The sequence below is a fragment of the Halichoeres trimaculatus genome, unplaced genomic scaffold (genome assembly GCF_033239565.1).
Source record: "Halichoeres trimaculatus isolate MK-OKI-2021-1 unplaced genomic scaffold, fHalTri1.1 fHalTri1_scaffold_23, whole genome shotgun sequence".
NCBI classification, from domain to species: domain Eukaryota; kingdom Metazoa; phylum Chordata; class Actinopteri; order Labriformes; family Labridae; genus Halichoeres; species Halichoeres trimaculatus.
This window is the reverse complement of record NW_027437201.1, coordinates 1,918,883-2,045,015: the sequence shown is the minus strand read 5'-3', so window position 1 is coordinate 2,045,015 and position 126,133 is coordinate 1,918,883. Positions and strand designations below refer to the sequence as shown.

Sequence of the window (126,133 nt, the reverse complement as noted above, 5' to 3'; positions counted from 1 at the left end):
TACCTGGAAATATGATGGAGTCTATTTAATACAGTCTATGGATGGAGTTCAAACAAGGATTGTCAGAGATTCAGCCCGAGTTTCAACCCAACGAAAACATGAGCTGAGCACCGTGGCTACATCTGGGTTTTCTGACTCTAGATCAGTGGATAGACCTCTGATAGACCTCTCTGTCCTTCTCTCTATGGACTTTATCATGACGGCTCAAAGCGTGTTGTTTTATGATCAGCTCTTACACATACTAGGCCTACTTATTTTTGAAGTCAGTGTATCTGAATTTAAACTTTAAATATGTTGATGTGAACACAGCATTAGGCTACATATCACTAGCTAACAGCGCTCACTCACCAGGACACCTGCTCCGTTCTCCTCTGGTTCTCCTCACACCACAACTCCACTGCTCTCCTATGGACATTATTCCTCCTTATCCTGCCCTGTTTCTGATCTCCATTTTTCCTAACAGGCTCATAATTATAACCCTGAGGACCAATATATGGATAGGGATACAGATTTTCTTCCTTTTCATTGACAGGAGTATCTGATCCATGTTCTTGGAGCTAGAAGTTGGTGTTGGCTTCAAATGGTGAGGTTCTCTCTTTCCTGCCTGACTTCTGTCAGACATCAACCCTCTGAGGCATGAAATATGAACACCTGTGTCCAGATTTTCTCCTCAGGTGTTTTTTTTTCTTAGGGGCATGAACCATGAAACTGTGCTATAACAATAAATTATAAAAAGTGCTTCTTGGTAATTCCATGATGAAATAGTTTTTCTTTTTATGCTTTGCAAAACATTTGATCGTGTTTTGCACACATTAAAACTTTATATAGGCCTCCTTTGTCTGTTGTTGTAGTTTGCTCACCTGTGTCTCCAAACACACCTGTGTTCATTGTCCCCTGTGCCTTTACAGTCTCTGTGTTTTCTGAGTTTTTGCTCAGTTCATTGTGTGTCACTGTCTGTGTTTGCTGCTGCTGTCCTCCTCATTTTTCTTCTCCAGTCTTTCCTTTGTAGGTTTTTCTTGGGTTTTCGATTTTGAGCGTTTTTTTTTTTTTTTTTTTTTTTGATTTCTTTTGAATTTAGGGATTTTGAGTTTAGGTACAATGAAACCTCTCCAGTTAAATCTGCAACTGGGTTCACCTCCTAGTTTTTCATGTGAATTTATAAGAAGGGAGGAAAAGATTGAAGGAAGAAAAGAGGAAAAAATAAAGAAAAAGGAAAGAAGAAAGAGTCAGAAAGAGGACAGAACTAAGGAAGGAGGAAGGAAGGAAGGGAGGAAGGAAATAGAAGGTAGGATAGGAGCTTCCTGCTGCAGGTATGTATTTTTTTTTTTAGTTTTTATAGAGGAAGCATGTTTTCATCATCAGCCTGTGGAGGGCTGTGGTCAGAATTAAAGATTTAAATGTCACAGATGAAAACAGGTAAAATGAGCTTGATACAAACTCATCCTGGGCAGAGGAATGGCTTCAGATAGAAGACATGAAAAGTTTGTTGCTGATTATTCATCACTGGGCGATGGAAGAGTTGACTGGTCTAGGTTGCGCGTCACATGAGCCAAGCCCTGGAGTGGGTGGCCCGGGTTTGAGTCCTGTCCATGGCACCTTTCCTGCATGTGACTCCTCACTGTCGCCCTGTTTCCAGCTCTTTCCACAGTCCCATCCTCTCTGAGTACAGGCCCTGATGATTCACCATGGTGGACTTCACTGGTTCTCTACTGGAGGAGGAATGAACAATCCAAAGAGTGCTTCAACACTTTTCAAAGAATTTACACACAGTATCACAGTAAGTACACTAAAGCCCTGTTTCCACCAAGTGGTCTGGTTTGGATCTGTACAGTTTGGTACGGTCAACCTATCCTTGGTAGGCGGTGCGTGAGCTAGAGGCCGATAGCTGCATCAGTTTAATAATAGTGTGACGCCATAGCAGCACGACACATTGCACCCCGCTAATAAATCCAACAAAGAAGAAAAAACGTGACACAGTAAACAAAGAGCAACGATGGAAGACATCCAGCAATTCCTCTTCTTTGTGATTGTCATGTGGCTCTTTGATACAAAGAACAATCAAGCTTTGTTTAAGAGAAGACTTTGTGTCACCAGGAGAAATACAGCAGCCGCTGTCACACAGGAAGTGACCATTCTTTCAACCAATCAGCAGACTGCAGTGTTTCTAGCTCCACCTTCTGGGGTCAGATCAGTTCAGGCCATGTCCACACATAGCCAGGTATTTTCAAAACTGAGTATTCCCCCTCACAGTTTTTTCAAAATACTTTTGTCCACATGCAGTGGGCAAGTCTGCTGATAAGTGTGGCTTGATACATGCCAAACCCATATTTGTCTGTGTTTTCCAGACGTAAAACCGGTGCCAGCCAATCAGAATGAGCCTTCGTCATTCAGCTGTTTCTGAGAACCGAAAGCTCTGTTTACCGACGTCCACACAAAACCATGAAACCAGAGTTTTCCAAAATCTTTACTTTGGTTTTCAGAAAGCATTGTTTTTATTGGCGTAAAGCAGCAGTTGGGGATAGGGATGGGTACCTTTCACATTTGAAACGATACGGTACCTATACCCGTTACCTGTCTATCGGTACCGGTATTCAACGGTACCAATTTTCGGTACTTCCTGTGTTATAGTGGTAAAAAAATATCAATTTATTGAAGAATAAAATACTTTTTTTTTCAATTCAACATATTTATTCTTCAATATATAATCTTGTAATGCTGTGTTCATGTCCAGCATGGAAAATCACCTACTCTTCCTCTCCCTCACAGTCACAAGGATGCATTTAGGTACCTAAATATGGTACCTTTTGATTTTATGTGAATCGGTACCTGGTACTTTTGACAGAATTCGGTTGGTACCTGTAAAAGTACCTAACTCAGTACCAATCCCTAGTTGGGGATCTGTCAAGGGATTAGTCAGTGGAAACACCACAAAATGCGTGCTGTGCCTAGAGGGAGCCCAACTGAACCGCTTGGTGGAAAAGGGGCTCATGGTTATGTCTTCAGTATTATTTTGCTTGTAACCGAACCATTTCAAAATTATAGATGTTAGGTGTCCTTTGGTGACAGGGGTGAAATCTCCTCCCCCTTGTCTCTGCACAACAAGCATTGCTTCGAAAGTGTTGCAGAGCAATGAAATATTGCGAGAAAAAGTTGACATAGTACAGAAAGCATTCATAAAATATCGGTTTAATCAAGCCTCATGATATACGGCCCAGCACCAGTTTAGAGTAGCTGCTAATTTGCGTCTGCTCTTCCTGACAACAAAGGTTTTGTTCTTCCTCAAAGGGTAAAATATGTTGGCTACATACATTTCCTGATCTCTTTTAATCCCAAACTGGTAAACTGTCTCTCCTTTGTACACACACACACACACACACACACACACACACACACACACACACACACACACACACACACACACACACACACACACACACACACACACAGTTCCTCCATATAATTAAGCTAATGGTTCTTGTTTCAGTGATAGACAGGGAGAACATGCTATTTCCCTCTTGTGTCTGCTGAACAGACGCTCTTGGTGTTCTCTCTGAGCCTCTGGCCTCTTTTATCTGACTTGTGTCACAGCAGCCAGGGAGCTGTCGCACAAGACAGGATGATGGATTGACTTACTGCTGTGTTTTTGTAGTATTTAAAAAAAAATCGGAACATCTTCAGCAGGGTACTTCATGCTGCTCTCTAATACTCCTCCTTTATTCTGTTTCCTCTGCTTCTTCTCCTGTTTCTGTTTCACACACATACACACACATATGCACACACACACATACACATCTTTGTTCTGGCTCTGGTGAATTGATGTCATGGTTTGGAGACGCACAAACACATTAACACAGCAATAAAATGGACACAACCCTCAGGGAAAGATGGCTTCCCCCTCATGCAAACTACACACATTTAAAGGTGCTGCACACACACTCAGTAAAACCGAGCAACCACACACTCTTCTAACATAATAACCTTTATCCTCATTTTTTTTTCAAATCTTATTCTAATTTCTCATCATGTCCCTCTCCTTTGTCAGGTTTACAGGGCTGCAGATCTCTTCATTATAGATGCAGAGTCATTACGTGCGCTCTCCACACCAATTATGTCAGAGACGGATGTTCAGTGAAAACAGCTGACTGCAACACACTCCACAACAGCTCTGTCAAGAACAAATGACATCAGCCTGTGGGTCTGCTTACAAACAGACAAAAAACAACCCCATTTTTTCTTGAACCATCTGAAAATAAAAGCTGCTTTAAAACTGGAGACCATGTGCAAAAAATATCACAACATCTTCTCAGCATCAAGTCAATAAAGACATCCAAACGGATCAATAGCAGCTTTATGTGAGGTGGAGGATGAGACAGGCAGGTAGTGTCTCCTTATCTTGCTTATGCTACTTTTTATTTCTAAATACTAAGATGTTTATGTTGTTCTTTATATTTCTATAAAAATAATAATAGCTAGATTTAAATAAGAACACCTGTCGAGCACCAGATTAAACCCCTTTGCCTTCAGATCTACTTCAGTGCTTTGTGGCACAGATTTAACGAGGTGCTGAAAACATTCCACAAAGATTTTGGTGCATCACACAGATGAACATTCATCAGTGACCAGTGGGTGTCCACCAATTTGCAAAAGCCACAAGAAGAATGTAAGAGCAAAAACAGAAATGCAAAAGCTACAACATGTTCAAAAGCCACAAAACGAATGCAAAAGCAAAAACACAAACGCAAAAGCCACAAAACCAAAGCAAAATCCGTGGCACAAGTGCAAAAGGTACGACACAAATGCAAGACAAAAATAACACGAATGCAAGAGCTAAAACACAAATGCAAAAAATGACAACACAAATGCAAAAGCAAAAACATAAATGCTAAAACTGACATCACAAAAGCAAAAACACAAATGCAAAAAGAAATATCAAACATGCAAAAGCAAAAACACAAATTCAAATAGTGATATCAAAAAGTCAAAAGCAAAAACACAAATGAAAAAAGTGACATCACAAATGCAAAAGCAAAAACACAAGTTCAAAAAGTGATATAAAAAATGCAAAAGCAAAAACACAAATGAAAAAGGTGACATCACAAAAGCAAAAGCAAAAACACAAATTCAAAGAGTGATATCAAAAAGGCAAAAGCAAAAACACAAATTAAAAAAGTGAGATCACAAATGCAAGAACCACAACACAAATGCAAAAGCAAAAACACAAATGAAAAAAGTGACATCACAAATGCAAAATCAAAAACACAAATGCAAAGAGTGATATCAAAAAGGCAAAAGCAAAACCACAAATTAAAAAAGTGAGATCACAAATGCAAATGCAAAAAACACAAATGAAAAAAGTGACAACACAAATGCAAGAACCACAACACAAATGCAAAAGCAAAAACACAAATGAAAAAAGTGACATCAAATATGCAAAAGCAAAAACACAAATGCAAAAAGTGACATCAAATATGCAAATGCAAAAACCACAAATGAAAAAAGTGACATCACAAATGCAAGAACCACAACACAAATGCAAAAGCAAAAACACAAATTCAAAAAGTGACATCACAAATGCAAGAACCACAACACAAATGCAAAAGCAAAAACACAAATTCAAAAAGTGATATCAAAATGCAAAAGCAAAAACACAAATGAAAAAAGTGACATCACAAATGCAAGAACCACAACACAAATGCAAAAGCAAAAACACAAATTCAAAAAGTGATATCAAAAATGCAAAAGCAAAAACACAAATGAAAAAAGTGACATCACAAATGCAAGAACCACAACACAAATGCAAAAGCAAAAACACAAATTCAAAAAGTGATATCAAAATGCAAAAGCAAAAACACAAATGAAAAAAGTGACATCACAAATGCAAGAACCACAACACAAATGCAAAAGCAAAAACACAAATTCAAAAAGTGATATCAAACTGCAAAAGCAAAAACACAAATGAAAAAAGTGACATCACAAATGCAAAATCAAAAACACAAATTCAAAGAGTGATATCAAAAAGGCAGAAGCAAAACCACAAATTAAAAAAGTGAGATCACAAATGCAAATGCAAAAAACACAAATGAAAAAAGTGACATCACAAATGCAAGAACCACAACACAAATGCAAAAGCAAAAACACAAATGCAAAAAGTGACATCAAATATGCAAAAGCAAAAACACAAACTAAAAAAGTTACATCAAATATGCAAATGCAAAAAACACAAATGAAAATGTGAGATCACAAATGCAAGAACCACAACACAAATGCAAAAGCAAAAACACAAATTCAAAAAGTGACATCACAAATGCAAGAACCACAACACAAATGCAAAAGCAAAAACACAAATTCAAAAAGTGATATCAAAATGCAAAAGCAAAAACACAAATTCAAAAAGTGACATCACAAATGCAAGAACCACAACACAAATGCAAAAGCAAAAACACAAATTCAAAAAGTGATATCAAAATGCAAAAGCAAAAACACAAATGAAAAAAGTGACATCACAAATGCAAGAACCACAACACAAATGCAAAAGCAAAAACACAAATTCAAAAAGTGATATCAAAAATGCAAAAGCAAAAACACAAATGCAAAAAGTGACATCACAAATGAAAGAACCACAACACAAATGAAAAAAGTGACATCACAAATGCAAGAACCACAACACAAATGCAAAAGCAAAAACACAAATTCAAAAAGTGATATCAAAAATGCAAAAGCAAAAACACAAATGCAAAAAGTGACATCACAAATGCAAGAACCACAACACAAATGCAAAAGCAAAAACACAAATTCAAAAAGTGATATCAAAAATGCAAAAGCAAAAACACAAATGAAAAAAGTGACATCACAAATGCAAAAGCAAAAACACAAATGCAAAAAGTGATATCAAAAATGCAAAAGCAAAAACACAAATTAAAAATGTGACATCACAAATGCAAGAACCACAACACAAATGTTAAAGCAAAAGCACAACACAAATACAGCCACAACTGAAGTTAAAAGCATTTGGTTAGCCCAGTGGACACTGGAAATTTGCAAAAGTAGTTAACAACGGTCCAACTTAAACAATTGCTGTAACCACTGTGAGACACTAGATGGCCTACTTCTGTTAACAACATAAAACAAAATAGTACGTCAACGTCACGTGACATGCAGTGTTTACTTATTTCTGTACATGTACACCCAGTGATATCCAGATCCTGTGACTGATTTTTTCATTCACTTATAAACTCAATTAAATGTTTTTGACCCAAAAACCCTTAAAGCTACTTTTTGAGCAGAGAAAATTCACATGAGGTATTGATAAGGGAATCAATAAAGAATCAGTGTGATAAACAGAATCAATAAGGGCATTATCAGTACCCATCCCTAGTGGACGAGCAGTTCAACAGGTGTAGCTCATTAAGTGAAGTATGTTTACATTACCCTGTAGCTGTAGTAGTTGTTGTATCAAAACTCTTTAAATTAGTTTGTGATCTCATCTTCTGGGACCTTAAAAATGGTTGCTTGTTCCCAAAAGTATTTGGTCTTCTGCCTCAAGAATTACAGTCAGTTGTTTCTTTTTTACATCATAAGTGCTGATGCACAAATTCTGGTTTATTACAGAACAGTTTTCGTGTTTACCAAGCAGAAGAAACTAGTACAACATCTGTCATATTTGTTCATATTAATTTCAGACTGAGTCCCCAGTGGCTGCACTCTGCATTAAGCTCCTTCCAACACTCTGTATATGTTCCCTACACACTTCTATAGGGAACTAAATGTTGTGAGGTAGAGTTAGAGAAACACAATGATTAAAAAAAATGACTTCACCAAGGTCCTCTTTTATTTGCCTCTAAGTCTTTTGACTCCAAGGTTGCTGTGTACTCCAGGATGAGATAAAGACCCTTTCTGTTATTACAACACTGCTTCCATAGTATTATCTCTCAGTGAAAGGGAAATGCTATCACTGCCTATCACTGCAAATGCACCGTGTTGTGGTAGTGGTGGAAAAGGAAGAGTCTGATAGCAACATGGACTGAAGAAACACAGCAGTTATTGTGATGCTAGGAGTGACAGCTAGAGGAGGAAGCTGCTTTCAAATAGCAAGGAGGCTTTAAAAAAAGCCATTCACAGAGCATGTTGATTAAAATCTTGTCTCCAGTATCCATGCTGTATTATTTTTTTTGATATTTTTTCAAGCTTCAAAAAGTGGCACTGCTGATATTGTCCTTATTTTTTACCTAGCCTAACCTGTGTTTGATAGATGAAGGCAAAGAGTTCTCTCAGAAAGCTCATCGGTCAAAGGAACTGATTTAAACAGGTTATTTTCGTCCGTCTAACGACTGGGAAAATCATAGATAACCACTGCAGAGAGCAGAAAATATACAGCCTGTGATTTTATTGCCTCATAACTCCAGTCCAGAGAGAGAAAGAGAAAGAAGTAAAAACTTAAAAACAGCACAAAGCCCATGACCTCAAGCATCACTCGAATACACATCAACATTTAATCACATTATTGTGTGAGCTTCCACTCGCTGCAAATACTCCTGGCTGCTTTAACACGTCCGTTTCTCTGCTGAGCTAGAAACTAGTGTCTCTGACTTTGGGAGACCTTGTCAAATGTCCACCCGTGCAGGTGAAAATTGGTTCCACAGGAACAACAAAACATAACGAAACATCTGAAAGCTGTTGCTTTGAGACTGTTTTGGGCTGTTTGCACATACAAACATCCAGCCTCATATGACTGCAGCCAAAGACTGTAAAGAGTAAACTCCATTCAAAGTGGATTGATATTTGATGATATATGTTGCTAGGCGCCGCCCTGTTGGCTATGGCTGCCTGTTGCAGCAGCTCTCTCTTCTTTGTCAGTTTCTTGAAATTTTTTCGTCTCTTTTTTGTTATCTTTGTATTTGGAGTGGATCATTACTTTGTATGGCTCATTTGTTGGTCATGGACACCAAAATGTTTGTGTCTTCAGTGATATTTTTACTATTTTCTCTCTTGTGTTTGTCTGGAGATCCTACATGTAACCATGGCTGCATTGTTTACATGTGAACTCAGCTGTTAGCAGCCTGTAGCATGTCAATGCTAACTGGTGTAAGGCCTGATGTCTCCCTTCAAGGTGAGGAGAAGGAGGTGAGGATGATGTGCTGGTTCTCAGGTGTGAGCTAAGAAGTGATGACATGGACCTGTCCTTCCATCCATCGTTATTGGGAACGTAAGATCTATCTCGAATAAGATGGACGAGCTAGCCGTGCTAACCCAACAACAGAGGGAATACCAGAGGGCAGAGTAGCATCCTGCTATTCACAGACATGGCTAACGGAGCCAACATCAGACACCAACGCCACATTGGAGGAACTTAACCTGCTGTGAGCAGACAGAGATGGAGCATGACTGAAGAAGCTCAGTCCTGGACCCTATGGAGGTGGAGACTGGCTGAACTGGACAATGATGGACAAGCTGTCATTATGGATTGTCTAATGGACCCTTTTGCACTTTCTATACACTTTCTTACTTTTGTTTTCTTTATTGCTACTGTGACTTTAATTTTGTTGTATTTATTACACTGACAACAAAGTTCTATTCTCAATCCTTTATATTCTATTCTATTCTGTTCTATTCTATTCTATTCTATATTCTTAAAACTACTGAAACAACAACTACTTGGAAAATACCAATCCACTTTACAATCAAAAATGATTGAAATTCACTGACATAGTATCTCATCAAACTGCAGTCATCACGTATAAGTCAGGAAGCAGACAATTACCAGGAAAAAAACAAACAAAAACAAAACAAAAAAAACAAAAAACAGAATTGATTTAGAAATCAAAGGGAGGCTATCAATTAAGAGGGGAACATAACTTCAAAATCAAAAATAAGAGAACAACCATAAAAAGTTCCTGTATGTCTACTTCTGGTGTCAAGCTATGGAACAATAGGTGAGGAACTCAAGCAAAGCCCAAAAATCAAGCAGTTCAAGACAAGGTTCGAAAATAGGTTTTTTGAAGGGTACAATGGATATTCATCATTCATGGTTATTATTAAATATTAAATGACAATGCATGCGAATTAGAGGCAGATAAGCCAGTTTGAATGTGGGTATGTATGTATATGTGTGTACTATGGAGGACCAAAAATGTTAAAATTAAGAATAAATAAAAGTGAATATATATCTATCTATCCTCATATATATTCATATATATATATATATATATATATATATATATATATATATATATATATATATATATATATATATATATATATATATATATATATTATATATATATATTAGTGCTGGGCAAGTTAACGTGTTATTTTCGCGTTAATCTGTCAATCTATTAACGCCGTTAAATATTTTATCCCATATTAGTGCATGTTGCTCACATGCTTTTATTTTGTAAATGTCTGTCGCTGACTGGAAGTGAAATTGGTGGAAAAACACGATGAGTAACCAAAACAAGCATGGAGAAGAGGGGCATTTCGGCTATAATTTTTCATCCATCGCCAGTGTTATCATAAAGTCAGCTCATCTACTGTCTTTAGACTACGACTTCGAGTTTGACGGTTGTCCTTACCTGTTTGAGCCTGAGTACACAGACGAGGAGCTCCATGAAAGAAGGATGCAGAGGGAGAGAGACGAAGAGCTGGCTGGAGAACAACAAACAGGAGCACGTCCACGACTCAATGCAAACTGGTGGTGCGCTTGTGGACAGTGTTCGCCTATGGCAACAGAAGAGGAGTGTGTTTGTGATAATGATGGATAGCAATGGATGAAAAAATATAGCTGAAATGAGCGATTTTGCAGAGATTATGTCCCGCGCTGAAGCTCCCTTGCCGTGGCCCCCCGCTAAGTGTGGCTAAAATCAGCTGGATCTAAATAACTTCTGAAGGACTCTGAGCTGCACCATGTTTGTCTGAGTGAGTATATGAGCATGCACACACCTATAAATAAGGTCTAGGTGTCAAAAAAACGGAGTTGCCCTTTAAAGGCGCTCGCTGCTTCGTGTATCAGTCCGCGCGCACGGCGTGCCAGATATAAACAAACGCAGGTAGTCTGCCAGGACGAAGAGACACGATGAGAACTAGAGCCTTATTTAGCGGTGTTTTTGTGTGAAAGTAACGCGCTGAAAATTCTCTGAATAAAGCGTGGATGCAGACTGATATCAGAGTTTTTTGGTGGGAGTCCGTTTATTTGTGTTTTTGGTCAAGTAAAATATGGCCCCGTCTGAGTGCAGAGGAAACCAGCAGAGGAGCAGGGAGGGGGTGTTTGGTGTGTGCGCCCTGGGCTTCTGCTGCACAAAAACACTGCTGTAGGGGTCATTTCTGCCCTAAACCTTGTGATAGGACCCAACTTGTTCCATCCCGGAGTAGGGCTGCACGATTATCGCAATCACAATTGCAATTGCAATGTCAGCACATGCAATTCAGATTTTTCTCCATGATAGCCAAGCAAGTCTGGAGACTCATCATGACACAACTTTTTTTGTTAAATCGCAAGCACAATCGCAATCGCAATATTGTCCACCTAATCGCAAATCCCACCTTTTCCCCAAATCATGCAGCACTATCCCGGAGTATGACTTTAATGCCCTGACAGTGGCAATAAGCTTTAATTTTGTATTTACATTTTGTAAATTTGATTTGCACTAAATATGTGATTTAACTATTACTGTATAACAAGTACTGATTCAGTGTTTGCATGACAGATGTTATGGCACTTTCACAATGCGATTAATCATGATTAATCAGGGAAATCATGCGATAAATTACGATTAAAAGTTTTAATCGTTGCCCAGCCCATAATTGCCCGTAATTTTATATATATATATATATATATATATATATATATATATATATATATATATATATATATATATATATATATATATATATATATATATATAGATATATATATATATATATATATATTACTGTCAGGTTTTAAAAGATTTTTTTTTTTTGCATGTAATGGGATAAAAAAGCTGAAATGCAATACAACCCAAAATATAATAATACTGAGGTCAAAACGCAATAGCTTTTTAGAGCTTTATTTATTCTTTTTTTTTTTTTTTTACTTTATTTCGGGACATTGTTACATTCTAGGCTCTTACAAGTCATAAATCTTTGTTTAATTTTTACTTTGACCCAGAAGAAGTCAAAATTCTTTTTTGTTTGTAATGTAAGCAACCTACATTGAAAATAAATATTCATTTCGAATGTGACTCAGGATTTTACCAGAGTCCAGTGTACAGCTCTGGTCAGAGGATGACGTCTGATGGGGTGAATTGTATATGGCAGTCTTGGACACAGTCTAATTGTAGACTAAGAGGGGTGATAGACAGGCTGCAGAGGAACAGGCATGAAACAAGGCTATAATTATGTATAGCAGTAATTAATGAACACATGTTATGACATGAGATGTCATGTTTTATGTCTCCATATAAGAAGACAAAGGCCAGAGGCTGAGATCAGCAAGTTTACTGAAGTGTAATAAAGTGAAGAGATAATGACTTTGAGCTTGGTACAGAGGGGAATGCAACATATACAGGAATCAGGAAAAAGGTGTGAAGGAGGCGGAATAATCATAGATTTATTCATAATTAGAGAGAATTTATTAGATTGCACACTGAACCCTCATCTGTTATTGCTTTTTGTAAAACATTTAACAACACATTAAGTGTCTGACTTCAAGAGGAGAAACAAAAACAAATGAGAGAGTATGAAAATAAAAGCACTGCCTAGTCTAGACGAGCTTTCCAATCTGAATCTGAAGTCTGCCAAGTGTGTGGCTCTTCAACAACAATCTAATCAGAGCGGTCAAATGACAACCAAGTCAAGTGATGCCAGGATTATTAACATCAAGAGTGCTTAATCCAAGTGTGCTTGTGCTTTTGAAGGAAAGCTTTAAGGACAAAACTGTGCACAGACTGCAGAGGAGCTGGGGAATGAGACTGATGTCAGAAAAAGATCAGAGTCAGACACTCGGAGCGCAAAAGCTTTTTACTCTGTAGGAATGACAAAACGCCACCTATTGAAGAAAAAAACATGGAATAAAGAAGCATCTCATTAAATAAGATAAGTTGGTTCATTTCAGTTTTTTAATTCAGAAAACTCATATCAAGTCATTATAGAGTTCAGTGTTTCCAGTATTTATTCCTTTAAAGTGTGATGACTATGGCTTAAAGTCAATAAAACTCAACATTCAGTAAAATAAGAATTCAGAAATGTTCCTCTGACCTATACTTATGCTTTTTTGAGACTTTTTGTCATGAATCAGTGCATCAGTGTGGGGGACAGGAGAAGGGTGTCTGGCCTGTACCTGTGCTGAGGTGTCACAGAAACCAGTGTTATAATGCCAGTGGCCCAGTGCAGTGCTTTATTATGAAGGTAATATGAGGTAAAAAAAGAGGACCCTTCGGTTAAGGCCATCCTGTTGTTCTGTGCTTTGGGTTTTTCTACTTTAGTCGGTGGAGAGACGGCCTCAAGCTTTCCTGCAAAGTTTCTCCTTAAACTCAGAATTTATTTTTTTTTTCAACAAAGATGTATACATTAGTTATGTTAGTGTGTTTATTAACAGATCTTTAGCAAAGCCGAGTGTATTACAAAAGACCTTCTCAACAATAAAATGGTTCATATATCTCTCCATTGTGGACTTTAGAGCCTTTTGGGTGCTGAAAGATGATCTGTGATCTTTCTGTCTCCAAAAATTATCAACAGCATCCTTTGAAATGTCTGGCAGGCAGCAGCAGCTGATCATCATCATGTGTCAGTCAGCTCTAACAGCTGTTTGTGTGTCTGCATATCTGCGCTGTAATAACTCTGATCAAATAGAAACAGTAACAGAGCTTTGTCTGTTCCCTTAACCAGTTAAACACACATGTAACCATGAAGAAAACATGCTCTTTGTTTATTTTGTGTGCATTACTTTACTGGTAAAATGTGTGATTGATAGATTATTTATGAATTATTTAGCCTTAGATCGTAAACTCTGAAACTTATTCATATAACCTCATTCATTGTCTATCAGGAAGATATTATTTATTAGATTTCAGTTTTCTGTATTAATCCTCTGTTATGTTGATTTGATGATGGTTGTGTTCAGTATTTTCTGCTTTAAACTCACAGCAAACACTTTATTACCAGATTTATGATCAGTTTCTGAACGATCCTCTGTGCCTGTCCTCAGCTCGTCTTTTCTCTCATGAAACTCTGTTGTGTTTGTGAAGTTTCATGTAGAGAAGTCTGAGCTGCTGCAGCGTCCAATCAGAGAGTGATATTCCATATGGGGGCGTGTCTGTCAGTGAAAAGACTTCTGCAAAGACAGCTCTCATGTTTCCTCGGTCATAGCTCCTCCGATCAGTCTCCTCCCTCCTCCATCCTCTCTCCTCTCTTCTCTGAGCTCAATTATCGCTTTGGGACAGTCTTCAAAATGGCGACTAAGAAAGTACTCCCGTTGCCACGGAGGAGATAGGAAAGAGGAGGCATGAAATTAACACATTGAGATGCACCCTGAATGTTCATTGTTTTTCTGAGTGAGTGGAGGAGGCGGGGCTTAGCCATAGGTCAACTGGAATGAGAGGAACTAGCTGTTGTGTCGTTTCTCGTTTGCATGTGTTCATCTCATAGACTGAATAAAATATAGCGTAGTCTCCACAATGTCACCGGTGTGTTCCTGAAACAGTGAAATGAACCTGATTTCTGAACGCGGCCATATTGGATATGATGCATATGCTACAAAGTGCCCGTCAGTCACGTGACCTGAGCTGTGTCTCTGATTGGACAATCAAATGATCTTAATATCATCTAAACTGCAGAGTGTGCCCAAGATGAAGTCAGCATTTCAGACCCAAGCTGTTTTTGAACCAGGCTGTAAATGTCTTTTTAATGCCAGAAAAGTCTGTTTTTTTGTGTTGTTGTTTTTGCTTTTGGCTGGGTGTGTATGTGACTTCCAGTCTTTCTTCAGCAAGACTCAAGAGGATCCTCTTGAATTGATGGACAGCAACTTTTAACACCTCCAGATAGGCTTTATTTTTGTAAACTGGATGTTCAAACGCTCCTTCTATCTAAAATGATGTTGGAAGTTGGATCACTCTATCAGTTTAGATCTGCTATTAGGTATAAAAAAACATTTTTTGGTCATTTACTTTTGTGTTGACAGTACAAAGAGAAAGAGAAGCAGACAGAAGACTTTATTTATTATCACTTTTATCAACATCTTTACATATCTAGCCACAGACTCCTCAGAAAGTGTTGTTGTTTTTTCCCCCCACAAAGTTGGGACTGTAGTTGTGTTAAACTACAAAATAGAGAAATTTATCGTGCCTGGCCAGGCAGCTCTGTGGGTGCTCTGATCCTAGAATCACTCCTGGCTAACTGAACTTCCTACACTCTTCATCTGTCAAGATTTAGCTGTCACAGCCTGACGGGTGGAGAAATGTGTTTCGTTTAGGGTCAGTAGTTGAAAAAGCTAAGACATTAGGTTTGGGAGGAATAAAAAAAACAGCCTAGCCATTTGTCCCTTTCTTTCTCTGTCTGTGAAACTACAAGCACCTCGGTTGTAGCTTCACATTTACATCACAGAAACAACAGCATCCCCGAAATAAAACTCCCCAAACAAACAAACATCTTCAAGATATCCACATCTCAGCTGTCAGTCTAAATGTGGCTGAAGATTAACATGGCAGACATCGTGTTATCCTTTTTGTGTACATTTCCAAGAAGCTACAGAGTAAACAGAGAGGTGACATATCCATACACACCCCCGTCACTCACACACACAAACACACACACTCAGACATTACTCAGACGTTATTTCCGTCTGCCCCCATACAGAATCATAAGCATGGATACACACACACACACACACACACACACACACACACACACACACACACACACACACACACACACACACACACACACACACACACACACACACACAAACATAACCAGGCTGACACCCGCATAAACAGTGTTGAATCTCCAGCATGTTCAGCCCCAATTGTAATCTCCGTGCCAGTTGCTAGGCGACACTGGAACTTGTAATAGCGCTCGGGTATCATGGTGCATGCAGGTGGGGGTTGGGGGTTGGGGGGTTGGGGGTTTGGAGGGGGGCGCTGAGCACAGGGGTTAGAAGGGCTCTTTCTCAGAGAGGGAGCCTCTGGGGGCTGGACCATGGCGGATGCCTCAACTGGTTCACTCAGATGGAGTCTTGTTAACTCCTCATCTGCCCACCCAACCATCTCCTAAACCGTCATGGGACACACATATAGTATAACTGCCCACTATCAGTGAGTGTGTATGTGAGTGTGTGTGGGGGGCTGTTATAGTGGAAAAAGGAAAAAAACTCTCATGAGGTTTCCCTGCCTCTGCTCTTATCTGTTTTCACTATGGGTTCAGGAAGGGCTGGAATGGATAAAATGAAACCACAATATTTTGTTGATAAGTTCTGTGGCAAGAAACCACTGAATTTATATTCAGAGTACAGGAGTACGATACAAGATCATTTGTGGGAGTACATTTCTACATCTATGGATGTTTACATTGTGCTCAGACTGAAAGAGTAATATTTGCTTCTGAACAAGTTTTATTATCATTCCTTGTTTTACCCCTCAGCCCTTGGTTTTGCATGGGCACGTCTAGGGAAAGGGTGTCCCAGTTCTCCACAGGGTGAAGGGAGGGGGCTAAAGTGAAGAGCTACACAGCCCTTGAAACGAAGACAAATCAGGACCTCACTTGAAACCAAAGGGTAATGAGAAATTCCCCATGACATGGATATTTTTATCAGATATCTAATTCTACAATTATACATTGTCATTAAGCAGACTCTTTTGTCCAAAGCAATGTACAACACAAGCAAGAATTTGGACAGAAGGGAAAACTTTAGTTAGTGCAACAAAGTGCTCCAAGTTATTTGGCTGCAGGCACTGCCGTTGAGTGCGAGAAGATGTTTTTTTTTCTATGTATAATAATGTAGCCAAAAATCGCTGCAACAATATCATTCAACCTTCAACAACATTTAATGATCAGTGCTAAATATTCACTAAGAGCTTGGTCTGAGACCTTCTGACTCATTCTACCCCTGAGGACAAAGAGGAGAAGGGTCAATCCTTTGCTACTCCACATTGGTATTAACCATGGTTTGAATTGTTTGTTGTATTTGATTTGCTTGTTATAGTGACCCAGCTAATGCTTCTATAGCTACAGCTGCAGCTAACAATAGCTACACCAATGTCAGTGCAAACAGCTTTCACTACAATAAACTGTATTTCATGAATGATTAGACAGATAAGCTGCATTCAGGAGCTGCATTAGCTACAGAATTATAACAATAATATCCTTTATTTAACCAGGTAAAAACTCATTGAGATTTAAAACCTCTTTTTCAAGAGTGACCTGGCCAGGACGGCAGCACAAAACAGAAAATAATAATAATACATAAGCTATGATATGCTAACTTTACAGTATTCAGAAGCTACATTTATGGCTTCTGGATCCTGAAACGTTAGCTTAACGTTAGCTTTGCGTAGCTTAGCTGTCTCATCACTTATGTGATGCAGTACATGGTAGTGAAGTTTGCTGTGAGTGTGTCGTCCTAATCTGACATCAGTTTATCATCACTTTGTAAAAATGTGTTCGCTTTGGAAGAGAAGAAACAGTCACACTGCCTATGATAGCCAGAGAGAGACTAAGGGTGATGACGTAAAAGAGATTCAGTGGCGTCCCGTTTCTAAGAGATGTTGTTTTACCCCTTCCCTTGGCCCTTAAAACAGAGGACCAAGGAGAAGGGGTGGAAACATCAATAATAAATGTTCACATTAATAATAAACTGGTCAGACCATTCAATCAGCCTTCACAAGAAGGAACAAATCAGACTGGTTCTATCCAAGAGGCTGAGGTCTTATGGTGTGGAGGGGGCCCTTCTGAAGTCCTTCTTTGACTCTGTGGTGGAATCAGCCATCTTTTTTGAAATAGTCTGCTGGGGCAGCAGCACTTCTCCTGCTGACATGAAGAGACTGAACAGACTGAAGAAAGCCAGTTCAGTCCTGCGTTTGGACCCTGTGGAGGTGGTGACTGACAAGAGAATGACCCGTACCTTTCTGATGGGGTGCAGGACATACTGATACGACCCCAAAAGGTGGAGCTGGAGACACTGCTGTCCGTTAATAGGTGAAAAAAATGGTCACTTCCTGTGTGACAGCGGCAGCTGTATTTCTCCTGGTGGCACACAGTCTTCTCTGAAACAAAGTTTGATTTATCTTTGTATCAAAGAGTCACATGTTTATCACAAAGAAGACAAATTGCTGGATGTCTTCATCTTTGCTCTTTGTTTACTACGTCGCATTTTTCTTCTTCCTTGGCGGGGTACACTGCGTCGCGCTACCATAGGGTCAGTAGCGTCATGCTACTATAGCGTCACACTACTATAGCGTCACGCTACTATGTAGCTGATGTGGCTATCAGCATCTGGCTTACACACCGCCTACCAAGAGAGGCTGGGTTGGTTGTGGCAACACAAACAGGATCAGACCTATGAATGTGCATTAACCATATTTTTACTGTAACTTGTAATATTTATATACTGTATAGTGTTAGGGATGATAGAAGACAATAGTTATGCTATTGTCTCTCCTTTTTCATATTTTTCGATTTCTTTTCTATGGAATGTTTTTCGGACTGGTTTCATAACAGAAATAAGGTGGTTGGATAAGTAATGAAGAGTCACTGTGTTGCTCTGAGTCTTTGAATGCATCATTCCTGGAGCAGGGGCTCAGTTCCCTTTAAGATGTTGAGGTAAGTGGAAGTGGCTCCAGCCGTGAAAAGAGGCCGGAATTGATCCACTGGACAAAAACTGCAACGCCAAGACAGCAGACTCGGAGGACACCCTAATTTTGTTTGGATTACTGGTGTGAAACCCCTTTTGCTTTTGCGTTAAATCAACCTTTTTAATAAACTCTGAACTGTGACAAAAACGCTGGGGCTGGCTGTTTCTCTCATTGCCGCCAGCTGGTCTGCAACCGGACTTCGGAGGCCAGGTGAGCTTATCCACACTGTGTATTTCTTGTTCATGAAACCAGTCTTTAATAGTGGTCCGTCTTTCGTTCCACACTTTATGTGTTAGGGTTAGCTTCCCGGGTTTATGAATCTTCCTAAAACTTTATCTAACCCGTAACAATAGCTACTGTAATTCTGTAAGTTTCCCATTGTGGAATGAATTAATTGTATAACTTGACCTCTTAACTTGACTAAGGTTTCCTGATTAGAGATTCAAACTTCCATGGGGGGTTTATTACCTCTTCCTGTTAAATTATTGTTGCTTACAACATATCATTCTTATAGTTGTAATAACAGTCTGAGGTGTACTAAAGTCAGGCACTTTTTGAATCACTCATCTGGTCGCTGAAGACATGTTTATAAATTCTTTGGATGAAAGAGAGATGAACATAAAGACATTTACTTTTATTTATTCAGTGAAAGCTTTTTTTTTTTTTAACATGATGTGTATTTAATGATGCAGGGAAAAAAGAATGGAGGGAAATACTCTGCATTTGATGCTCTTGACCCCTGAAGCCAGGGGTCCCCAAACTTTTTCCCATCAGGGCCAAACAACTTTTCCCTTCTCTGATGGGGGGCCAGGGTCAGTTTGTAAAAAAAAGTGTGGCGATCACAGAGGTGTCCAAACGTAAATATTTATTGTTTCCCAGAAAGCCACACATAACCAAATATTAATAACTCTTTCTGTGATCTTGACAGGAAAAAAAATCAGAAAATAAATGACAACACTATTCATGAAATATATAACACTATTCTATGAAATACATAATAACTAAATAACCCTTTTCAGGTTTATCACAGAAAAAAAGATCATGAAATATTAACTGTCTTGTAGACACCACTGTTTGCAGCTCTCATTAACTTCACTGTGGAAACCAGAAAGCAAGCAGGCTAAGAAACCAAACTAAGTGATACAACACCTACAAGCACAATACATTTCACTACCACTATGGTTATATGACAGGATTTTTTTTTTTTTTTTTAAGGGAGGGATTTCATATAGGGCACAAACTGCAGAAGGGTGGAATAGAAAGTTATGTTCTATGCATGTGTAAGTCTCGATCACGTGGCCAGACTGAATTAAAAAAAAAAAAAAAATCATATTGCACCTCTGGTATTATTCAGGGGGCCGGGCCATAGTTTGGGGACCACTGCCTTAAGCCATGGCCTCTGTTTTTGGGTCTCTGCTAGAAAAATGATGTAGCCAAACTGAAAACAGATAAATCTGACAGAGAGACTGGCAGAGAAGACCCAGATGCACAACTTTACAAACAGAAAGCTCTTTAACGCAGGATTTGGCGGGAAAACAGAATCTCAACAAATCAAAAATCACAGCACAGCTGGGGATAACTGAATAAACCAAACAGCAAAAAATCACAGTGATGCTGGCAAAAACTGGATAATTAAACAACACGAAATCACAGTGAGGCTGGAGAAAAAAGGCAGAAAGAACACTCTTGACCATGGTTTATAACTAGGAAACCTTGACAGGGCAGGCATGTACGGGTCATCAAGACAAGATGATCTGGCACAGAACAGACACAGACTTCAATACATGAGTTAAAGGGACATAGATGGAAACAATGAGGAGCGGTGCTGACAGTGGCTACGTTTACATGCAGTCAATTTTTGGGTTTAGGTCATTTTTCTGGTTCCTGAAATATTCAGAATAACTCGTTTACATGCGTGAGCAAACGCAGGGTTTTTCCTGTTAACATGATATCCTGAACAAAATAGTGACAGACAGACAACATCATGAACAGAGAACGTCATGAAGCAAAGCGCATCATTTTCGCTTCTTCTTCCAACAGCAGCAGCAGCACAGCTGCTTTTCTGCACTCAAAAGAAAACCGGTAGGCACATACATGACCAAATGTTCAGGTTTGAGAAGGAGTAACCCAGGAGGGATTTTCAGGTTTTTAAAAACAGAATATGAGCATATTTGGGTTTTTAGGAAGGGTTACCGGTGTTTACATGGCCGTGTGTAACCAGGTTATTGCTAGTATTCAGAACATGAAAGGGTTACTGACTGCATGTAAACATAGCCAATCACAACCCATGACCTGAAACGAGAGGAAAGATGTGACCACAGAATAAAACCCCAAATGACAAACATGAAAGCAAATGAAAAAGAGTGAGACTTACACTGTGAAAAAAAATCCTGATTTTATGGTCAATGTCCTTACATTTTTATTGTATTTTTTCTGTTGTTTAAAAATATTTTATATAACTGTAAAATTACAGAAGTTATCTGTAAATTAAAAACCTGGATGGTTTTATTTAGTATCAGGTAGATAGAGCTTTATTGTTTATAACAGGAAACGGAGGAAAAATACATACCAACAGTTAACTCCATATCTATACACCATTAAAAAAAACCCACATACAACACACAACAGTCACTTTTGGACAAAGCTCCAGCTGAGACGTGCCAATTTCCAGCTATGGACCTGTATCTGCATCCGGATGGGAGCAGTGTGAAGAATGAGTAGAGGGGAAGGCTAGTGTTATGTGGCTAGGGTCGAGTGTTATGGCGCGTGCTCTGCGTGTGATGGCTTTATTGTTGAGTTCAGACAGCGTTGGTGAAGGGAGGCCGATTATTTTAGAATATCTGTGTGTGATGTTTGATAGTTTGTTTCTGTTGCAGGTGGTGAGCATGTTGTAGATGCAGGGTAACAGTACAGGATGATGGGTTGGATGATGCTTTGATACAGTAACAACAGAAGGTGAGGTCAGCTGAGAGTGCTCTAAGTTTCCAGATGACAGTCTTTGTTGGCAGCGTTTATGGATGTCCTGTGTTTGACAGTCAAAATTAAGTTTATAGTCCAGCTTGATTTGGAGCATCATATTATTAGTATTATGCCAATAATGACCTATTGTGTTTATGTCTAATTTTTTGATGGAAAAAATCCTGTATTATCTTTTGTGCTCTCTTAAATTACTGTCAAACTTATGTAAAATGACAATAATCATCTGTAACTGAATGTGTAGCTCATTATGTAAGGGTTTATAGCCATATTAACAATGTAATATTTTCAGCTGGAATTTGCAGGTAAATCGTATTAACTTTATGAACCATAAGCAGCTGCACCCTGTTCCCTCCTCACTCATGGCTGCCATAATGTTAACATTTTTCAATAAACTGTTCTTCTCTATGTTAGAGTTTTTAAAACCATAAAACTTCCAAACAGAACACACTGCTCCTGTCCTGGAAACACTTCCCTCTCATGAGTCACTGGTCACTTTGTTCTCCGTCAGTTTGTGCCATAAATTTCCTATTGTCCTGTTGTTATACAGTAAAGTAATTTTTGTTGTGACAATGTATAGTAATCGTGAGTGAGGAGGGAACGCTGTGGATATGACATTGCAATGCCAAGGGCGGACTGGCCATCGGGAGCACCGGGAGGTTTCCCGGTGGACCGCAGGTACAGCCATCTGGGCCGGTGCTGCCGGGCGGCTGACGGCCGGTTCGACCAGTAACAGCACACAACCCCCCCACCCCACCCCACCCACCCCCGACAGCGGCAGGCCATCGTGGGGCAGAACCGTACGTTGACAGACCTGCAGCACAGGCCGTTATCAGGCTGAACCAGTTGTTCACAGACCCACAGCGCGTGCACCCCCCCCTGACAGCAAGCAACGATTGTGCCTGACGACGGCCAGGGGGGAGACGCGTCCCGTTGTTATGAGCTGGGTCGAGTTGAAGTCCAGGGCTGTTTTTCAGTCCCAGTCCGCCACTGGACAATGCTGTGCATTGAGATGGTGTTCCATGGCGCAGACTGGCTGACTGTACTCCGTGGCGCGGACCACGTAACCAGTGATTTTCACAGTGTGTTTGGTTTTGATAAACAAGATGGGATGATGGGCTATGCCATGTTGGTCAATTTTAAAATACAGGGTAATAAAGATTACACAGCCTGTCCATGTAGTGGATCACTGACTGCCTGTTTCTCCCAATGTTCAGCAGGGTCTTATATCCACTGTGCTTCCTCCTCACTCACAGTTACAAATTGTTACCATTACAGAAAATGTCTTTGCCATAAAATAACAGTATTTTTTTACAGAATGCTTTGCATTTTCACCACATTTAATGCATTCAATCACAATAATTCAGGAAGAACCTTTTAAATATGATGGCAATTTTTTGCAGAACTCTATAACAATTTCTGTAAATGTAATTAACTGTTTTTTTTTGTTTTGTTTTTTTGCTGTAGCTGCCAGTCATTTACCGTTTTTATTTTCTATTTAATTTATTTTTTCAGTGTAATGTAACTGACAAGACATATCTCTGCAACTACAAAGTGTGTTTGAATCATTCTTGGTCATAATAGAAGGAACACTAGTGCAGTTTGTTCAGAGGTGTCTGTATTGGTTTCTATGTCACAGGCTCAGAGTGATAACCTTAAGTCCTCCAGTCGTGGGACCTTAGGGTTTAAAGGGTTAGACATACTAAGATGACATACTTGGCAGAATGTAGTGGTCATATTAAAATGCTTCCTCACGCTCACCCTCCCGTTGCTGGTGTTCCAGAGGTGATTGTGACCTTTGAGAACAAGAAGCTCCTGTCATGCATGATAAGTGTGATCCTCCATTTGTCAATTTTTACCCCTCAAAAATGATTTTTTAGCAGAATTTTTTTGTGCATGACTCACTTCTTTTCCGTCTCTTCACTGATGGATTATGCCCGCCCACCCACTGTATTCAAAAATGGCATGTGGCCTACTTTGTCCATTTGTTGCTACTCTGGGAACGTTGTGGTGCATGATACTGTCATCTATAGGAGGAGACACGCTCCTATGTATTCATGGCTCTTTCACAGGTCACAGATAATTAATTGATGATGAATAATGAAGCACTGAAACTTCTCATAAAACCTATATGAGCAATCTGCCATCTTTTGGAGAGGGCTGAATGTTACTCAAAATATTGAAGAATTTCAAATTTATGTTGCAATAATCCCTTAAATGTTTAATGTTTTTAAAGCAACATGAAAATAAACAAAAGACAAAATGTCCTTTCCAGCAGCAGGGAAAGGGTGCTGGGGTTGGCAGTAGAGCTGCATCACCCATCTGTCCTGAGGGGGCAGTTTGCTGCCATCACATCACCCCTGCACCCATTAGAGATTCTCTCTACTCCATCCCTCATCCCTGAGAGGCAACCTGGGAGCACGTTTGTCAGGCTTCGTCAAGCTTACTGTACCTTATGCCTGCCAAGCAGGACTACAAAAGAAAAAAACAACAACCCACTGGGAAGCAGCAGTGGAGCCCAACAATAGTCAAGGTGGCAATTTAAAACAAAAACAAAAACAAACAAAAAAAACCCACTATAATCTCATGACCAGAAATGTCTCTGGCTTTAAAAAAAATGAATGGCTGCGAGTGCTGCGTATAGTTAAATCTGTTTGTTTTGGCTGCAGTGCAACAGCAAAATGGATTTTGTCATTATCCTCTTTGTAGCCCTCAGGAGAACTTCCAGGAGAGGAGAAATGCTCATATGCATAAGGGATCCAGAGCATGAATAGCAGTACTAGCTTTATTAGTTCATACAGAAAGCATTCACTGAGTTCAACAGAGAACCATATAAAGAAAATGGAAACGATCACTGTCTTCAGTGATAAAAGGACATGATAAAAACAGGAGTGATAGCATTTTTATGCTAGCTGACATGAATGTTGCCAGCACACATCAGCTAATTGGGCACAAACTGGTGACCAGTCCATGGACTGCCTTTGTGACCGAGTTAAAAATTCACGTCTTTCACTTGAATATGTGCTACAGCTAGTAGTTAGAAAGCCCAGGTTTGAAAGCTAAAGATTTCACCTGCCCTAAGTGGACAAGATCCAGGAGACAGAGACTGAACAGACTGCTGAAGAAGTCCAGCTCAGTCCTGGACCCTGTGGAGGTGGAGGCTGATGGAGAATGATGGACAAGCTGTCATCTCTGATGGACTTTATATTGCTTGTTGACACATTATATTACTCTATTTATATATTTTTGTATGTTTTGCACTATATACTGTCTTGTTTTGCTGTGTGACTCTGAATTAATAAAGTGCATTCTATTCTATTCTATTCTATTCTATTCTATTCTATTCTATTCTATTCTATTCTATTCTATTCTATGAGCTCCCCTGTCTTGTAGGTTCCCGTGGATCGTTGTAGTGGACCTGCAGTCTCCACTGCTACATGACGGATGTTTATTACAGAATAGCCCAACTCCAACTGCTAGAAGTGACACACTTGTTTCACTTGTCATTAACACTGTATCATTGTAAAGATCAGTCCATTAGCATCTATTTGAAGTTCAAACAGTTCACATACCTATGGTGGCCTGGAGGTTTCAGATGATTTGCAAAAGTAAAGCACAATGTAGATACACTGGAAGTTAAAAGAGGATAGGCATCCCAACAGATGACACCTGACAACTCGTCTGACACCCACTGGCCACCGTACATACTCTAAACATCATTATCTGCATTGTATTCATGTTGTTAGTATTTGTCTCTGAACATCAGACAAACTGAGTATATTAACCAAATGAAAAAAAAAACAAAAAAACAGCGATAACCTCATACATTGTTTAAATGGTGACAGGACAGAAGAATTCAAGAAAGCGCAACTTTACCGCAAAACCGCCCTTTGTGTGGAATAAGCTGAACAAATTGTGTTATTGTCCAGACAATAGACAGACAGGTGACAACAAGCACAGGCAAACCTAAATATATACAGCTCATGTATAACTTAGAGAGATCTCTTTGAAAGCTGGACAGAAACCTCCAGTCAGCTTTTGTGTAAGATCTTTTGGAGGTTACTGACTCTATCATACATTTTCTCATCCTTTCTTGAGCACGCTCTCTCAAACAGACACGGTCACAATACAGTAAGGCGCCCCGAGCGACAACAGCAGTCATAGAGAGGCACTGTTACAGCCCACCCAAGCATATCTGCACACGGACCATTTGTTTGACTGCTTTCACCACCCTGAATCTATCTCTGGCTCTGCTCGCCATCTGCCTTTATGGCCTGTGACAATTCATGTGACAAATAGACTTCAGGCTGTTCCCCTCCTGATACATTAGTTCCCTTCACAATCTTGGTTTCTCCGCTCCTAAAAATCATCTGCTAGTGAAGGCTGACCATGTGCATCAGCCAAGAATCAGTGCCTGGAATCAGGATCCACCACCTGCCAGTGTCTGTCTTCACGTGGGTCTGCGTGTCATGGTGAAATCACGCCACCCTGTGGAGGGAAAAACTTCAGCGCGTGTCAGTGGAACATTTCAACACAGGTTTGGCTCGAGCAGTCAACATGTAGTCATGAATCTAGGATGTTAAAGTTGATCTTAATAAGATTTAATGCCTTACTGAGCCCAGGGGGGGAGTTCTTGCTTCACTGTACTCTCTTCACCTTTGGCTCCTTTAGCTCGGAGCACTGGGTCACATACAAAAACAGCTGAGTCTTCCTCAAGGACACAAGAAGAACAGGAAGAATGTTTGTTGACACTTGAGCTTTGAGCTAAGACTGCTGGTATACATACATACATACATACATATATATATATATATATATATATATATATATATATATATATATATATATATATATATATATATATATATATATATATATATATACAGTTAGAGAGTTTGGGTAATTTTTGAGAAATGTGCATTTTTTATACTGAAAATACCTTTTAAAAAATAAAAAGATGAGTGACAGTTTAGATGTTGGTCTACTGCCACTTCTTAAAAATGATTTTCCAGGAGAAAAAAAGAAAAAAGAAAAAGAAAAAAAGAGTGTTGATATTTCATGAGTGCAGCCATTAAAAAAATAAAAATAAAAAAAAAGGCCAAAACACAACTTCAGCTGCCTGTAGAGCAGGGCTGGGCAACTAATTTTTTTAATAGCCTTTACATGAGAAGCCTGTATTGTGTCAAAGCACCAACAGTAATGTGAACTTGATTCTACTCAGGTTTAGCTTTTTCCCCATCATAAAATGCTCTTACTGATATATTTGATTGGGTGCCACTGGTAACCAGACCTATAAGGCTATTCTATATATATATATATAAATATATATATATATATATATATATATATATATATATATATATATATATATATATATATATATATATATATATATATATATATATATATATATATATGTGTGTGTGTGTGTGTGTGTGTGTGTGTGTGTGTGTAAATAAATGAAACTGTGGTGTAGGTCAAACAGGGGAATACTCCTATAGAAGGAAACTGTAAAAACAAAACCAATCATAGCATCAATGTTTAATTTTGTCTTTTGCTTGTTAGTCTCCACAAATACTGAAAAACTATTCGACACTTCAACACAACTCATACAAAACAACAACAACAACAACAACAACAACTTGTATGTTTTTCACTTTATTTTCCCTCTGCAGTGAGAAAAATCCAGTCAGTCTTGGGTTTAAACAAGCTCATTGAAATCTGGATGAATTTCTGAGTAGGCTGTGTGAAGGACAGCTGTGATCATCAGTGATGAAGGATCTGTGTTCATGTGCAGTACCCAGCCCGAAAGTGCATATGAAAACATCCTGTGCTTTTCAAAATAAAAGCTTTTTTTTTTGTTTTGCGATTGACCTAACACGAGCCAGACATGGACGCCTAATGGGCCAGATGTGGCCTGTTCATTGCCCATGCTTTCTGTAGAGTAATGATAATCCTCAAGGGGGTAGAATACGTATTCTTTACAGGTTTTTAAAAAAGTGTTTATCATGTTGATGAGACAGTGGTCCTAAAATTCATCAAATATGATACATTTGGCATGAAAGGGTTAATGAATCCTGTTTGTTTGTTTTGTTTTTTCATCTTTGTAGTTGTTGTTTGTGAAAAGCATTTCATGTAGAGGCTCCAAGTTTTCTAAGTTTAGCTTTCATGATCAATATTGCCTCTACCATGAGTATGATCATGTTAAGCTTTGACCATGATGATATTACAATGACTGACACTGTTAACACCATCTTGACATTTTGCTGTTTTCCAGAACATTCCCCTTTGACCGTCTCCTGGATGGATCAGGCTGCAGTACTTCTCTGGACAAGCACGTTAGTGTTTGATAAGACCCCTGAATACTACATTGATGTGTTGGTACTGTCTCTGTCACTGCTACTGTCAGTGAACTAGTCCCTCCATCTGGAATGTTGGTTGTTCCCGCTGTCCTTCCTCCAGTCTTGACCTTTTCGACATAGGGGTTTTCTTCTTCTTCTTCTTCATCTAAATCCTCACTGACTCCCACCAAAACCCCAGCAGTAACCAGCACCAACATCATCACTGATAGCACTGCTGTCTTTCATGTTGTTGTAGTAGCTGTCACTGTCATTTTGATTAACGTTGCTGAGATCACCATTGATTCCACTATTTTCAGCATTTCTATTGTGATCCCTGTCAGTGCCATTGTTTCCATCTTCAAGCACAGTGTTCTTCTTTGTTGCCATTGCCTTCATCCTTTGATTGATGCCATGGTTTTCACTGTTTGAATGGTTGGGTTTCCTACACAATAAAAACTTGAGGGATGTGGATCCTGGTGTGGGCAACTAACAAAAACTGCACTTAGTATGCAGTTCAAAGAAAAATGGGACGTGTGTTCTGAATGGTGCTTTTGGATGTTAGAATTCCAACAGACACCTCCCAGTTCTATCAAAGGACAGACAGAAAAACTCAAAAAGGAAAAACTACGGACCTACAAAAAAAAGATAAACTATCACTAAATATGGGCGACGCCTTGAGGGGGAACCAAGAACAGATTATATCCACCATTGTGTTACCCATTACTTGTTCTGTCCATTTCGAAATCAAACGTTAAGATTTTAATGTCTCCTCAAATATCAGTTGAACCAAAATCAGGTATTTATACACAGGCATTTAGTCTCTCACTGTAGGAATAGTTACTAACACACAGAGTAAGCGATTTCTTCTGTGAAGTTAAGCACTCATAGTTCTGTTACTACTTGGAATTTAACACATTCACATAATGCTACACTAAGGGCCACCCCAATTGTCACTTTCCCCCCCTTCCCTTCCTTCCTCCCCCTTTATCTACCCTTTTCTCAAGGGAAAGCCTAAGGGCCAATCCCAATGCTACTCCTAAGCCTTTGGTCTTTCACATGAACATCTAGTGAGGTGGTGTTACAATTCCCCATAAGATCAAGGGGAAGGGGTAGACAGCCCTGGAAACAAAGACAAACTGGATTAGATATCTGAAATCATGGGAAATTTGTCATATGCCTTGGTTTTGAGTGAGGTCTGGGTTTGTCTTTCTTTCAAGGGCTGTGCAGCTCTTTCCCTTGATCTTATGGAGGACTGGGACGCCACTTCAATAGACGTGCACTCACAAAACCAAGGGCTAAGGGGTAGAAATGGGATTGGCCCTGAATACGATTGCCTACCGACACAGACACATACACACAGACAAAGAAATGAAAACAAAACAAAACAAAAACTGTTGACCTTGAGATTGGGGGTGGGGGGTGGGGGGACCAGCTTTTATATGCCTAAAGATTCAAGTACCCAATGAAATGAGATTGTTTATTGTCATGCCATGCCATGTCATGTCATTCACATTCTGTCACCAAAGGGGGAGAACAATTTGTTCAAAGGCCCTAGAAATGTAAAACAAGAAACAAGAGACCAATAAAAAAGATATAATCAAGCCAGTAAAAGCATGAGGCTAGGTTTAGTCACTCTTTCTGTCATTAACTTTTTATTGCTTTGATTCTTTCCTGACTGAATCAAACAACAAAAATAGTGCAAAAGAAATTAAGTTATAGGACATTTAAGAACATAAATGATAGCACTAATGACAGCTGGAGCAGTATTTTTGAGGCAGGAAAGTAATTTTATTTTGCTCAAATTATTTCTGTGTTTGTCCAGCCCACTTTGTAGTTAAACTTATCATTATACATCATGTTGATTATGTGTGTGTTTAGCTTTTTTTCTTGATATTGTTTGTGGTAATATTTTAGCTGTTAGCTGTAAGCCAAGCTAGCTCATTGCTAAAGGACTTAAGTACAGTTGTAACAAACTTGCTTGGGGTACGTTGTAATATATAGAAAATGGATTAAGTGCATGACATCTGTGGTCACATGAAGCTCGCACTGCAGGAGTTCCATACACCTGCCACCACTGTCTGACTCTGACACAAACTATAAGAAGAAGATACACAGCTTTGTCACATGCATATTAGAAAAACAAGATGTTTATGGATACTTAACCCTTAAATGGGCAAGCACTTATAGAATTTATGAAAATTATTTAATTGCTATTTTCTTATGTATCTAGGCTATAATAACACACTTCCATGATATAGTATATTTTGGCCACTCCTTGTTGCTTTTTGCCTGCTACATGCACGCTAGGCCGTAGGCTACAGTGTTTATTCAGCAACTACGTGCGAGTCTGGAGTCCTAAATATTTGGCACTAATTGGTCTCAAAACGCATCAATCTCAGCTCCCACTGGCCTGTGTCAATCTACAGTTAAGGACTCGTCAGAGAACTCATCAGGAGTTTGCTGGAAGAAATAAATAACGAAGAAAAAAACAAAAGATAATTCTCACAAAAAAAAAACAGTTTCAACCTAAACTCATCCAACAGAACAAGAATTAAACCTCATAACCAAATCACAATAAAGCTAAAAAATAAAAATCCGATCCTCTGGACATCCAGAGGGCACTTTGTCCTTCTTTTGTCTAATTTATTTATTTTTTAACTTACTTAACAAGAAAGGCTCCAATGTGCATGTCATCCCAGAGGGGTTTTATGGGGCACATTTTGCATTTAACTAGCCATGAGGGGATCCAGAGGGCACTTTTATACATATATATACATATAGTACCAACTGAGCATGGTTTAAAGTCCACAGCCTACCTGAGTGTTGTTGTTGACTAAGTCCATCCCTTTATGAGCACAGTGTACCCATCTTCTGATGGCTACTTCCAGCAGGATAACGCTCCATGTTATAAAGCTGGAATCATCTCAGACTGCTTTCTTCAACATGACGATGAGTTCCCTGTACTCAAATGTCCTCCACAGTCCCCAGATCTCAATCCAATAGAGCACCTTTGGGATGTGGTGGAACGGGAGATTGGCATCATGGATGTTCAGCCAACAAATCTGCAGCAACTGTGTGATGCTATCATGTCAATATGGAGCAAACTCTCTGAGGAATGTTTCCAGTACCTTGTTGAATCTATGCCACCAAGGATTAAGACAGTTCTGAAGGCAAAAGGGGGTCCAAACTGGTACTAGCAAGGTGTACCTAATGAAGTGGCCAGTGAGTGTGTTTGTATATATATATATATATATATATATATATATATATATATATATATATATATATATATATATATATATGTATATATATATATATATATATATATATATATATATATATATATATATATATATATATATATATATATATATATATATATATATATATATAAAAACACACACACACATATATATCAGCTTTTCTTTGTTCTAAATTCAGTTCACTAAAAGACAGTCTTGATTGCACTTCTTTTGCATTCATTCCATTTGAGAAAGACCGAGAGAAAACCTCTTTACACTATCATCGATTAAACCTCCCTTTTAACCTCTAATAACTAATGGAAAAACACTTTTCAGAAACAAGAGGATTTAAACACAAGGGAGCCAGACAATATCTGGATGTGAGAAACATTTCTACCATGTGTATTTATTCTTTAAATTTTGACCACAATCCATCTGGAATGACTGGGGAGACAGAGTTTTTGACCTATTTGGCAATCAGCCACCAGGGGAAGCAGTTTTTGTGGCAACCTCAGTCCAACAGTCTATGGTGCCATTCTGACTGAAAGATAATATTTCTGGCCTCTGTGTATCCACTGATGTGTGTACAATTAAAAAAACTTGGGAATAATTAATTGAAAATACAAAGAAAATGCCCCAAAATGTTACAGACCCCCTGGAGTACCTCCACAGAACCCATATGGGCTGCGGAACCCCTATTGAAGAACCTCTGCTCAACAATCAAGCACAATATATGATATGAATGGCTGCATGTACACTCAGAGCTTCCATACAATCCCATCATGTTTTATTTTTTATTGTTTGTTGAAATCCAAATACCAAATTAATAATGTATTCTTGGAATTAAAGGGTTTATGAAAGGTTAATAAATTTAGGTGATTAATCTTCAGTGACAGATAAAGGATTTGCATAGTTTAAAGATTTTGTCTGTTTGGAAAAGCTACAAAATCCAAACATCCCTAATTACTCACTGAAACATGGCTGAACATAAGAACAATAAGTGGTTTTGCTGTAAATTAATAAAATGTGTTCGTTATGCAGTGACAGGCTGGGGGACGACCCTAAATTGACCGCACAGATTTGCTATTAGTTCTTTTCTTTAGTCTCCATCTTGAATCCGGTTTCTAAAATTGGTCCACTGCTCTGTCTTTTTTTAGCCTCCACGTTTCTTGCTCTCCAACATGCTCTCTTGAGTTCGGACAGCACAAAGTTGCGTTTTACAGTTGAACGGCTGCTATTTCTAATCTGAGGCTAGCTTCTAGCTGTGCTTGCAGAGCAGCAGTCCATTCCACATCCCCGGTCCCCCCGTATGTCAGTGACCGCCTCGTGAAGCTCCACTGCAGGGAACGACTCGTCGCAATGAACCGGTGAGAATGTAACGGCACGGAGGGGTTTCCAGCATCGACTGCAACACTATTCCTTTATTTTCAGTGCAACCTAGGCAGTAACAGACATGTTTCAACTGCTTTGGTGATAGCATAACAAGTCTAATGACATCTGTCTAGAAACTAATGATCACCAAAACTCATCGAGACACCTGCAGTTCAGTTATTTCCTCTCCCTCGACTCAAGACGACGGTCCGTTCCCTGCTCGAACAAAACACAACTTTCAGAACACTAAACGTGCAGTGACTTAATGCAACTGTGTTTTTGAACGTCAGTCCTCATTTAGGAGTTGTTTGCAGTTTTAGTGATTTAATGCGCTTCAATAATCTGTGATTCCTTTCCAAAGCTAGACTACTGCATAGCCTGGTATTATTTAAAGGGCACATTTCAAGTCAAGGGATATTCTTATTAACTTTACTTAATATTTATTTCAGAAGATGACCAGTTTTAGACCAGATAAAGTTGTTTTAACAATTTTTAAGTAAATAAAATATTCACTTTGTGTGTCAACCATGGTACTCATTGAAAAAAAAAAGATAAATATATATATATATATATATATATATATATATATATATATATATATATATATATATATATATATATATATATATATATATATATATATATACACACACATATATATAAATCAGAAATGGTTTGCTCCAAAGTCACATGACCCACATCAGTTTTGGTAGAATTTTGAAGAAAGTGACGTTTTTTCAACTTCTGTCATCAATTTAATTATCAGATTAACTTCATAGTCTGTGTTAACATTTTCTGCTGTTCTTACTATAGATGTTATAAAGACCAAACCGTGAAGAAAATGTGCAGAAATATGAGCTGATGGAGGTCAGGTGGTGACATGTATAGTGTTGTTGAAGAACTCTAAATTCAGTACAATATGGATTTATGTTAAAAAAAATAGTCACACCTTTTGTCCATAACTAGGGATGGGTACCTTTCACATTTGAAGCGATACGGTACCAATGCCTGGCGCTTGGCAATCAGTATCAGTACTCAACGCTAACACTTTTTGGTCCTTTTGTGTGTGTGTTTATGTGGTAATAAATATAAATTTAAATGGTAAAATCTCATTAAAAAAATAATAACATATCCATTCTTCGATATATAACCCTGCAATGTTGTGTTCATGTCCAGCATGGAAGATCGACTACTCTTTCACTCACTTACTCACAGTCACAAAGATGCATTTAGGAACTGAAACATGCTACCTTTTGATTTTAAGTGAATTGATACTCAGTACTACAGGTGGAATTTGGTTGGTACTTATAAAAGTACCTAATTCTCCTAATCCTATCCCTATCCATAACCCAGTTGACAAAATAACGAACCAATTTAAAAACAGAGCTTAAGCTTGCCAATTATTGAATTTAGTGTTCCAGGTATACACTTAGCAAACAAATAGAATATGAAGCAAAAAAAAGAACGAAACAAAACATTTTTTTAAGCTTTCTGGTTTACATGAAACGTTCCCCTGATTACAGAGTCACTAAGTTACTTCAGGTCAATCCCCAAACCAAAGTGGCAGCACCAAACAAAGCGTATAGGGAAAGATTGGGATAATGTTGGGGTTCTCTGTGTGAGAACTGTTAATGTCACACTGAACCGCTTCAGCTGCCAGACTCCCTGAGTCTGTAATGCAAACAGCGTTTTCATCAGTATGTTTATGGTCTCAGGGACAGCCTTGAGTTGCTAATTTACCGACGACAACGTTTCAAAGTGATGTGCATATGTTTCCTTGTGATGTTTCTGTGCCCACCTGTAGTGGATCTGCTACACTGGAGCACTACAAGGCAGCCATGCTGCTGAGCGGTGTGGGTGATGCTCTCGGATACAGAAACCAGCTGTGGGAGTACAATGAGTCAGGACCGGTCATCCACCAGGTCAGTGCAGCGAGCACAGAATTCCTCCTGAAGTTTGTGATAAAACTCAGCTCCAGGTGTGAAGTTTGTGTTTTTTTCTTTCTGCTTGTGCAGGAGCTGCAGGAACTTGGTGGTCTGAAGAGTATTAAGGTGGAGCTCCCTGATTGGCCTGTGAGTGATGACACAGTTCTGCATCTAGCAACAGCTGAAGGGCTTGCAACTGGTGAGCTCGAACAAAGACAGCAAACTTTTGCTCTCTCTTCATCTTCTTTTGGTTCTTTTCTCTCTAACCTGAATAGATCTGATTGTCCACACAATGCTAATGACACCTTATCCGGACAAACCGCACCCTCCACCTAAAGGTTACGTCTAATTTCCAAACCTGTCTTGATTTGCCGCTCCATTGCAGCTCTGCAGGAGTGGAAATTGTAGTAATTCTGTTTGACCTTTGCTTTGATAAGGCCTTGTTAAATGATCATCTGTTAAAATGTTAATATGAACGTCGAACAAATCGTCTTCTCTATAGGGAAGATGGGGGAAGAGCTACTTCATGATGTGGCGGCTCGATACGTGGAGGGGATGAAAGACATGGAGGGGAGGAAACCAGGACCCTCGAGCATCCTGGGTGAGACAAATGACGTGTTGTTGATCAAATGAGATACATTTTCAGTGGTGTTGATGTGACTCACACTCTCCTTTAGGAGTCTCTCAGCTGAAGCCTGGAGAGGAGGGGGGCTACAGAGTGCCCTATAACCCTGAGGGAACAGGCTGTGGGGCAGCTATGAGGTCGATGTGTATTGGTCTCAGGTAAGACTCCAACCCTGGAGGGGCGCCCAGGGTCAAAAGTGTATGACAACAACAAACTCAAAAAACAATCATGGCGGTTGTGGAGGAGGTATTGCTAATGTAGCTCTAAGCTCAGAAAAGACAAAAACAGAGGCAGGGTTGTAGGAGGCGGTAGGAGGAGGTCGGTGAGGCTGTTAACTACATTGTAAAAGTTCCAACATTGTTAACTCTTCTTCATGTCTCACCAAAGCTTTGTATAGTGTAGCAATAGCAACACTGCCCCCACAGTTTCTGGTGGTACTGCTCCATTTGGTCCGTATCAAATACGGACAAAATGAACACAGAGCCCATAGAGAAGGCTCTGTCCATATCCCAATCTGTATTTAACATTAAGCAGAAATGGACCTTAAGGATAATGGATCATTTTTCCTATTAACCATGTACAATGCTTTGTGCTAATGGTCAAAGTAATGAGACATTTCCCATTTAGTGACCATTTGAGGCATGTTCCTTCATCTCTCTGAGCAAAATATTACAGAAAATAAATACAGTCCAATACATTCTTTCACCACTGAGAAGAAAAAGACAAAGGCATGAGTAACACAGACTGACAACCGGAAAGAGGGTCTGTAGAATCAGTTAAAGCATAAAAACAAGTTTAATTATGCAGAAAAAAAACTGAGGTGTTGTTTTGGATGTTTAAATCGGTTTCTTCATGTGTGAAGGACATTGGTTCTGTGGACTGAAATTGGCAATAAATGCTGATAAAATACTCTGTCCTTACCAGGTACCCAAAGCCTGACCAGCTGCTGTCACTGGTGGCAGTTGCCGTGGAAACAGGTAGGATGACCCACCCTCATCCCACTGGTTTCCTCGGTGCAGTAGCATCAGCTCTTTTCACCTCATACGCCGTCCAACGCAGACCAATTACAACTTGGGGGCTGGGCCTGATCAACGAGGCCTGCCCCATAGCAAAGAACTTCGTCCAGGGTAGAGAGTATGCCGTGGAGGAGACCGAGAGAGACTGGGGATACTTTTGTGACAAGTGGCAGTGGTACGAGCAGCTAAAGTTGGTCTTCCTTATACACAAGAAGTGAAGTGTGCGTGGGGTGAAGACACCACTTGCATAAATAAAGGACAAAATCAGCTGTTTTTGTTCATGGGGGACATTTCATCACATCACTGGTGTTCTCCATGGACTAACACTCAGCTGTCTTACAGAAACAGTAAAGTTACATTACAGTGATGAGTTCAACATCTCTGACATTCACCCACAGGTATCTGGATGTGCGGGGCATCTCAAACGGGGTTGGGCCTGTAATCTGGCCCCCTTCCTATGGCCCAGCTGAAAGAGATGAAGCCTATAAGAGCTTCAGTCTGTCTGGCTGGGCAGGGCGCAGCGGCCATGATGCCCCCATGATTGCACTGGATGCATTGCTGAGTGCTGGTCCGGACTGGGAGGAGCTGATGAGCAGAGCAGGCTTCCATGGAGGTCAGAGAAAACAAAGTTCGGCCCTTTTTTTATTCTGATGTGGTCAGATCACTACATGATCATAGTCCATGTGAATGTAGTATGTAGTAGGCACTACATACTGCTTTTGCTTGTGGTTTGTAGTATGACTGATCTGTTGGGTCTGTTTTGTAGTTTACTACTCTGGTGTCCGGTTTCAGAAGCGGAGCTACAGATGATGTTTTTTTGGCTTCATTATAAACGTACAAAACAATCTATGGGTAGATCTCGGCCTTTAGTTATGTTGTCAATCATTTCACACAGAATCATCATACTTGATTTCTACTCTTACACCAAAAGTTATATCGCTTACTGAAAATAAATCTGAAAGGGATTTTTATTTTTACAGCTGATGGAAAAACACTTCTATATAATCTACGTATGGTTTGAAAAGTGAATCACTGGTTTATGTGGGCTAATGAATTTGTCAAAGTAAACACCTCTTTTACAACTGGAAGTCATAAGATTTACCAGTGTTTCTTTGAATTATTTCACCTCTAGCTCACAGGCCGTGTAACGTTAATGTTGTATTGTAGTCATAGTGCTGACTCATTCCAATAGATGGCGGTAATTCACCAAAACCTGTCACCCGCATAGACAAGCAGTGTAAGCGCTGTGCATTGTGGGAAACAGTTTGCCAAGTAGACTGGTCCGTTGTATACTGAGAAATTTTCTTGGATCAGTAAGACATCCAGGGATTTTTAGTATACTGCAGATTTTGCAAGTTTCCACATAAAACCTACCACGCACTGAATTTCAGCCAAAAAAGTAGGCACTGATTGTGTAGTAAGCGATTTGGAAACCAGCCATCCTCCGCTGGCTTCAAAAATCTGTTGTCCATGGTCCTGACATCAGCATGAAACCATACCAAACTCCAGTATGGACTCAACTGTATCTGGATTATCTACAAAGACACGCCCCCACTCTAGTTCCCACTGGCTGAGGATAACAGTTTGGTTGAGAGTAAAATCTGCATTCCCCATCATGCCGTTTGGAGACAAACTTGAGTGGCACTGTAGTCCTTCTTTTCTTTTTAAAAGCCAAATGCTGCAAGTTGGAAATCCGGCACAATGCCAGAATACTTTAACCATGAGCAATCCAGCGTGCACCCAGAGAAGTTAAAACACAATTCACTCGATGCTCATGACTGCGTTATCCATTAATCCTTACAAAACTGTGACATATAAAGACATGACCAGCATGTTTTGCTGTCAATAAACCAAAAACCTTACCAAAGCAAAGACTTGCACTCAGACCGCTGGACCTAGGTCATAATAGAGGAGCCAGAAACCAACATCAAGGTGGAGAACTGCATCAAATATAACAGAAGTTTCATGGTTTTGTATTTTAGAAATTTCTAATACAGGGTATATGCTAAAATCCTGAGGTTGTTTCAATACTTTTTTAAGACTTTTTAAAAACCTTTCAAAAAGTTTAAAGACTTTATCGCGACTTTTGAGTTGTTGTCGGCAACCCATCTTTACGGTTGTAGTTTGCATTTTTACAGACATTATGTAGGCTGAGAAGGAATAAAGCTTGAAAGAATTTAATTTATAGCTGGTGTATATACCCCTCAAAATCTTTATTGTTGTATCTTATTGTAACTAGATGACTTATGTATATATTTTCATTTTTTTATCTTTTCATTTTTGTAATTTTCTACCGACTCCGTCGTTTTCTGCTGTTAACGCAACAATTTCCCGGTTTGGGATCAATAAAGTAATTCTATTCTATTCTATTCTACTCTATTTTAAAACTTTATTGGCCAAATGTTTAACATCCCAATCAGGGGACAGTTGCAAGAAGAAAATAAATATTCATGGATATTTTTGGAGTCAGAGCTTGAATATCTACAAAATTAAAAACATCATAAAACCACAATTAAGACTTTTTAATACTTTTTAAGGGCCTTAATTTCCCAAAACTGATTTATCAACTTTTAATACTTTTTAAGACCCCCCGGACACCCTGTAATAAAACTGATTAATATACTTTATTTTTACTGTGAGCATAAAAGCTGGCAGTTAAAATTATTTCTTTGCGGTCAGACCTGGTTACCTGGATGTCACTGGTGTTTCAGTGTAAAGTGTGACCCTGTTAATTGGTGGCTGTCAGTGGACAAAGAGAATCTCCAGTTAGCACGGCCACTCTCTGCAGAAGAGCTAACCGCTGCTTCCATTGCCAAAATACAGGCTCATATTTTTGATGTTATCGACTATAAATTGGTGGGTGAATGAATAAAAATATGTGGTCTAATGCTTCTCTATAGCCCAAACAGATCCGTTGAAGAGTACAAACGGTAAGACCCTTTTCTCACAGGATTGTTTTCAAACCATTCGTCTCCTTTTTCTGCCCTCAGGTGACAGTGACAGCACCGCAGTCATTGCCTGCTGCTGCTGGGGTCTCCTCTACGGCACCCAGGGGGTCCCTGAATGCAACTACCTCAACCTGGAATACAAGGACAGACTGGAGCGCAGTGCTGAGCAGCTCTATGCCCTGTCACACTGAGGTGTCTGCTACAGCCCGCTGCACTGACAGGAAGTCAGAGCGTGGCTCATTGAGGAGGAACTAGGCCAGGCACTCTGACACATTGACGTGGAGCTAGTTGATGCACTCTGTAGTACACTGATATAGAGGGCTGTCATGCTTGCCTGAAGGGGAAGCTGTGTCCCACTAACCCATACTCATCTCTCCTACAACAAGAACTGTGTGCTCTCTGACACCACGGCTGGTTTGTGGAGAGGGGTCCCCCTAGTGACTGTTTATAATGAACTTGCAGGGCTGTACTGCTGAGTGGAACCAATCCCAGCTAATGAGAAAGTGGGGAGAATACAGAGAGTCCCCCAGGAGGTAATTACTTCATTTTGTCAATCTGACATAATAGCTAGCTCTGTGCCAGCTTCGAATTAAGCGTGCACTTGTTATCAACTTGTGAGGAATACATTTTCTGTGGCTCATTATGGCTGCTAACTACGTCTTCATGCAGTGCAGAGCAAAGTGTCTACTAATTCTTACAACCCTCTGGAGAAACACAAGCAGGAAAAAAAATAAACTAAATGCACAAAGCTTTGTAGTTGAGTTGAAAACTTTATTTTTTGGTCATTGTTGTTTTAATATTTTTTTTGTCTTGTCCATTTTTTTATTAATTATGTTTTCCTACAGGAGAGAAGAAGGGCAAAAAGGGGGGGTTAACTACAGGATCAAGTAAAAAAAAAACATTTGCTAAAAACCCTCCTCCTCAGTCCCTGCTTTTTCATGCTGTGTTCATGAAAATCCCACAGTCTGCGTTTCCCTCGTGTGTTGTGGTACTCACAAAACCTCACATGGCAAAGACCACTTCAGGTTCAAGTGTCTTCTGTTGTTTTTTGTTTTTTTGTTTTACTCTGCAACAGGTCCGCCAAGCAAGGTGCTGAAAGAGGGATGAGCTGGAGAGAGGAGCAGGATGGCAGCAGCAGCAGGGGGTTGGACGCTGCTGTTGTCCTTTGTCATCTTCAGCTTTAGGATTAAAAGGAGAATAAGGTGCTCGGAGACTTTTGTCCTCTTCTCTCCTCGTACGATAAAGTCACTTTCGTTTTCCAGAGTGATGTTCTGTCTGGGCCTCACCTCCAGCAGGTGGAGGGGACGTAGGGGCTCATTCCTGGGAAGAGTTTTGGGAGGGTAGGGAGGGAGGGGGAGGGGGCGTTAAGAGGGGAGGGTGTAGATGGGGGTTAGTTTCCCGGCGCATGGAAGGGAGCAGGGTGTGTAGGTACCTGCATCGCTGTGGAGGGAAAGCAAACTTTAAATGAAGAACGGAAAACTTCAAACAGCATTTACACATGAGCAGACAGAGGAGTGTTTGACTCCCTGATATGTCTCCTACCTTGTGGATGTCCTATGTAAAAGTGTTGGTGTGCTCCTTGCTGAGGTCCGTGCTGTGGATGTTGGGGTACTGAGCCGGGACCCTGCTGAGGGGGCGGTTGTAACATAACTAACTGGGGCCCACCGTGGCTCCCCGAGTGGTGGGGACCTGACATGGCTCCTTGTACGTGGGCCTGGAGGTTGAGAAAACAAGTTTCCTTCAAGGATCAAATTTTAACACTTGAAAGATTCTCAGCTGTGGAGGAATAATCTGTATTCATACTACCCCAAACCACAATAAAGGCTGCTCAAAATGCTTTTCCAAAAAGATTTGTAGGTCTGGACTTGCTGCTGTTACAAAGTTTGGTCAACTACATCAAATTTGGCAGCTGAATACAAAGAGCTTTTACTTTATCTTTGAAAGAACAAAGTAACTTCTGGCAACACTTAGGGCCAATCCCAATGGTCACTCTTTCCCCTCACCCTTGGCCCTCTGTTTTGAGGGCCAAGAAGAAGGGGTGACAACATGCTCCTAAGAAAAGTACAAAGTGATGATAAACTGATGTCAGATTAGGACGACACTTTCACAGCAAACACACCTCACTACCATTTCCTGCATCACATGAGTGGGGGGACAGCTAAGCTATAAAAAGCTAACTTTACAGTATTCAGAAGCTATATTATGTAGTTTTTGAATACCGTAACATAAGCTTATCGTAGCTTATGTAGCTAATGCAGCTCCTGACGCTAGTTATCCGTTTTATCATTCATGAAATGCAGTTTATCGTAGTGAAATCTGTTTGAATAGAATAGAATATTCTTTATTGATTCCCCTTGGGAGACATTTTTTGTCACAGCAGCTCACATGGTGCCGTAATGCAATGACAAATAAAAATAGAATAATTACATTAGAATAAAAAATTAGAAGTTTGAAGAAATATAGAAAAGAAGAAAAATTTTACTATTTACACATTCAATGTGTCACCCTGCTCTGACAGCAGTGCAGCTAATATTGGCTGTAGCTATAGCAGTGTTAGCTAGATTGTTATAATAACAAGCGATTTTACAATAAAACCAATAATTAAAAAAACTCAGAATTTTTTAAGCAACTCTGACATTACTACAAGATAACACTGAGTCAGTCAGAGCTCTCTTTCAGTGATGATTATAACCTTTTAGCTATGGTGTTTCCAAAAAAGAACTTGTTTGATTTAACAAACAGAAGTCAGTAAGACACAATGAGAATGGTTATACAGCACAAACAGCAGCGCCACCATGGAGTTATACCTGCGCTATCTGTCCCAGGGGATATGTAGGTGGGATGCCCTGGTGGCTGTGGATGCTGTAGCCCTGGATAGGATAAGACCCCTGTGGAGATGTGTGGCCAGGAGGCATGTTGGGTGGTGTGGGGGCTGACAGTGGACCTGAGTGATACAAGGACTGGGGCTGTGGACCTGACTGGGCATTCTGCAAGAAAAATGTCAAAAAGATCAACACAAGTCCCTACCAGTTCACAGTACAGTTGCCTGGTTTCACACGTTTCAGTTTGCAGTCCAGGTGGTGGAGATTTCTCATACTTGACTAGACCTGAGTTTTTTTCACACATTAGTTTATCCAGTAATTATTTATTAACAGGTTCCATCTCTTAATTCAAAACAAAGGATTTCTCTGTATCATTACCTGTCCTGGGCTAGGTGCAGCGTGCTGAGGAGGGGGCTGGTTTCCTGTGGGGGTACTGGAGGGCTGTGGCTGATGAACTGCCCCCGAGTGGTGGGAGAAGGACTGTGGAGCTAAACAGAAAGATGATGTTCCATGTGATTGTTTTGGACTCTGAATGAAGGTGTCACCAGCAGTGATGCTAACATATTTCATTTGTAAATTTGACCAGCTTATGTGCAGCACAAGGTCATACTGGCCATTTGTACTGTACCCAAGCACACGCCAACCTTCAAGTCCAGTTCGTTTGGCAAGAGTGACCACGAGTGACACTCAGAAGTGTACTGTGCTCAGACATGATACACTTCGTAAGAGTGCTTAAGTGCGGTACACTTCATGCATGAGCACAAGCACGCATACACAACAAGGACATGAGGTATAATAAGTGCTCCTCTCAACAATCATTTTAACAGTGGTTGGAGTGTTAGAGAGCTGTTGGACCTAAATGACTTAGCATGGAGCCAAAAGTCACCAAAGTCTTAGCTATGTTCTCCATTGTGCTGACTGATGACACTGTGCTTCTTGTAAACAAATGCCTCATAATGACGTATGCAGGCCATACATGTGTCCTAAGTGAAGACTACGTTCATGCTTTATACAGTCTGTATATAACATGGATGTACTCTCCATGACGTCATCCATCTGTTCCTGATACACTGAAATGAAGCCAATGAGTGGACGCAGCCATGATGGATGTGACGCTGGCTTTGAGCTTCCTTTCTAACAGCTTCAAGGCGCCCGTCAGTCACGTGAGCTGAGCTGTGTCTCTGTTTGGACAATTAGACGAATTTTTAAAACTTCTAAACTGAAGAGTTAGAAAAAGAATTCACCCTCCCTGCACAGTGTGTGCTGATAGATATTAGTGTTTCAGACCTGAACTGTTGTTTTAAACCAGGCTGTAAATATGTGTTTAACGCCGTTAAGTCTGTTTTTTTGACTGGGTGTACATCTGACTTACGGTCTCTCTGCAGCCAGCCTCTAGAGGATTCTTGATGAACAGCTACTTTTAGCTCTTGTGCATAAGCTTCCCTTTTCTAAACCAAATGTTGGTTTGTTTGTATTACAACAAAAGTCTGGTTCAAAGAAGAGTAGTGTGACCACTGGCCATACTGGGGTGGGATATTGTGCTTGAGTACAGCTCAGTACGGATAGCCAGTGTGACCACGCCCTAAGCGGCTCTACACACAGACCATTTATTTGGTGGAGGGCTTACTCACATCTGGTGTACCAAACATTCCTACAGGCTTGTTTCACTCACCATAGATGCCCTGCTGGGGTCCCTGAGGTCCATCTCCCTGTGCAGGAAACTGAGGACCTCCTGGGGGTCCCAGAGCTTGTGGGTGGGGGCCTCCGCCTTGACTGATCATCCTGGCTCCCCCTTGCAGCATGGAGTACATGGGCTAATGGGGAGAAAACAGAAAAGTAAATCCTCTTAGTATTAATAGTTCTGAATAAGGATTCAGGCCACGTGTATTATTTACTTCAGGTTTACAGTAAGGCCTTCAAACGAAATACATGTTGACCAGTTCACTCTTCAAAACCTTATATAAGAGGTTTGGGGTCTCACCTGTCCGGGGTAGGTTGTCATGGCCTGGATTACCTGCTGCTGGCCATACTGCTGTGGGTTGTACTGGAGGTAGGACTGAGGGTAAGGGGATGCGACTAAAGGGGCCCCGGCTGCTGACGCCGCAGCCTGAAGCATGGGAGGTGCTGAGGTGCCGTGGTCAGATCGTGGAGCCACGACTGAGCCTGGTGTTACCAAGACAACAGAGAAGATGTGAAAAAATCTTTTAACATGCAAACTAAAAGTTGTCCCAAATCTGACTTCTTTAAGTAGGAGTCACTGCACTGTTGGAACAGTTACATCATAGACTAAAAAGACAGCATGTTTAAAGCACTTTACAGGAGCTGATAGGACTTTCATTTAGGAGGACTTAAATAACCATATGAAAGAAAACACTGTGTTTACCTTTAGTCCTGGGGTATTTCCCCTGGCTGACTGTGGACATGGTGTACTGGTACATTGGTGGGGGCTGAAAGACAATGATCCAGAGGTGAGCAAGCAAAGTTTTGACCTTCTTCTTCTGGTTATCCCAATTGCAATGTCAGCACATGCTATTCAGATTTTTCTCCATGATAACCAAGCAAGTCTGTAGACTCATCATGACAAAACTTTTTTTTATCAAATCGCAAGCACAATCGCAATCCCAATATTGTCCACCTAATCGCACCTTTTCCCCAAATCGTGCAGCACTAGTTTAGAGGATATAAAAATCACAAGTTTGTCCAATCACAGGCTCTCTGACAGGTCTGGTGCCCTGTAGCTGTTGGTTAGGAGGCTCAAAGCCCACCTCTTGAGTCAGCATTTCCAATATGGCCCCTGCCAGCCAAAAGCTTCTTAACTCAGTTCAGGAACAGATGGGTGATGTCAGCTACCCCTTTTCCACCAAACTGGTGCTGGTGCTAGTTCCAGGTCAGTTCCTGACCTAGCAATGTTTTTCTGTGTTTCCACAGTCAAAGCTCTGGCTCCAGGTGCTCAAAACTGGAGTTTAGCAAGCACCAACTCTTTGCTGAGCTAATGATGTGTTTCATTTACATCGGAACTGGGCTGTGGGGATGATGCCATCTCCCAGTTAAAAGCGTTCCAAATGCCAAGTTGGAAAAACTTGCCCTAGCTAGGGATGGGTACCGAATTAGGCACTTTTATAGGTACCGACCAAATTCTCTCAAAAGCACCAGGTACAGATTCACATAAACCAAAAAGGTACCATGTTTAGGTACCTAAATGCATACTTGTGACTGTGAGGGAGTGGAAGAGTAGGTGATTTTCCATGCTGGACATGAACACAGCATTGCAAGGTTATATACTGAAGAAAAAAATTGTTAAATTGAAATATTTTGATATTTCATTATTAAACAAATTGATATTTATTTGCCACATAAACACAAAAAAGTACCGAAACTTGGTACCGTTGAGTACCGGTACCGATTGCCAGGTACCGGGCATCGGTACCGTATCGTTTCAAATGTGAAAGGTACCCATCCCTAGCCATAACAGCAACATTTCTATATATAAACATTAAATAATACTATGTATTAAGCCAATTTACATACAGGATATAACAGGAGCTTAATAACGGTTTACACCTGGGGCAGCCATCTTTGATTGTAAACTCAGGGGGGTATAGATCCCCCGACCTTCCAGTAGGAAATTCCGACCTTAGGGAGGCGTCCCAGTTGAAATTTCCCACTCTGAACTTCCAACTCCCAACTCTCAACTTCTAAGTACAGAAGGAACGAACCATAAGCACTGACCATGTGGGGGCCAGGGGTGGGGCTACAGTGACCAACGATCAGCGATGAAAAAGGTCTTTCTTAAACAGGAAAGCTGCTGAGGGAGCTGTCTGTTTTGTTGGCGTTTACTTACAAATAACATCATCTGCAGAAGAAGTTGAAGCAGCAATGCTTTGTCTTTTATAAATCAGGTCTGTACCTTATCATTTCATTTAACAGGCTACGCAGCCCAATGTTAATCATCTCATTTACATGACCGGGGTCACTTTTGCCTCATGTTCTTGCATTGCACATTTTTCCCCTGCTCTGTATTGCACACGGCAGAGATCTACTCCGTTCACAGACACAAACACGCACACATACACATACACACAGACAGAGACAGACAGAGACGAGCACACTCCGTGTAGCAGACTGCTGTCTCTCGCCCTATGCCTCGCCAATGGTGGAAACAAGGGGGTAACAGACTTCAACCATATATTACACAATCTAGGGTCTCAATAAGATAATGGAGAAAATGAGAATTTACAGATTGGAGTTGGGTTCATGATAGTTTCACACTTATCAGATTAAACTCAGTCACAAGTTCAAACAAAAACAAGCAAACAGCTGCCTGTGTTAGGCTGTCTGGTTTTCTTACCTGCACTGAGTGGATTTGTGACACATATGACAGGTAGGGTGTATTGTAGAGGGGCCCCTGCCCACCTGGGTGCTGAAGGACCACTGGGCTTGGAGGGGTGGGCCGAGGTGGGGTGGGCGCAGTGTTGGGCTTTGTCTGTGTGGTAACAGTGAAAAGTTAGAGCCTTTACCCTTTCTACTTTTTAGAAACACAGTAACAGATCTGAACGCACAGACGGAAATAAGTTCAACAAAGAAAACTGGCTTACCATAGGCATCTGAGTTTTGATGGGGTTAAACTCTTTAGCGTTAGGGTTTAACGTTGATTTCTTCACTTGGCTAAAAAAAAGTGTACAGTAACAGAGAGTGTGTTACAAAAACTCAAACATTACAGGAATGCAAACAAGTCAAACAATGTTCTGAGGAAACTTTGGGGTTTAGACTTTTTTAAACTCACTCCATCACGCCTTCTGTCCTCTCTGAGGTCTCAGACCTGACCTCTTCACTACCCGGGGTCCTGGCAGGCTGCGGGGTGGCAGGTGAGTGCCTGTCTGAAATGCTTGCTGTGGTGGCAGGTGAAGATGCGGTGTCCTTGGTGGCGTCATCAGCAGGGGCTGGTGAGGGCTTTGGCTGGAGCTGGGAAGGACTGGGGGCTGCAGGCTGAGGCTTGGGCTCTGAAGCAGGGTGGGTGTCTGATGGGGAGGGTTTGGTGGCAGCTGTTTGGGCGACCTCGCTTATGGCAGGAGGGGTGGCTGCTGCTGGGGAGCTGGGAGAGCTGGAACTGCCCCCACTTGCTTGGAGCTACAGGAGAAAAGAGATAAATAAGAGTGGACAAGGTGGAGCAGGATGAAGGAGATGACAAAATGATTAAAACTGTGATCCTGGAATCGTGTTCAGATGAAACCGTAAAACCTATTTTACACAAGCTTCACTTGTTAAAAACTGCTGTTTCATCAGACAGCATCAAATGTCATAATGCCAAAAGTAAATTATTTCTATTTGCCTCCTGCACCATGTAGAATATGATCTAAGGTAGCCCCTTGTGGTTTCAAAGGGTTAAAGAAGTACCAAACACCAGTGTTGTCTCTGGTCACTCTCTTGATTGTTCACAGATTTTCTCATTTCATGCTTCACAGACAGACGACTGAACTCTTACCCTGAATTCCTTGCCAAATTTTCGCAGCTCCTCAATCTGCGACCTTTGCTGAACAGAGGGAGCTGGTAGAGGAAGGGACACAAAGGTTAATGAAAATGTGGGAACTGCAAATTTACTGGGGCTGTTGCTGAAAACAAACAGGCTAAAGTCTGTGTCAGATATTTGGCGGCTGAAATATCCCAATTCAAAAAAAGACAACACTTATTTGCACTTTAAGTTTCCACCTATCTGTTGTACACACCTTTACTACCCTTTCCTTCCTCTGTGCTGCTGGGACTCTCAGCTGAACGCTCTTTTGCAGTTGCACCAAGAATCTCATTCACTGTGAAGACAAAAGAAAATAATTAGCTGCAGCACTTCATTTAACTTCCCCTTCAATACCTGAGACTAATAACTCAGAGGTGAAGAATGAAGTTGAAGTCGTATTAGAAAATAATGGTTTTGACTTTGGTCTCAGACTACCATCAACTGGGAAAAGAGGGGCGGGGCCAGTCGTCTTCTGGGCTGGCAGGGAGACTGACGATGTGTCCAAATAAGGCGTATCTTGGGAAGAACCAGACTTAGGTGAGCGAGTGGCTGCAATGACAGTGCAGAGAGAAATGAAGGTTAGGTTTTAGGCGTAATCCATCAACGATGAAGGAGGAGGATTTGGTAACAGCACAGTTGATTGAGCGTACCTGTAGACTGAGAATGCGAGTTTGAAGTGCGAACTGTTCTGCTGGACTGTGGAGGTCTTTGGGCTTTGGGAGACGTTCTTGCAGAAACTGATACAAATAAACAGATGAAAAAGTCATTTCCCTGCTTGTAGTTAGTTGTAGTTAGAACATGTTCTTAATCAAAGTTTGCAGTTTTACCTCCGTTTACAGGCCTGCCAGCATCAGATAGCGAGTGTGGGAGTGACTGTGAGTGAGGGACTGTGTGTCCATGTGGAGCAGGGGGGCTGGCTGAGGACGGGGCAGCAGAAGCGGGCGTAACTGGTCCTCCTGGTGAGGCGGGTGTGTATGGGCTTGAGGGGCCAGAGCCTGGGCCGGGGCTGGGGCTCCCCTGGGGGTGGTGCGGAGCAAAAGCTCCCCCACGGCCTGACAGTGGGCTGCTTCTCTCTGAGGGAGAGGCACCAGTCTGAGGTCCTGCAGCAGAGGGAAGTGGAGGTCTGGGGGAGGAGGAGGAAGGAGGGTTGGAGCGATAACTTCCACCGAGACGGTTGTGGGAAGGAGGCCCACCTGGACCTCTTTCCGCTCGCTCACGGTTCATCTCTCTCTGACGTTGAGGTAAAGGAATATATTTCCCCTCCCTGAAAAACACAAACAGAAACACGTCACAAAGGCAAAAGAAAAAGAAGAAATAAAGCACCAGATGTTTCTTTACAGGTGCATCAAAACATGATGAGGACAACTTCACTTGCATGAGAATCTGTTTACTATACAGTCTTTGAATATGAGTGACAACTGGTCGACTCCAGGTCCATTTGGACCAGTCTCTGAAGATTCTGAATGCATCACTTTATCTTCCTCAGCTTTAGGAACTCCATCCGACCTGGCAGTGTGGCATTAATGAAATCTCAGTAACAGCTTATAAAAGGAGTGGGAGAGAAAAATGGACGTAGTCAAGTTTCAGGATTTTTTTTTCAATTTTTTTTTTTTTTTAATTTAAATCCTTCATTTTACCCTTTGTTTATTAACTGGGTTGGCAAACCAACTTAAATGTGATGTGCATTTTTTTGGGAAAATATGGCTTTGGAAACAGTCTGTGGACACAATGATCACTCTTCAACTTTTTCACTTGGTCTGGTTTAAAAAAAGTAAACTAAAAATTTGAAATACCAAAGAATTGCAACTCTAATCAAATCAGCACCCCCAAAATCGTAAAAGAATCAAATCATGATAAAAGCATATTGTCCTAGCCCTAACTTATAAGTCCCAAGAGGAGCACACACTGGATAAATTCAACGATAATGGTACAGAATAAAGAAAGCAATTAGCTTGTATTGCAAGGGTCCTTTGCACAACACCATTTAGACACTGACTTTAAAAAACATTCAAAACCATCTATTTTGTGTGATCAGTGACTTGTTTTAACTTCCTCTTCAGACAATGAGAAACCTTCTTGGTGTCCATAAAAAAGGATTGGATATTTCTAACAAGTTTCCAGTCCTTTTAGTTACAGCTGGAGTCTGGCTGCAAATTGATGAAAATCAATGATGACTTTTTTTCTTAGTTTTCTTAGGACCTTTCAACATACTGTTATTTACGCAACAGATCAATTTTCTGTCTTATTTAATGTGTGAAATTCTTTTTTGTTTTGATTATTCCATAATCAGTAATAAGTGATACACTACTCTAAGCATGTCGCACAGACAAGCTTCCCCTCACCTGCTGCCGGCCCCTGGGCTGTCCCGGCCCCTCTCTCTCTCTCTGTCACGAGGGCTCTCACGTCCCCTCTCACGGTCGCCACCATCACGTGTCACAGCACTGTACTTGTCCTCCTCTGTTTTGCACTCATCATTTTCCAGGTTCACACGATGACGATACTGAGGGCTGGACTCAATCTCGCTGGCCAGACGAGCAGCACGTGCCTCCCTCTGCCGGTACATGTCAGAGTTGCCCCTCTCCAACGGTACACTAGATAGGAGGAGAGAAGAGTAAGACACCAAAAATGTATGGGCCGTAAAAACCCTTCAATTAGACCAAAATCTTCATTTTAAACTGGGAGAAAATAGTACAAGTTATTAAATAATACCTGCTGTGGTAAAATGGAAAGGTGGTGTGGGTAATTTGACATGAGAACTCAAGGATCAAGGTTCAGTTCAAATAAGATGTCATCGAATTCAAATTTTGTCTTTCTTTCCTTGGAGGGGCTGTGAGGAGTTTCTAAGTGATGCTGAAAAAGAATCATGTCTAGGTATACTCCTGATCCTAATCTACACTTTAAAATGAGATTATTAGCACCAAAGTACATTTTTTTAAGTGCCAATTCTCAGCTTCCTGATCGGGTCAGACAGCATTGATTTACGGTACTAGTCCTCACAACAACACCATGCCGGCCCACAAAGTTTAGCAGTAAGAAGAGAGATCTGGACACGTATGCATGTCCAGCCATTAGCAAGGAAAACAGACCATTTGTACTAATGACAACCAAAAAATGTATTAGCGGTATGCATCAGCCAGGTTAACGGCTCAAAAGAGCGGATTTAATGGAGGTAGACCCCACCATTACAGGCGCTAACAGCAGGATTACAGCACCGGTTTCGCTGTTTGGAGGCAGACGCCACACTACGCGTTACCGTTTGAGGCAAAATATGTAAAGACCGCAGACAATCCTTTGGAAAGGGGGTGATGTGTAGCCATACAGCAAATTTAGATTCAGGAGATACAACCTTTTTCAGTGAATAGATGAGATAAGGGAGACAATCGAAGTCTCAAACCGTAAAGACTTGCTGCCGTCAGTTTAACAAGTTCGATTCACCCTTTGCTTTGATACGCCAGGGTCCTTTCAAGATGTGTGTGATGAAAAGTTGGTGTTGATCAAACAGCTGTTTTTAGTGTTATTCATGGAGGTACTGGGGCATTGCTGCAGTGCTTGTTCCTCAAAGCAGCTTCCATTTTATTGATTTTATTTTTGAGGTTTTCTACTGTTTGCTCAGAAACACCACACATATTTACTCTGTTCAAGATCACCAAACTTTCTCTTTGTTTATCTGTCTCACTGATAACAGCTATTTTTAAGACTCTTCCAATCAAATCTCCATTTCTTCCACTGAAAAATGTTTTTCTTGATCTTTTCTCATTTACCCCTCACCAGGTTTATTGCTGTTGATGAGTGGTAGACATTCACAGTTTGACTTTGTTTGATGAGGTTTTCCAGGAGGTTCCCCTTAATTATGACTTAATCTGCACCGGTTTCTCTTTCACGGTGTAATTAGTTAACTGGTCGGTTATTTGCAGTCGGGCATGCAGCTAACGCTTCAGCCAAACAGAACGTTAGGACTAATTGTTTGTTTGTTTAATGACTGAACGTGCATACAGACCCAGATCATTAGCTTTTCCAGATAGTCCTCACAGGCCCTTTAAGTTCAGGTTGTTCTGACTGTTGACATCATCAAAACTCTCTAAATGTTCTGGTGAAACTGAAAACCTTTAGGAACCACAGTCATGAAGAGAGACACTTGTGATTTGAAGTTACATCAGAGAAAAAGCCAGAAAAATGATCACAGCAAACAAAAAGTGTGTATTTGTTGGCCAAAAGCACCCAGCACAAGGGCTGAGAAAAACAAAGTATCAGGGTTTTTTGTTTGACAATTTCAAATAGTGATTTTTTAATTCAAAATAGTTCTCTTTTTTTTTCAAACTCAAGCCCTTTGTTTTATTCTTCGTTTATAGTCTGGGTTGGGAAAAAGTTGTGGTGTCAGATCCCCTGAAGAAATCCTAAAAACTGACTCGCATGTGATGTACATTTTTGGGGAAAATCTTTCTCCTGATCATCTGTAGACATCAACATTACTCAACTTTTTTTTTTCATGGCCTGGTGTTAGAAAAGCAAAACAAAGATTAGAAATATAAAATAATGTCTATTCAAGCTGAATCAGCACTTCAAACAATCATAAAAGAAACAAATTGGGAGAAAAGCGTATCGTCCCAGCCCTGCCCAGCACACACTAACTTCTCTCTCATGTCCCATGAGACTGATCATCCAGAACCAAGTGCTTCAGAACCATTCAGTAGAAAATTAAGAGACATCATCCTCACTATTATTTTGGTGCCCTTGCCTAAATCTAAAACAGATCTACTCATCTCATGTGCAAGTCAGAAAAACAAGGAATGTTTCTTTTTAAAACCAAATTGATCTTGGTCGATTCAATCAGTTATATGAGCGTTTTGTCTTTCTCCATTTTTCTTTGACCTTTATAAGTATACTCACGTATACATGGAGAGGCTGGAATCATATGTTGATGTCACTCCATATTTCACTTCATTGAAACGGAACATCTCGTTGGCATCCCAGCCGTTGGACTGAGGATGAAGTGAAAAAGAGATGAAGGATTAATGATGGAAATAAGAACTTTTAATACTGCTAAAGTATTACCTCATATTAGAAAATGTTGATGACTTACGATTACTTACAACTTCTTAGATTGCAAAAATCTGATTATTGGTCAACTTGATACAAAAGACTTCAGCAAGAAAAATCAGCTCCAAAGGAGGCTGAATGTAAAGAGTGCATTCAGTAAAGGTCGCATATTAATGCCCTAGTGGTGTCACATGAGTCTACAACAAGACAGTTTGTGGTCGTCTTTGTGTTTCAGACCCATGGCAACTCACCGCATCATTTTCCAGATCGTAGCTCTCTCCATTGCTGTCTCCTCCCTCCCATCTCTGCAGAACTTTCTCTTTGTGTTCCCCGTTTACACGGCTGGAGCTGATGGCTGTGTCTGTAAAGGTGTCTGTTTGAAAGAAAACAAAAACCTGTAATAATGTTTTTAAGCTTTGGCTAGACTGTCTATCTTCTGCCTCCCTCTCTCCAGTGATAAAACAGTTTTACTAGTTTCTTTCTTCAAACCATGCTGCAGAAAAAAAAGCTTCAGATTCAGTGAAGTCAGTTTTCTCTCCTTTTTCATAAGCTAAAGAAACAATCAAACCACTCAAAGCTTTTACACAGGCAATTCACACATTTCACTCTTCACCTTAAAGCTGTGAAACTGGTCATTATTCAAAATATATACAATGTGCTCTTAGCACGACCGCAATCTAAAGCTGCGTTTCCACCAAGCAGTCCAGGTCGGTTCAGTACGGTTTGGGACGGTTTGGGACCGTTAAGTCTGTTCCCGTTTGCGTTTCCACAGCAAACTGTGCCCTCTCGTGGTGGGCGGCGTGTAAGCTGGATGCAGAAAGCTGCAGCTGGTAAACAATAGCGCGACGCCATAGCACCTTACCCCGCTTTTAAATCCAACAAAGAAGAAAATGCGACACAGTAAACAAAGAGCACAGATGGAAGACATGCAGCATTTCATCCTCTCTGTGATTTTCATGTAACTCTCTGTTACAAAGTGCAATCAAGCTTCGTTTCAGAGAAGTCTGTGTGCCGCCAGGAGAAATGCAGCCGCTGCCGGGGTAAGTGACGATTCTTTTGACCAATCAACAGTCTGCAGTGTGTTGCTCCACCTTCTGAGAGCGGATCGGTTTAGTCTGGCACCCATATGAAAGGGTCCCAAAAAAGTGGGACGGCTCGTCTCGGTTTTTAGGGAGATCCGTCCCGGGATGAGTCAATGGAAACGCCGCTAAAAGCGCGCCGTACCGAGACGACCCGACCCGGACTGCTTGTTTGAAACGCGGCTTTAGGCTAAAGTGCACACAAAGTCATAGACGGTATGTTTCTTTGATACAAATGGATTGGAAATAACATTAGAAGTTTTTACCTCTGGTGGCATAGTTTAGGTCCACGTCTCTGCAGATCATAGTCACTAGATCTGAGGGGCTGAAGATCATAGTGTCAGTGATATCCTCCCTTCGAGGTGGAGCTGATGTTGAGCCCTCCTCCTCTGTGCGCTTGTGTACAGCGTCCACAGCCAACTCGCACTAAACAAACATTTGGTAGGCAGCAGAGGACTCAGTGAACTTGCAATGCAGATTAAATAACAGAGGAAAATGCACAAATTTCCTCTAAATGAGTCTATTACATGCAGATTACCAAAGGATTACTTGCAGTGTTTCACTGATTTGGCAAGGAGGGTAGCATGCTTGTTTACTCAATATTAGCTTCTTACCCGTGAACTGAGAGTCTTGAAAATGCCTTCAAATACACTGCCGTTCTTCACTCTAATGTCACAGGTAGAACCCTGATAAAAATAAACACAACAGCTGTAAAAAACAAAACCCACAACTACTCTTCATTTACACAACCCAGTATGTGCTACCTGCCTCTTTCAAATCTATAAAACTTGATCTTGTTTTTGACTGTCATATCCATATCCATACCTCTAACTATTATCATTTTTAAAGGGGACATATCATGCTTGTTTCTCCTTTTCACTATGCCAGACTAGGATGCCTGTAAAGCATTTCTGTCATTTAGTTCCTTCATTGCCCCACAATAGCGTCCTCAATATCCTCATTTTAGGCCATTCTGAAGATCTTGTTGAAACGCTCCGTTTGGCGAATGACCTCCAGTAACCTCGCAACATCACAGCCATTTGTGATCTGATTGGTCAGTTCTATCAGAGGGGCAGAGGGGGTAGAGCCAGGGGGCAGTTTTTGCAGCATGGCAGTATTTACAAAATCGCCATATTGGATGGGGCAGACCGAGCGAGTTTGCTATATGCCAAAACTTCACCGTAAGGCATTGGTAGCACTAATAAAATGGCAGAGTGTAGGATACGTCCTTTTGTATTGGACCCCGAGTCAGACCCGGACGGTTATGCAGCTCAGAAGGAAGAAAATCCACCTCAACACAGATCATCTCAGGACGCTTCAATGTGGTGAGTCAAACCGGTACTGTAACATGTATAGTTTATACGTGGAAATATAGGCAGACTTCACCAATAAACTATTTCTATAACAGGGCTCCATCCTGCTCCTTCACTTTTCTCTGTCTGTTTTATTCATCATGCTGAAAGTGTAGTCTAAATATTGCCTCTACCGTCAGTTCCTCACTATGTTATTACCACAGCATTATTGTGGTCCAGGTTCACAGTGCATGTCAGAACAAGCATGCAAATATCACAGTCTCACAAGTATTACGACGTCTGCTAAAACTACAGTGTTTTAACTGCTAATTCACCACGTAAAGCCGAGCTGTTCAGCAGAGCCTGCATCCAGCATCTGAGGGGGGATACTCGGCTCTTGGTGGGTGTATCCCTCGGTGGCGGTTGTGTGACTAACTGACATCACAGAGGAGGAGCTGCTGTATCAGATTACTCCAATAAAAAGAAAGGAAACTTGTGTCGTCACGAAGGTCGAAATCTCGCGGCCAAATGTCAATGACCTATTTTCAGAGGCATCAAATCTCGTTCTAGGATATCAGAAAAATACAATATCTCATTTTTTGAAAATTCAGGGGTGTAAGGTCTTGTTTTCAAACTTATTATATTATATGTAAGTATTAAACCAGGGATCAGCATGATATGTCCCCTTTAAGAAGTGTGATGTAAGTATCTGATTTGTAAGTGTTCATTCTTCATCCATCTTGACAGGTGACTCACCACAACAGCTGTGAGGAAATGAAGCATCCTAGCGTTGTTGTACACACCATCAAACCCCTGCAGATTGGACATAGTTGAAGATGTATCAATCATTCTTTGTGAATCACAAAAACTGTTATACATTTTGAATTTTCACAGATCAAATCAACCCCACTATGACACACATTAATCATTTCATCAAGTTTGACATTCCATTTCTAAAGCAACCAATGATGCTCTCACCTGGACGAAGTTCAAAGCACACTGACACTTAAATAGATTATTGTCAAAGGTTCGTTACTGGTGTTATGATTTTATCTAACTGTAGCAGAAAGCAGAACAAGATATCAGTTTCTATTTTGAAAGATTTCCCTTTCAACTCTAAATCTGTAGAAAGTAAAGATGAACATTTGGGGTCTTGAGAATTTATCGTTTCTTCTTGACAACAAACACAATATGTTGTGCCTTTGTATGTGTGACTGTCACATCAGTATACTCACAGATGATGACTGGAATGATGGCTTGGCAGAAGGTCGATTCCTAAGAGAAGAAGCACTGTTAGATTTGGTTTTACTGCCATAAAAGACTTGCAAAAGTGCAATCAACATTTCTTACTGCACATACCCTCACATACTCTTTTACCCTTCATGACCAAGACTTACACCCGCAAGCTTTAAGGCTCACAGCATTTCTTTGGCATTATGATCATAATTGTGTGTTATGAGTTGGATTGTGAAAGAACAACACAATTATTTTGAGGTTTTATCAAATACTAATAATGGAATAATAATTGTAAAGGTCCAGGTCTCCAGTAATAAAAGTAGTAATACTATATCACTTAATGTTAATTAGACACTATAAACAGACGTAGGAAAAGTTGTCAAAAAGCAAATGTATTTTTCGATAAAGATGTCATGATTAATCTAAACAGTTGCAGCGTCCGCCCTTCACAAATAATGTTTTAGTCCAATAATTTCGACTGTTACAAAGCAAATACCGGGGCGAAGCTGACAGTAGTTCAGTTCAGTAAACACAACACTTATTTCCGAGATCTAGTCTGATATTTCTGCAATCAAATGTATTCGACGTACATGAATAAAATACAGCATCACGTTTTGTCAAGTTACAACGTGGATGTTAATCTACTTCTAAATCAAGAGGCGTCCTTTTCCTTGTATTGACAGGCCTTGAAAACTTTGTTTCCCTTGTATGCTAATTTCCTTTAACCTAACTTGCCCATTGACCTGCCAATCTAAAACAGACTGATCTTATTGGTCCAGATTACAGCCCTGTGCACTTAGACACACCCACTCAGAAAAGCGCTTTCACCGGTAGGCCTCAGTCACTGGGCAATCCCCGGTCTGTCCTGACAGTACACCCCAACTTACTCACCTCCCGGCCGGTGTCCTGCTGCCACTGGTGATGCCGCTGACCGGGGAAGACATTCCACCGGGGCCCGAGGTTCCGTTGGACGCCTTTCTCCCGCCCGAGCCAGGCTGCTGCTGTTGTTTCAGCATTGCGAAGCACAAGGCTCAGACAAAACCAAGCGTGCGCTAACTTATGAACACTGATAGTGGGTTTTGAAAGCCAACTATCTTTAGCAGTATCACCTGTCCTGAGCACAGAAGAGCCGGTGTAACCTCAATAAGACCGGCTAATGTAGCTAATCTTGCTAATGGAACAGCAGTCACTTATGGCCTACAATCTTAAGGCAGAAGATCAGACTATTTTATATTTAGCGACTGATGTGACTGGCTAAATTACCTTCAACTACCTACCGTGTGACTAAAATTGTCTATGACAAAACAGGTGAATATTAAAGTGACACGAGTTTCCGTGAAATTATTCAGCAGCAGCTAGCAGAGTTAGCATTAGCTTCAATCCTCAAGCTCACTTCGGGCGCTTTCCCTCCGGGATTTACTTTCTTCTCTCTGCCGTTTCGCCTTAACTCTGGCACCGTCGACCCTTCCGTTTAGAATTTAAGGTCCTAGCGTTGCTGTCAGTTGCCTTAATAAGTTGTATTTCTCAGGTTTCTCAATGAAAACCTGCTGCGGTCGGTCAACACCACCTCTCGGTAGGTTCACTTGACTCAATCCGCGCGCGGCTGACTGGAGACCGGCTGGAAGGGGGAGGGGGCGTTGACGTGCGCGTGCGCATTTGACCTACTAATGAGCGCGCGTACGTGGACTGATAAATGCATTTAATCTATATGTGAATGACAATGATTTGTCTTTGCAGCTGTGGCTGATTTGCTGTACACGTGGCAGGCACATAATGAAAACATCAATATCGCTTGTTTCAAAGTTTCGCACTCAATAATTACCAATGTCATCAGTATATTTTAATGTACCGACATGCCAGTGTTTAGCTTTGGTCAACAACTTCATTCATGGATTCATCTCTAAATAAGTAGCTAAGCCATTTCCTCTGAAAATGGACCTGAAGGCTATCCCTGAACCTTGCACAAGAATGTTTTTTCAGTGCGCCTTCACCACAGTAATTACGACTGAAAGTTGCAGACAGCATGGCAGCCTCCATGGGGAAAGAGCATTGGTGGGACATATGTTAGGACTTTTTCTATTCAACCAAATGTTTAACATCCGCCTCTTTGGATCTCACTCTCATCAGCGACACTGAAGCCATCATTTGCCTACAGCAGAAACTGTGAGTACATCCAACACTTCAGGTGGTTAGATTTCTGTGATCGAAGTACGCACGATCAGGGTTATTCGTTTTTGAGATGTCATTCTTTAGTTGGACCAAGTTGTCCTCAAATTAATACAATGAAACACAATCCTGTTGTCTCTAAAGATTTAGATAACTTCATCAAACCAACACTTAATACCAACTAACAGTATGACTGTCCACACAGTCATACAACACGGGGGGGGGGGGGGGGGTTACAGTCCCAATTTTCTTTTGTTTAAATGATTGATTAAACTTCTGGTCTGCTACCATACAAAGGTTCATTACTTTTCCCACCATATAACTCGCCCAGCAGGTTTGCATCTCCCATGTTGGCCAAGAGGCTCCCCCCGATCCAGAGGTTCCTGGTTTTGGGGTCCAGACATGCTAGTCACCTTGCCCGACAACAGTATGATGTCATTGTTGTGGGTGGTGGTCATGCTGGGACTGAGGCGGCAGCAGCAGCAGCCAGAGTGGGAGCTGAGACACTCCTGGTCACACAGAAAATACAAACCATAGGTAAGAGAAAAGGCTCAGGTTGGTCTCTCTCAAACAAACTCTCACACTCGAGGGTTGGAAGTTTTTTAGCTCTCTCCTCTCCTTCCTGTTTCCAGGTGCCCTGTCCTGTAACCCATCTCTTGGTGGGATAGGAAAGGGTCAGCTGGTGAAAGAGGTAGATGCTCTGGATGGTTTGTGTGGTCTGGCAGGGGATTGGGCTGGGATCCATTTCTCCATCCTGAATCGTAGAAAAGGTCCTGCTGTGTGGGGTCCAAGGGCTCAGCTTGACCGCCAGCGTTACAGGGAATTTATCCAGGTATGTGCATGTACATTTACTTCTGAAACTGAACCAAAGCTGAATCAATGTCATTGACAGTTTTTGTTTGCTGTGACTCGTTCAGGCACAGCTGCTTTCTACTCCCAGGCTGTCAGTGGTGGAGGGCTCAGTGGAGGACCTGCTGGTGTCAGAACCAAACTCTGAGCAGCCAGGGCAGCACAGAATCACAGGGATACGTCTCGGTATGGAGCATACTACAACTGATTGATGTTAATTGTCTTTTGATGATTAGGTTTTGTAGACAAGAATCCCGACTGCTTTTTTCCCCAACTATTGAAGCCTTTCGAGGTTTATTTTTCCTGTGTTTCAATCTTTGTGTCTTTATCAGGTGACTCTATTTTCTGTATGTGGAGCTGAAATTTGTCAAATGCCTAGCACCAACTGTTTGTACATTCTGGCTTCTTTCTAAATTTGAGTTTTTTAAACTGAGCTCTAGAAACACTTTTATTCATTTGTTTATCTTACATGAAGATACATATTATTCTTCTAATCCCTATATATTAGTGTGGTGAAACAACACTTGTCCTGAACAGTTCAGGCAAAATTTCTCAGGGATATTAATTTTCTTTCCTGTGTGACTCATTTATCTGTTCCGTGCCATAGGACAAATTTGTAAAGAGAATGTTCAGATTGATATTAATATAAATCTTAATGTTAGCAAGTTTTCAAAATGCACCCTCAGAAAATACATTTCTGTTTCAGCAAATGGAAGCCGCCTGATCTCAGCCCGCTCCGTGGTTCTCACAACTGGCACCTTTTTATCGGGCTCTCTGTTCATGGGCCAAACCACGTCACCTGGGGGTAGAATCGGAGATGCTCCTTCAGGTCCTGGGCTGTCAAGTACGCTGAAGGAGAGACTTGGGCTGAGGATTGGAAGGCTGAGGACTGGGACCCCTCCCAGGATTGTGAAGGACTCAGTGGATCTCTCACAGGCCACCATTCATCCTCCGGACTCCAAACCAACTCCATTCAGCTTCCTTAATACTCACACACACTGCAAGGTAATATTCATATCCTTGTTTTTTTTTAAGGTATGTGTCTTTGATTTTTTAGTTTTATGCTGTTGTAGTTATTTTCATTTGATTGATGTTTTACCACAAGTGATGAACAATGACTGAATGTCTTGTAGGTGCATGCTTTTTGAAAAAGTGAAGGTTTATTGTTGGGGGTAATATGAAAGCAGCTGATCCTGACATTAGCAAACCTGTAATGACACCTGTGGTGTATTAAGCATGTTCTGTCCTTTAAAAGTCTTCGGTTTGTTGAAAGGATGGTCATGTGGCAGAAACTCTGTGAAATGCTTGAACAGTGCTTTCACAACTTTGATAAAAGGAGCCCTGAGCTTCATTTGTGTAGATCAGGGGTCTGCAACCTTTACTGTCATAGGAGCCATTTCACCTCAGCTCACCTGAATTAAAGTCATTTTGGAGCTGAAAATTCTCCTCAATCTTCACAATAGAGACAATAAAGTGTTTAGAATTCTATACATACTAAAAATCTAGTGAATAATTTTCTAAACGGGAAGCTTTCTTAAATTTATAAAATTGAACGTGATGTCTTCGTTTTTTTTATTTCTAATAAATTTGTAAATATTAAAAAAAGGAATTATATTTAATTTGCTGGAAAAATAAAAACAAAAGAATTAATAAATGTGCAAAAATTTGAAATTCCCAAAAAGTTGCAAAATTTAAAAAAGTTTTGAAAACTACAAAAATTGCAAAAAGTGAAAAAAAATCCAACAATTCAAAGCAATCTTGAAATTCAAAAAAAATACAAAAGTTAAAAAAAAAACTAATTATATTTCACATTTTTTTAATTCTTAAAATAATAATTAAATTAACATCATATTGTTGATATGTCTCAACCAATTGTTTTTTGTTTGTTTGCTAATGTTTTGCCACATATCAAGCATGTATATTGAGATTGCACGTTGTCAGTTAAATGAATCCATCCACACAGAATTAAAATCAGTATTTTCTTCCAGATTAGTCTTTTTGTAGATGTAGTAATCTTATTCTGAACTTCCTTCTTCCTTAGCCTGAGGAGCAGCTACCTTGCTACCTGACCTTTACTACACCAGGTGTAGATAGAGTGGTCAGGGAGAGTCTCCATCTCAACTGTCACATACAGCAGGACACCAAGGGCCCCAGGTACATACACACATACACGCACTCGCACACACACTGGACGTTGATGCCAAACATTGTTCGGTTTGGTTTAAATCTCAGATCCTGTCCTCTGTCTCTCACAGATACTGCCCCTCTATAGAGTCACGAGTTCTCCGCTTCCCAGGCAGACGGCACCAGGTGTGGCTGGAACCTGAGGGACTGACCTCTGACCTTCTGTATCCTCAGGGTCTGTCCATGACAATGCCCCCTGAAATGCAGCTCCGCCTCATCAGAGAAATCCCTGCCATGCACGGAGCTGAGATCCACACACCTGGTACACTCTCAAAGTGCTAAAAGTAGACCAGCGTGATTTTATGAGTATTTGTGCTATGTTTCATAAGGTGTCAGAACAAATGAACCTTTGTGGACTGCCTACATACTGACCACTATTCCTGCTGATGTACAGCTGAAGATAAATGATGGGAAGGTAAAGAGCTGCCTGAATTTGTTGTGCCCTGCAGGTTATGGTGTACAGTACGACTTTGTGTGTCCCACCCAGCTGAGCCCGGCCCTGCAAGTAAAAAGCACCCAAGGTCTTTTTTTGGCCGGCCAGATAAATGGAACCACAGGATATGAGGAGGCAGCTGCACAGGTAGCTGTGATCTCACCGTGAGCTACATGAGTGACGTGAGATGTTGATAACTGACTCAGTCTAAACTGTTTTTGTCTTCCAGGGTCTGTGGGCGGGGGTCAATGCTGCTCGTCTTGCACTCTCTTTGCCTACACTATCACTGTCACGAACAGAGAGTTATATTGGAGTTCTCATCGATGATCTGGTGAGTCGGGGAGTCACAGAGCCATACCGTATGTTTACCAGCCGAGCTGAGTTTCGAACCTCTCTCAGACCAGACAATGCTGACCTGCGCCTCACTCTGAAAGGTGGGTATAGTTTCAGCTACTTTGGTGAAATATTTTTGAGAAACATACTTTTTTCTGAGTGCTTATACTTCCTTGCATTCAATCAATCAATCAGAATTTATTTATATAGTACTTTTCATACAAATAAAATGTAGCACAAAGTGCTTTACAAACAGACAAATGAATTAAATGAAGGACATATAACACAAACCCACTCCACCCAGCCCCGGAACCCACCCACTCACCAATCCACACACAGCACCGATAAAAAGCAACATAGATAAAAGACAATAACAAAGCACACTGCTGTACCCAGTACGTACTGAGGAAACGCTGTCTTAAAGGTTTAAAAATGAGAAAACACTGGAGGTTAGGTTAAAAGTATAAAGTTTTATATATATTATAAAATAGAAGAAGAAAATTATTTTTAAAAATTGAAAATAAAAAATACTTGAAATTAATTGTATATATATATATATATATATATATATATATATATATATATATATATATATATATATATATATAGTGATAAATAAATGGGGAATAAACAGAAAACTAGAGAAGAAAATAAGGAAAATAGAAAAGATTTTAAAAAGAAAAGATAAAAAATGAGACAAGATAAAATAATAAAAAGTGGTCTGTACTTAAAACAAATAAAACACTAAAAGATAATTCAGGTAAAAGCTCGACTCAAAAGGTAGGTTTTGAGTTTTTTTTTAAAGACTTTAACATTAGATGCAGCCCTTAGGTCTTCAGGTAGGCTGTTCCATAAGTGGGGGGCCATAATAGTAAAAAGATGCCTCACCGTTGGTTTTTGTGTTAACTTTGGGAACTGTTAACAAAGAGCTTCCTGAAGACCTGATGGCTCTAATGGGCTCATACGATAAAGCAAATCTGATAAATATGAAGGACTAAGACCATTTAGAGCTTTAAAAACCGGTAAAAGAATCTTAAAATCTATCTTAAAAGAAACAGGCAGCCAATGCAGAGACCTGCATTAAGACCTGTTTTTTAATTGGACAAAGAGACGTTCAAAGGACGTCTTTTCCACGTCTTTTGCTGACGTCCGTTGTAACGTCCACGGTCCCTTTGTTTAAGAGCTACCCACTACGCAAAGAGACAGTCAAAATCTTTGTCCATACCAGGCTTTGAACCAGCACCCCCCCAGTTTCAAAGCCACGTCCCTATAAACTGAGCTATTGTCTCTACTGCAGCCACTGCACCATTTAATCATTCTCATTGTTTTGATCCTCCTTCTAGTTCCTGTGTCTAACTGTAAACTGTAGTCCAGTTTCTGAAGGTGTCAGACTGTTCCTGTTCATTTTCCCGTAGCATTTGATTTTCTCAGCCGCAGAGGGTAACTTAAAACACAGACAAAGGCGTTATATACATTTCCACTTCAAAGCTGCTGCTGAGCCAAATGAAGCTACAGGAAAATTAACCTCTACAGGAAAACACATCAACATTTTAGGATGGAAAACAGGAAATGGAAACAAACAAACAAAACACTTGTCTGACATCAGCTCCTGGTTGCAAACTAATTTTCTCAAACTCATCTGCTCTGAATCTGAAATTCTCCTAACAGGTCCAAATTCCCTCAACTTCCACAACCAAAGACTTTCACCTCTCCTTTCACAACTCCACCCTCTCACCCTTGTCCTACTACTGGAACCTTGGAGTCATCTTCAGCTATAAGCTCATCCTCTCCCAACACTTCAAAGCAGCCGCAAAAACAGCCTTCCTCCAACTCAAGAACATCGCCCGTCTTCTCCCCTCTCTTTCCCCTGCAGCTGAAACCATCATCCATGCTTTTATTACGTCACGCTTCAGTGACAGCATCCTTTTTGGCACAACCACTAACCTCCTCAATCAACTTCGGTACATTCAAAACTCTGCCGCCCTCCTCCTCACCTGTACCCAGTTCTGTGGCCACATCACTCCTATTCTTCAAAACCTCCACTGGGTTCCTGTCCCATACCGAATCATATTCAAAATCCTCCTACTCACCCAGAGGGTGACTCCACAACCAGGCCTCCTCTTACCTTACAGACATGACCTTCTTGACCTTGCTTTCTCCATGCACTTTTTAACGGTTTTTGTTTTGTGTTTCTATGCTCATATTGCACTACTTCACTTTTTTGTAAATTTGTATTTGTTTTTGACTTGCACTTTATCATTGTCTACCCTGCAAAGTGTCTTTGAGTTCTTGAAAAGCGCTCTATAAATAAAATTTATTTTATTTATTATTAATATTACTATCAAAATATTACTTGGATTTAGAACCGATGTTTAAAATTAGATATCCCAAAATGAGGTTGCACAGCGGGCTCACTCACCCACTCACTCCTACTCAGTCGTCAAATGTTGAACTGCATATTGACGTCCAAGTGCGGTCAGGGTCAGACGTCCAAACAGCTGATCTGAACATTACGTAGACGTCCAGAATTAGTCTGTAACTGACAGACGTGACACTGACTTGATCTGCATGTCCATCAGGCGTCTACAGTTTAGTGGGTTCCTCCTACAGCTAAAGAGTTGCCTGACTAGCTGCCTTAATTGATTTATTGATTGTTTAGTTGTGTATGACTTTGATGTTAACTTCCTTGTTGAATTGAATTGAATTTTATTTTATTTTATTTTATTTTATTTTATTTTATTTTATTTTATTTTATTTTATTTTATTTCTGTCATGTCAGCACACATATACAACATCACACATTGTCAATAGATGATCACATTGTACATGTCTGAAAGGGAAGACAGGAGAAGCAGAGCTTATCTAGTCCCGTCCTCGTTTACTCAATATTTAGTCTCCTCTTTTCCACATATCATCAGAGTAATATAAATTTTATTCCATTTACAGAAGTTCGGCGTAATTATTCATTGTCTTTTAGTGTCCATAGTTGAGCTTTAATGTCCAATTTTGTTTTCACGTGAGGCATTGTCTTTTAGTGTCCATAGTTGATCTTTAATATCCAATCCTGTTTTTCACGTACGCCCTGATTCGTGGGTCTTTCAATTTTGTTCCTGTTGATGTATTAAGCATGTGACTCGTTGTCACTCTCCCCTTCACCCAGGCGTTTTTTGATTCATGAGAGGTCCCACTTCTTTTTTTTCTCCCCCAGGATTTGAGGAGGTGGGATGTGTGTCTCCCCTTCGCTACCAGGAGGCTGTGAGGGTGAGAGACACGCTGCAGGATGCTCTGGCAGCACTGCAGGCTCTGGCTCTGTCAGGCCCCAAATGGAGGGAAATACTCCCTAACCTCAGCGTGAGCGAGGCTAAGACCACCACCATAACGTAAGCGTTGGGTCTGTGGGAGTGGGGAGGGTCACACCAGTGACTGATTTTGGAACTTGACTGTTGCTGTGTGACTTCTTTTTTCAGAGGCGTAGATCTGCTGCAGTACAAGGATGTTACCTTTGACATGTTGGCATCAGTCTTCCCAGAATGCCTTTCACCTTACATGGAGTTTGGACAAAGACTCAAAATAGAGGGTAAAGTCTGACTCTGGCTCCTGTGAGCTGTAGAGCCGTCTGTTTTCTCTTTTCTCTTAAGCTACAATCATACCATAACTTATTATTCCTCAATAAATGATATCTCCTGGTGTTTTCAGCTGTGTACCAGCCTCACTGTGACCTGCAGAAGAAAGAGGTAGAGAGAATTCAGAGAGAGGAGAGCATGACTCTTCCACAGGATCTGGACTATTTCTCTCCACGGGTGCCTTTGTCCCAGGAAGTCAGAGAGATTTTGGACAGAGTTCGACCCAGCACTGTGAGTCTGAACGAGCAGGTTTTTTTCTGTTTTCATATTTCTATACTTAAAACTTAACAATAAACAACTTATGTTATGCTCTGTGTTACAGCTGGGAGCTGCAACCCGTCTGCAGGGTATAACTCCAGCTGCAATCGTCCATCTGTTGAACTACGTACGGCACTCAGAACAGAGGGAGAGGAGATTTCACAGAAACAAAACGGACAAAAAAGAGGAGCCAGAGGAGGAGCTGTGTCCAAATAATGTGTCTCTACCTCAGTGAAATGATGACCCATCATCCAAATGTCTTGTAAAACATGTATTTATTTACAAAGTCAACAGAAGAATAATAAAATGCATTTTATATTTTAATGTTGTGAAAAAATACCCAAATATTCCCTGCTTGGCCTTCATTCATTTAAAACTAACTTTAACCAGAATCCAGCTACCTGAAGGAGATTTCTAATCCAGTTAGTAACGTTACTGTTAACAGCATTAAACTCTGTGTGACCCTGTCACTGGCACTGGGAGTAAAGTGTCCGTCCAGCTCTGCAGAGCCTCTGGTGAAGAAACCAAATGGAAATTTCCAGTTAGGCTGTGGCAAACCCAAAGGGGGCTCTGGATAAACGGTAGTATCCACAAACGTCACCTCTGTGGTCAGAGCCAGAGCAGATATCAGAGGACACTGAAAAATCAAGAGGAGGATGTTTTCATGAAAGTTTAATCATCTGCTATGGAGCAGGAAACATGAAATAATTAACTGAATAATTAAATCTGGTTTTACATAAGACAAATTAACACTTTAAATAATTAATGACACAATTATTTAATTATTAAATGACACATTTGTGTTATTAATTTAAAAAAAATCATATACTTATTTACATATCTGCTTATATATTTACCAATTTATTTCCAATATTAAATAATTCATGACATTTCATTGTTTAACTATTTGATTATTTATTTATTAAATTTTGGCACTATTAGTACTCCATAACCTGCTGCACTCAGATTGATTATTTTAACATTAGAGAACATACCTTTATTTTCCGACAGTGGAAAATGTACTTGGCTCCGAGGATGTAGTTCTGTGGAAGGTGGAGGAGACCCTGGCGAGCCCACAGCACTTGTATAGAAAGAGAGTTTGGAAGGAGACAGCCCGACTCACACGTTTCCTGAAGATGGAACATAAAAATAGATAGTTTAAAAAGATAGAGCACTTTTCATTCATGAGGAGTGTCTGTAGTAATTCTCCTTTTGAAGCGTAGTGTTTTCACATGATGTCATCGCCTCAAGCTCAGCCTTGTTGGAGGCACTCTCACAGCAGAATGAGTTAAACTTGCAGGTATAAAGGATTACTATCGCACAAAACTGTCTATTGTCGCTGCGATTTTTGCTTCATTAATCGGTCGGACCAGGAAAAACATCTCATACCTTTGACTACCAAAAATCATCGCACATCAGGGTGAGGAGTGCAAACAGCTGTGAAAAGAACAGAGGAGACTGTGGCTAGCTTAACTCCTTCAGGATTTTCATGGTAATAATCTTGGGAACAACATTTTTGTCTGTTCACAGCATTTTCTGTTGTCTATCCATAGCATCTTAAAATCACACTTTGGTCAAAGTAAATATATTATGACAGAATATAAATTTGATTGAGAGGTTATTCACAGCAATAAATAGTACATTGGTAAAAACTCAGTGTTGTTAAAGGGGCTTTTTTTAAAGTGCCTGAAAGTCAGCCCTTTTAAAGAATATCATTCATTATGTGGAGCCCCTCTTCCATGAAAAGAATAGCTGTAACATGTATGTATTCAAACCTATAGGTGGATAATGATTAAGTTGCTAACTCCTTGTATGGGTCTCTCCCGCTTATTAGGCGTAATTTTTCAAAATATCTCTCTTCTTCTTGCTGGCTAAGTCTTTGCAATAAGTTTTTCACATTTGTTGGCGGAGCAGACATAAGATCATATTTTACCACACACTTCTATTTCTGTCCATTCAGTGTTTACGTTTGTGTGCCTCCAATATGGCCGCACATCCAGGTAACTTCCCAAACTGTGACGTCAGTGCAAACACTCTTTGAGGTTTAATATGCAGTCATGTTCTGGAACCACGAGTTATCATTTATAGGCATCGGAATAGATACTGGAGTAAAACTTACTAAGAGGAAGGATAGGGGGTGGCTGTATCTAAGTAGCAACCCATTTAACCCTAACCCTACCCCCCATGCTGTGCCACTGGTGTGTGAGCAGGTGTGTAATTACAGGATTAGAAAAAAACTGATGAGTAGACGCTGCTGTCAGTATATGAATGTGGTGTGAATGGGAAATTTAAAATAATAGCACTGTGTTTTGTGAGCTCAAATTGTTCCACAGAATCAGACCCATGTTTTAAAAAAGAGGAGCACCCCCTGCTGGCTGGAAGGAAGAAAGTAGGTTTCAGCTTAAGTTTAAACTGTTTCATGTTTGTGAACTAAGAGGCTGTATTTACTTTGGTTCAGCAGTCTGTTAAAGCATGGTTAAAGCAACAGCTTTTCATGGAACTGTGTTAGAGCAAAGATCTCCAAGTCCCACCATCCAGAGGGACAGATCAGGAAGTGTAAAGTCTAAGATCCTAATATACTAAACCCCAAACTTTCAACATGAGAAACGACCCACTCCACCACTGAGCCACAGCCACCCCACTGTTGTACCTGCAGGCTGACAGGACACTCCTGGGTGATAACCCTGGCCCAGTCTGGTTGTGAGCCCGAGTTCATGGCGATCAGGTCAGGAGTAGAAAGTCCCTGCAAGACCCCATAAATGTGGGACCGCAGCTCTGAGCAGTCATTGGCTGCTGATCTTTACGACACACAGAAAAAAAAAAAATCTTAATTTTTGGCTACTACAGAAACAACAAGGAGATTACAGAGCGGCAGAACAGGAATGTACCGGAATATGCAACCACTAATGGAGTTGTGTGTGAAGAGTACAGGTGCTCGTGTACTGGGGTCAGCAGAGCACTCTCCACCCTGTGGCAACCCCAAAGTGGTAAGCTAAGTCTTTGTCAAGGAAATTTGGCTTATGGTCGACTCAAATGAAGAGAATTGTACGTTTAAAATGATTTTTTTTAAGGATACAGGCTTTACTTCTTCATTGAAGTCACCAACCACTGGAGATCCTATGGGGAGTCCAAGTGCAGGAGCCACTGCAGCTGGCCTGGGACTTGTAGCCATCAACTGGTGGAGAACAAAATGAAGCAATAAGTTAATTAATTATTGATGTGTTTTTGAAATGATTGGTCAGTTGGTGACTCATATTCTGGCTCTACCTTAAAATGCACAGAGTGAGTCTGCAACAGAATCTGATCTGGATCCACTTCAGTCAAGGTTACATTTACTGTAGCAGCTGTGAGCTCCCCTCTGCCTGTGTATCCTATGACAAACTCCACCTGAAGGAGAATCCAAGAAAAAGGGAGAGTCTGACCAATTTGTTCATTTTTAGTCTAAAATCTAAAACTGTCATTTACTCACCTTTTTCACCACATTAACACAGGAGTTGTTTTGGTAACTTGGTGCAGGCCATTCAGCCAGAGGAGTTATTGGGACCTGTAGAAAACACATGACTTTTGAGGAAAACATATTTTTAATGACATTAAAGGTGAGCTAAAAGATCCATTTTAATGATCAATAACCAATCATAACCTCTAACATCTAATTTTATTGTGTGTGCAGGCAGCTTCATGTGTGTTGTGAGCATTTATCCGTTTGCACAGAGGTGGAGGATCCAGACATGACAGCATGTCTGAAGGTTACGGTGAAAACTTCTGGCTGTAAGGGAAGCTTACCAGCAAATCTGACACCTGTGCAGACTCAATAACTGGGATCTGTAATAAAAATGTATGGTTAGCTGATTCTTAAGGAATTGTTTAAAACTATTGATGAGTTTCAGGACAGTTTGACCGAAGGCTGCCATGCTGACCTTGATCAAACTCAGGTCAGAGAGGTAGGACTTGGCATTGAGAGTTGGGTCTGTGGAGCATGACTCAGTGGTCAACATTCGGGAGCAAGACAGGGACACAGACCTCAGGAACTCTGTGAAAAGACAGAAAAGGTTTGGGGGAAGTAAAGCTGCTTCTTTTTTGTCATGTAAAAGCATAAATCTTCCCCACTAAACATTAGAAGTATGACATCTGACGTCTGCTTTTGGACGTCAAGTGGACGTCTAAGCAGGAGTGAGCGACTGAGCCCACTGTGCAAAGAGACGCCCCTTAACACAATTTTTGAACGTTTAACTTTAAACTTTGGTTTTGAATCAAGGTAATATTTTGCTTGTTTGATTCCATTTCCTGTTTTCCATTCTAAAATGCTGATGTGTTTTCCTTTAGCGATTAATTTTCCTGTAGCTTCATTTGGCTCAGCAGCAGCTTTGAAGTGGAAATGTTTTGTCTGTATTTACAGTTACCATTTGATGCTGAGAAAATTAAAGAAGCAAATGGAAAATGAACAGGAACAGTCTGCACCTTCAGAAATTGAACTAGACACAGAAACTAGAAGGAGGATCAAAAAATGCCTGTTATGCCCGCAGCAACAGCAGAAGTAACAATAGCTCAGTTCATAGGAACTTGGTTTTGAAACTGCAGGGATGCTGGTTTGAGACCTGGCATGGTTTAGGATTTTTTTTCTCTTAGCTCCTATACTGAGGTACTATAGACATGATAAATGGACATTCAGTAGACGTCAGAAAAAAAGACATGGTTTGGAGAAACAGTCTGCACCTTCAGGAGACCAAAGTAAGATGTCCAATAATGACGCTGAAAGGACAACCTTTGAACGCTTCCTTGCTCAGTGGGTAACCTTTATATAAACGTATAACGTAGTGCCTGTCTTTATGAGGAAAAATCATATGTAGAAAAATGAAATTTGTGCAGGGATAAGTACAGAGAGTGCTTCAGGGACTAAAAATCCTGATGAATGACAATATGGTCCTCCAGTCAAAGCGGCGTTCACAGTCACCTTACTGTTACTCATGACATGGCAGAGCTGCTTGTTGTATTACATGCGTGCCCTGACATGCAACCTGTGTGGCTGAATATTATAAATAGAGTACATACTTGCAGGATTGCGGTTGACACAAAAATCAGCAGCAGCCCCTGGAGATGGCTGACGAAGAAGACCCCGCATCGAGGAATTGTTGAAATAGGTCTGGATGACATCATCAGCCTATATGAAGGGTTATACGCATATTGTTACACTCAAATATATAATTCCTTCTTCTTCACAGCTAAGAAGATGCATGTCTATTTACCCGGTAGAAATCTCTGCTGTAGCTGCTGCTCAGTGGTGCTGGCAGTGAGAAATGGTATGAGTCCTCTACAGCTGGAAGCTGAGGCAGAGCTGGGAGAGACTGTGGAGTTTCATCTTCAGGAGTTTCATAGAGGATGAGGAAATGATACACACAGGTTCTTCTTGTCATATTGTTTGTAAATATTCCCTTGTGATAGTGGAGAAATGGCTTTTTATTTTGGACTTCTCAGGAAAATACGTACCTTGAGGCCTGACACAAAACAACGAGTCAGTCACAGTAACAAGAGATGAATCCACATTAGCTCGGAACATCAGCCATTTCTCTATACAGACTCCTGAGCTGTAAAATGATAGTTTGAAAATTAAAAAAGGGAAGAAAGAGATCTTTCAAGTTTTAAATATGTTAGACTTACATGGCTGTCTGTGGACATGCAGTGAAGACGGTGCTCAAGTTTGCAATGCTACAATCCACCATGTCACAGCAGCATCCAATGTCACAAAAATCAGGAGTCAGGTCACAGAGACAACCTGGATAACAACAAGAGACATGTTAGTCAGGACAAGTAAGACTTTGCACTTTGGTTTTAAGACATGTTTATCATTACCAAGAAGGAGTTTGTGTCCAAATTTCACAAATAACAGAACGGAAGAACAAAGAAATCACATGGGATGAGCGGCGGCTGACATGTGCATTACAAATATCACTTAGTTTACTTAAACAAAGTAAACTCCTCAGCCTGGGGAAGGATTCCAAAGTAATGATGACAAACAGTTAAGTTTGACACTACCAGGATTTTATGAGAAAAATAGTTTGTGACGACACCTGCCTATAATTACATTTTGTATCAATATGTTTGCAGTTTTTTTTTTTATTCAAATATATTATTAGACTTAGAGAGCCACTTTGTGCATTTGTCTTTAAACAAGTAACAAGAAACCTGAAAACAATCAAAGAATTAGGTTGGAGTATTGGCAAGAACCTCATTTTAAAGTACTCATCACCATACGACAGTATCATGATGTACCACAATATCACAATATTGTGAAATATTGTGATATTCTACACAGTGAACTAAGGAAAAAATAGAGCTGATGTTCATGTAAATCACACAATATTAGTTAAAACTGAAAAGACAAATTAGGTCACACTCTTTGATGGAAAACAACTTTTACATTTTGTTTTTGACATACTGAAAGTCAAAAGCAGTCATACACACATACACTTTATACTCAAACCATAAAGTGCATCAAGTTTGTCATTTAAGCTACAGTGACAATCGGCTAATGTTGAAAAAAATAATAATAATAATAATTGGGTAAAACAGGTGGTCAGTTGGTGTAGTTGAAAATGTCAATTGGTTTAACCAGTGTTTCTTCTAAAAAATCTAAAATTGTGTAACGAAGTTGCTATGAATATGATTTTATCAGTCTACTACACATTGAAAAATTAAACTTAAAATAATCTTACACCAACTGACCCAAAAATAGTTAGAAAAAAAATGTCTACAGCATCCAAACCTATATTGCCAAGTTTAGATATAGAATAATTTAAATATAATTAGAGGTTATATTTATTGTGAAGTCTGTCGGCAACATACAGTGAAGTAGATCTTCAGCGCCATCTGCCGCAGTGGCAGTGCTGAAATCTATTTTAATTCTAACTCGGCTGTTTTATTCTTTTTTTTTTTTCTTTTTTTTTTAAATACTGATATTCAGAGTTAAAATATTGATATTGTATCAGAGGTCAGAGTATCGCAATAAACTGCCGTATGAATATTTTTACACCTCAATAAAAGTTCACATTATGGGTTATTGGAATCATCTTCCATTTAGACAGGCCCAAGGTTTTGCCAGCAACAACTATGATGAACGAGATATTTCAAATAGGACACAGGAGTTTTCCTTAAACAAATTCTGCAGATATAAATGTTTATTTTGGATATTAAGGTTGATATCCAGGCATCTGTAGCAAATATCCAGTCTGAATTCAAAAAGTTGGTCCGGCACAGTTACCATGTGATATTATGACCGGTTTGCTGGTTGCTGGAGACAGGGTTTCGGGGACATCCGTGGGAGCCTCAGACACTGCCATTGTCGTGGTTACCATTGGGTCCAGAGTGGAGTCCACGAAGCCGGCCTCAGTGGTACCGATAGTGGTCGACTCATCTGTTTCTGAACCTTCAGAAGGAGTGAAGGTCTCTGTGCTGAGAGATCCCCTATCTGTGGGACTAGGGGAGACGGTGGAAGTGACCCCCAAGTCTGTGACTGCGTGTGCCAGCTGTCTACACAACAAGACACAAACCAAACGGCACCACAAGCGGGAATCCATCCTGTCAGACTGACGGACAGGGTAAAGTCTTGAAGAAGTGCAACAAAGTCAGGCTAACGGGCTAACTACATGGCTAATGTTATCTCCTACGTCACTCGATACAACTCAAGAGCCATTACAGTAAACAAAAAAGCCAACAGTGTTGGAAAAATAATTCAATGGTATAAAGAAAAAACATTAGTCGTGGATACATTTAGCGAGACATGCTACACCCACAGCATGCCGAGAACAGTAAGCTTCTTGTTGCTAGGGAAGTTGTCACGTCGACTTCCGGTAAAGCACACAATTACCGTAAAACAAGGAAAAGACGGGCTGCTGGTTTCCTAGAACAATAACAAAAGGGGAATCAAGCGTTTAAACCGACGGAACACAGAAACAGAAAACGACTTTGATTGTTCATATTAGTGTAACTGTAGCGATGACTTCCACGCATATTTCTTTTGAAGACCATAAAAATACACATTCCTCAGTAGCAATCTAACACGGCTATGCATATTCTTTATTTCAAAACTTTGACCGTCTTTAGAATCTCTCAAAGCTGTCTTATTTTAACCTGAGTAAGTTTCAAAAACGATTTCCAATGAAGCAAAGCTCCATAAAATGTTGCTTTACAGTAAATGAGAGTCTAAAAGACATGAAATAAAAGAGGATGTCTGCAGCCTGCGCCTACACTTGTCTACCACTGCATCAGTACCATATAGTCAGTAGCCTACCTGAACTGACCTGTGACCTGGTTCATTTGACTTTATTGGAAATTATAAACTAGTCATAGTCCTTTCAAATCACCCTCTACCCTCTCAAAGTCTTACACTTTGCCCCAACAGAGTACCTGCTCTCAAAACTTGGCTGTAAACCTCTGTGTGAATGTGACCCTGTCCAAACCACAGGAGGCCTCATCTACAAGGTCACATGAGGAGTGTGAAGGTTGGTCAGCTTACATTCTGAATCTTATCTAAAGCAAACAGGTTTTAACTGTATGCACTCATAATCTCCAGAAAGAAAGAATGCTCATCACTTGATGACACGACACACTGAACAATCAGGTGACCAGTCTTGCCCTCACAGTTTCCTCCTGACATACTTAGTATGCCTCAGTGGCTGTGATGAGATTAGTAGCACCCTGCAGCCAGCACACTGCGCTGAATGACAATCAGAGTGAACACAATGTTCTTGGAGATCTACTATAAAAGAAGTATTACTTAATTATATTCTGGGACTTATGTTGTTGTGTTGCTTTTTTTAATCATCAATTAATCCTAACTTTCTCTTCTCCAGGTGGAACAGTGATGTCAAACATTTCTGTCAAACTTGTAGCTGCTTAAAGATGCTTTGTGATCACATCAGGTTCAGCAGTTGGCTTGGCGGATTTAGGAGGCATGATTTGGGAAGATTTTACAAATATTGTTTGAGAAGCTGTGCAAAGAACGGAAGAGAGACTATGTTTAAAAAAGCAAAAAGAAGTTCAAATAAAAATGCACTATAGAAAGCTGATCCTGTTGTACTTAACTTTGATACCACCATCTTTTAACTTGTATCACAGGATTTTTGGTAGGGCCTTAGCCTTAGCTTTGAGTACCTCATGAAACATTTCACAGCTGCTTTCATTGGCTGACCAGTTAAACAATTACCTCTGATGTCTGCTTCCTGTAACACCAACTACCACTACTTCTACAGTTTTACTTCTATCTCTACGATTACACTAACTTAATGACAGAAATGCAAAAGAATCTCTAAAAGAGCAATGTTTAAAACAAACGTGCACATTTGGGAAAAAGTCATGTAAAGTTTGACTACCGGTAATTAAAACAGAAACTGTGAGTTTGTAGCCATACAATAACCAAGAAACCCTCTCCATCTGTGCCTTTGTTGGTTTCACATCTGCATGTAAAGTGTAGGAATTACTATGACATGTACAGCACATATCTTCACTTTTTTTCTCAAGCAATCATTTGGCCACAATGCAAACCAACACTCTGGCTTTATTGGTTTTATTAAATAAGACTAGAAAATGGGAGCTAGGCATGCATTGTAACCCCTTGCATTTGCAACAGATCTGTCTTCCAGTCAGGGTGGACCTCTGCAGGGTGAAAAGTTTGTCACACATAAAGGCAGAGACAGCGACTGAACTCTGAGCCCCCCTCTGAAAAAAAAAACACTTGAGTTGAATCACTTGTGTTCTCATGCCATTGTTTCGTTAATGGACCAGTTTTGACTGATTGGTCCCCAAATGATATGGAGTAAAAAAGGGGATGAACGTGTGACTGTGGGGCTCTGTGAGACTTGTCCTGTTGAAGGCTTTACTGTTTGCAAATCAACTTACTACAATCAACACCTGTGGCTTTGTGCTTTTTAGCTTTTGTTGTTGTACTTATTTATTTATTTTGTTTATGTAGGGTTATTTTCAAGCAACATCCTCTCACTGCAAGAAATCAAGCCGATGAGGAAGCGCTGACAACTGCAGTTTGCTGAATGTCTGGGAGGACCTGATACCACAAACACACCTGTCCTTAAAAAAGTGAATTTTACAGCAAAAATAAGCATGTTATTGCCTGGTACAAAAACGATTCCTTCCTGGAGCTAATTACACCAATGGCACACTTAAGCCCACAAAGGCTTTAAAACCTTGAATCAAAAACAGATGGATGACATCACAGAGACTTCATCCATTTATCATAAAGCCTGTGTTACTTTGCAAAAAATATCATTTAGCTGTTTGAGCATCTAGATTGTTTAACCCCTTGATGCCTTTTGTGGAGAATTTGTGATTTTTCCCGTCAGGTCTTGATGCAGCTGAAACAACCTTTGTATTTCACTAATGCCTCTTGATTCATAATCTACACACACCAAGGATCGTATCAAATGCACTCTGTCACAATACATTAGTCAGAGGGTGAACTTCTCATATCTATATACATATAATACAACTGAGTGCTGCCTATTGGTTCAAGGTGCAAAGTTGTCTATTATTTCTGCAAGAGGGCTATTTGTCTTGCAGTCAGCAGCAAACACATACATACAGACTGCAACCAGCAGACAGACAAACAGAGAGTGGACATTAAATAACTTAGTACAATAATTAAGGAGACAAATGGAAACAGAAGCGACACAAAAACACAGTATCTTTTTTAAAAGGTGATGGCAGCAGGAAAAAAGGAGTTTCTCAGCTTTGTACTGACGGCAGACTGAATCTGAGGCCTGATGGAAGCAACTTAAAAAATCCGGACAAAGGATGGCTTTGGTCAGCCAAGAGTGACTGAGCTATCTAGGGACACTTAATCTCGGAGAGGTCAGAGAGTGACCGTCCTGTAATTCCAACTCACAGTTTCACTATTCTTTGTATGTTGTCACAGTTTTCAATGCTGAGTGACCCATACCAGGTCATAATGCAGACTGTCAAAACTGATTCAATAAAACATGAATAAAACATCTTCATTAAAGTGCTGTCAACACTTAAATCCCTGAGCTCACACAGGTGAGCTTTTTTGCAAACTGCTTTGGTTGGAAGCTCTATTGCATGTGCTGTATTCAAATGTTTAATCTTTAACTCAAATTAGCATCTGCAAGATGCTAATTGCGTAAAAATACACAAACACTATAAAATGTATTTAATTAATTAAGGCAATGACGGGGGAAGTGATTTCACAAAACAAAACACCCACACAAAAATAACCCTGTCAGGATTTAGAGGCTGGGTTGATGCTTTTCTGTGACTGTTATTTGATTGACCTTTTCTTTTATCATTCATGGGGAACATTAACTGTCATTAAGCCATTGCCAGAATTTTGACTGTACAAAGGTACACTCTAAGGCTCATTTATTATGATGGCGTCAGCCTTTTTTCATTTTTTTAAAAAAGTTTCTAGAAGTAGGAAGGCAGGTTAACAACTAGTTTGTTCCCACAATTTTGGAACCTTTCCAAATGTATAATTCCCAGGATCTACAAACAGAAAAGGCTAGCTCTCATGCTGCACAAGAGTTCAAAAGTAGCTAACTAAATGGGTGCCACTTCCACAAGAAACATATTCATTCAGTTTTATTTGTTCTATTCATGGAAGTGTACAGTATGTACGTATATATATATATATATATATGTGTGTGTGTGTGTGTGTGTGTGTGTGTGTGTGTGTGTGTGTGTGTGTGTGTGTGTGTTCATCTCCAATTTTCATCCTTTCTAATTTCCCAAAATCTAAACTCAGATTCTTTTCAGTGTTTACCCCATCAACAGCTACTGAAACGCTGTCCTTCCTTTTATTTAAATTATTTCTGTCGATCCAAGGTTAAAGTTTAAGTATTTCACTTAGTAATTCCAGTTCATGTTTCAAATTGTCTCCTGAACTAAATTAATTTGTGTCATCTGCAAATAAAACGAACTGTAGTACAATTGAGACTTTCCAAAAAAAAAAAAAAAAAAAAAAAGCACTGACTTATAAAATGTGGAAGGCCACTATCAGTTCTCCTACATTCTGATTTAGTCCCTGCAAACTGCACATTTTGTTGTCTGTTTTCTAAGTAGCTTGTTATCCAGTTCAGAACAACTCCTCTCACACTAAATGGTATTAACTTAGACTTCAAAAAGTCATCATCTATTGTGTCATAGGTCTTCTGTAAAATACTGAACTCACCAACATCTAAAAACAATAACAGAGATGACCGACACATAAGGGGAGGGAAACTGGGTCAAACCAAAAGAACGTCCTGTCTTTCAAACTGCTCTGTGATACCTGTACATTTAAGGTTCCTGGTAACCTTGTGTTTTTTGTTTACTGCAACATTTCTTGGCTTTCATATATTTTGTACCTTCTTGTAAAAACATAAAATCAGAGGCACACCTTGTTGTCAGGCTCATGAGTGAGTCTTAGTCTTTCTGGTTGCATTAACCATTTTATCATTGTGGTTTACTCTGAAAGAAAGAGCAAACAGGCCTGAAACAGTTTCTTGCTTGTGTTGTACTTGGCTTAGGACAAAAGCTGCTAAATGAAACTGTAGATTTGTAGGCTGCTGTACATCCCTTCCTGTTTTCTGTGAACACAATGTTTCCACTCCTGTTAGGACATGAAATGTGAGAAACCTGGAGGTTAAAATCTCAACTGCTTCTTCCAGCTGAACTGAGCTCCATGCACATGTAAATGTACCCATGGACAGCTGCTACTACTTCAAGTCAAACACTGAAAAGTTTCTAATCTCTCTCTCTCAAAAAAGTGGTCAGCTATGTTTTCTCGAAGCCAAGTGAATCATCATGTGAATCTGAGGGTTTCTTTTTTCCTGGGGAAAGAGGAAGTCATGACATTTTGCTGATCAAACTTTGATTCAGCTCCTTCTGTTCTTTGTGAATGTTTGCTTCCCTGTGCGTGGACTTCTCTAGACCCTCCCATGTCTCTGCCTCAGATTACACAGGAAGTTATCACAGGGAGGAAAAAGTGGAGTTCATGCGTAACTATAGACGTTACATAAGGGCCCGTAGAGCAGGTCTAGAGTAGATCTTAGAGTCAGCTCTCAGACAGCCAGGCTACCAAGACAGAAAAAGGCAAACAGAGCTCATTTTACAGCAACTGAAGCACTCTGGCTTCAGGAGGAACTTCAGAAGGCTGGTCTTCTTGGTTCGAAAAGTTTGAGGGGATTTAGGCTGTGAAGAAAGAGAGCAGCGAAGAATTCCAAGAAAGATAACAACAGGAAAAGATGATGGCAGATTGAGCAGGGTGTGTTTGCACAGACTGCAGCCTTGCTGAGCTTCAACCAGCTGGGAATTGAAAAAGTAAACGCTCTGTGAATGTTTGACAAAGGGTCAAGAGCCAGCCGGGAGAGGAACAAAACTACAGGAAGAGACACACTCCAGCCCAGTCAGATCCTAGCTTCTGGTTCTTCTGCACTCAAAGTCAGCTGTAGTCATGTCGCAGGAGGGAGAGATTACCTACAGTGAGGCCATTGAGAAGGCGAAAGCGTCTATCATCCGCTTCCCTCTCTCTCCAATCAGAGGAATTCCACTCATGAACTACATCGCTCAGAACTGGGACTCCATCTGGGCTTTCCGTCCGGACCCTTCGGACCTTCTCATCGCCACTTACCCCAAAGCAGGTACACTCTCAGCAGATTCAGCACACGGCTTCGCTCATGACCTCCGGCTGCAGCTTCTACTTTGGACCTGATGAGAGTGAATCTTTGCATGTTCCTGAGCTGTCTGATGTTTTGTAGAGGAAATTGTAGATAAAGTTTTATCTTGAGCTGTTTTTCACATCATGCTGATGGCTGCATTAAATCTTACTTCTACATCAGGCACCACATGGACTCAGGAGATAGTCGACCTGCTGCTTCACAATGGAGATGCTGATGTGTGCAGACGGGCTCCCACACCTGTGCGCAGCCCTTTCCTGGAGATCTGCTCCCCACCGCCCATCCCCTCAGGTGTGTGACACAGTTATATTTTCATGCATACATCAAATACATTACTCCTTACATGATATTCATCACTGGAATTAATGCAAACATGGATGGAGACTACAGCCCTATAATACACCGTCTGTGTTAGTTTACAGAAATACTCAGTGGGTTGAAGCAGCTTTCCTTAGCTCGTCATTTGATTGACCTTTGCCTTTATCATTCCTGAGGAACAGTAATAATCTTTCAGCCTCTGCCAATTCTTTGAATGTACAAAAGTTCACCCACAGTATAATTCTTCATGATGGCTCTAGCTTTTTTTACTAACTTATTCCGGTGTTAAAAATTTACTAAAAGCAGAAAGGCAGGTCAAAGACTATTCAACCCTCAGAAACCAAACAGTGTCCGTGTTTTCTCTGCAAAGTGAAGTCCTGCACCACCACAGTTTGAGGACAGCCATGGATATGGGCTGATGTAACTCAGTCATGTCTTTGTGCAAAGTAACTGAAAAATAAGGAATTAGTGTGTACATCACATTTTTAGATCCCCTCTGACAAAGGAACATAGGAAAAATAGAGTAGAGACAAATTGCTGGTTAAACTTTTGATTCTTTTTCGATTTTTGAGGTGGTGATTCAGTTTGAGATGTGATTCTTCAATATATTTCGGATTTTTGTGATTTTTAGTTTGCTTTTTTAACACCAGACCATGTGAAAGAATGAATGTGTTAAGTATGATGTCTACAGACTATGTCAGGAGCCATATTTTCCCCAACATGCACACCTCATGAGTCAGAGAGAAACATTAATTAAATTAAAATTAAAAAAAAGGAAAGAAAAAAAGAAAAGATAATGAATATTTTTGAGAAAAATCCCAATTTAATAAGCTTAAAACAAAAGTCCTGATACCCCTGTGAATCTTTTTTTTTTCACACCCCTACTAAATATTGTCTGGTAGTTTTTAAGATTTATTTAGGTGAGCAGACATTTCAACTTTTCCAGACCTAGCTTATAAACAAAGATTCAAATGAAGGACTTAGATCTACAAGTAAATAAATAAATAAATAAGTAAATAAATAAGTAAAAGAAGTCTTGGAAATAAATAAATAAATAAATAAATAAATAAATAAATAAATAAATAAATAAATAATAAAAATAAATAAATAATAAATAAACAAATAAACAAATAAACAAATAAATAAATAAATAAATAAATAAATAAATAAATAAATAAATAAATAAAGTTTTGGAAATAAATAAATTAAAAGAAAATTAATTAAATAGATAAATAAATAAATTAATAAAATTTGAAAATAAATAAATGAATAGATAAATAAATAAAAGTTGTTTAACAAAAATATTGATACTTAGATGCATCAATCATCTTTCTCCCACCCCTACATTAAAAGAATCCACAAATTTTGATGTTCAGTTTGTTTTGTTTTTTTACCCACTGTGAACTCACTTTCACTGTAACATGAATTCCTGCACTTCTTTGAGTTCAAGACAAACATGACTAAAGCTAGATGTAACTCAACAACGGCTCCTGAGCAGTGTAACAGAATCAATATGCAGTAATCATTACAACATTATTACAAGCTGTTCGCTCATTATAAACTATATACAGTCAGTACTGTCTCTACTTTTGACACAGTTTATAGTCTGCATGTCAGAGGCCTCATGTCAATCTGCAGAGCAGCTTCTGTCTGTGATGAGACCGAGTGCTGAAAAACTCTGAGCAGAAACTTTACGCCTTCAACACGACGCCATGGGAAGCAAAACACAAAGGATCTTTGAATCATGAACACAGGGTGTGTTTCCATCATCAGGGCTTATTTTTTCTTCAGAGTTTAGCTATAAAAACAGTTGATTTTCTGCATGGTTTCAAAAAAGACATGAGAATCAGATAAAATGATGATAAAATTGTCCCGTCTTCTGCAGCCTGTTCAGACATGTTACTAACATCACTTTGATACATTCAGGTATCCTCTGGAACTTCAGAGCCTGAAAATGTGGTTGTTTTTTCAGTTTTTGGAGAGGACACGTGGTTTGCAAATGCCAGTCATTAGGAAAAAAGTTGTATTATGGTTGGCAGGATTGGGATCCTTAAGGTTAAGTTGGTAAAATTCTGGAAAAAAAATACACTTAGAGAAGGGAAAGGAAGACACAAAAGCTCCTTTCACTGGTTCAAATCCTTTCCCCTGAATTCTTGTTTCAGGTCTTGATCTTCTCAGAAAAATGGAGCCCCCAAGAGTTATCAAAACACATCTTCCTTTTCAGCTGGTGCCCCCTGGATTTTGGGAAAACAAATGCAAGGTGAGACTCGACTGAGAGCAAAACACTGTCAGGAATTTTTCTGCCTGACACTGAACATAATAATGACAAGAGGGTGAAAGTTTGCTGCTGAAATGCACTTAAAAGGTGTTAAAGGTGAACAATACAGCACCAGTATCAGGTAACCCATTCTGTTTGTTGTTATTAACCCCTCCTTTCTTACCATGTGTAAAGGCCATCTATGTGGCACGCAACGCCAAGGACAACCTGGTGAGCTACTTCTACTTTGACAAAATGAACCAAACTCAGCCTGAACCCGGGCCCTGGGAGGGATACATCCAAAAGTTCATGAGAGGAGAATGTAAGTAGATCAAAACACACACCTGGGTGTATGCTGAAGAAAACCGGCTGAACCTGTTTGCACAAAGCCCCGGTCCGAATCAGGCACATACCATCAAATTGTGATTTTCCGCTAAGAAAACAACACTGGTACTCTTTAACAGAGAGACCCACTAGATAACTTAGATCTGTGTTTTCTCTGTGTTTTCAAAGAGGTTCCTGTGAAAACATTCAGTCTGAGGCCCCCTTTACAACACAAATTTTCACCCCAAAACAAAAAATGCAGAGGAAAAAAAAAAAAATCAGTGTTTACACAGGACTGAAAACACTGTAGTAAGCATGCCAGGCCTGTAGAGGGCGCTTTAACTGTCTTGTCCAGAAGCAGCTTTTGGTAGATCTCCACTGAAGTAGAATTGGGTCGATCATCTGGTGTATTGGTGAATGCTGAGAGCAGAAGTGTATCAGCAGATATATCTTTACATCAGGGCTGTCAATCAATTGAAATATTTAACCCTGATTAATCATATGATTGTACACAGTTAACTCGCGATTAATCTCAAAATGATTACACTTTAAAAAAAAAATCTTTTCCAAATATACCTTAAAGCAGTGTTCCCCACTCCTGGTCTTGGGGACCCTCTGCCCTGCATGTTTTAGATGTTACTCCACGTCATCAAGCTCTGCTCCAGCCTGATAACGAGCCATTCATTTGAATCAGGTGTGCTGGAGTGGGGTAACATCTAAAACATGCAGGGCAGGGGGGCCCCAGGCCCAGGATTGGGAAACAGTGCCTTAAAGGGATAATTTTCAAGTTTTTAAACTTCCTGTTTTTTAAGGCAGCTCAGCACAAACTGGTAGAGCTCATGCATCACAACAACAGACACATCGTCCAACAAGAACTTTTGGTCAGGAAAAAAGTTAATTCTCTAGACACTTCACACTTGAAAAACAATCTCACACAATGTGTCTCTGCAGCCCCTGTATGCTTGGTCAGCAAGTGGGACTCAACGTACTCCGGTGTGACATCTACAGTAAATGCAGATAACTTTGTCCTTGTCCAGAGAACCATCTGACCGTGCTTTGGAGCTGTGTTTCCCTCTCAAAATGCCGGCTTTACTCATTTCTCCTTGTCAGCCACAATGTTTTGTTAGTGCTGTATCGATTCCTGATTTCCCAACCTACAGGGTGCGCCGAGGGTCATATATATCTTTTATGCTTATGTGCCTTTAGGGACTCCATAGAGTCCTGCCACAGATGCAACTGCACTTATTACCAAATGAATAATCCTGTTTCACAAGACAAACAGAAACCATGTTTGAGAAAACTTTCTGTGATGTGTTTTTTTTTTTTTCTAGTTGGCCTCTATTTCCTCATTCCTTAACATAACAGAAGCAGGTTTCAGATTTATACTGCAGCTGGTCAGCAGGGGGAGCTCTAAATCTATTGGCTTCAATGCCAACAAGGGCTAATTATCTTCATCTTAATGTACACTCGATGGTTGGCATCTGTCTGTTTTGCAAAGGGTCAAGATTTGAGTTGTAACAAACAGTTTATTTCCACTTTTTCACTCTTTAATGAGGCACTTTCTCATGTGCTATCATTCAGCCTTCTGAATTTAGCTACAATCACCGTGCACAACCCCCCGGTTCTTTTCAGAGATTCCAGTGTGTTTTATCTAATTGATAAACACATGGGTTGTTGGTAATTTCTGAAGATTTATGTTGTTGTCCAGATTTACTGCAGGCAGTCAAACATTTGCAGGAGAGTTAATGAAGAAGTTAATAATTCAGGAGTCTTCCCTCTGAGATGGCATCTGTCCTTTGTTCTGATGGAAGTGTTAACCTTTAGCTGGTGGGAAGCAGAGTGTCCATGATGTGTGTTTATTAAAAGTTGTTCACATGAAGTTTGTCTGTTGGATAATGTTTCCTCAGTGTCCTGGGGCTCCTGGTATGACCATGTCAAAGATTACTGGACAGAGAAAGAGAAACACAACATTCTTTACCTTTTCTACGAAGACATGAAAGAGGTAAAAATACTCAGACGTGGGCTCAGTATCACCCAAACATGCTACAGACACAGCTGTGATCATATTTCTTTCCCCAGAATCCTCGGCGGGAGGTAGAGCGCATTATGAAGTACCTGGATCTGACGCTCTCTGATGACATCATCGATCGAATTGTGGAGCTCACCTCGTTTAAGAGCATGAAGGAGAACCCAATGGCTAACTACTCCTGCGTCCCCAGGCCGGTGTTTGATGAGTCCATCTCTCCGTTCATGAGAAAAGGTGCATCACACAGCTACACACACATTCATGTCATGAAATACAAAAACACCGAGCCATTACTGGGGGGGAAGAGTCGTCATCTCTCAGTCTGAAGGTTGAGGGTCTGATTCCCTGCAGTCATATGCTGAAGTGTCCTTGAGCAGGACACTGAACTCTGAATTGCTCCCACTGTTGGTCAGTGCTGTGTGGTTGCTGTTAGATATAAGCTGATGGTTTACTATGATACAAGTCTCACACCCTCTGTGTGCAGATGTGTTGTGGATGTGTTGTGGATGAGTGAAAGAGACCTGAAGTATGAAGAGCTTTGAGCTCTCAGAAATACTAAGCACTGCTCCATTTACCACCAACAGAAACTCAAAGTGTCAAAGACACAGAGCCTGTTTCATCAGGAATCACTGGCTCTGTGAAAATGAAGGAAATGTGCGGATTGATAAAACTGGGAAGTGAGACTCTTGTTTTAACTCTGTAGTAACATCCTCACTGCACAATAACTTCCTCTTTGTTCCTGTGAACTCCCACGTAACTCTGCTCACACTCAAACCCTGTCAACACTGCTCACTCTGAGATTTAGCTCTTTTTTTTTTAGATAAAGAGTTAAGAATATCTTATATTTTTTTAATTATTCATTTTATATTTGAAAGTTATTCTTTCGCCTCTGCAAAGTCTGTCTTTGTTCTTCTTTTCCCTCCCTTTGATCAGTACAGTAGCACCCCCCAGAGGTTACTGAGGAGTTACTGCTGATTTTTTTTTCCAGAGGGAATTTTATCCCCAATGCACAACTACTTTGTTAAGTTTAAAGACAATTCTTTCAGACAGAACAGAGAGTTTCAGCTGGTTTAGTGTGTCAAATGTTGACACCATGTACAGAAGTAGCCATTTTTGCAGTTTGTATTTTTTCTTTAAAGATGCTGTGAGGAGGGTGTGTTTTAGTTGGACCAGGCGTTTGTTTGTTTTGGAAAAATTTCTCTTTGTTAAGTCAACTTTTAACAGATACAAATGGATATTTCTCTCCTGTTTATCTTTCTTCTGCTCTCTTGTCCTTTTTCTGTCTGACAGTTAAGCCCCTGTGTCCACCATCACTACAAAATTAATCACAGAAATGTGCCGAAGTCAAACTGGCTCTGCTCGACCCAATAAGGGAGCTAAGAAGTAGCATTTAAACCTCGTACTATGTTGGAAAAAAATTGCATTGGTTATGTTGGGGGTTATTTTGAACAGTTCTGTGTAAATCCCCTTAAAACAGTCAAAAAACAGGTAAAACCAATAACAGCTTTGTTTTAGGTTATAAAAACATTTAGAGGAGACAAACAAAACATTTTCAGTCTCTAAACTATATTTAGTACCTATTCAGTTAAAGGCTTCCCTTTTTCACATTGTTTTTCATTTCCTCGCCCCATTTTCTCAGATTCTCCTTCTTCATCATTTTCAGTGTTCTCCACATGTTAGATAGAATGTCCCTGTGTGCTTTCTGTCATTTTACAGTTGACATGAGAGAAAAATGTTTTGTTGTCCTCTTCGAAAGGACAGACCAGGAAAAACACACACCGAAGTGCTCTCTGTGGAGCCAAAACACACACTCAAGTGTTTTTTTTTTTTTAGCCAAAACCTGAGCTAAAATGCCCTCCTGGTTTGCAAACACAGTAAACTGCCTTTGGGTGGAAAAAATGCATGCTCAAGTGCTCTCCTTTTTTTTATTTCTTTTTTTTTTTTTATTTTGGCCCCTTCCCATTAAAAAGTCAGTGCTCGCCACTAGTGATGTTGACCATTTTATATTATCATTTCTAGATGCCGATGTCCTTCTGACGGAGAGACAACTCCAGAATTGTCCCCTGAATCCTCTTTATTGTAGGAAAACTAACAATCTGGATCATTAGTAACTGAATAACTAAAATCTTTCCTCTGCAGCACTATCCCAGTTCAAAATCTGCGATGAAGCTTCTTTAGCTGGAAACATACCTGGGCTCATTTTTGGTGTATGTGTCAAAGAGATGATGTGAGAACATTGACAAGGACAAGGGGGAGAAAGCTCCCCCATGAAAACAGAAATGTGTCAAATTGACCCTCGACATAATATAAGGATTAAGAAAAATATATGATATTATTAATATATGATATTATATATAATATATGATATTATTATGATAATCTTATTTAAAAGTGTGGATTACAATCAGGAATATATCTAGAAGAGAGACTTTTTCAAAAACAGTTTGAAACTCCTCACAGCATCTTTAAGCTTGTGTAAGACTGGGAGTGGGGATGGGGTTAAGTGTTCACATGTTGTTTTTGGAAAAAGGAAAAAGTTCCTATTTGTCTTTGTTGACCCGCTCGTGGCCTAATTGTGACCTCTCAGAAGCCAAAACCTGTGTGAAAGTGCCCTCCTGGTTGGCAAAGCACACGTAACTGCCCTTTTGGGTGGTTACAACATGATAAGCTGTCCTCTTGGGTGGCAAAAAGCTCTATGTACCTGATTTTTCTTCTTTTCACCCCTGCCCTTTAAAAAGTCTGTGCACACCACTTCACTTAGGTTTTTATTTGTTTTGAGGTTTTTTTTTTTCTATTGTTGCAAACAATGAGGTGATAGACACGTCATGACAATATGAGAATTAATCTCATGACACAAAACTAAAGTGGGGAAAATAGCAGGTTTTATAGGTACAGGTGGTCCTAGTGTGTTGATCCGCTTTTTCAATGACAAAACACACTTTTACAATCGTTTTTGAATTATTCTGCGGACACCCAAGCTATGGTTCACGGACCCCTGAGGGTCCTGGGACCCTACTTTGAGAAACACTGCATTAAGGGAAAGTTTTTATTTGCCCTCGGTGAAGTCCTTTACTACCATAACTGCTGCAAACAGAGTTTCATGTGTGTGTGTGTGTGTGTGTGTGTGTGTGTGTGTGTGTGTGTGTGTGTGTGTGTGTGTGTGTAACCTTTCTCTGTTGGTCTCTGTATTAAAGGTGAAGTTGGGGATTGGACAAATCATTTCACAGCTGACCAATCAAAGATGTTTGATGAAGACTACGAGAAGCAGATGAAAGGAGCCAACATACCGTTCAGGACCCAGCTCTAGAAGACTTTAGGGGTTTTTGTGCTTGAGACCGTCCTGCAAACTATACAGACTAAAGAACTGATGTTTAGCAGTGAAGAGAATATGTAACCAGCTCAGAGCCACCAAATAAAAAACAATGAAATGAGATAATGATTAAAAATAGAGGATTTGTTGATGCAAAGACTGAAAATACTGCACTTTGATGTGATGCATTGGACCATCATCTACATGTTTGCTCAAAGTTTGATCAATTAAAGTGTGCTACAAAACATGAGTCCATGGGTTTGTAATCATCACTTTATTGCAGCTTATCACGTAAACAATATATAAGACCAAAAGTGTTGTGACTGAGACATGCCCATTTTACGTCATGAGACCTCCAACAGAGTCCACTGAGCGCATGAAGCCTGTAGAGCCCGCCAGCAGCTGGAGGCACGAAGAGTTTTTTTAAACTGCCCAAATGAAGTCATTCTGCAACCCTACACCACACTGTACAGAGCCCAGCTAAAGCAGGGAGGCTGCACGAGACACGAGCAACAAAGACTAGGAAGGAAAGAGCTGGAAAGTCAATCATATGAAAATGGACAGAGGACACAAAAACACAACAGATGAGAATATCCGAATCATTTTACAGCTGACCAATCAAATGTGTTCGATGAAGACTACGAGAAGCAGATGAAAAGAGCCAACATACTGTTCAGGACCCAGCTCCAAAAGATTTTAGGGTTTTTTTGTGCTTGAGACAGTCCTGCAAACTATACAGACCAAAGAACTGATGTTTAGCATTAGATGACGACAAGCAGCTGGATGCAATCAAATGGAGCTTTACTTCTTCTTGCCCGGACAAGGAGTTACAACTTCAGAGTGACAAGCAGTCAGAGTTTACAGGATTTCAGAATAGTTCAAATACCTTAAAAAAATATATGCAATACATACAAGAATCTAAATTTTTCTCACAGCCATTTTTATCATTTCTTTTTGTCACTACTGTTTTGAGTTTTCATATTTTATTCCATAACTTGTATTGTATTGTCTTCTCATATTTTATGGCTAAGTTTGCATTAGTTGCCAAGTAAATTTTACATCATTTCCTAAGTTTGATTTTCCCTCTAACAAGGCAGAATGAAGATGAATAGTTTCAGGACACTCCAAACTTTTTCAGAACATTTTACTTTATTCCTCATTTCCCATGTTTTCCCTAATTAGAAAATTGGGCCATCATTTCCCAGATTTTCCAGGATTCACAATTAGATACACAGTAAGGACAAGGTGTTTAATGTTCAGCCTGATAAACTACATTGTTTTTGCAAATACTGACAAACTTTGAATTTGATGCCTGCAACACATTCCAAAAAAAGCTACCCTGTCAACACATCCATGCGGGGCCCATGTGGGTTGGATCTGGACTGGTGAATGGGCCCCATTTGGGCTGCCCAGCTGGGTCCCAGTCAATTTTTTCCGGGGGTTTCATGGTGGCCCCATGTAGGCAAGCCCAGATGGGCTCAAGGTGGGCCTTACATGGGCCCTAGCTAAAACCCACAAGGGAAACCTAGGTTTCTCCCATCTGGGGCCCACACTAGCTGGGCCCCATGTGGGCTGATTATGGGTCCCATATATGTACCATTAGGGACACATAATCAGCCCACATGGGGCAGATTTTGGTTGCCCATTATTATTGTTATTACAAATTTATATTTAACACTCATGCCATGCAGTTATTTTTATACTAGGTAAAAGAACAAAGAGACAACTAAATGCAGTTACCTTTTTTTATTTGTACTTTTCCAGCAAAAAATGTAAAATACTTTGCCAAACTTACAGCTCCTTTTAAAGAGAAGTTTCTGAAAAAAATCACTCATTTTCCACATCAAATGAGCCTGAAGTCCTTGTTGTGGTGTTGCTTGTTGGGTCTGACGGGCCTGTCTATTACCTCCCCAGTCCCTAGCCCCAATGAGCCACTTGGCAACAGCCTCCTCTGCATCTTTTCGGGTGATTTGACTGATCATGGCGCTTTTCTTTAAGCTTCCTGCAAAAAACAAACATAACAGCCACTTAATTCATGTGACAACACAACTCTCGGCCAGGACTGCAAAAGCAAGAAGAGGCACGTCTTAAATAATTTAGCTTAATTCTAATTCATCAAAGAGTTAAAGGACCTATACCTAATTTTGACAATGGTGCAGGGTCACTAAAATTTTAAATTTAATTTTTTTTGTGATCCACACAATCCTTGACTTTCATAATGAATTCCTAACATACAAATTCTTCACAGGGATTAAAATCATGTTTCACAACTTGTAGGAGGAAAAACCACTTAAAAACAACAAAAAACACCAATTCATCTGCCAGTTAATAGGAATCAAAAGCCTTTCAAAAGACAAAAATGTATTTTTGGACAAAATGCCTCCCTTTAAAATATAATGAAGGACAAAACTAATTTTATTCCACCGCTTTAAGAAGCTCAGTAAGGAGTTCGAGTCAAACAAGATGGTGCACAAGAGACGATGGTACTTAAATCAAGGAGTAGAGAAAAATCTCTGAACACTGTCTTTTTTTAAAGGCATTTATTGCAGCATTTCTGTCCTACTGACCCTCATGAGGGACTGCAAGAGATTTCTCTCCAGTCCTCAGCACTATTAAAAACATGCACAAAGTGGTGTGCTTGGACTTAAAGGGGTGCGGCAAAGACTCACCAGACAAACCAATATAATAAAATATTATAAAAAACAACAGAAAACGTGACTCTTACATTTAGGTGCACACGACGTTTCTCTATCAGCATTTTGGCCCGCTGCTATTAAGCTAAAATATATATTTTTAAAAGCCTCTGGTTGTATCGTTGTGGTGCTGTGGCCATACCTGTTTTGTTTTTGCTGTGGAGGCGGAGGGAGCATGCAGAGGCGTGGAGCAAGCCTGGGACGCAGGAGGGGTGGGGCAGACGCCGGTGTGGCTTGTGAACACAGAAGAGGAGAGAAAGTGGTTCGTGTGTGCCGCAAATAATACAATAAAGTAATGAACTAATAAAATATAATATACACCAGTATTACAGGAACGGTTAATTTATAAGTTTAAACAAAAATATGGACATTTAGCTTAAAAGCACAGGAAATGGCACATGGTGACAGTAAAGCCCCGTAAAAATATTATAAAACGTATAGCTGCTAGCCGATAACATTTTGATGGTTTTCATAAGGACTTATAGTGTTTGTATCATATATATGCAACAAGTGCCAACGTAAAATGCCTCAGGTCTGCATTGGCGGGATAATTTTAAAACAGTTTAATCTATGTCTGTTTGACTACCTTTTTAGATGCACAGTCTATTCCGTTTAAAGTTATGTCAACCACAAAAAAATCTGAAGATATGCTTCATATTTACTTAAAGATGGGACTCGTGTGCTCAACATCAAGGTTTTTACCAAAGCTTACTACAGCTAGCAGTAGCACTAGCGTTAGCTTACATTAGCAAAAAGCTGACTAGTCCTGTCCGCTCAAAAAAAAAAAAAACACTTTTAACATCATGTGGTAGAAAAAAACTCCAGATTATCATCACAGGGGATATAAGCTTATTCTCTTCGTGATTAAGTTGATTCTTACCTGAGGGTGAGCATATCCCGGTTTCAAGCAGCAAACCTGCAGCAAACTGTGAAGGCGGCAAACTGTGAAGGCGGCAAACTGTGAAGGCGGCAAACTGTGAAGGCGGCAAACTGTTGCTGGGCAGACGAACTTTTTTTTTTTTTTTTTTTTCTCGAAGGGGGTGGAGTTTTCCCAAAAAGTTTTCTTGTGGGAAAGCAGTGCGGTGCTGTTTTCAAGGTTTGAATATAGAGTTTATGTATGAGTTTGTTTGCATTTTTTAAGAGTATTATTTGAGAAAGATGCATGACAAAACATATTGAATTGTAAATCAATATAGAAATTGCTAAAGCAACTTTTGAGTTTATTGCCCTAACCTTCATATAAAAGTGGGCCCAGGTCAGTCATTATTGTTAAAATTCATCCATGCCTGACATAATCAATTTTGAACATTTTTGAGTGGAGTCCATATAGAGCCCACCTATTGCCCATGCTTAATTTAGCCTATCTACTGCCCACCTACTGCCCAACAGCGATGCCCAGCTGTAGCCCACTTATTGCCCAAACTTAGTTTAGCCCGCCTACTGCCCATGTGGGGCCCAACAACAAAGCCCACTCTAAGCCCAACCTTAATTTTGCCCATCTACTGCCCGCCTATTGCCCTTGTGGGGCCCAACAACGAAGCCCACTTGTAACCCAGGTAAAAAACCTTCAGCTGCCTCTCAGCATAATCTCAGGTGCGTCATGACGTCACGCTGTATGTCATGCGGTCAGGTGACCGGGCGTAGCAAATTAAAACGGCGCAGGCCGGGAGGGAAATACACAGTTCAATCGATCGTGGATAGAGCCCTCTCTGGAGACGATTGCTGCAGGTAAATACATCCATAAAAGTCTATTTTTGCCGTTTATCCTCACTTCAACTAAACTAACATAACATAAAATCACAGGAAGCCAACTACCAGCGCCGACGACGGGCCGATCGCGTTGATTTAACTCTGGAACCGGTGAGTTCTGAAACTTAGCTCCGCTTAGCCTAGCCAGCTCCATTGATTTACCTGGAGCGGTTAGCATGGTCTTTTATGCCTGATTTCTCAACATGTGTTTAACCAAATGAAACGCACTTTATGTCGATTCATTGTTGAAGTATTCTTTGTATGTGACTGTCATTTAGTAGCTATCTGTTGCACTTTGATGCTCCAAACGTAGCATTTTTTGGGTCATTGTTACTCGTGCTTCAAGGCACTTTAAAGCCACACTTGAGCTGCTATGATGCATCGATGCACTTTGACAACTTTATACGAACTCAGTATGATGTTTGTATTACAGTTATGGTATAATATTGTACAATATGAGATTATTTTTTACTTAAGTATGATGCAACCTGCATTATTTATGCTGTGAATTGATTAGACGTCTTGTGAATGAGATGAACTTATATGTGCACACAAAGAGTTTACTCTGGTCCTGTTACTTTTTATTCAGGCCAGGTTTGATGGCGAGCTATGAGCCTATGATGAATCCAGTGACTTCTATGAGCCTATGATGAATCCAGTGACTTCTATGAGCCTATGATGAATCCAGTGACTTCTATGAGCCTATGATGAATCCATTGACTTCTATGAGCCTATGATGAATCCATTGACTACTGTGAGCCTGTGATGAATCCATTGCCTTCTGTGAGCCTGTGATGAATCCATGATCGGTTAGGTCACAAACCCCAGGCAGCTCATCCTGCTCTGCCCAATCCATCCTCCTGCTCTGGCCGGGCTGGTAGGAGGCTTCTTGCAGCCGCCTTTCTTTATTTCATTCTTTCTTCTTTCTTTCATTCTCCCTTGTCCTAGAACCCTCAAATCACGCACTCACGCCTCACACTAACACGTCCCCGAGGGAACAAAAAGGACTGAACTTTACATGGGAAGAATTCAGTGATCAAACACACTGCATTTATGAACTGGTGTTGAGCTTCTATTATTTATTGTGCAATTGTTGTTTTTTTTTGTCATGTGTGTCTCTATAATATATGATGATCATCAAAACATACTTGTCTCAGTCTCTCTCTCCGCTCCTTGAGTCAAACTAAGAGTCTTCTGATATATTAGCCTTACCAACCTCTTAACTGTTCATGTGATACACATGTTACATAATTTTTGGCGAGCTAGCCAGGAGCGGAGATAGTGTTTAGACTGTTGTATTGTGATTAATTATATATTTACAAATCATGGAAACATTTGAGAAACATGGCATTAAAATTCCTAATTCAGTCTTAATACAGGACGCGACCAAAACAGCAACCGATGATGAAGCCATAGACTTTTTAAAGCGGTTCGGCTCGGTTTCTAAAGCAGTGGTTATTGATGAGCCTGATTCGTTCTTTGATCAATCCATTGTAGTAGAGTATAACTCAGGCGCTCCACTGGTTTCGTTGCGAAAGATTTTGCCTTACACATACGTGTGTGAGAAGGATAAGGTAACGTATGAGATTTTGGACTTGTCTACACTCTGTGCCGATGAAGTAGGTAAACTTCAGACTAAAAACTATCTAGAAGAACTAGAAAAAGTTGCTAGACTAACAGGACAAGATTATGCTGTTGTGTTAACCGGGGTGATGTCTCTGCTTGGCCAAACTGTCACCAAGCTTCAACCCACTGTTGATGAGGACAGTAAAGGAGAGCTGCCACTGGCTACCAATGTCAACATTCTTCCTTCTGCACTATCTTCAGCCACTGACATGCATCATCCAAGTGTTCCAGTCGATCCAGCCCTAAACCCAAGCCAGGTTAAAGTGGAATCAGACCCCACTGTTCAGAACCCACCAAGACTCTCACTGCCAACTATGACACAACATGAACTGAATCCTCCTGAAATTCAACGCTATGTTGTAGAACACATAGTGAAAAATGAAGACAGCACAGCTCATTATTTGGCCCAGCGCATCAGGATCTTCTCTGGCAGATCACCAAGACCTCAAAGTGAATCAGACTATGACACCTGGCGGTCCAGCATTGAACTGTTATTAAAAGACCCCGCCATATCTGACTTTCAGCGCTCCCGTAAGATCTTTGACAGTCTGCTGCCACCTGCAGCTGATATGGTGAAGCACCTGCAACTGGATACTCCACCAATGGTCTATCTTCAGACACTCGACTCGGCTTATGGTACTGTTCAGGACGGTGAGGAGCTTTACGCAAAGTTTTTAGACACCTTTCAAGATGCTGGTGAGAAACCTTCCAATTATCTGCAACGCCTTCAGGTTGCTCTGAACTCAGCAGTTAAGCGAGGAGGAATCTCAAGCAAAGACACTGACCGACATTTGTTAACCCAATTCTGCCGGGGTTGTTGGGATAACTCGCTCATAACTGAACTTCAACTGAAACAACGAAAATACAATCCACCAACGTTTGCTGAATTTCTGTTACTGTTGCGGACGGAGGAAGACCGGGAAGCTGCTAAGGCCGTAAGGATGAAACAACATCTTGGTTCAGCAAGACCCAGAGCCTCTGCTCATGTGCAGTACGCTCATACAGACAGGACAGAGAATAAAGAAATAGCTGCTCTCACCACAGTTACACAGCAACTTGCTCAGCAGCTGGCAGATATCCAGAAGCAACTCTCATCACTCACAGCTGCTCAGTCACGTTTCAGTCAGTCTGCTGCTTTCAAGACCACATCTGGCAATAAGTTGGGGGAGGGTCAGAGGGCAGGCAAGCAACCAAAGACCCTGTCCTCTGCACCTAAGCCCGGCTATTGTTATAGGTGTGGTGAAGACGGCCACATCAGGCCCAACTGTGAAAATCCTCCGAACTCTGCTTTAGTTGCTACCAAGAAAAAACAGTTTTTGGACAGACAAGCCAGATGGGAAAAAACAAACCCCACATCCCGACCATCTTTAAACTAGATCCAGTTTCTGTTAAGGGGCGAACCGGAACTGTTGAGGACCCACAATGTCCCAACCAGATGAAGAGAACAGCAAAATGTGAAAGACGGACTCCACCTACTGTGCCCTCTCAATTACCCAAAGGGTTAATTGGGTCCTGCTGCACTGCTAGTATTAAAGTTGCCGACATTGAATGTAATTGTCTCCTGGACACCGGATCACAAGTCACAACTATACCAGTATCCTTTTACAATCAGCACTTTTCAGACCAACCTTTGAAATCCCTGCAAGATCTTCTACAAGTGGAAGGAGCTGCTGGACAGGATGTTCCATATCTCGGGTACGTGGAGATGATGGTTACGTTCCCAAAAGAGTTTCTCGGCACCGACTTCCACGTGAACACCCTCGCACTTGTTGTTCCAGACATTCGACCAGACGTACCATCCTCAGTTTTAATTGGTATGAATACTCTGGAGCCCTTGTACCGCCAGTACATGATGAGTGAGTTTGCGGGTTTTCAGCCAGCTGCTCATGGCTACCGTGCTGTTCTCAATCTTCTACAGCTACGTCATCAGCAACAGCAGGCTGGCAATGATGGAATTATAAGGTTAGCTAGCAGGTCTTCTATCCTCATCCCTGCTGGGCAGACCACTGTTGTGAGCGGCTCCATTCAAACCAGCATGCCAGCTCCAGGTCAGTGTGCTCTTGTTGAGCATCCAACTTCACCCCTGCCAGGTGGGTTGTGTGTCAGAAATTCGCTCATTGTGCTTCCAAGACAGACACATAAGAAGATTCCTGTCATCCTCACCAATGAGTCCGATCATGAAATAAGCATTCCACCTCTGAGTGTCATTGCTGAGCTCGCTCTTTCACCTCAGATCCTGTCCCATCAAGTGTCCTCAGACCGGTCATCAACTGAAAAACAAACCAATGCTGTAAGTTTGGATTTTGGACAGTCTCCAATTCCGCCAGAGTGGAAAGAACGGATAACAAACAAGCTGAATGAGATCCCTGATGTCTTCTCACATCATGATTTAGATTTCGGGTGCACTAACAAAGTGAAACATCGAATTAAATTGCATGATGAAACCCCTTTTAAGCATAGAGCCAGACCCATTCATCCACAAGATGTCGAAGCTGTGCGGCAACATCTGCGTGACCTGCTGAAGGCTGGGGTTATCAGAGAGTCAGATTCACCTTTTTCGTCTCCAATTGTGGTGGTTCGTAAGAAGAATGGAGACATTCGTCTGTGTATTGATTATCGTAAACTGAACCTGCAGACAGTCAAAGACGCCTACGCCTTGCCCAACCTGGAGGAGTCGTTTTCAGCTCTTACAGGTTCCAAGTGGTTCAGTGTGCTTGATCTCAAATCCGGATATTATCAAATCGAGATGGATGAAGTTGACAAAGAAAAAACTGCCTTCGTCACACCAATCGGATTTTGGGAATTCAATCGAATGCCGCAAGGTGTAACAAATGCTCCAAGTACATTCCAACGATTAATGGAGAAATGTATGGGGGATCTCCACTTGAAGGAAGTGCTTGTTTTCCTTGACGATCTCATCGTGTTCTCAAGTTCGCTGGAAGAGCATGAGCAAAGGCTGCTGCGGGTACTGAATCGACTGAAAGAATATGGTTTGAAGCTCTCTCCGGAAAAATGTAAGTTTTTCCAGACTTCAGTGAGATATCTTGGCCACATTGTTTCTGAGAAAGGAGTTGAGACTGACCCAGAAAAGATCATCGCTTTAAAATCCTGGCCAGTTCCAAAGAACCTGAAAGAACTCAAATCATTCTTAGGATTCGCAGGCTATTACAGAAGGTTCATCAAAGGGTATGCGGCCATCGCCAAACCTCTGAATGATCTCACAAGGGGCTACACATCCACCTCCAAGTCTCAACCCAAGACCAATCCAGTCAAGACTCAAGATGCGAAGCAGCCGTTTGGAGAGCGATGGTCGCTCACTTGCCAGCAAGCATTCGACTCCCTCATAGCAAAGTTGACCAGTTCCCCAGTTCTTGGTTTCGCTGATCCCAAGCTGCCCTACATTCTCCACACAGATGCCAGTACCACTGGATTGGGTGCGGCTTTGTATCAAGAGCAAGATGGCCAGCTAAGGGTAATTGCTTATGCCAGCCGGGGCTTGTCACCAAGCGAATCAAGGTACCCTGCTCACAAGCTCGAGTTTCTTGCTCTGAAATGGAGTGTGACAGAAAAACTGCACGACTACCTGTATGGAGCTGACTTTGTAGTGGTAACAGACAACAATCCACTCACCTATCTTTTAACATCAGCAAAGTTAGATGCTGCCAGCCACAGGTGGCTCGCTGCCCTGTCAACTTATACCTTCAAATTGCAATACAGAGCCGGAAAACAGAACCTTGATGCTGACGCTTTATCCCGCTGCCCTCGCAACCAACTTGCTGACACTACATCAAAGAGAGACTGGGACTTGATTGATGCGTTCACCCGAGAACATGCCAGTGAACCAGGAAAAATGGAGGAGGTGGGACCTGATGTTGTTTCTGCCATTTGTCATCGCTGCCTTGCCACCAGTCAGCTAAGTCGATCAGCAGAGGGTCCTATCACCTTGGTGGAATCATTAAGCATGTCATCTGAGGCTATTCCCTATTGCTATGCCAGTGAAACTGACCATGGGCTATCAGTTGTTCCTTCCTTGTCTCATTCAGACCTGAAAGACAAACAACGAGCTGATCCAGTGATAAAAGAGGTCATTCACCAGATGGAGACGGGAGAGAAAGTACCTCCCACAGCACGGCATGAGCTCCCAGACCTGGCATTGCTGTTAAGGGAGCTAAATCGTCTTGAGTTACAGGAAGAAATCCTGTACAGAAGAAGACAAGATGGAGCACAAGTCTCACTCCAGTTGGTGCTACCCACAGAATTGAAGTCGGTTGTTTTAAAAAGTCTTCATGATGACATGGGCCATATGGGCATTGAGCGAACCTTGGATCTTGTGCGCTCCAGGTTTTTCTGGCCACACATGGCAGCTGACGTCGAGTCTAAGATCAAGTCATGCAGCCGTTGTGTGAGACGAAAAACTCCCTCAGAACGATCTGCACCCTTGGTTAACATCAAAACCACTCGTCCACTGGAATTGCTGTGCATGGATTACCTTTCCATAGAACCAGATCAGAGCAATACCAAAGACATTCTTGTTCTCACCGACCACTTCACAAAGTTCGCTGTTGCCATACCTACCTCAAACCAGAAAGCCAAGACGGTAGCAAAATGTTTATGGGAGAATTTCATAGTTTGTTACGGAATACCTGAACGTCTACATACAGATCAAGGAACCGACTTCGAATCAAGATTAATCAAAGAACTGTGCCAACTCGCTGGTATTGAAAAGACCAGGACAACACCTTACCATCCTCGAGGTAACCCTGTAGAGAGGTTTAATCGGACACTACTCAGCATGCTTGGGACTTTGGAACCGAAACAGAAGACCCGTTGGAAAGAGTATGTAAAGCCGTTGGTCCATGCATATAATTGCACTCGAAATGATGTCACTGGCTTTACGCCGTATGAACTGATGTTTGGTCGATCACCTCGCCTCCCTGTAGACCTCGCTTTTGGACTACCCCTGCAAACGAACCAGTCCACTTCACATTCTCAGTATGTTGAAAACCTTCGATCTCGTCTTGAGGAGAGTTTCCAAATAGCATCCAAGAATGCCACCAAATCAGGTGAAAGAAACAAGATCCGCTTTGACAAACGAATTACCCCTTCAAGTTTGACTGAAGGAGACAGAGTGCTTGTCCGTAATGTCCGTCTTCGTGGAAAGCACAAGCTGGAAGATAAATGGGAACAAGAGGTCTACATTGTTGTGAAACGTGCTGGGGATTTACCGGTGTACACTGTGCGGCCCGAAACAAAAGATGGACCAACTCGCACACTGCACCGGGATCTCCTTCTCCCTTGTCCATTCCTGGAGAGCAGTCAAGATCCTGATCCTTCACCAGATCCTTCCATGAATCGTCCTCAAACCCGAAGCCAAAAACCTGCTATTTCTGATGATGAGCAGGATGAAGCTGAGGAACTGGAGTATCCTAAAGCCCAGATCCCACCTACCTCTTTCATGTTCAAGAGTGAGCATCCAGTTCCAAACAGTCTTGTGCCTCAACCTGGATCTGTAATTGTGCCTCCAGCCTGCTCAGAGAAACCTATCGACATTGTGCCTGCAACCAGCTTACCTGAAGATGGGGAGTCTTCTGCTGAGCCCAAAGCTTCTGGGTCCGTGAGAGAAGGACTGGAGCCTGATGATGGGGACATACCTGACGGGGTACAGCCCACTTGTGTTCCGGAGCTCCTTGAAGAACCAGAGCTACCTGGCCAGGCAGAGACATCACCCATTACCAATGAGTCCTTGCCTTACTCGGTTGCGACTAACACTGACATACCAATCTCACCTGATACTGCTGTTGAGTCAGATCCTGTATTCCGACGGCCTAGTCGACAACGTCAGCCACCCAGTCGTCTCCAGTACGCAGCTTTGGGTAATCCACTCGTTTCTGTGGTGCAGACTCTTTTCCATGGGTTAGCTGACGCTTACAGTGGAGTTTGTAGTGCTTCTGCAGCAAATGACCTTTTGCAGCCGCGTGTTTATGAAGTTTAGTATGCACCGGGAGTTGCATGATTTAAGTGGGGGAGGGTGTAACCCAGGTAAAAAACCTTCAGCTGCCTCTCAGCATAATCTCAGGTGCGTCATGACGTCACGCTGTATGTCATGCGGTCAGGTGACCGGGCGTAGCAAATTAAAACGGCGCAGGCCGGGAGGGAAATACACAGTTCAATCGATCGTGGATAGAGCCCTCTCTGGAGACGATTGCTGCAGGTAAATACATCCATAAAAGTCTATTTTTGCCGTTTATCCTCACTTCAACTAAACTAACATAACATAAAATCACAGGAAGCCAACTACCAGCGCCGACGACGGGCCGATCGCGTTGATTTAACTCTGGAACCGGTGAGTTCTGAAACTTAGCTCCGCTTAGCCTAGCCAGCTCCATTGATTTACCTGGAGCGGTTAGCATGGTCTTTTATGCCTGATTTCTCAACATGTGTTTAACCAAATGAAACGCACTTTATGTCGATTCATTGTTGAAGTATTCTTTGTATGTGACTGTCATTTAGTAGCTATCTGTTGCACTTTGATGCTCCAAACGTAGCATTTTTTGGGTCATTGTTACTCGTGCTTCAAGGCACTTTAAAGCCACACTTGAGCTGCTATGATGCATCGATGCACTTTGACAACTTTATACGAACTCAGTATGATGTTTGTATTACAGTTATGGTATAATATTGTACAATATGAGATTATTTTTTACTTAAGTATGATGCAACCTGCATTATTTATGCTGTGAATTGATTAGACGTCTTGTGAATGAGATGAACTTATATGTGCACACAAAGAGTTTACTCTGGTCCTGTTACTTTTTATTCAGGCCAGGTTTGATGGCGAGCTATGAGCCTATGATGAATCCAGTGACTTCTATGAGCCTATGATGAATCCAGTGACTTCTATGAGCCTATGATGAATCCAGTGACTTCTATGAGCCTATGATGAATCCATTGACTTCTATGAGCCTATGATGAATCCATTGACTACTGTGAGCCTGTGATGAATCCATTGCCTTCTGTGAGCCTGTGATGAATCCATGATCGGTTAGGTCACAAACCCCAGGCAGCTCATCCTGCTCTGCCCAATCCATCCTCCTGCTCTGGCCGGGCTGGTAGGAGGCTTCTTGCAGCCGCCTTTCTTTATTTCATTCTTTCTTCTTTCTTTCATTCTCCCTTGTCCTAGAACCCTCAAATCACGCACTCACGCCTCACACTAACACGTCCCCGAGGGAACAAAAAGGACTGAACTTTACATGGGAAGAATTCAGTGATCAAACACACTGCATTTATGAACTGGTGTTGAGCTTCTATTATTTATTGTGCAATTGTTGTTTTTTTTTGTCATGTGTGTCTCTATAATATATGATGATCATCAAAACATACTTGTCTCAGTCTCTCTCTCCGCTCCTTGAGTCAAACTAAGAGTCTTCTGATATATTAGCCTTACCAACCTCTTAACTGTTCATGTGATACACATGTTACACACTCTAAGCCCATGCCCTTCCAAAGCCCAACTAGCCCAAGCAAGGCCCATATGGGCCCCAACTGTATGTGTTTGCTGGGTAGGACAGGAGCATGTCCACCTCTGTGCTACATCACCTGTCCTTTTTAACAACACTCAATAAGGGTTATGGAATGGAGGGCAGATTTCTTTCCCATTCATGTTTGGTGTAGGTCTTCAGGCCTATAAACACGCTTGCCGTATTATTGTTGTCGCTTTGGACGGTACCGTGTCAGTGGAGTGATAAGGCAAGTTTTTTTTATTTATTTTATTTATTGCCAATGCTCCAGTCTTTAGCCAGTAACTCGTGTGTGCCCCTGATTCAGAGTCACAAATCGACGTGGTATTTCGCATCTCTCGTCTTGGGGTACATCCTTTATCTCATCTTCGGCGCCGTCGTCTTCTCGTCGGTGGAGCTGCCTTATGAGGACGAGCTGCGGCAGGAGCTGAGGGCCATCAAGAAGCAGTTCCTACAGGAGAATGAGTGTCTGTCCGAGGAGCTGCTGGACTGCGGTCACTTCATCCGGCTCTCGATTTCGCGTGGTCAAGCCAGCGGCTCCAAAATTTTAAGTGCGCGAGTATTACAGACTTTATGGTAAGCGCACAGAAACAAATGGGAAAGTCGGCGATAGCTAACAAGAGCGTGTCTGAACTTCCGGTTTACAAAATAAATGGTGGTTGTGATATACAATAAGGTGTTATTGAAAAATATCACAACTACAGTAAGATGTAATTCAGATTTATAATATAGAAAACTAAATAATAATAATAATAATAATATGTGTCCAGTTCAAGAAAAAAGATGGTGTGTGTCAAAGAGCAGGTTAAGATCTACCATTCTTTGTTTTTTTTACAGTCTATGGTTGATTTCGAGCCACTAGGTCACATGACCTAGTAGTTAATGAGCTATAATGCTCATATTTACATTAAAGAAAACAAAACAAAACAAAAAAAATAAGTAATGTATCCATGTGAAATAAAAAGTGGTGTGTATCATAGAGCAGGCTTAGGTCTATCATTCTGTGTTGATTTTGAACTACTAGGTCACATAACCTAGTAGTTATTGAGCTATAATGCTCAAATTTACATTTTAAAATCCATTAAAAATCCATTAAAAATATGAAATGTATCCAAATGCAATAAATAATGATGTGTCTCATAAAGCAGTCTTAGATCTAATACTACTGTGTTGATTTTTAACAAATAGGTCACATAACCTGAGAGTTATTGAGCTATAATGCTCAAAATACATTATGAAATACATTAAAATAATTAACAACGCAGAATGATAGATCTAAGCCTGCTCTATGACACACACCACTTTGTACTGCATTTGGGTAAATGTAATATTTTTTTTTTTGAATTTTTAATGCATTTCATAATGTAAACATGAGCATTATAGCTCAATAACTACCAGGTCATGTGACCCAGTGGCTCAAAATCAACACAGAATGGTAGATCTAAGACTGGTCCATGACACACACCACTTTTTTATTGCATATATATATATATATATATATATATATATATATATATATATATATATATATATATATATATATATATATATATATATATATATATATATATATAATTTTAATGAATTTATAGTTTTCTATTCTAAAAATCTGAATTATATCTTAATGTAGTTGTCATATTTTTTCAATAACACCTTATTGTATTTCACAACCACCTTTTTTTGTAAACCGGAAGTTCAGACACGCTCTTGTAAGTTAGCGCCGACTTTCCCACTTGTTTCCATGCGCTTGCCATACAGTCCGTAATACTCGCGCACTTAAAATTTTGGAGCGGCTGGCTTGTCCACGCGAAATCGAGACACGGATGACGCGACCTCAGTTGTCAACAATACGTCATTTGATAACATAGGCATTATACCAAAACAATGAAAAAGAATAATTTAAAATGATTTGTCATGATATGCATAGTTGTTTTTATGTACTGTATAAATGATACCTACAAAATATAACACAATATTCTATTTTTGTTGTTATTAACCTGCTTCCACGGTAGAAATTGCTGCTGTTGGCATCAGCCTTTTCACTATTGATGTATATCTTTTCTCCTTTTTTGGCATTAAAAGAAGATGGATAACAATGTTTTATTTCAGTTATTTGAATACTATTTTATTATTATATTATTATTTGTCATTTATTTTAAGCCGTCAGAACAAACACTGTTCGCACTGCTTTTTAGAGCAAGCTGTAAATTATGCATCGATGTTATACTGTACTTTCATTGGGCTATTTTTCCCCAATATCTGCAATTATTAAAGACGTTGAATATTGTGACCATATATATATATATATATATATATATATATATATATATATATATATATATATATATATATATATATATATATATATATATATATATATATATATATATATAAAACCCTTTGCATGCCAGGTTTTTGTCTGAAAAATGAAGTATTTTCAGTAAAGTCGATCACTTTAAATTTGATTTTAACAAGTAGAAGATGCTGACAAATTCACACGTTTTTTTAGGCCCTGATCAGAGGAGTTCCGTTGAAAAATCCTGTGCCGCAGCTGCTGCTAAGTAAAGAAAAGCCAATCAATATGTGTTTTATATGTGTTATTTTTGAGAAAGTGTCTACTTATCGATTACCTGATTGAATCTTGAAGGCGCTTCAGATTTTGACTAATCCAGTAAACCTTAATGAGCTGGGTTGGCCAAATTGGGGGGCTTTTCTCACTTTAATTGGAAATGAATATCCAACATTCAACTCAAATAACCATGATCTGGATGACTGAAAATGTACTCGGTGTGAGACAAGAGCTCTGTGAGTTAGGTCTCTGCCTTTGTATGTATGTGGGAGCACAAGCTGTGTTGCGTGCATCCAAGCTGTGTTGCAGCGTGAATTGACACAGATGTTACAGGTTAGTCGATGGCAGGTTTGTGTTTCATGCTTTATTCTCCCTCCTGTCGTCTTCATCCTTCTCCTTTCTGCTCAGTTATTCCTCATGTATTTCTCCTTTCTTTCCTTTAGATCGCTGTTGGTTGTGTTGGACATGGAGGTACTGCAGACAGCAGAGGAAGCAGGAGGAAAGATTGGAGATCCCAAGCCATTTCATCCGGAGATAGTGATGATCATCAGTTTATCAACTTCCAGCTAAGACCTCAGCGGCTGCATTTTCTCAGGATCCAGACTCAAGTAGCTCCCTGTCAGATTCCCCTCCACTTGCTGCAGTACCTGGACCTTCATATAGCAACGGCAGCAGGAAGTAACGGCTCAGAAGTTTAATGTCACTTCTTATCTCTGCGTATGGATCAAATGTAAAACCCCAAAGCTCCAAATTATATGTGTTTTCCCTTAAAAGATATGTGGTAGCCTTTATTCACATGTGTTTTACTGTTTTGATAAGGTGTGTTAGACCTGGCAAATGTAATATCAGCCCACAAATGAGTTAAAACACAAATAAAACACAGATCAACGGCTTTTAATCCCACAGACATAACAAACACTGATGTGCTAATGTAGCTGCACATGCCTCGGGAAAACATAATACAAACCTTTCCACAAATGTCAAAGGCTGGACAGTTGCAGGGATCATTTTAAACAATGTTTGAACATGAAAATCTAACAACTTCTATGAATAGAACAGACAAAAATTATCCATGAGTTCATTGTTCTGTGGTCTGTTGTTTATTATAAATCTCACTCTAGGTTTGAGTCACCTTATTTTAAAATGTCACAGGATTTAGCAGAGTGGATTGAAAGGTGTCGAAGCAGTGCTCCCTCTCTTTTTTGTTCTTTTTGAAACAATCTGAGGTGAACAGAGACCAGCATGACCAAGTCTCACTAAACTTGGCTCACCCTTCAGAAGTGGCGTAGTACCTTTTTTGTGGTACTTGCCATGTGTTCACACACTTGATACTTTAAACGACTTTTAAGATTATTGCTGTGGATTTGCTGATTGGTTTGGCTTAGCAGTTCAGTGTCTCCCCATAAAATACAAAATCCAGCCCCCTTAAAACATTCAGCGCAAGGGGCGCAAGCCTGGCGCAGCCTGCGCAGTGTTAATTTCGTGCGGCGCACCGCCGTGCGCTACCAATTTGACAATTTGGTAGACCGTCTGTGCAGAGATGGGTGTGACTGCGCGCCAGGGGGAGTTGACGGCGCACCGAGGGTAGGTGTCAGCAGATTCATGTTGGCGCAGTGACAATTTCTTGCCAGAAAACTGCGCTGAAAGCTCGCCAGCTCCAACCTGGTCTATCCTCGGCACAAAGCTGAGCGCACCCTCCGCAGCTGTAATTTGGTGACAGGCGCACATGTGCGCACATGTCAACAAAGCCTCAGAGGCAGGTTTCCAGAGTGTCAGTCACATTTTAGTGCAATAAACAATCTCAGCAATCACTATTTAATGTAACTGTCTGAACCAGCATATACATTTGTATCTATATTAACTGTCCCGTCACATCTGATGTCAGATTAAAGCCGTTTGTCATAATGGAAAGTTAACCTGACGGCAGCTGGAAGTTTGATGCACATCTTACAATGAAACAATAAACAGCCTTAACATCTGATACCGAGTATATATCTGGTTCTCTCATTTCATTTAATTCAAAGAAAAGAGGGAGAGAAAAGACGAAGAAAAAAAGAGACAAAATAAATGTGTGTCACTCAGGATTTACCCCTGATTTCCCATATTTCTCTGTTTTAGTCTTTATTTTGAATGTGATCTAAAAAGATGGAGTACATTATTGTGAGGAGGATGAGGTGGAGACACTGGGAGAGTATACAGTGTATCACCAAAGGTTCTGCTATTTGGTGATGACAAACCAGGAGTGCAGGTGGATCAAAAGTATTCTGAATGGATAAGCCAGCAGTGTAACCGTCTCTTCATTTTTTACTCCTATTAATGACAAAGGAACAGATTAAATCTGTCCCGGGAGCTGGCCCACACGGTGATGTGCTTCGTGTCCTCCAATGCGCCCCACTGTCCATTCTCCTGCTGCAGGGACAGCGGCTCTGACCGTCTCAGCTACCGGGTCTTTCCAGCATTCTCTCTGCGAGCTGGGGATCACTCAGACCAATCAGACGCTGCGCCTCGGCTGCAGGGCATTTAAAGACGAGGAGAGGCGCTCATTTGATTGGTGAAGACAGCGCTAGGCTGTGTTAAACCCACTCACGGCTTTTCTCCTCCCTCTCTGCCATTTGTGCAGAGGGAGGCGTGGACGTGCACTTCTGCGCTCCTCTGCGCTCCTCTGCGCTTCTCTTGGCACTGCAGGAAACTTGCAAAGTGCGCCGGTCACGCCCTGTCCATGCTGCGAAGGCCGGCGCAGGGCAGGTGTGCCTGCGTTTGCGCCTGGTCTACGAAATTAGAGCCCTATGAATTTGGTTGGTGTATGCATCAAAGTAGGACTGGCAGCTGTTGTAACCATGTGATGAATCCTTTAAATCCTACCATTTAACATTGTATTTCAAAGGCCTTACAAGATTTAGAATCTTAAGTACCAAAAATGCTGAACTTTTGGACATTCATTTTAATATCAGATCAAACTAATAGTGTGGCCTGCCTTAGAGAGATCAGTGTTAGTCTCATAAGAAGTTACCTATCACCTGCAATAGTTCGAGTACTTGTGTGATTCTTTAATACGCAGGATTTTTTTAACTGTATATTTTTGGGCATTTTGTGCCTTTCAGTTTGGGAGGTGTAAGGTCAGAGGCCATGTGACCCATCACTGTATACTTACTCTCTGTCACACAGTGCTGTCCTATTATATTTATGTTGTAGATAATGGTTATGTTAATACTTTACACTCCTTGGCCTTATTCAGTCTCATTTATGCTTTTACTGCATAAGGAAGTTGATGTGGCTTAAAGATTCTGCATGTTGTAACCTGCTTTCTTAATGTTTTACTTAGTTTTTTATGCTCTTATCTATTTTAATGGGAATCTTATTTGTACTGCCAAACTGTATATAAGTAGTAAGTGAAAAAAACAAAATTTCCTCTTGGGGATTAATTCAGTTTTCAGATTCTAATCATTTTTTCCCCACAGTTTCATGGTCAGTTAACAGCAAAACACAGAAGTGGTGAAATAAGTGATTAGTCAGTCATCTCTGAAACCTAAATTCTCTCAATGCTGTGTCAAGGCTAAATAAAAGTGTAACACTAAATCCATAACTACATATTCTTAGTCCATGATTGTCCCGTGTAAATACATCCATGTATGCCATTTTTGTGAATGAGTGCATACAAAAGTCATCTATGTATGCTTTTCTCAGTGCAACACATCTGCATGTTTAACCATGTGCTAAGAGCACCACACAAACTGAAATTCAAAATGCCACATTTCACTATCTTGGAAGTAGGGAAATGTGAGAAGCAGCATGAACTTTATGACCTATAACAATGTGCAATAAAACAACGACCAGTGCTCCAAGACAGCTAGTGTTAAGGACTTTAGCATTTTGATTTGCATTTTAGCACTTTATAATTCAGTGTGTAAAATCAACATGGTCCTCCATCTCCTGGCCTGTTCTCCTCTGGACTTTATGACATTTTTTTTCTCTATGACTTTATGTCTTTTAGTGTGTTTGTATGTTTTGTTCCTAATACAGAGGACTGTTTTGTGTGTTGACACAACCTGCTAATTAGACTGGGGATGGAAAGTAGCCACTTGGCTAAAATCCCATTCATTTATATGCAGTGTTAATTAATGCAGATTAACCTTTTTAAAAACAAATAATCCAAAATCTAAATCTAAACTTTGATTTGTGAGTGAAACTGTTAAGCACCTTCCACTCTGCCTTACTCTTGTCAGTCAATAAATGAAGTTTGTTGCTACAAAAGTTAAAGTAAAAACTCTGGGAACAAAAGAAGTGAATGTTATTCAGTGATTAATTTACAAAAAAAAAAAAAAGCCCTGATTTCCGGTATACAAACTTTTCTTTTGAAATTAATATAAATCAATCATTTATTGCTCCATAGTTTTATTCCTGTGTCACAGAAACAGATCATCAGAGCAGTGTTTTCTGTTGACTGCCTTTTTTTATTTATTTATTTTTTCTTTCTATGTGATCCTCTGCTTGTGGACAACAGGGGAAATTTAGCTTTTGTGCTAATTACAGCACATTTACAGTAACATTTTTCTATTGTATTAGGAAATTATTGTGAAAATTATTGTGAAGTCAAAAGTTCTGTGAGGCTGTGTATCTACAACCTGACACAGCAGATGAACTGGTCAAAAATATTTCTTCAGTCCATTTGAGAAAGAGCCCATAGGTTTTTGAGGATGGGCAGGACTTTTCAAAAGCCCCCAGAAAATGGCTGGACAATCATTCCCTCAATCAACATTTATAATGGACCAGTCAGATAATGATGTTGGCTAGAGCTACTGATCTGTTGAATGCAATATCTACTCACAGATGCATGACTGACCTTGTGCACTGTGCAAAATGATACTCAAAATGCCACATTTCACTATCTTGGGTGGTAGGAAAATGTGCAAAGTAGTATTTACTTTATAACCCATATCAATTTGCAATCAAACAATGAACAGTGCTCCAAGGTAGCTAGCGCTCAGGACTTAAGCAATTTAATTTGCATTTTAGCACTTTATAATTCAGTGTGTGTAATTCACATGGTCCTCCATCTCCTGGCCTGTTCTCCTCTGGACTTTATGACATTTTTTTTCTCTATGACTTTATGTCTTTTAGTGTCTTTGTATGTTTTGTTCCTAATACAGAGGACTGTTTTGTGTGTTGATACAACCTGCAAATGGGGCTTGGGATGGAAAGTAGCCACTTGGCTAAAATTCCATTCATTTACAGTGTTAATAAATGCAAAATGTCCTATTTAAATACAAATAATCTAAAATCTAAATCTAAAATATAAAATGAGTAAGTTCTAATGAACACCACCTTCTGCGTGAGACTGTGAAATACTGAAGGCATGAAAAATTAAGTGCTTTGAAAAGAATCTTTTAAAGCTCCAAACATGCTGAAATCCAGCTGCCAACACATTATTAGTAGCTTTATCCAGAGCTGTAGACATCTTTAGACCAAAGTAACAACCCTCAAATCTCTTTAAAAGTCTTCTCCCAGGACATTTGAACCTGTCAACACTTTAGGCCAGCTTCTCTTTTTAAGTCCTGAAATTTTTCAACATCCCATGATAAATGCAGGGCTTGAAGCAGGAAAAAATCCTGTGCCTGAAAGCAGGGGGGGGGGGGGGGGGGGGGTTACTGCGTTTAATATTGTTTTTATTAATAATAATAATAATAATAAAAACAACATTTAACACAGTAACACTAATTTTTTGTTCACACAAACGGTCAGTCAGCGATACAGCATAAGTACCTGTGGCCATCGCTTCTGGTAGGGTCCACAATTTTGTTGTTGGATAATTATGTTTGATATGATCAAGGCGGATGATGAAATGCTAAAGTTTACCTGAAATAGATTTAAAACCTTTTTAAATATAAATGACCCCTGTGCACACTCAAATAAAGACTACCTAAATCAGGTATTTAGCTCTGAAATGGTTGTGCTCCTTAAATATGAAAATATGCAGATTATTGAAACAAAGTAATTAAAGGAGGAGCATAATATTGCATTCAATGAAAGTTGTGAAGGTTGAAGATTAATTGAAAAAATAAAAACTCAACTGAAAAAGCTTTCTAGAAACACTGTCTACTTTAATATTTATTTACAACAGTAATTTTTCACTCATAAACTAAGTACCATACTTTCTGGACTACAAGTCACTTCGTAGTACTATCATACATTTTTTGAGGTCGTATCAGTCAAAAAAATGCGTCATGAAGACGAAAATAACGTAGGCCTACATAAGTCACACTGGACCATAAGTTTCATTTATTTAGAATGATTTGGTTTGTTTACAGTATTTCCAGAGTGAAGATTTTACATATAACTTTTAAAATATTTGTTTATTAGGAGGTTTAAATACTGTTCCTACGGCTTCTCATATCTATGATCAGTTTCTCTTCTCTACGTGTGCTCCTGTCTTCTCCTCCTCCCTGTCAGGAAAAGTCCAGAGGGAAAAAAACCAAAAAGGTGGAGGACCCAAATGCAGATGGAAATGAAACTTTATTTAAACTGAACTCAAAAACTTAAACCAAACATGAAACTCCAACAAAAGAAACAAAAACCAAAAACACTAAGGAACTCACAAAAAGCACTGGAGACACAGGAGGCACGAAGACACGGCGACAGGAACAGCAAACAAGGACAGCATACAATGAACCCACAAGAAACATACTGAACACAGAGACTATATAGACAGGGAGTGATTAGCACAGGTGTGAAACAAGACACAGGTGAAACACATGAGGAGCAATCAACAAGGAGGGAAACACTAGGAGAACCAAACCAAACACAGGGAAACTCAAGACAGCTACTAAATACATAAGACACCAAAACACTAGAAATGATCACAAGAAGCACAAACTAAAGACAAGAGACACAGACATTCCACAAGACTAACACAGGTGACACAGAACCAGAACAGAATACAAAGAAACACAAGGGCAAAAACACAAGAAAACTCAGAAACGCAGAAACCAAAAACCCAAACCATGACAGTACCCCCCCTCAAAGGACAGATACCAGATGTCCCAAAAAGAAAAAACAAAAATCTCAGAAGGCCCAACTCGGGTGGGTGGAGGGGGCAAGGCCGGAGGGACACAGTACTCAAAAAGTCAGGGAGGCCGGCCAGGTAGTGAGCCACACAAAAGGCAAAGTTCAAAAGGCCGGCCAGGTGCCGAGCCACGCACAGGAAAATGTTCAGGACGCCGGCCAGGTGGCCAGCCACATGAGGGAGAATGTTCAGGAGGCGGGCCACACGAGGGAGAATGTTCAGGGGGCCGGCCAGGTGGCGGGCCATACGCAGGAGACTGTTCAGGGGGCCGGCCAGGTGGCAGGCCACACGAAGGGGACTGTTCAGGGGGCCGGCCAGGTGGCAGGCCACACAAAGGAGACTGTTCGGGGGGCCGGCCAGCTGGCCAGCGACGAAAAGCAACAGGAGAAGGTGTCGGCCTGGGGGCAGCCGAGCGGGGCACAGGTGTCCGCCTAGGGACGGCCGAGCCGGTCTCTGGTGTCGGCCTGGGGACTGCCGAGCAGGGCACTGGTGTCGGCCTGGGAGCCGAGCGGGGCAGTGGTGTCGGCCTGGGATCCGAGCGAGGCACTGGTGTCGGCCTGGGAGCCGAGCGAGGCACTGGTGTCGGCCTGGGAGCCGAGCGAGGCACTGGTGTCGGCCTGGGAGCCGAGCGAGGCACTGGTGTCGGCCTGGGAGCCGAGCGAGGCACTGGTGTCGGCCTGGGAGCCGAGCGAGGCACTGGTGTCGGCCTGGGAGCCGAGCGAGGCACTGGTGTCGGCCTGGGAGCCGAGCGAGGCACTGGTGTCGGCCTGGGAGCCGAGCGAGGCACTGGTGTCGGCCTGGGAGCCGAGCGAGGCACTGGTGTCGGCCTGGGAGCCGAGCAGGGCACTGGTGTCGGCCTGGGAGCCGAGCAGGGCACTGGTGTCGGCCTGGGGACGGCCGAGCGAGGCACTGGTGTCGGCCTGGGAGCCGAGCGGGGCACTGGTGTCGGCCTGGGGACGGCCGAGCGAGGCGCAGGTGTCGGCCTGGGGACGGCCGAGCGAGGCGCAGGTGTCGGCCTGGGGACGGCCGAGCGAGGCGCAGGTGTCGGCCTGGGGACGGCCGAGCGAGGCGCAGGTGTCGGCCTGGGGACGGCCGAGCGAGGCGCAGGTGTCGGCCTGGGGACTGCCGAGCGAGGCGCAGGTGTCGGCCTGGGGACGGCCGAGCGAGGAGCAGGTGTCGGCCTGGGGACGGCCGAGCGAGGAGCAGGAGTAGGCCTGGGGACGGCCGAGCGAGGCGCAGGTGTCGGCCTGGGGACGGCCGAGCGAGGCGCAGGTGTCGGCCTGGGGACGGCCGAGCGAGGCGCAGGTGTCGGCCTGGGGACGGCCGAGCGAGGCGCAGGTGTCGGCCTGGGGACGGCCGAGCGAGGCGCAGGTGTCGGCCTGGGGACGGCCGAGCGAGGCGCAGGTGTCGGCCTGGGGACGGCCGAGCGAGGCGCAGGTGTCGGCCTGGGGACGGCCGAGCGAGGAGCAGGTGTCGGCCTGGGGACGGCCGAGCGAGGAGCAGGTGTCGGCCTGGGGACTGCCGAGCGAGGCGCAGGTGTCGGCCTGGGGACGGCCGAGCGAGGCACAGGTGTCGGCCTGGGGACGGCCGAGCGAGGCACAGGTGTCGGCCTGGGGACGGCCGAGCGAGGCACAGGTGTCGGCCTGGGGACGGCCGAGCGAGGCACAGGTGTCGGCCTGGGGACGGCCGAGCGAGGCACAGGTGTCGGCCTGGGGACGGCCGAGCGAGGCACAGGTGTCGGCCTGGGGACGGCCGAGCGAGGCACAGGTGTCGGCCTGGGGACGGCCGAGCGGGGAGAAGGAGTCGGCCTGGGGACGGCCGAGCTGGGAGCAGGAGTCGGCCTGGGGACGGCCAAGCGGGGAGCAGGAGTTGGCCTGGGGACGGCCAAGAGAGGAGCAGGAGTCGGCCTTGGGACGGCTGGGCGAGTCACTGGGGACGGCCATTGAACAGAGAGAGTCACTGGGGACGGCCTGAGAGCCGAGAGAGCCACCAGGGTCTTGCCCTCCGAGCCAGGAAGGGTGCTTGGCAGGACCTCCGGGCGAGGAATGGTGCTTGGCAGGACCTCCGAGCGAGGAATGGTGCTTGGCAGGACCTCCGAGCGAGGAATGGTGCTTGGCAGGACCTCCGAGCGAGGAATGGTGCTTGGCAGGACCTCCGAGCGAGGAATGGTGCTTGGCAGGACCTCCGGGCGAGGAATGGTGCTTGGCAGGACCCCCGGGCGAGGAACGGTGCTCGGCAGGACCCCCGGGCGAGGAACGGTGCTCGGCAGGACCTCCGGGCGAGGAACGGTGCTCGGCAGGACCTCCGGGCGAGGAACGGTGCTCGGCAGGACCTCCGGGCGAGGAACGGTGCTCGGCAGGACCTCCGGGCGAGGAACGGTGCTCGGCAGGACCTCCGGGCGAGGAACGGTGCTCGGCAGGACCTCCGGGCGAGGAACGGTGCTCGGCAGGACCTCCGGGCGAGGAACGGTGCTCGGCAGGACCTCCGGGCGAGGAACGGTGCTCGGCAGGACCTCCGGGCGAGGAACGGTGCTCGGCAGGACCTCCGGGCGAGGAACGGTGCTCGGCAGGACCTCCGGGCGAGGAACGGTGCTCGGCAGGACCTCCGGGCGAGGAGCAGGGCTGGGTAGGACCCCAGAACGAAAAGCTGTGCTCTGCAGGTCCTCAGGAGCAGGGAGTGGGTGGTGCCCTGCTGGTTGCAGGGTAGGATTGGCAGTCCTGACTGGCTGTGGGGGACCACCACGCCTCTTGTGGCGGCCTCCCCGGGTGCCAGGAAAAATGGCCAGTCTGGTTCCCCTCCAGGGAGACTGACTCTGGCCCTCCTTAATCCATTCAGGACCACGAAAAAAAGATTGAAAATAAGAAATTCTAGAACAAAAGTCCATAGAAAGTAAAAAATCTGCTGGGTCCTCTTTTGGTGGGTTCATTCTGTCAGGAAAAGTCCAGAGGGAAAAAAACCAAAAAGGTGGAGGACCCAAATGCAGATGGAAATGAAACTTTATTTAAACTGAACTCAAAAACTTAAACCAAACATGAAACTCCAACAAAAGAAACAAAAACCAAAAACACTAAGGAACTCACAAAAAGCACTGGAGACACAGGAGGCACGAAGACACGGCGACAGGAACAGCAAACAAGGACAGCATACAATGAACCCACAAGAAACATACTGAACACAGAGACTATATAGACAGGGAGTGATTAGCACAGGTGTGAAACAAGACACAGGTGAAACACATGAGGAGCAATCAACAAGGAGGGAAACACTAGGAGAACCAAACCAAACACAGGGAAACTCAAGACAGCTACTAAATACATAAGACACCAAAACACTAGAAATGATCACAAGAAGCACAAACTAAAGACAAGAGACACAGACATTCCACAAGACTAACACAGGTGACACAGAACCAGAACAGAATACAAAGAAACACAAGGGCAAAAACACAAGAAAACTCAGAAACGCAGAAACCAAAAACCCAAACCATGACACTCCCCTGCTCTAGGTGAGTGTTACTGGTGAGAACGGTGCACTGTGAGCTTAAATGAGCTCCGTCTGATAAATGTCCTCACTTTTAACAAGTTACGGAATATTTGGCGCTAGATTGTGACTTAAATCCCGGAATCCGTTTACCATAGAGAGCAAACAAGACGCGAGGAAGTTTTAAAACACGTTATCAGGCGCTAAACACCGGGAGCTGTCACAGTGTCCGAGACGAAGGCTGAAGACCAGCGCGTCTGGGGCGCCTCTCAGTAGAAGACTTTGCGAAGGGACCAATGAGCAAACACTGTGTGCAGGCAGTGCTCGTGGGAGTTGTGGTGTCGTAGTCTCATACTGCAATGGGTTTAGTATTTCAGATGCCGTTTCAGAAAACTACAATTAAATAATTCAACCCGCCGAAGTCGCTAGTAGGAGTGACGGTTTTACTGAAATTCGCATGGATGAAAAATACATCCATGCGCGCCCGATTGCGTGATTACAGACTCGCTGGCGGCGCAGTTTTCGAGCGGGTATCCCGATTACGTGGTAAACTTGCTCTCTGAAGCCAAGCTTCTTTGTTGTCCAAAAACATCTCTCAATATCACTGCTTCATTATAAGGGGTTGCTACTCCGCTTCTGCTCTCCGCCTCCGTCATTAATTACTCTCTTCACGAAGCACATTTATCTGACAAATTAGACGGACAGTGCCATATTGGACGATCGTTCTGCCAGTCACACTCATCATAGACCAATACGCATCAAGCCACGGTATGACGTAGCGGATTTGGGCCGCTGCTGCTTGTTTGTGAAGGAGAGGCGGGAGCTGCTCTCTGCAGCTCCCGCCTCTCTTTCCTGACTGGTTCAGTCGGAACTCGATCGAGTGAAATCAACGGAGGGCAGCCAGACCGACCTGCAGGATTTCACAATCTGGCAGGTTTGTCTACGCCGGATTTCCGGCACTATGCCGGAGGTCTTCAAGCCCTGTAAATGTATAGATTTAGATCAGTGAAACTCACTTTAATGGCAGTACAGCTCAATGCTGCTATATCAATCAACATCATTCCCCTCCAGATTATATTCATTATAGATATTAATTTTAATATCAGATGGATTTCCCTTTCCATGATTGTATCGGTTGTACAGTCTGGCTCCCTTTGCAATACAGAATTAATTTTTAAATTCTTTTACTTGTTTATAAATGCCTGAACAACCTTGCCCCTCCTTATCTCTCTGACTTGCTTCAGCCTTACTGTCCGCCTCGATCCCTAAGATCAGCTGATCAGTTGCTGCTAGCGGTCCCTAAGACACAGCTAAAACTCAGAGGTGACAGAGCTTTTGCTGTTGCTGCCCCCAAGCTCTGGAAGGAGCTGCCTTTAAAGGTCAGACAGGCCTCCTCACTTCTTGTTTTTAAATCCCTCTTAAAAACACACTTTTACTCCGTGGCTTTTAATTTCTCATAATTTATCATGTCGGTGGTCTCGTTTTCATGGCACTTGCTGTGAGCTTGTCTGCTTTTTAATTTGTATGTTTGCGTGCTTTGGTTTGTTTGTAGAGGATTTTTATATATATTCATACTGTACAGCACTTTGGCTAACCCCGTTAGTTCTTTTAAATGTGCTAAATAAATAAAGCTGTATTGTATTTATAGAATACAGCCATAGAAACTATGTTTACAGCCATAGAAACATGAGGCCCCTCTTAAAAATGAGATGCCACATATCAGAGGATTATCATTGATAAAATGAAGCTTAGCGAAAGTTCAGTCAGGAAGACTTGGGGCACACTCACACACACTTCTGTTCACTCATTCTTTCCCGCTTTGTCTACCAGCGGACTGGGAGGCGCGTCAATTTTTTCTCTGTCCAATCACATCGTTTCCGCTTCAGTCGTTAGCCAATCGTTTCATAGCTGTCAAAGTTTAAATGCCATCTCTTCTGCTTGTCAGCTGTCTTTCAGGCTCGCGTCTCGACCCTCCTCCTCCCCAGACACCCCCAGTCTCTATAGCTCAGTCCTCTTTCTTCAGTCCAGCAGTCGTCCGCCCTGCAGCCGCAGATTGCAGTTCGCAGCCTCGCAGTTCGCAGCCAAGCAGTTCTCAGCCCAGCAGTCCGCAGCCCGAGTCCAAAGTCCGCAGCCCGCGTCCAAAGTCCGCAGCCCGCTGTTCTCAATGAATCATACAGATCAAGCCTCTTAGGACTATCACCACCACCAGTGTCTAGACTCCATCAGGGGATATCATAATTCTCAATGTCATTGCACCCCATTTCATTTATTAATTGCTCAATGATTGATGGGGTCTAACCGCCAAACTATCTTTGCATGCATTTATTCATTAAATTGGTTCATAACTCTTTATGGTGTTTAAGTCTCTCCTGATTGAAATTATATTCAACAAACGTGGTGCTATTTATAAATAAAGACTGGCTGAGGTCAGATTCAGCAGAGACAAGTATGATTTCAGTCCCTTTGTCTCTGCTTTGATGGATTTCTGGATGTATGTACACACACACACACACACACACACATATATATATATATATATATATATATATATATATATATATATATATATGTATATATGTGTGTGTGTGTGTGTGTGTGTGTGTGTGTGTGTGTGTGTGTGTATGTGTGTGTGTGTGTGTGTGTGTGTGTGTGTGTGTGTGTGTGTGAGTGTGTGTGTGTGTGTGTGTGTGTGTGTGTGTGTGTGTGAGTGTGTGTGTGTGTGTGTGTTTGTATGTGTGAGTGTGTGTGAGTGTGTGTGTGTGTGTGTGTGTGTGTGTGTGTGTGTGTGTGTGTGTATTTATGTGTATGTACAAGGTGAAGAGTATGGCTTTGGCCTTCTCATGGTAAAGTGCATTGAGATAACACTTGATTGATTGACATCTTGATTTATTTCAATAGTACTGGCTGCACAAAGTACTGAACAATTATCAGGGAAGTTCATTTTACCCACACCTAACACAACTGACACATGTAGTCCTGAATGTGTCTTTGCAGTCCTTTTATGGTATGGACCTGTCACACCTCTCCCCCAAAGTTCAGTAACTTCAGATATGAAAATCAGACACACTGACCCAGAGATGGACACTCCCTGGGTCTCAGGCTTCATATATAAAGTGACCCAACATCAGGGTGAGCACTTCTGTGTGACTCACCATCTCCCAGGATGAAAACCCTCCAGACTCTGCTTCTTGTGGCTTTAGCCATCTCTCTTGGTAATTTTACTCCATGTAAGTATGATGGATATATATATGTAATTTATATGAACAGTTACTTATAAAGTAAATACAAGTATGTATGTGTGTCCATATGTGTATATTTATTCATATTCAGATTGTTAATTTGGAATTTTATTCTTTTTTTTTAATGCTTTTCTTTTTATTGTCCTGTTTTGGGTTATTTTTAATATGCACCTGATTTTAGGCTTTATTAATTTAATTTTATATTATAATTGTATAAACTATTTATTCATGTATTTACTTATTGTACCTTATAGTATTTCTATCTAATGCCTTACCATGATATTTAACTAGCTTTCTTTTTTTTGTCTAAGCTCCTGTGTTTCCTCATCTATAATTTAAGATAGTGTTTCCCCAGTCCTCTAATTTTGTTTTCATCAGAATTTCTGTTTTATGTCTTTGTGTGTTCAAGTAAGGGAGTGCGTGTATTGTGAGTATGTGAATTGGTGGGGGGAGGGTCTTTTATTTTAAATTAATGCAATTATATAATTTTCTACTTTTTATTTTTTTCATAATTTATTCTATATCCCATATAAAGCACTTTGTATTATGAAGTCCTGAATGTAAAGTGCTACACTAATACAGTTTGATTGTAAAACATATTTTTAAAGATTCTGTGTTTTGTAATGCACACGTATGTAGTAAATTTGCACTGATAGCTGAATTTGTTTTTATAAGACCCATGAGGAAGAGTAATATGGAGTAATAACTCAAAAAGTATCTACTTCTGTTTACGCCTTTTTGAACGTGTAAAATTACTTCATTTCTTTTTTCCCTTTGTGTGAGAATGGCATTTCCCAATTTTCTATTTCATTGCATGCAGTAAACATATAAATAAAATACAATTTATTTCAATACAATTCTAACCAGTCATCTGTACATGTGGTGTTTTATGACTGGGCTCTCTTTTTTTCAGCCCAGCCCGTACTGGAAAAAAGGTCAGTCTTCCAGTTTGGAGACATGATCACATGTATGATGCCTCAAAGCTGGCCCACTCTCTACCTGGACTACGGCTGCTACTGTGGACCAGGAGGCTCTGGCACACCTGTGGATGATGCAGACAGGTCATGATCCGGTCATTCTGCTTCTTTAAGATAACAGGGACTTTAAAACAGAGACATTTTCCTAAAACTGTCTTGCTTGATCTTGTAACTGGTAGGTGCTGTCAAGTCCATGACAAATGTTACGATGATGCCAAAGCCCACCCTAAGTGCAGGAATACCTTCGTTAGTCTCTACTTCAAGGAATATAGCTACAGCTGTGACCACTCCGGGAAGATCACTTGTGGCAGTAAGTACACAAACTCTCTTCTGCACACTAAAGACTCCTGGGTCAAAAACAACCCATAATGGGATATTTTTGACCCAACTGCTGGGTTAAAAAGGGACCAACTAATTTCTGGGTTATATCAACCCAGACATTTGGGCTGTTGTTTTTGACCCAACTTCTGGGTTAAAATAACCCAACATTGTAGTCAATTTAACCCAACTTCTGGGTCAAATTAATTTCAAAGTTTAATCAGTGTGTTCATTTGCTCGGACCACCTGACATTTTGGAGGGGTTGAGGTGCCCAAAGAAAAAAAAGTAGATTAAAAGAGTATTGTATGAGTGTGCTGGAGATATGTTATTACATGAAATAGATTTTTCACTTTAAAGTAATACATGTGATTAATTGCTTAATTTGTTCTGTGAGGAAATGTGCTCTGGCACAAAAATATGCATGTCATTGACCCATATATATATATATATATATATATATATATATATATATATATATATATATATATATATATATATATATATATATTCTTCTTCTTTTTATTATTATTATTATTATTATTATTATTATTATTATTATTACTATTATTGGCAGGTGGAAATCAAAACAATCCACTGCATTTCTGGTTCTGGTTCATGTTAAATATCTAAAAAACACAAAAAAACAATTGAAACAGAGTCAATTTTTTTTTTCATTTTTAAAACAACAACAACAACAACAAAAAAACTTGATTTTTCTGTTATTCAGTTTTTCTGTTTGGGTTTCATATCAGAAAAACAACAATTCAAGACCACTTTTTTTTACTTCTTTATTTTTTTTTTTGTCTTTTAATCAGAAAAACAAAGTTATCACACATTTTTTCTTTTTATTTTGGTTTTTGAAAGGACTAACCAAAGAAAGAACCAAAACTAGGATTCTGTTGTTATCAAATTGATTGCAGTTAGTTTGTTAGTATAGGATGTGTTTTAATGAGTCTTGTTTTATTTCTCCTCCAGAGGACAACAAAGAGTGTGGGATGCTCATCTGTGAGTGTGACAGGGTGGCTGCTGAATGTTTGACCAGATCTCTTTTGACCTTTAAGCACCGTAATGTGCCCAGTAATAAGTGTCAATAAAGAAATAAAACTGGTGTTGCATTTGAAACTCAAACTTGGATGTGAATTACATTTGTTTTTGGTGATGATCCAGTATTTCAAGGTTTGTAATATCCATATAGTATCATAAACATTCTTATTCAATATATCATGATGTCTATTTGGTTGCAATGATTATCACGGCCCTTTTATTCTCAGTTATACACTCTGAATTAGAAAGTCTCTACAGTATGTCAGGTGCATCATCCTGAAGTTGTTTTCCAGAATTTTTTTTTGAATATGCTTCTGTCCTTTCAAAATACTCTAACTGACAGCATGTTCACACAAGTAACTAGAAAAGCACCCGGAGAGCGCAGACCAGTGCAGTCCTCAGCCATATTGTCATTTTGACCATAAATATTGCTCCTACCTTTATTTCATCTAAATATTCAGATTTCCTGAAAATTTCATCCAAATTCCACAGAGGGCACCATCATCTACATTTTCTTCTTTCTCAGTCTATAGAAGTGAAAAAGTGACTCCACTGTTTTCACACACATTGTGCCAATCTGTGCTTCTACTCCAATAAAATTAATTCACTTTTCACAAACAAGACTTGATGCATGTTTCATTTGGGTTTATACATGTATTTAACAGAACAGAAAAGAGAAAATTCTTGACATTATACATAAATCCAACAAAACTTTATTTATAGCATCCTAGAGAGCAAGCAACATTGTCAATACTAAACATTTAACTCACCAATAACCTTAGTTACTTTCAGATACCTACAGATTCACACAAGGACAAAAATATATGTGTGTGGATTCTCACTGTGGCTCCCTGCCACAGACCAAAAGCATGATTGTGAGGTTAAGTGACTCTAAATTGCTCTTAGGTGTGAGTCTGAGCAGGAATAGTTATACGAATGTCCAGATACTTTCAGCTAATTTATTCTAATTTCTTAACATTCAATGAATGTTTATCTGTTTTAAATAATTGAAAATCTGCTTTTAGCTATCTATTTTATTTTATTTTTTTCCTAAACCATGGACTCTTTTCAATAGTGCTTAAAATCTACAAACTGTAGTAATTTGTTAAAAAGTTACAGAGAAATCTTAAGATGCCAAGTGAATGTGTGCTTGGCTCAGCTGTCCGAACATCCATTAACAAAGGGTTTGATCAATCAAACCTGAACCTATGAAATCATATGTCTGGTTTCTATAAATGCATTTGCTAAACATTACTTTGAGGCAAAACTCTGAAGGAATACGTTCATATCCTTGTCATTTCTGTAAGGTGAGAAGGGATTGGGGATTAGCGTGGGCTGATCAAAAGTAAAGAAGTGGTTAAACACAGAGGTGGAGAGAAAAGAAATAGAAACTTCTATTATACAAAACCCCAAACCAGTAAAGTTGGTACATTGTGCAAATCGTAGACTTGTAGTCAAAACCGCCTCAGCCGAGACCAAGACACTACCAAGACCAGAAGGTAACGAGACCAAGACAAGACCAAGACTAAGACCGAGACAGAACAAGCCAAGACCAAGACTTAGTCAAACCGAGACCAAGACCGAGGCCGAGACCAAAAAAAGAAAAAAAAAGTCTAGTTGGAGTTAATATTACACCATAATCTGCATGAGTTGAAGAGCAAAAGCACCACCTTGGGGTTCAGCTGCATGGTATAAATATGCTTATATAACAATTGTATTATTTCGGAGACAGTGCATGTCTTGTGTGTGAACTGTGAATTAATGTATCGTGGTATGGCTGCGTCCCACTTCAGGCAGGAGGCATATACTCAACAATTCTATATTTGCCAGATGCTGGAGCAGTGATGTGTTAATTTAACAAAAAGCAGATGGAGTGAGACAGGAAGTTGTGCACTGACACCACCCAAAAATGCCCAGTGTCTTTTTAAAATAACCATATTCAACATATTTAACATATTCAACCAGGTAAAGATATTTATCAACTGTTAGGTAGAGCTACAGTTTGAAACGTGACAACAACCTAACTTTGTCAGTTTGTCGCATAGTTTAGCAGCTGTCTACATTTCTCTCTACTCACAGCCCGGTGCTCTGAGACGTGTCTGTAACGTGTAACGTTAGTGAATCCTGGTTCTGTCCTACCAGAGCTCATACCAACTCCAACCTCACCAAGCAGAGCTCATGTAACCTCACTCTTCATTTTATTGATAGACTCTCAAGTTTGAACAGACCACTCTGTCTCTCTCCTGTTTCTCTTTCTTCTGCTCTTCTGTCCTTTTTCTGTCTGATAGTTAGGCTCCAGTGTCCACCATCACTATAAAATAAATCACAGAAATCATTTTAAGCAGAGGAAAAAATAGACCTCTCTTTCCTCTACTGAACTCCATCAGTTAGCGTGGTGTTGTCATAAAGACTTCGATATCTGTAAATCAATCTGGTCTTGTCCGACCAAAGAGGAAAGCTGAGAAAGAGCATTTGGAAATAAGCTATGTTGATGCTGATAGTCTCATTTTAAGTTGTGTATTACAATCAGGCATAGAACAGAAACTATTTTAAGATTACCTGTAAAGTCCTCACAGTCCCTTTAATTTTTTTCTTTTGTTTTAGTGATAGTTATTATTATTATTATTATTATTATTATTATTATTATTATTATTATTATTATTATGTTAATTAGTTAAAGCTGTAACCTTTCAATCCTGTATTTTTAACACATACATAGCGAGTGCCCTGGTCGGGGCACCCCATTCTAAAATATCTGGACACACCCCTGCACGCCAGCGCAACTCTCTGCAGGTACGTGATGTTACTTCGCTCATCAAAAGAAAGATTTATGCTGAACAGAGGGTTCAACTAGTGGATTAGAGTAGTGCTGCACGATTTAGAGAAAAGGTGCGATTTGCGATTAGGTGGACAATATTGGGATTGCGATTGTGCTTGCGATTTAATAAAAAAAGTTGTGTCATGATGAGTCTACAGACTTGCTTGGAGAAAAATCTGAATTGCATGTGCTGACATTGCGATTGCGATAATCGTGCAGCCCTAGATTAGAGGGAGTTACAACGCAAAATGGGCCTTTACTTTCCCCAGGTAAGGGTCAAACAGCTCCCCAAGCATGCAACGCGTCTCTGTCTCTCTCTCTCCAGTTAAATTGATGTGGATCGCCCATCTGGGTCCCGTCTGCTTCTCCGCAGTCGCAAACAGGATGAGCGCAGACGTTTGTCACAAAATACTCAAAGGGCGCGTAAAAATAATAAAAGCCATTGCAGAAAGTTGTGCTCTACAAAGCCAGCAGTGTGCCTGGACATATCGGTGGCTTCTAATCCCTCCAAGACCGACCATGTCAGTCCGAGACCCATCGAGAACGGGAGACCCCAAGACAAGACCGAGACCAAAGACTGCCGAGGCCGTGACAAGACCGAGACCACGAAAAAGTGGTCTCGAGACCGGACTTGAGTCCAAGACCGGTCTCGAGAACTACAGGCCTAGTAAGTAAATCGTCAGTAAAAACAGAATACAATGATCGGCAAATCCTTTTCAACCTATAATAAATTTAATACACTGCAAAGACAAGATAGTTAATGTTTGAACTGAGAAACTTAACTTTTGCAAATAATCATCAACTTAGAATTTAATGGCAGCAACACATTGCAAAAAAGTTGGCACAGGAGCATTTTTACCACTGTGTTACATCGCCTTTCGTTTTAACAACACTCAGTAAATGTTGGGGAACTGAGGAGACCAATTTTTTAAGCTTTTTGGGTGGAGTGCTTTCCCATTCTTGCTTGATGCACAGCTTAAGTTGTACAACAGTCCGGGTCTCAGTTGTTGTATTTTACGCTTCATAATATGCCACACATTTTAAATGGGGAACAGGTCCAAACTACAGGCAGGCCACTCCAGTACCCGCACTCTTTTACAATGAAGCCATGCTGTTGTTACACATGCGGAATGTGGCTTTGCATTGTCTTGCTGAAATAAGCAGGGGCGTCCATGAAAAAGACGTTGTTTGGATGGCAACATACTGTATGTTGCTCCAAAACCTGTATGTACCTTTCAGCATTAATGGTGCCTTCACAGATGTGTAAGTTACCCATGCCTTGGGCACCCCTAATACACCCCTATACCATCACAGATGCAGGCTTTTGAACTTTGCGCCTGTAACAGTCCGGATGGTTCTTTTCCTCTTTGGTCCGGAGGACACGACGACCACATTTTCCAAAAACAATTTGACATGTGGACTCTTCAGACCACAGAACACTTTTCCACTTTGCATCAGTCTATCTTAGATGAGCTCGGGCCCAGTGAAGCCGGCCGCGTTTCTGGGTGTTGTAGATAAATGGCTTTGGCTTTGGATAGTAGAGTTTTAACTTGCAGTAACTGTAGTTACTGACAGTGGTGTTCTGATCTGTTCCTGAGCTCATGTGATGATATCCTTTACACAGTGATGCCGGTTTTTGATGCAATACTGCCTGAGGGATCGAAGGTCACGGGTAGTCAATGTTGGTTTTCTGCCTTGCTGCTTACGTGCAGTAATTTCTCCAGATTCTCTGAACCTTTTGATGACATTATGGACCGTAGATGATGAAATCCTTGCAATAGGTTGTTGCGTAATGTTGTTTTTAAACTGTTCGACAATTTGCTCACGCATTTGTTCACAAAGTGGTGACCCTCACCCCATCCTTGTTTGTCAATGACTGAGCATTTTAGGGAAGCTGCTTCTTCCCCATTGAGCATTATAGCTCAATAACTTCCAGGTCATGTGACCCAGTGGCTCAAAATCAACACAGAATGGCATATCTAAGCCTGCTCTATGACACACACCACTTTTTTATTGCATTTGTATATATTTCATATTTTTAATGATTTTTTAAATGTATTTTATAATGTAAATATGAGCATTATAGCTCAATAACTTCCAGGTCATGTGACCTAGCAGTTCAAAATCAACACAGAATGGTAGATCTAAGCCGGCTCTATGAGACACACCATTTTTTATTGCATTTGGATGCATTTCACATTTTTTTATGAATTTGTAATGTATTTTATAATGTAAATATGAGCATTATAGCTCAATAACTACCAGGTCATGTGACGTAGTGCTGCATAATCAACACAGAATGGCATATCTAAGCCTGCTCTATGACACACACCACTTTTTATTGCATTTGGATACATATATATTTATTTTCATCAAAATCCATTCTGAACATTTTGAGTTACCTTGCGAACAGAGAAACAGTAACAAAACCATAACCATGGCAGAGGTAAAAAGATATATTACCAAAGATAATACAAATTGTACGGTCATGATTAACTCATTTTACTCAAACACTGGGTGATCTTACTGTTGAGCTCCTGTCCTGTTTCTTAAATTGGTTAATCAGTTTTATTTTAAGGTTATCAGGATTTGTTCTTGGTTGGAATGAGATAAAAAAAAACAGATCTCAGAAAACAACCAGGTTAATCTGTCGGAAGCATTAATATATTTGCCTATGCATAACAAGTCATTCATCAACACCTTCCATTCCTTTCTGTGTGCCTTTCAAAAATACCTTGTTATGCTCTGAAGCGAGGCAGACAGCAAGGGGAGAGTGGAGAAAGAAATCATGGTGGATTGAAGATAGATAGTCTAAACTTTAAAGTTTAGAAATATTTTACACAGTATGATACCAACAGCACAGCATGTACTGCTGGTGTCTGTGTCACTTTAAGGCAAAGTTGGAAATGCCAGCAACAAGCTTTAAATTGTGTTGTTGGAGCACAATATGAAGTACAAGGACTGCTGTCTCTAACATTGTTTATCAAATGCTTGATGTTTAATTTTAGCCAGTGTAAAGTATCTCTAAACTCAATTGTGCTGATA

At 41.0% G+C, this 126,133-nt stretch overlaps 5 protein-coding genes and 1 long non-coding RNA gene across 9 annotated transcripts; 4 read left to right on the top strand and 2 right to left on the bottom strand.

Moving 5' to 3' along the window:
• Positions 1-32,417: 32,417 nt before the first annotated feature.
• adprh (ADP-ribosylarginine hydrolase) lies at positions 32,418-40,025 on the top strand. Of its 2 annotated transcripts, XM_074664064.1 has the most exons (8): positions 32,418-32,744; positions 34,553-34,670; positions 34,764-34,872; positions 35,176-35,274; positions 35,351-35,456; positions 36,223-36,489; positions 36,713-36,927; positions 39,305-40,025. In XM_074664064.1, exons 1-8 carry the CDS (start codon positions 32,737-32,739, stop codon positions 39,451-39,453), a joined length of 1,071 nt encoding a protein of 356 aa, XP_074520165.1. In that variant the 5' UTR covers positions 32,418-32,736; the 3' UTR covers positions 39,454-40,025. The 2 variants fall into 2 exon arrangements, with proteins under 2 accessions (XP_074520165.1, XP_074520164.1); XM_074664063.1 differs by lacking the exon at positions 32,418-32,744 and having other exon boundaries at positions 33,486-34,670.
• An 8-nt stretch (positions 40,026-40,033) lies between these two features.
• LOC141785626 (ataxin-2-like protein) lies at positions 40,034-57,884 on the bottom strand. 2 transcript variants are annotated; one of them, XM_074664058.1, is made up of 23 exons: positions 57,129-57,884; positions 56,237-56,276; positions 55,758-55,814; positions 54,324-54,395; positions 53,976-54,135; positions 52,882-53,003; positions 52,481-52,572; positions 49,936-50,184; positions 48,421-48,857; positions 48,244-48,330; positions 48,029-48,142; positions 47,808-47,888; positions 47,567-47,628; positions 46,868-47,211; positions 46,680-46,749; positions 46,433-46,567; positions 44,468-44,531; positions 44,066-44,247; positions 43,757-43,898; positions 42,463-42,572; positions 42,070-42,249; positions 40,805-40,976; positions 40,034-40,702 (listed from the first exon to the last, which is right to left on the bottom strand). In XM_074664058.1, exons 1-23 carry the CDS (start codon positions 57,251-57,253, stop codon positions 40,653-40,655), a joined length of 3,147 nt encoding a protein of 1,048 aa, XP_074520159.1. In that variant the 5' UTR covers positions 57,254-57,884; the 3' UTR covers positions 40,034-40,652. The 2 variants fall into 2 exon arrangements, with proteins under 2 accessions (XP_074520159.1, XP_074520160.1); XM_074664059.1 differs by having other exon boundaries at positions 40,034-40,582.
• Positions 57,885-57,982: 98 nt separating this feature from the next.
• On the top strand, positions 57,983-66,420 carry mto1 (mitochondrial tRNA translation optimization 1). 2 transcript variants are annotated; one of them, XM_074664060.1, is made up of 13 exons: positions 57,983-58,400; positions 58,738-58,940; positions 59,036-59,235; positions 59,321-59,438; positions 59,959-60,257; positions 61,294-61,406; positions 61,508-61,698; positions 61,886-62,016; positions 62,099-62,303; positions 65,411-65,582; positions 65,670-65,779; positions 65,899-66,056; positions 66,148-66,420. In XM_074664060.1, exons 2-13 carry the CDS (start codon positions 58,751-58,753, stop codon positions 66,316-66,318), a joined length of 2,058 nt encoding a protein of 685 aa, XP_074520161.1. In that variant the 5' UTR covers positions 57,983-58,400; positions 58,738-58,750; the 3' UTR covers positions 66,319-66,420. The 2 variants fall into 2 exon arrangements, with proteins under 2 accessions (XP_074520161.1, XP_074520162.1); XM_074664061.1 differs by having other exon boundaries at positions 58,735-58,940.
• Positions 66,421-66,426: 6 nt separating this feature from the next.
• On the bottom strand, positions 66,427-73,864 carry LOC141785628 (tectonic-3-like). The gene is made up of 14 exons (XM_074664062.1): positions 73,339-73,864; positions 71,739-71,853; positions 71,568-71,665; positions 71,327-71,439; positions 71,133-71,241; positions 70,001-70,113; positions 69,867-69,905; positions 69,553-69,627; positions 69,351-69,470; positions 69,160-69,258; positions 68,972-69,075; positions 68,734-68,881; positions 67,079-67,213; positions 66,427-66,720 (listed from the first exon to the last, which is right to left on the bottom strand). Exons 1-14 carry the CDS (start codon positions 73,652-73,654, stop codon positions 66,481-66,483), a joined length of 1,824 nt encoding a protein of 607 aa, XP_074520163.1. The 5' UTR covers positions 73,655-73,864; the 3' UTR covers positions 66,427-66,480.
• A 5,189-nt stretch (positions 73,865-79,053) lies between these two features.
• Positions 79,054-88,186, top strand: sult1st6 (sulfotransferase family 1, cytosolic sulfotransferase 6). Its single transcript, XM_074663140.1, has 7 exons — positions 79,054-79,726; positions 79,925-80,053; positions 82,243-82,340; positions 82,533-82,659; positions 84,569-84,663; positions 84,741-84,921; positions 87,882-88,186. The coding sequence occupies exons 1-7, from the start codon at positions 79,540-79,542 to the stop codon at positions 87,992-87,994; spliced, it is 930 nt and encodes a 309-aa protein (XP_074519241.1). The 5' UTR covers positions 79,054-79,539; the 3' UTR covers positions 87,995-88,186.
• Positions 88,187-92,258: 4,072 nt separating this feature from the next.
• Positions 92,259-93,456, top strand: LOC141785423 (uncharacterized). The gene is made up of 3 exons (XR_012597527.1): positions 92,259-92,418; positions 92,494-92,550; positions 93,029-93,456. It is a non-coding gene; the product is annotated as an uncharacterized LOC141785423 (long non-coding RNA).
• The last annotated feature ends 32,677 nt before the right edge of the window (positions 93,457-126,133 follow it).

Excerpts from the sequence above, each read along its gene's own strand:
- LOC141785626 (XM_074664058.1), bottom strand. The coding sequence starts at position 57,253 with ATGCTGAAACAACAGCAGCAGCCTGGCTCGGGCGGGAGAAAGGCGTCC. Across the intron at positions 47,629-47,807 it reads GGAAGGAAAGGGTAGTAAAG|CTCCCTCTGTTCAGCAAAGG; the intron begins GTGTGTACAACA and ends TTCCTCTACCAG. Across the intron at positions 43,899-44,065 it reads TGACAACCTACCCCGGACAG|CCCATGTACTCCATGCTGCA; the intron begins GTGAGACCCCAA and ends TCTCCCCATTAG.
- mto1 (XM_074664060.1), top strand. The coding sequence starts at position 58,751 with ATGTTGGCCAAGAGGCTCCCCCCGATCCAGAGGTTCCTGGTTTTGGGG. Across the intron at positions 60,258-61,293 it reads ATACTCACACACACTGCAAG|CCTGAGGAGCAGCTACCTTG; the intron begins GTAATATTCATA and ends CTTCTTCCTTAG. Across the intron at positions 61,407-61,507 it reads CAGGACACCAAGGGCCCCAG|ATACTGCCCCTCTATAGAGT; the intron begins GTACATACACAC and ends TGTCTCTCACAG.
- adprh (XM_074664063.1), top strand. The coding sequence starts at position 34,518 with ATGTTTCCTTGTGATGTTTCTGTGCCCACCTGTAGTGGATCTGCTACA. Across the intron at positions 35,457-36,222 it reads TCGATGTGTATTGGTCTCAG|GTACCCAAAGCCTGACCAGC; the intron begins GTAAGACTCCAA and ends TGTCCTTACCAG. Across the intron at positions 36,928-39,304 it reads CAGAGCAGGCTTCCATGGAG|GTGACAGTGACAGCACCGCA; the intron begins GTCAGAGAAAAC and ends TTCTGCCCTCAG.
- LOC141785628 (XM_074664062.1), bottom strand. The coding sequence starts at position 73,654 with ATGGATTCCCGCTTGTGGTGCCGTTTGGTTTGTGTCTTGTTGTGTAGA. Across the intron at positions 71,242-71,326 it reads ACAGCAGAGATTTCTACCGG|GCTGATGATGTCATCCAGAC; the intron begins GTAAATAGACAT and ends CCCTTCATATAG. Across the intron at positions 67,214-68,733 it reads AGTGTCCTGTCAGCCTGCAG|GAAACGTGTGAGTCGGGCTG; the intron begins GTACAACAGTGG and ends TTCCATCTTCAG.
- sult1st6 (XM_074663140.1), top strand. The coding sequence starts at position 79,540 with ATGTCGCAGGAGGGAGAGATTACCTACAGTGAGGCCATTGAGAAGGCG. Across the intron at positions 79,727-79,924 it reads CGCCACTTACCCCAAAGCAG|GCACCACATGGACTCAGGAG; the intron begins GTACACTCTCAG and ends CTTCTACATCAG. Across the intron at positions 84,664-84,740 it reads TCTACGAAGACATGAAAGAG|AATCCTCGGCGGGAGGTAGA; the intron begins GTAAAAATACTC and ends TTCTTTCCCCAG.